The following is a 125,569-nucleotide window of genomic DNA, read 5'->3' as shown; positions in this document are numbered from 1 at the left end:
AGGAGATTCGTGGGTCTTGATTAGGGTTCTCCGGGATGCATTTAGCTGTACTCTGGAAAGATAACTAAAGGGGGGTGGGCAGAGACCCTGAACTCCCAGAGGCGGCTAGTTGTGTTATGCTCTCAAAGAAAAACCTGAGTTGAGACACCTTTGTATTTATTGAGATCTCATTCTTCTTTGATCTTACTTTTGTCTAAAAAAAAAAAAATTCCTGGGTTTAAAGTCTAAAGTCCTTGCACGGACTGGCTTGGATTATGTCTGTATAAACACTTCTTGCAATTTTTTTTTCCTCGGGTAAAGTTATTGGTTCCAGAAGGTAGCCAATTAGAGAAATATATATATATATATATATATATATATATATATATATATATATATATATATATATATATATATATATATATGAGTGTGTGTGAGAGATTATATATGTTTTTTAATTTTTGGCAGAAATACTGTAATAATCCCTGCTGATGCAGGCCAGCCAGGTGTCTGTGGAAAAGCAGAATAGTATTTTTTAAAAAAAAATAAGATTTAAAAAATTTTATTTTAGAAAGACAGGAAGGGAGGAGAAAGAGAAAGTGATACTGGAAGACCAATCTGTTCCTATATATGCCCCGGCCAGGGAAGAACCAGCAACCTCTGTGCCTTGGGATGGGGCTCTAAACATCTTAGCCAGCCAGCCAGGCCAGCAGGATGTTATTTTCTGAAGACACTCCAGACAGCTGTGCCATGTGACAGTTTTTATAGCAAATGCTCTTGGGTAAAGATGCTGACGGTGTCAGAAGGCAGCAGAGCAGAGGAGCAGCAGGTGAGCAGAGCGCACGGAGCATCCGGGTTTCAGTGCTCTATGTGCACCATGCAAGGGTGACACAGGGCAGCTGTGATCAGGAATTCAGCCTTACGTTCCTCATGCTGTGCGAGGCAATGACAGTCCGAGGAGCTTTGGAACAGAATTTATGCTCACATAGCAGCCTAAGTGTTCATCTTTTCATCAGTTGGTAAAATAAAAATTATATATATTAATGTGGGAGGAGCTGTTTGTTCTGTGTTGTCAGAAATAATGTAATATGCCCTTGACTTGCAGGCTGGCAAGGTGTCTGTAGCAAAACAGGAATATTTTTTCTTTGGATATTACAGATAGCTCTGCCATGTGACTGCTTTTTCAATAAATGCTTCCCTGTAAGTTTACTAATGATGCCAGAAGTCACACAAATGGAGAAACTGTAGGCCAGCAGTCTAAGGAAATTTCTGTGTTGCAGTTGACCACGGGATGATGCAAGAAGCAACAGCTTTTGAAATAATGTAGCCTTGGTTCCCGTGTAGTGCCGCAATGTTCCCATTGCACCACAGGAGAATACAGAAAGGCAGCTTTGATCGTAATTCAGCCGTTAGTCTCCAAGCTGTTTTGTGCTGTTACAGTCTCAGGAATCCCTGCAACTGATTTACATTCACATCAATGTCTAACTATCTGCTTTACCTGCAGTTGGTAAAATAAAATGTGTGTGTGTGTGTGTGTGTGTGTGTGTGTGCGCGCGCGCGCGTGCGCGCGCACGCGCGCGGTAATAATGCTGTAACATGCACTAGAGTTGCAGGTCAGCCAGGTTCCTTGCATCAAAAGAGAATACTGTTTTTGAGGACACTGAAGACAGCTGTGCTACGTGACAGATTTTACAGAAAATGCTGTCCAGTAAAGTTACTGATGATGCCAGAAGGAAGCAAAGTTGGAGAAGCAGCAGGTGAACAGGACTCATGGAGCGGCTGCACTTTAATGATCTTCTTGCACCGCAAGAGGGCGCTAAAGTACAACTTTGATCAGTAATTCAGCCTTTGGTCTCCCTGTCTGGTTGCAATGTTACTTTGCACCACAGGAGGGAGCCAAAGGTCAGCTGTTTTAGGAACTAAGTCTTTGGGTCTTTAAGGCATTGTATTGTTTCTATTGCATCACAGAAGGGTGCCAAAAACAGCTTTATCAGAAATTAGGCCTTTGGTCTCCACACGGCACTGCAATATTCCTATTTTACCAAAAAACAGCTGTTATGAGGAATTCAGTCTAGTCCATCTGTTGAAAATTACATATATATTACACATATATATTACATATATATATTTATGTTTGTAGGCAGAAATTCTGTAATATTCATTGGAATTGCAGACCAGCCAGGTGTTTGCAGAAAAGTGGGATGCTGTTTTCTGCAGACACTGGACATCAGCTATTTTATTGAAGTTGGGACTTTCTTTCGCTCTAGCTGAGCTCTGCGGGAGGCTTCTGTGTATGCACTTTTGGGGCTGAATGGCAGCAGATGGATACAGGGCACAGCAATTGTGGTGCCAGCTTTGCTGGGTGGCACCTGCGTTATGAGTGTCTGTGTGGACAGTCTGTCTGACCCCAGCACTGGAAGACCCTTCTATGTGAGGCTTTTACTTCTGGAGGGGGCATAGCCTCCGACATCCAATCTGAAGGCAAACAGGCACAAAATGCTCACCCCCCCAGCCTTTTTTGCAGCCCGAAGATGACACAGTACCCCACAGAGCCAATCAGGAAAGTCCAAAATGTTTGGTTAAGAGCCACTGCCCAAGGGAATAGAGTGCAGAGACAGCAGCTGTGGAAAGATCTTGGCCACAGGCGCGTCCAGTTGGAAGGCAGCATGGGTGTGTTAGGGGCGGCCCAGTGTCTAGTATCAAGGTGTGGGCAGCACCCAGTGCCGTCTAGTCCCAGCATAATCGGAAAAGCACTGACCCTGGAGCCTGACTCTGGCTCTTTCTGTGTGTGTGGCCCCCCCGCCTAGTTCTTCCAAGATTTTACATAGCTTCCCGGTTCCCTTGTTTATGCTGACAGCAGCCGAAATCAGGCTTGGGAGTTTTCAAATAAGAACACTCAGCCGTCTGATTTATCAGCCAAAGAAACTCCTGCTACAGGGGCGCCAGTTGCCAGCTGGCTCAGTGGGTGTGACTGGGGTGAGCCCAGAGCGAGAGGGTGCGACTGCCTCATCACAGCTACTCGTCAGGCCCGGGCTATGTCCTGGGCCCTAGGAAAACAGATGACCACAGTGGGTTCAGCGTGGCAAGTCCATCTGGGGAGCACGAGAGACAGAAACAGAGCAGGCAGATACAGAGATGAGCACGCCTGCTTTTAAGCAAATTTTCCAAAAGTCTGTCTGCACAGGGGACATTCTGTCACTGTTCAGACGGCAGAAATTGGGAAAGGCTGAGGTGCCAGGGTGGAGAACCTGGTGATGGGGCTGGGACATGGGGGTCACTATGGAGGGCAGATCTCAGAGCGCTGGGCACCAGGGCCCACACAGGAGTCTGGGTCGGCTGCGTGGACAGAGGTGTGGCCAGGTGCGGTTTGGACAGAAGGATTCTCCTATCAGGTCATATCTATTCTGTCAACTTACTGTTTGGTTTGCACCACAAATGGCTTTTGCATAAGTCTGCTCATGTCCCCTCCTCCAAAGATACCCTCCTGTTTAATTCTGACTTTGGGACTATGGTAGGGTCATTTCCTCCTAAATGCCTTGTGTGTGAGGGCTACGACTTTCCTTCAGAGCCCCTGTGTCCACAGTGGGCAGCTCTGGTTTCAGACTGCAAGCCTGGCTGCTCCGTAGCCCATGACGCCCAGTCCTCCAACCCAACCTGTCGCCTTGCACATGAATGATATACTTCTGAGGGTAAGCCACACTGGAAAAAACCCATTTGGCCACATTCTGCATCTTGTGTAGAGGCACCATCTGTTATTCATGTCCTTCTGCCCAAACCCCACCACATGCAGCTCACAGTGATCCCAGCGTTCCTTCCCCAGTAACCGAGAGTCAGCCCTACAGATGTGAACTTCTTGCAGACACTGGGAACATTTTTATCTCCATTAGGAACAGCACCCAAACATGAGCAATAAACAACAGAGCTCTGGTCAGTGCGTGGACACTCATTCCCCCGATACGTAAAACCAAGTTCTGTAGGCAAAGGAAAACGTGTTAGTATCACTTCTGTGCTATGCTAACATGAGAGTGAGGCAGATTTGGGACCATCTATGTGTCCTGGGCCACCATACCCTGTGATGTCAAGAACCCCACATAGGCCTGACCTGTGGTGGCGCAGTGGATAAAGTGTTGACCTGGAAATGCTGAGGTCGCTGGTTGGAAACCCTGGGCTTGCCTGGTCAAGGCACATATGGGAGTTGATGCTTCCTGCTCCTCCCCCCTTCTCTCTCTCTCTCTCCTCTCTCTCTCTCTTCTCTGTCTCCTTTCTAAAATGAATAAAAAATAAAAAACAAAAAAACAAGAACCCCACATAAAGCTGTCCACGTGTTACCAGCATTGTCACTGAAGCCACGAGAACCGCCACCACACACGCCTCTTTCGTGGGAGTGGCTGTGTGCTGCTGCTGCCCAGGGTCTGCCAGCTCCCCCAGGAGTTTCCTGTGGCTTTTGTAGCAAGGACATGTCACTGAGAACTTTGCCCCAGTCTACCTGGTGTGGACAGGCTTAGTCAGTGGGGCAGGGGTTAAAGAAAGAAAAAACATAAGCAGGTAGCACACAACTCTGGGACCACAGAATCGGGGACTGCCCAGCCCTGTCTGCTCCTGTGCAGAGTGAGCTGGGTCTCAGGGAAATGACAAAGTGAACCGCTTTGTGGCTCACTCGTGAAGCAAAATGCAGCCTCTCTCCCCAGTACAGCTGTCCCCTCCCCATCATGGAGACATGGGAATCCCTTAACAAAATGAAGTACTGATTCAAGTGGCATGAATGAGAACAGTCAGTCGGGAGCACAATGAGTGGCAGAAAACGCTCGCTAACTGTGGGTCCACATGGTGTTTCTGCAGTGCACGGCCATGGTCCTCAGTGGCCCGTGACTTCAGGTCTGCATCTTACTCTCAGTTCACCCCGAAACCACCCTCCCTGAGAACTGCTTAGTGAACAAGAGAAAACTAACTTCTGTTGACCCTTTCCAACAGCTGGCCTGAAACAATGCCACAAAGAGAAACACACCAGAAAACAAGGTCCTTTAGTAAACAAGTTTTGTTTTGTTTTTTTCTTTTTTTTTAAAAGAATTTTATTTTATACATTTTCTTTTTTTTTAAAGATTTTTTTAAAATTTATTCATTAGAGAGAGAGAGAGAGAGAAGGGGGAGGAGCAGGAAGCATCAACTCCCCATATGTGCCTTGACCAGGCAAGCCCAGGGTTTCCAACCGGCGACCTCAGCATTTCCAGGTCAACACTTTATCCACTGCGCCACCGCAGGTCAGGCCTAGTAAACAGGTTTTTATAACACCCAGGGCCACTCTCCCACAACCGAGGCTGCGAGTTTCACCGCTCTGTTTGGACAGCAGTCCCAGGAAGACACACCCAAGTCCCCTTTCCCTCAAGAAGATGCCCTTGTCTTCATGCCTCGGGGTCTCACCAGGGCCCACGCGGCCTAGGGGCACAAAGAAACTACACCTGCCATATTGTTTAATATGAAAATAGAGCAGTTTATTCAAGACACGGATTATGAGCTGTTCATTCTCTCTCAGAACACAAGACACGACTCACACGGCAGTTCTTTCGTTCGTAGAGTAGAGGGTCAGCAGGGGGCCCGCAGGGTCAGCAGAGGGGCCCGCAGGGTCAGCAGAGGGGCCCCGCAGGGTCAGCAGGGGGCCCCGCAGGGTCAGCAGAGGGGCCCGCAGGGTCAGCGGGGGCCCCGCAGGGTCAGCAGAGGGGCCCCGCAGGGTCAGCAGGGGGGCCCCGCAGGGTCAGCAGGGGGGGCCCGCAGGGTCAGCAGAGGGGCCCGCAGGGTCAGCGGGGGCCCCGCAGGGTCAGCAGGGGGCCCGCAGGGTCAGCAGAGGGGCCCCGCAGGGTCAGCAGGGGGGCCCGCAGGGTCAGCAGGGGGCCCCGCAGGGTCAGCAGAGGGGGCCCCGCAGGGTCAGCAGGGGGCCCGCAGGGTCAGCAGGGGGCCCGCAGGGTCAGCAGAGGGGGCCCCGCAGGGTCAGCAGAGGGGCCCCGCAGGGTCAGCAGGGGGCCCGCAGGGTCAGCAGAGGGGCCCGCAGGGTCAGCAGGGGGGCCCGCAGGGTCAGCAGAGGGGCCCGCAGGGTCAGCAGGGGGGCCCGCAGGGTCAGCAGAGGGGCCCGCAGGGTCAGCGGGGGGCCCGCATGAATAAGTTGGGCCAGACTGGCCTGGCTGTGCGGTGCCAACAAGACCATCTGGCAGGGATGTGTCTGACAGAGACAATCACAACCATGGAATTGTCGACCTGGAAATGCTGAGGTCGCCGGTTCGAAACCCTGGGCTCGCCTGGTCAAGGCACATATGGGAGTTGATGCTTCCAGCTCCTCCCCCCTTCTCTCTCTCTGTCTCTCCTCTCTCTCTCTGTCTGTCTCTCCCTCTCCTCTCTAAAAAAATGAATAAATAAATGAAAAAACCAAAACAAAAAAACCCCATGGAATCCAGAATTCAAAACCCCGGGGACTGGTGGAAGAAACATTTCAGCATCTGTAAGAAACAGTTTTTTACAAAAAGGTAAAACATGTTTAAAGAGAGAAAAGGAACCAGAAGAAAGCGGAGCCTTATGTTTGAGAAAGTGATAAATCAAGAAGTCACATGTCCAGGAGACCCTGGCTAACACCCTTCACATGATGATCGTCCAGAGAAGCCCCAGCCCTGCATCCCTGGCCTGTCCTGACCACGGGCCGGGCCTCAAGACGTGTTTGTCCCTATTTGGGGAGAAGGCAGGAGGGTGTGCATCTGCACCCCACAACTGATGTCACGAACCTAACAGTTTCTAGCGGCAGGAGATTACCACTGTGGCCATGGTGTCGGCCGCCTTCCAGGATGGAATTGCTGACCACATAAAAATTTGACCTTAATGAGCGAGTGCCCATGAATGGAAGTCAAATACAATACATAATGTGCAACCACAGCAGTTTTTGGCCTTCTCTAGCTAGGTCATGAGGCGTGCACATAGCCCAGGAATGGCTGGACAAGAATGGGGGACACTGGTCTCCATGGACAGTCATGAGCAGGTGCGACTGCCTGCCTGATGCGGAGATTTTTGGCTGCATGCACGGACGCCACCCTCTGAACAGCATCTCGTCTCATAGCCTGAATGTGGCTGGACGTGCCCACTGCCAGCACCCGGCCACATGTCCTCTCCCACTGACCTCACAGGAGAATGGTGGTCCCTCTCCCGATAACTCAAAACAGGTCAGTGTCGGATTATGACAGTACAAATTGATCCAATGAAAGGAAACTCTTATAGAAGCACAAACCCATGTTTAATAAAAAAAAATAATAATAACAGTAAAAAGGTTGATTATTTTAAAAATCTCATAGACTATCAGCAGAAAAAGAAGTGACGCAGACAGTAGAAGTGATTGGTGACTGTCTGCCTGAAAATCATATTTGGGGCAGAAAGACAACCTTTCTTCCTCATTCATTTCTGTCCCTGTCCAGCCAGGTGAGTTCTTGGAGCTGGCAGGTCAGCTGCACAAGGACTTCCCCAGCGGCTCCTGGGGCAAGGGAGTGACTGTCCCTGTGAACGAGGTGTCATCACCAGGTGACACAGGGCCGAGCTGTTTTAATGGCTTGCATCATGATTGGATCACGAATAGAGTGAATCCTTCCTCATTTCCCTCCTGTAGCGACAAAGGTAGACGCACCTAGAGATTTCACACCGTCCTTCTGCCTAAAGAGCAGAAACTTCTCCCCCCCCCAAAGCGTCCCACTGCCTTCTGCGGGGTCTGCCTTCCACTGCTCCGTGTCCTCTGTGGCTGATCCGTGGCCAGTGGCCACAAGGATCGCTTTCCTGGACCTTCCTACAATATATTTTTAAAAACTATGAAAACAACACAAAGCTCTCTCTCTGTCTGATGGCTATTTTAGGATTTTAAAATAATTTTTAACATAAAAATAACTCTTTTTCCAAAAATACTCCAGTCTCTTTCTCTTATAAGTAATTTTTTTCTCCCGTAAAAAGTCTCCCTTACCTTGTTTTCTTTCATAAAGCACTTATTCTGCACTGAAATTGCCCTTGAGACCTAACATCAGCGGTCCCCAAACTTTTTACACAGGGGGCCAGTTCACTGTCCCTCAGACCATTGGAGGGCCGGACTATAAAAATAAACTACGAACAAATCCCTATGCACACTGCACATATCTTATTTTAAAGTAAAAAAAAAAACAAAACAGGAATAAATACAATATTTAAAATAAAGAACAAGTAAATTTAAATCAACAAACTGACCAGTATTTCAATGGGAACTATGCTCCTCTCACTGACCACCAATGAAAGAGGTGCCCCTTCCAGAAGTGCAGCGGGGGCTGGATAAATGGCCTCAGGGGGCTGCATGCGGCCCTTGGGCCGTAGTTTGGGGACCCCTGCCTAACATTATACCGGGATGGAGGGTGAGGGGAGGGACAGAAGGCAGGGGAGGGCACGAGGAAGTTTTCCATCAAAGGTGTGGACATCCCCAGCCCCAGGCTGCAGCTCCTGTAAATCAGGACACACCAAAAGGAGGGAAAGCTGAAGGGACAGGCCACCTAGAGAAGGCAGCAACCCCCCCCCTCCATCGCTGACTGAGGGCACACAGGACAGTATTCCATCCTACAGGACAGCCGCCTCACAGAGACGGCTCCGGGCAACAGTGTCCGGTTTACAGAACTGCGCAGTTCAATGGTAGGACTCATTTCCAAACATCCTTTGCCGGAGCACCTGTGGTGTCTGACTTATCTGGAGGAAAGACGCCGAGGGGAGCTGTCTCCTCTCCCTCCGTCTAGCAGAGCATTTTGCTTTTCTTCTTGGTTTGGTAAAGATATCACTGGGGAACAAAATTTTTGTTGCATCCACAGAAACACTTGTTCTTACCTAATTCGAGTGTGCTGATCTCAAATCTGACATTAGTTTTTCTCTGTAAGCTACAGGTTTTTTTTGCAATTCAAGGATTTAGGTTTTCATCTTATTGTAAAATTTTCAACATTTAGTTTAACATAATAAAGTAGAATGTCTTCTTGGGCATCATCTTTGTGAAAATATAATAATTTATATAATGCAGTAAATACACTAATACACTAAAAGATATGATTGCATCAAAATTTGTCTACAATTTCAAAATAGAACATATTAAAACACTTAATTTAATCATAAAACTCCAGCAGTAGTCTGCCATCATATTTCTGTCCCATCGCCCCTGATAACGCTCTTCCATCATCTTCAGATCTTGATGAAAGTGTTCTCCCTGCTCATCACTAACAGCTCCAAGATTTTCGAAAACTTATCAAGGTGACTGTTCAGGAAGTGAATCTTAACACTCATGTTACATCCAATGTCGCGGAAAGCCAACAGCATCCTTTGAACCAGAAGTTCATAGTTTTCTTCTTTATTGTTGCCAAGGAAGTTCTTTGTAACTGCCACAAAAGACTGCCATGCTGCTTTCTCCTCCTTATTCATCTTCCTGGCAAATTCTTCATCACGTATGAGGGTTCGAATTTGAGGTCCATTGAATACACCTGCTTTTATCTTCTTGAAAGACAAGGCAGGAAAAGCAAAAATAATATGTTGAAAGCATTCACTTTCTCTATTCAAAGCCTGAACAAACTGCTTCATTAAGCCAAGTTTGATGTGAAGTGGGGGGAAAATGATCCTGTCTCAATTAACTACAGGTTCATTCACAATATTTTGCATCCTTACTTCCAGAGCTTCATGTTTCGGCCACTCCTTCTGTGTTCAGTGTTTCTCCCAAGCTCGGCTGTCCCACAAACACAGAAAGCAAGGATACTTCGTGAAACCTCTCTGTTGTCTCAGCAGGAAATTTACCATTTTAAGATCCACACAAATGATCCAGTTATGCTCCTCATACTTCAGAAAGTCAAGGACAATTTTTATGTCATTATAATCTTCTCGCAGATGAGTTGAATAACCAATTGGAACCGCTGCATAAACATTACCATTGTGTAGGAGAACACATTTCAGACTCTGTTTAGAGCTGTCAAGAAATGGCTGCCAGCCTGACCAGGTGGTGGCGCAGTGGATAGAGCGTCAGACTGGGATGCGGAGGACCCAGGTTCGAGACCCTGAAGTTGCCAGTTTAAGTGCAGCTTCATCTGGTTTGAGCAAAGCTCACCAGTTTGGACCCAAGGTTGCTGACTCGAGCAAGGGGTTACTCGGTCTGCTGAAGGCCCACGGTCAAGGCACATATGAGAAAGCAATCAATGAACAACTAAGGTATAGCAGCAAAAAACTGATGATTGATGCTTCTCATCTCTCTCTGTTTCTGTCTGTCTGTCCCTATCTATCCCTCTCTCTGACTCTCTCTGTGTCTCTGTAAAAAGAAAAAAAAGAAAAAAAAAAAAGAAATAGCCACCATTCAGTTGGACTGTAAGTGGTAACACCTAGCTGGCTGAGAAGACTACTGATATCATGACAGTAAACAAAGTGTTTGCCTTCGGAAAAAAAGTCCACAAAAATTTCTTCATGTTTCCTGAAATGGGATACTTTAGCTGACCAGTGAAGTACATTCTTTTCTTGAAGCCTGGAGGCTAATAACTCAGCTGCTTTCTTTGATAGGCCCAAGTCTCTTACTAAGTCATTCAATTCGGGTTGGCTAAACTGCTGAGGGGTTGATGACTGCTTAGCATTAGAAGAAGACCCTTCAGATTCTACAACCATTTCCTCATGCATCTTATCAAAATACACTTGATCACCATGTTCACTTTCTTCGTCCTTAGAAGAAATAAAATCATTAAAAACTGGTACCGGGAGTGTCTCAGAGTGTGAGATAGGTCGTATTGCTGAAGGAATATTAGGATATGCGACCCTATGCTGTTTTTCTTGCCAATGCCCTTTGTATGGATCAGACAGAAATAACAGTCACTGTTGTGGTCCTTAGGTTCACCTAAACCATGGGAATACCAAAAGGCATTTCTTTGCATTTTCCTTTTGTCCAGTCACGAAGCGTTTCCTCACAATTATGACACATAGTACTCATATTACAGCCCAATTCTTGTCTTGATCGCCAAGTGGAACTTGAAAATTGGCAATTTATGCACATGTCACATTGATGAAATATTGCGCCTTTGACGTTGAAGTGTGTAACAGCCACATATATAACAGAAGGTGTTAGGACTATTCTTAAATTTACGCCTACTCGAAGAAGCCATGATTCAATCTTAAAACAAAATAAAAGGGTGTTTTCATCAGATAATAATTTTTTTACATTTATAAACAACTATAATAATATAAAAGTGATGTCTGTAAAACATTAATTGTCTTGTGGTTATGTTCAACCCAAGTATGTTGCCCTTTAACTTCAATTTAAAAACCAATGCATGCCATTAACCGTAACAAAAAGAAATTAAAATTGCATAAAAACCAGAGCATGCACCAAAAAACTGATTTCAGATTTAGAATCAGCGATGCAGAAATATATAGAAACCTCATGCAACAGAAAATGACAAATAAATTTGTTCCCCAGTGAATCAAATAGCGAGACATGGAATGGATGACATGAAAGGCAACTGGCTTGAGAATGTTCATCATCTGCATATAGTTACCTGAAAAGAAAAATTAAGTAGAACAAAATCAAATTCTGTTAGTTTACAATCATGAAGTGATATCAAAAATACTTTACCAAAAAGTTTTAAAATGAAATATTACATTCCTCAGTTATACAGCCACCTTTCAAGTGTTCAATAGTCATTTGTGACCAGTGGTTACTGTACTGGACAGCAACCTCCAATCAGTTACATCACCCTGGAAAGTACTCTTGGGTAGCACTGATTTAAGTAATGTCTACAAAGATTTTTGAACATCAGTTTTACTGATTGTCATGTATTCATGGAAACCGTATACTGCTGTATGTTCTACAAAATGAACATTTCCGAATCATTGTATCACTCAAGAGCTCAATATCCTCAAAATGCCAAGGATACATCCTCCTCCTTCCTTCCTTTGGGAGATGCCAGTATTCCCCATTCTCTTTCCTCTAAACAGTAACAGAAAAGATATTAAAAAACCAAAATCTATGCATTTATAAACTTGTTAATGTATTTGAAGGGTGCAAGAAAGGTGGGCTGAATCAACTAACAAATAATAACAACTGTGTTGTTTTGTCTTGTTTTTATGGAAAATAACAGAGAAAGAAGCATATCTATAAAAAACGATCCTCTACAGTAGATGTTAAAACAGGCCATTTGCATAATTTCCAAATAAGCAAATAATTCAGTTGTTGGCTTTACTTCATGTAACTGCTATAAATTTTAATTGGTACTACTGAAGACACCATGACTCGAGAGAAAGCACATTAATGGCAGTAGAAAAAAATGGCAATTTACTCTAATGGAAATGTCTCCTATCAAAACCATGTCTTTATTACCTCAGAAGTCGGTATATCTGTCTGAATTACAGGAGAGATGATTCTAAATAACAGGCGGTTGGTGAGGAAGAGAAACACACCCAAGCACACATGAAAAAGTAAAAACCATCCGCCTCAGATTTTACTCTTCCTCCTACTTATAAGTTGTTCTTTTTTTTAAAGAATCACTTTCTGTAATTATTTCACAAAATCAGACATCCTTTTTAAAATCACAATTGAAAAATATTTGAAAAAGTATGTTTCTAGAACATTCTAGATCACTATACAGATATTTCATCAACTATAAATATGCAGTTTTTGAAACTGTAACTATTTACATGTGCTAAAACAGCAAAAAACCCAAACAAACAAGGAGAGAGGATTCACATATTAAATATACTTGTAAAGGCATATTAATATTTCCCACAGAAAATGGGAGAAATGGAGTAGTTTTCTCTGAGAAAGACTTGCAGGTCAGAAGCTCTGTTTATATCTTGGGGTATTTTCATTTTTAACCATTTTCATTCATTACCTTTTCAATTTGAAAGATCTCATGATACAGTAACTAATAAAAGTGCCCCACCTAGAAGAATGCACTAACGAAGCAGGAGGTGAACTGAGCCCTCCTCTTTCTGCATTCTCTCCGCCATGCGCCCGGCATCTCAGCCCCACCGCCTCACAATCCCTTAGACGTACGTACTCTGGTTAAATCCTGGTGCATGTGCTGGAGTGTATTTTTTCCAGCTATCAAAGTAGGGATTTTATTGTAAGGTCTGTAGTTTTTACAAGCATAGATTTTGGCAGCCTGGCCCTACCCCTCGGCCCCATCATACCCCCTCCAGTGAGAGCTGCCTCCAGGAAACAGACATTGAATACCAGGGCTACTTCAATGATGCCAGATCCCCTAAAACCTGTGGGCCTCCGTCTGCAAGAAACTGTCCGGCTTTTGGACTGGTCTTCTGGACTTGTGAGACACTCCCTGAGCTCTTCTAACAGATTCAGGTCCCGCCTGGGGCTGGGAAGCCTGCTAACCTTCTTTTGTTTAATCTCTCCTACTTCTCTGCCAAATAAATACTCATTGAAAAGGACATTATAAATATGCCTTTAATGTTCTAAAATGTGTCTCCCAACTACTGAGTAATTAGTTCCTTCATCTTCCCAGGCACCAAAAACTTATCTTATTTGCACAAAGTACTTCTGACTTTGTAGAGACATTGCCTTGACAACTGATCATCTTTAAGCACCTTGTGCAGTAACTACAGGGGATGGAACAGTGCATTTACTAGTCAGAGACCCCTTAGTGAGTGGTTCCTGTGAAACTGTACTTTATGAATATGTACAAACTGAAGATAAAGACCTCCCAGGGACAGAGAAAGTGGTAGACTTAAACATCTAGTGGGGAAATAAAGACAGCATCTAATCCCAGCCCTAAATGGGAAGACATGAAAGTTAAATCATCCTACTAGGCATTGGTTCCTAACTAACTCTAGTCACAGTTCTGGTGGTAGAGAGGCTGAACTTACAGAGGTCACATTCCCTTCACTGAGCAAGGCTTCCCCCAGGACTGCTCTGTTTACCGGCTGCCACAGCAAAGCCCAGCTTTTCTCAGTTTCTACAAATCCGCTGCTCGAAGACCATGGCCACTATGTCGTCAGTAATCCTCACATAGGAGCTGGTTGTTACTGTCTTCTGAATTCAACCCATGCAGAACATTTCTATCATTATTTTATCCTTTCCTTAGAAAATGAGAATAGCAGAATGCATTCTTTCTTCATTTCCTTATGCTTACCAAGAACCGAAGATTTGCATTTGTTGTTTGCATTTAACTGAATTGTTTGCATTTTTAACTGAATGAAATACGATTTTTTCGCTCTTCAATACTGTTTTGGCCTTGATTTGACTTTATTGAATATGTCTTTTAGAGAAAAAGCAACATGATGCCTGTAAGTCATTTCTGAACTAGATAAGTTTTAAAAAATATAAACAACCACTTAAACATAGTTGATTGTATCATTTTACCCAATTATCTGTCCCATGTCCCCCTACTCCCTGTAAGAGGACTTGTAGTGCCTTCCAGGGGAAAAAGTATATTTCTCTCTCCCATGGTCAAGCCTGACTTGCTATGGCCAGTGACCAGTGACATGTCAGAGGAAGTCCTGCTGCCACATCAGAGCAAAGGCTCCAAGAGTCACAACATGGTTCAGCTCTTGCTCTGCCCTCCATGTGCAGACTGCTGTTTTCAGCCTGCAGCTCAGAATGCAGACACACATGCAGCAGAACTAAGATGATTAGGAGCATTACACATAATAAACATTTGTGGTTGAAAGCCACTGAGGTGGAGGGTGGTTTGTCACTTCAACATAACTAAGCAATAGTTGACTTCATTGAACTCTATCTCCTGCAGCATGTTGACACTGAAAACTGCAGTGAGCCCAGGAGGCTGAGAAGGATGGCAAGAATTTGGGGATACCTCTATCAGTGAGGACCACACAGGGAACTGAGCACACTGACACTGAGGACGGCTGGGGAGGAGGGTACAAGAGAAGGAAGCCCAGTGTAACTACCACCACACATCTGAAAAGCAACCATATGGAAAAATGGGAGAAAGAAATGTACAGTAAGTCTTTTTGCTTTTAAGGGCAGAACTAGACAACAAAATTACCAAGGGAGATATTTTGGTTTATCATAAGGAAGAGATTCCTACCAATTAAACCAGGCTAATAGAATGAGTAGTCTTGCAAAATAATATGCTTCCAGTGACTGGAGACAGAAAACAAAGACTAGATGGCTACTACGTATTAGGGGCATTACAGAAAGAAATCCTTATTTAAACGATTTTATACCAGATGATCTCTCTGAGCTCTTCCAATTCTGATTCTATAAATTCTTGACAACTCATGACTCTTATGTTTAGTTAGTTCTCTTTGATAAAGAAGATAAGCTAATTTCCCTGGCAATAATTAGCCATAAAAATAACTTTTTAGAAACTGTCATTTTTCTTTGTCATGAAAATATATACCTTTTCCTTTCCTCTCAATTCATTATTACTTTCCCACTATTTTCCCTAAAGAAAACAGGACTTCTAAAAATCATTTTTTCTACTTTATCCTACTTATTAATAAAATTTAGAATTTATCTTTTGGAACATAGACCATTTTAGCAGAGCCAAGTATAATCAAATTAGGCAATAGGAAGTTATCATCTCCATAAAAATAATAGTGAATTTTATAGAAAACCACTAAAACTGAGACCAGTATAGATGACTTAATTTGAGAAGACACCTTTAGAACTTATTTGTCAAATGTGCAGAACTACTTGTGAAATTTAAAGGCTGAGATAACATATACAATGTTGAAATACTGACTTGAAAATTCCACATCATCTTCAAAGCTAAATATTTTAAATATGGCATTTCTTCATGTTTTGCCTTCTACAAAGCCATCAATAAATGAGTCACCTGTAGCAAGAACTACTTTTCCTATAGTGTGAATAGTTACCTTGTAGAACACTGGTGTCTGAAAATAGAGAATCACAATTCACTCTGCCTATCTGAAAGGAATACTATGAAGATCAATGAAGCAATTAGGTAAAAGATTTGTGTAGGCCCTGGCCGGTTGGCTCAGCGGTAGAGCATCGGCCTGGCGTGCGGGGGACCCAGGTTCGATTCCCGGCCAGGGCACATAGGAGAAGCGCCCATTTGCTTCTCCACCTCCCCCCTCCTTCCTCTCTGTCTCTCTCTTCCCCTCCCACAGCCAAGGCTCCGTTGGAGCAAAGATGGCCCGGGCACTGGGGATGGCTCCTTGGCCTCTGCCCCAGGCGCTAGAGTGGCTCTGGTCATGGCAGAGCGACGCCCCAGAGGCGCAGAGAATCGCCCCCTCGTGGGCAGAGCGTTGCCCCCTGGTGGGCGTGCTGGGTGGATCCCGGTCGGGCGCATGCAGGAGTCTGTCTGACTGTCTCTCCCCATTTCCAGCTTCAGAAAAAATACAAAAAAAAAAAATTTGTGTACCTGGTACTATCAGCATCCTACATGTACCTCCACCTCACATAGATAATTTTTTATTACATTTCAATGAATTAGGATATTTTAGAAAAAGTGGAAGATAAAAATACTTAATAGTATTTAACTAGGAAAGAAAAGCTGACATTAATACTAGTATTATATTACTAGGAACAATTCAGATAACACTGACATGATTACTTTAAATCCTTCACTGCATTGGGCACTGGAGTATACAATAAAAACTGCAAGTAAAAATCAGTTGGTAACAAAAGTAGACTAAATTAATTGCTGTAATAATTTTCTTTAAAAAGATGTAGCTACTTACCAACAAGTCTTATTACATTCAGTGTTGTATTTGTTAAGATGGGAGCATTTCCTTTATTTAGACTGTAATTTGATTTCTTCCTGCTCTTTAGGGTTTCTCACTGAACATAGAGAAACAAGAGTTGTAATTAGGGATGTCAAGTAGTAAATCAGTAAGTTAGCCAGCTTTGGATCCACCCTTCCTTCGTTCACTAACTAGTTACTGAAAACCTTACCATGTATCAGATGGGAATATAGAGGTTATTATCCTCCTGTCCTTACAGAGCTTACAGTCCAGAGGGTAAAGAAATCAGCAAGCAAAAATAAATAAACACCTGGCCAGTGGGCTCAGCGGTAGAGCATTGGCCTTGTATGTGGAAGTCCCAGGTTCAATTCCCAGTCAGGGCACACAGGAGAAGAGCCCATCTGCTTCTCCACCCTTCTCCTTCTCCTTTCTCTCTATCTCTCTCTTCCCCTCCTGCAGCCAAGGCTCCACTGGAGCAAAGTTGGCCCCAGGCTCTGAGGATGGCTCCGTGGCCTCCACCTCAGGAGCTAGAATGGCTCCAGCCACAGCGGAGCAATGCCCCAGATGGGCAGAGCATCACCCCCTTGAGGGCATGCTGAGTGGATGGGTGGATCCCGATCTGGCGCATGTGGAAGTCTGTCTGACTGCCTACCAGCTTCTAACTTCAGAAAAATACCAAAAAACAAAAAAAATAAAAAAATTAAAAAATAAAGAATTATAATGTATTTTGTTGATTCTAAGACATTATCAACCATTAATAGAATCTATGTCATTTTAAACAAACAGGGAAATTACACATCAAATGTACCCAAGCATCATATTTCAGGTACAAAAATGTGAAAAAATACCATCCTTAGACTCTGTAGTAAGTATAAGATACAATGGTTGAGTCTGGGGTTAGGAGGTAAGGTCTAGATTTAAAGGAAAAGTAGAAGTGATAAAGTAAGTACAGATAAAAAGGGGACAACATGTACTAAGGTTAAAGGTAAGAGAGAACAGAGCTTGCTCAGAGAAGCCCAGAGTTCACAAGGCTGGCATGGAGAATGAGTGGGCAGACAAGAGACAAGAAAAGAGGTAAGTGAAGGCCAGATCACCTGGCCCTCAAACCTAAGGAGTATGAACCTAATATTGCATGCAGAGGTGAACCATTAAACTTCAAACCAGGTAAAGGCATAATCAAATTTGTATATTTATATAAAAATAAAATCTAAATTTATATCCAAGAATGGATTAGAAGGGTGTCAAGACTGGAGACAGGAAGGCCAAGGTGAGGGTGTTGAGTCAATAATCAGGCACAGAGATGACTTCTGCATGAAGTGAAATACAAGGAAGTCTGATGAATTTTAAGAGACATTTAGAAGTTGGAATTAATAATAACTGTATACTGATTGACTGTGGTTAAAAGTTCACGTTCATACTTCTCAGGAGTAAGTTAAGGCAGTATAGGAGGCTTTATAACCCTATCCAAAATGCAAGTACTGGCCCTGCCCAGCTGGCTCAGCGGTAGAGCATTGGCCTGCGTGTGGAAGTCCCAGGTTCGATTCCTAGCCAGGGCACACAGGAGAAGCGCCCATCTGCTTCTCCACCTTTCCCTCTCTCCTTCCTCTCTCTCTCTTTTCCTCCCGCAGCCAAGGCTCCGTTGGAGCGAAGTTGGCCCAAGCGCTGAGGATGGCTCCATGGCCTTCGACTCAGGCACTAGAATGGCTCTGGCCACAGCAGAGTGACGCCCCAGATGGGCAGAGCATCGGCCCCTGGTGGGCATGCCGGGTGGATCCCAGTCGGGTGCTTGCGGGCGTCTGTCTGCCTACCTGCTTTTGACTTCAGAAAAATACAAAAAAAAAAAAATGCTAGTACTGTATATACTGGCAGACACTATGTTACTTGTTCATTTCAATTTAGTTAGAGTTTTCCTTCTGAATAAAATATATGGAAAACATCCAACAGAATAGTTCTACTTTCACAGTAGATCATAGATATAGATATTTAAATATTACATATATGAAAACACCAATGAAAACAAATTCTCCCAATTAAAATATTCACAATTACATCAGTTGCTTACTTCTGAGGAGATTTCAAATCAGTTAAATATAATGAGATACTATGAGGGTAAAGCAAAAAGAAGAGTATTGTCATTAAAGATAAAGTATATTTGTGGTTATTAAATGTCTAATAGTCATGAAATTAATTTATCTATACATCAGAATTCAGAGCACTTCACTGGGAGAAGCTTTTTGAAGAGGACAGTTTGTCATAAAGCAAACTCAAGGACAGAAACGGAACTTAACAGAAGGCTCAGTGAACATAAATGACATGGCAAGATAAGTGGAGACTTTCTATATTTACTAGGCTCAGGCAGAAATTACACATACAAAAAAAAAAAAAAAGACCAGCCTTGGCCAGTTGGCTCAGTGGCTAGGGCATCGGCCCAGCGTGCAGATGTCCCTGGTTCGATCCCAAATGGGTGAAGCGCCCATTTGCTTCACCTCCCTCTCCCCCTTCTCTCTGTCTTCCCCTCTTGCAGCCAGTGGCTAAATTGGTTCGAATCTCAGCCCTGGGCACTGAGGATAGCTTGGTTGGTCCAGCATCGGCCCAAGACTGGCGTTGCTAGGTGGATCCTGGTTGGGCGCATGCAGGAGTCTGTCCACCACCTCCCCTCCTCTCACTTAAAAAAAAAAAAAAAGACTACTTTCTTCCCTGAAGTTTTCTTATCTATATGAAGCATAAATTGTCTCCAAAGGTAGCACTGATCGTATAAATCAAGTTTTTTCTGCAAAAACCATTGATCTCTAAATTAAGAGCACTTTGATTATGTACAATATATATATATATATATATGTATATATATATATATATATATATATATATATATATATATTTTACAGAGACAGAGAGGAGAGTCAGAGAGAGGGATAGATAGGGACAGACAGACAGAAATGGAGAGAGATGAGAAGCATCAATCATCAGTTTTTTGTTGTGACACCTTAGTTGTTCATTGATTGCTTTCTCATATGTGCCTTGACCGTGGGGCTACAGCAGACTGAGTAACCCCTTGTCCAAGCCAGTGACCTTGGGTCCAAGCTGATGAGCTTTGCTCAAACCAGATGAGCCCACGCTCAAGCTGATGACCTAGGAGTCTCGAACCTGGGTCCTCCGCATCCCAGTCCGATGCTCTATTCAGTGCACCACCACCTGGTCAGGCTGATTATGTCCAATATTTTTTTTTTTTAAATCCCTACATTTTTAGTTTTTCAACAATCTTTTATTTTATTTTATTTTTTTAGACAAAGGGATCACGAGCCTCTCCCTACCCACCCCAACCAGTATGTGATTTGGTCTGTAAAATCAACCACAGAATGGTAGGGACTTTCTACATGATTTGGGATTGTGCTCCGTGTAGCTAGCCAGCTAATAAACTCCTCAAAAATTAAAAAAAAAAATCATTTTTTAAAACATACTCATTTCTGTCACATGATGTTATAACCAACAGAAAATTTTCATTTGGGTTTTTGTTTTCTCTTACCCTCTAATGGAGATCCTTTGTACAACACACAGTGCAACGACCACGCACTCTGAGAGCAAGTTTACCTTTTCACAGGAGCGTCGCCTGTCTGCTCGTCCACGTAGTCGCGCTTCAGCTCCTTGGGAACGTCACTGTCACTGTCGTAGTCCTGATAGGCACTCTTCTCCTGCTCGTCAGACTCATACTAGAGAAAACACAGAACACTCCACAGTGGGTATGAAGCCAACCTTCAGGGGGTCTTTCAACACAACAACAGTAGAAAGTTCTTTTTTTTTTTTCATTTTAGAGAGGAGAGAGAGAGAGAGATGGGGGGAGGAGCAGGAAGCATCAACTCCCATATGTGCCTTGACCAGGCAAACCCAGGGTTTCGATCCGGCGACCTCAGCATTTCCAAGTCGGTGCTTTATCCACTGCACCACCACAGGTCAGGCCAGAAGAAAGTTCTTAATATAATAAATAATTCAGCTTTCATTTTGCCATCAAGAATCATACTGCTTGTCCATTTTCTTCACCATCCTACCTCAACTAGCTCAAAAAAGAAACAAAAAACGAACATTATATCCACAAAAGCTTGCAGACACCCATAAATAAACAAACAATAAATAAATAAAATCTGCACATAAATAAGAAACCAAAAGCCCTGCTAGACCTGACCTGTGGTGGTGCAGTGGGTAAAGCGTCAGCCTGGAATGCTGAGGTTTCCGGTTTGAAACCTGGGCTTGCCCTGTCAAGGCCTATATGGGAGTTGATGCTTCCTGCTCCTCCCTCTCTAAAGTCAATAAATAAAATCTTTAAAAAAACCCAAAAAACTTGCTAGGCCTCTCATTGAATTTTCAAAATCATTCTGTTAGGGAGTTTGATCCCCGTTTACCAGTTCCGGAGACCAGTATGACGACAACATGGAGAGTTAACCTAATTCAGCGGCTAGTTTCTGAAACTCTAACACTATGACAGGCCAGACTAAGGCGTGGTGCTGACCCTCAAGGACTTACTCTGGACCTGGAAAGGAGTAGCTCGCCCCTGACAACTGCGGATGAGCATTACGAGCATGCTCTCTCACTTGTACAGTGTGGTCCTGATGACATTTCAGAAAGCTGCTCGACACAAACTTGGCTTCATGATTCCACCGTACAACAGATCCTCATTTTCAAGGATTCTGTACTTGCAGAGTCTCCTACTCACTGAAACTTATTTCTACCCCAACAATAATACTTCATGAGACCTTTGTGGTCACTCATGGATCTGAGCAGAGTGGCAAGACTTTTGTGTCACCGAACATGGACATTCCCAGCTGGGACAAACAAGTTGACCTCTTCCTTCTTGTATCAGCTTTTCTATTGTAAACAAGTGTCCTTTTCATAGTATACTGTACTTTTTGATGGTAATTTCACTGCTTAGAATGGCCCCTAAGCATAATATTAAGTGTTATCCAGTGTTCCTAAGTGCAAGAGAACTACAACGTGCTTTATTGCAAAAACATACGTGTTGGATAAACTTCATTCAGGCATGAGTTACAGTGCCGTTGACCACGAATTCAAGGTTAATGAATCAACACTACATATTAAATTAGGTGTCCTTAAGCAAAAACACACATAAAACAAAAATACACATAATGATCAGTTGATGAAAATTTGGTGACTAGAAGCTCACAAGTACCTAGTCCCATATTTCCCCTAGGAACGTGGTTCCACGTTTGCTAATTCAGGGTTCGTGGCGACTTTATAGAACACTAATACCATAAACAATAAGAATCAAATGCTATGCAAGATTTAAATCTAAAAATCACCAATACAGAGGAACAGTATTTCAAAAATATTGGAATGGCTTTTAATCCTTTCAGTTTAGTCCACTTTACCAAGGCAAATTTCACAAAGAATCAATAAGTTGTCGTTTTAAATATAATTTACTATAAAATAACTTCTGTTTCATGACAAAAATAATGGTGTACTTTCACAGCAATATTTTTTAAAATTATATCTTCACTTAAAAAAGGCAATGCCGAGGCGGGCACGGGTGGGAGCTCGCGGCTGGCGGCGGCTGTGCGCGCTCTCCTTAGCCAGCGGCCGGCCTCGGAGGAGCCGAGACGACGGCTTAGCCAGGTGAGGCGCCTCGCGGGACGGAGCGGAGGGCCTGGTGTCCACGGGCGAAAGCCCCCGTCTCCGCACACCGCCCCTCGCGCTCCATGCCCGGGACGCCGCCTGGTCCCTCGCCCCGTCGCTGACGGCGCCCGCCTCCCCGGGCAGCACCCACGCACTGCGCGCTCCCCCAGCCGAGCCGTAGGCTGCAGCTGTCCGCAGCTCGGAGACCGGCGGGGGCTCCGCGGCCGTGGGGGCGTAAGTGGATCGTCGTTCCAGCTACATCTTCACCTGGCTGTAGCTCGAACTCTGCACCATGGTGGTGCTGTTCACGAAAGGTGAAATCAGATGCTACTGTGACGCTGCTCACTGCGTGGCAACTGGTTACATGAGCAAGTCTGAGCTGAGTGCCTGCTTCTCTAGGCTTCTGGATCCTCAGAACACAAACTCCGCACCCCATGGCTGCCTGGACTCTCTTGCAAGCACAGCGGACACCTGCCACGCCAAACAGGCACGAAACCACTCTGGCACCACCGTGCCCACGCTGGAATGCTGTCGTGAAGACATGTGCAATTACAGAGGGCTGCATGACGTTCTCTCTCCTCCCAAGGGGAGGCCCCAGGACCAGGAAACCGGTATCTGCATGACGGCAGCAGAAACCTCATCACCAAAGTTCAGGAGCTGACGTCTTCCAAGGAGTTGTGGCTCCGAGCTGCGGTGATCCCAGTTCCTATTGCTGGAGGGCTGATTTTAGTGTTGCTTATTATGCTGGCCTTGAGGATGTTGCGAAGTGAAAACAAGAGGCTGCGGGACCAGCGGCAACAGATGCTGTCTCGTTTGCACGGGCACCACACCAAAAAGGGGCAGATTGCAAAGTTGGACTTGGAATGTATGGTGCCGGTGAGTGGGCATGAGAACTGCTGTCCGACCTGTGATAAAATGAGACAAGTAGAACTCAGCAACGACAAGATCCTTTCCCTGGTTCACTGGGGCATGTACAGTGGGCCCGGGAAGCTGGATTTCGTATGACTTGTCTTGTGTGGACTGAGCTTTTTGGATGCTTGAAGGCCTTTTGAGTTCCGCTGGACCGAAGCACTTTATCTGAAGAAAAACAAACCCACGTCATCATCTTTGAGGGAGAGAAAATGACCTCTGCAAACAGAATCTTGGATGTTTCTTCTGAAGGATTATTTTGCACAGACTTACATCCAGTCAGATGTATTTTTTGCTTTGAAATTAGAAAAAGCAAAGAGAAGACTATGTACACACTGTTACCAGGGTGATTTGCATTTGAGGGAGCTGGAATGAGTACCTGAATAAACTAAAATGTGCTCTTAAAAAAAAAAAAAAGGAAATGCCCAAACTAAAATACAAATTCAACACATTTTTGTCAAATCTGAACAGTTTTCAATTTCAGCTTGATCAAAAATAAAATAAAAATTATACTGGTTCCCTCGGGAGATTATGAAGATCAGAAGGACCCATCCAATTAAACACTGTAAAAACATTCTGCGGTAACTATGAAGAAAGCATTCCCTCATTGTAATTATGGGGAAATGAGGGTCACAAAGTTAAAATAACTTGTGAAGAGCCACAGAGCTAACGGAAAGTTTGCCTTCAAACACTTCCCATACCTCATACTACCTCTACTTTATATTGTTTTTTGAGCTGCTCAAAGTGTTATTAAAACATTGTACTTCTAAATCCAAAAACAACTCTGCTAGGCAATCAAGCAAGATAGTATCCACTGGCAGTAAAGGGAACTGGACACAAGGACACTCTGAGTTGCCCAAGAGTGAAGCTGAGAAAAAAAGTGCACATGATCAATTACTCATGCATCCTTATCTCTAACAAATCATTCAAATCTGCAACAAAGAAACTATACTCTTACTCGATTAGTAATCTGGTAAGAACATAAACATACAAGCAAAATTTATCCTTCAAAAGGACAATGTGAACAAAGCATAGTGTAAAAGCATTACCTGTACAAGTAATAATCACAGGAACAGAAACACATCCGTCAGAAGACGGGTGGTCAATGGATAAATAAATCTAGCAATTATCTTGCTCAGTGGGTAGAATACTTTTCAATAAGAAAACCTCACTTATGATCCACAGTATGTTTTAAAACCACCACATACCCCATTCGAGGCCAGAACATTGTCCGTTTCTTCATCTTTGTGGTTGGCCTGAATTTCAAATGGATTTCCACCACTCCAGTACTGCTCAAACAAGGTTACTGTTTTTGAGGAAGTTGAGGCTGGCTGCTTACTGGGTGAAACTGATGGGGAACGAGACTGTTCCGTGAATTTAGATTCTTAGACATTAAAAAAGGAGCCAGATATCGTTTAGAAACAACAATAAAATTCAACTGCATTAACATTCATCTACGTAAATATAGGGTTAGTGGGGAAAAAATGACTTCTGACTCTCTGAGTTATTCACTTTTATTTATTTTTATTTTGGGGGGTTATTCACTTTTAAATCTTGCAAACTGTCTGAAAGCACAAATAAGAAAATACATATTCAAAGGTTTTCCTAAAGACAAACTCAGTTGCTGATTACAACAGTGTTACCATTACAACAGTGTTATTTTCATCAATCTACTCTTGGCTTACTTTATGTAACTGCACAGAAAATGTTTGCAAATAATTTAAATTTGAATGATAATTTCAAAAATTTTAGCATAGCAAAAGCACTAATAAAATATGGTTTTAATTAATAGTCTTTTTAAAAACTAATTATTGTTAGGTTAAACACCTTGCATACTTATTTGCTTGTGCCAAGATATTCTACATGAACTCATCAAAACCAAAGCATAAAGGATATAACTTTCTTAGAGTGTTGTCTCCAAACATTCATTTATTTTTCTTCATATACCAGCAGACAACACACTTGTGGAGGTCAGACAATACATCTTACTGTCCTAGCTTGCCCTTCATCCATTATGTTCCATTAACTTCCTATATAATGTTGGGAATGTCACCTGGCCTCTACAGGTCATCTAGAACGAGGGAGTCACAAACACTTAAGTACCCAGTCCAAATCATGTATTTCCCAGATGAGGACACTGAGGCAGTCTTGAAGGATTCAGTGCAAAGTTGAAGATGATGCAGCTAATTAGAAGAAGAAATAGAATAATCTCTAGAGTTCCTCTGAATTACAATACTATTATTTAAAAAATATTTTAACGCCCTGGCTGATTGGCTCAGTGATAGAGCTTCCACCCAATATGTGGAAGTCCTGGGTTTGATTCCCAGCCAGGGCACACAAGAGAAGCAACCATTGCTTCTCCATCCTTCCCCCTCTTCCTTCTCTCCACCCCCCTCTCTCTCTTCTCCTCCCATAGCCATGGCTCAAATGGTTTGAGCAAACTGGCCTTGGAGGCTGAGGATGGCTCCATGGCCTTGCCTCAGGTGCTAAAACAACTCAGTTGCTGAGCAATGGAGCAATGCCCCAGATGGGCAGAGCATCTCCGGTTAGGGGGTGTGCAGGTAGATCCTGGTTGGGGCACATGTGGGAGTCTGCTCTCTGCCTCTCTACCTCTCATTTAATAAATATATGTATATATATTTATTATATATATGTGTGTGTGTATAAATACAAATTTATTCGATATTTCCCTTACACCTTTTAATTTTTAATATTAATCCCAAATTTAAATTTTTTCATATTCAATGATAATCCTAAAAATTACAGTAGCTTGTTAACTTCCAAATGATGTAATTGTATTTTTAAATTGTATCTATACATTAAATCAAATCAATCACACTGCTTAAAAGTCATGACATTATTTTTATAATTCTAAATAAGGGTGGCTATAAATTAATGAGACATTCTTTTACAAAACGAATCTACAGGAATACATGTGTCAGGTGACACTATATCAGATGTGAATAGTTTTCAAGGTAACTATATTTTTTATGTGGTCAGAACACTTAACATGAGATCTATCCTGTTTAAAAAAAGCAAAGTGTCAAACAGTAATGTCCACTGCAGGCGAAACCAGGTAGCACAGCTCTCTAGCCCTATTCACCTGCATAACTGAAACTTCAAGGAGCTACTGGGAGATAATGCTCATTTGAATGGGAGTGTCCAATATCTTGTAAAATAAGTTGATTTATAATTACACCAGCCATATATTTACACACACACACACACACACATACACGCACACAAAACTTGATGGTTAAATATAAATCCAAATAAAATTATTTAAAAAAAGATTCTAAAGTCAATGTTAGAATCCATAAAGTTGGGTATACTTAATCACCTAAATATGGCAAAAGTAGATGAATAAACCTAAACAAGGTTTTTACTTTTTAATCTTAAAAACTGTTTAAATAATGTTAGGGAATCATCTAAATATATGATTCTAAAATAATTTTTAAATTAATGTTAATTGTGCTCTATTTTAAAGCAGTTATTAATCAATACATTTCAGTTAGTTAATATTCCACATTAGGAAAGCAGTATTATAGAACTGGATAGCAAGTAAGCTAGTATACAATATGAGCATAAAGACTATCCCTATAAAAAACAACTTTTAAGCATGTTTTCTTCACATTTATCCAGAACAAAAAAAATTGGTTCTAGAAAGCCATTACTCCCAAAAGCAAAAACTAAAGACTGTATCTTTAAACCAAGATCTAAGTTTATACACTGTATTCACAAAATCAATTAACTAATAAAAAATAGTGAAGAGCATTCTTTATAAGTATCTTTATTTCTGAGGCATTTCCTCATTACAGGTAAATAAATGAGTTGCAGCATATATTAATAACCTACCGATCCTTTTAAGAAATGACAGAAACTCTGCAATTATATTTTTATTAAAAACCATCAAAATATAATTGTTTAATTTTCTATAAAATTTAAACAAAGCTGTAGACCATCTTCTGAAATCATGAGAATAAAAATTACTTTAATTGTGACTCTTTGCAAGTAAAAGAGTTTTCCTGAAGTATATAAACTGAACTTGTAAAAACAGATATATTTCTGACATCCAAAAAATGATCATTCTTGCAAAAGAGGCTTACTGCTAATCACTTTTAAGGAAGGAAAGGCACTATTCTTTAATTATTTTGTACATGCTCTCACATACGTGTTTTTTAATGACTAAATAAAAGACAGATTTTTTTATTCTTAAGAAACACTTACATGAAGTTGCAAGATGCTGAAATTTGACTTAACAGGACAAAGTTCCCAGGTCTCATTCTCCAGAAACATTCTAGATTCATCAAGCTGTGTTCTAGAAAAACAAAAAAAAATTCCAAAAATTAATGTATACTATACACAACAGGTATACTGTACACAAGGATTATGAAAATAAAATATAATATGAACAATTATAGATCATGATCACAATCAACTTTAAGGACCCATTCAGACCAACACAATAAATACAAGCACTTACTTTTGTTAATATTTTATCATCCAAAGAAAAACTTATATTTACTTAAAAACTTCAAATATTTACTAAACTCAGAATATTTTTTACTCCATTGCAAAAATAATACATACATAGAAAATGACATTTTTATTAAGGGAGTAAAGTAAAACTACTCACCAAATAATGTATTTAAAACATCCTCAGCTAACCATATATTAATGCCAATAAACAGAGAAATAATTGACAGAATTTATGAGATCATAAATACAAATACTGTAAATGCTTTGCTAAAAGCATAGATCATTTTTTTTTTTTTTTTTTGTATTTTTCTGAAGCTGGAAACGGGGATAGACAGTCAGACAGACTCCCGCATGCGCCCGACCGGGATCCACCTGGCACGCCCACCAGGGGGCAACGCTCTGCCCAACAGGGGGCGATGCTCTGCCCCTCCAGGGCGTCGCTCTGTCGCGACCAGAGCCACTCTAGCGCCCGGGGCAGAGGCCAAGGAGCCTTCCCCAGCGCCCGGGCCATCTTTGCTCCAATGGAGCCTCGGCTGAGGGAGGGGAAGAGAGAGACAGAGAGGAAGGAGAGGGGGAGGGGTGGAGAAGCAGATGGGTGCTTCTCCTGTGTGCCCTGGCCGGGAATCGAACCTGGGACTTCTGCACGCCAGGCCGACGCTCTACCACTGAGCCAACCAGCCAGGACCTAAAAGCATAGATCTTAATCATGCTTACTAAACCATAATATCAAGATGATTACCACTCTTCAGATATATTAATGCCTATCTCCACACAGCATTTACAAGTTAAATTAGCAAATATGATACTTATGTACCTGACATTGCACTGATCACTATGTCATACTGATCTCTTTCTTTAATACTATGGTCTTCTGTCTGTCCTGAAAAATTAGCATATTATACAGGGAATTTATAAAAATCCTTTCAGTTAACCCCGGAAACCAAAAAAAAAAAAAAAAAAAAAAAAAAAGCTAAAATAGTAGCCAAAAGTGAAAACATTAACTGTCCAGTTCATGACCTATTCTTCCCCTTCAGGCTAACAACAAAATCTTGATTTTGTTTTTTAAAAAATCTACAGGTTCTAAAATAAAGAGACAACTAAGGGTAAGTCTGTGAAAACAGAAATTGCTCCAAATATTAGAGTTAGCAGACAAGGACCTTAAAATAATTAAAATATTGTTAAATAAAAGAAAAATATGTACAAAATGGATAGAAAGAATTTCAAAGAATTACAATAATAAACAAAAAAAATCAAATAGACATTATCTAACTAAACAATGACAGCACCTCAAATTAAACATTGATTGGATAAGTGAACCCGCAGAAGAAAGGATCAGTGAACCCCAGAGTAAAACAGGAAACATCCAACTGAAGCACCAAATTTTAAAAAATGGAAGAAACAGAAAAGATCCTAAGAGATGTCTAAGACGGTCGAAGCATCTACTCTGCACGCAACTGGATAGAGGACGGGGAAGCAGAAGCAGTATTTGAAGAGGTAATGGCCAAAAACTGCCTCAAAAGTGACTGTGCCCGTACTTCCCGCCACGTACAAAAACTAACTAAAACAGGTCATAGATCCAATGTAGGGACCAAAACTACAGAAGTTTACAAACCTTACAATTCAACAATAAAAGGACCATGTCATTAAAGAAATGGGCAATGGATTGGCACAGACATTTTTGCAAAGAAGATACACAAATGACCAGTAAGTACATAAAAAGATGCTGAACATCCTCACTCACTGGGGAAATGTGAAGCCAAACCATAGTGAGATAGCATTTTATACTCACTGGGATAGCTATAATCAAAGATGCAATAACAAGTGTTAGCGGGAATGTGGAGAAATCAGAATCCTTATACAGTGCTGGTGGAAATGAAAATCCGTGAAGCCACTGGGAAAGTCTGAAAGTTCCTCGAACACAGAGTTACCATAGGACCCAGCAATTCCACTCTGTATTGGCTCCAGTGTCTGTAACAAATCACAGATGAGGTGACTGGAAACAACAGGAACTTATTCTCTCACAGTTCTGGAGGCCAAAGGTTTGAAATCATCAGGCTGAAATCAGGTGTTGCCAAGGCTACACGATTTCCAGAACTTCAGGGCAGAATCTGTTCCCTTGCATCTTCCAGCATGTGGTGGTTGCCACCATTTCCTGGCTCATACCGACAGCACTACAATCTCTGCCTCTGTCTTCACATTACTTTCTCCTATATGTGTGTGTGTCTTTCCTCTGTGTCTGTGTCAAATCCCTGACTCCCTCTTAACTGTGATGACATTTAGGATAATCTCATCACAATATCATTAATTTATTCACATCTGTAATGATCCTTATCCAAATTAACATTTAAAGCTTCCAGATATTGGGACCTGATGCTTTGGGGGTAGAGGGTCTGGAAAATCACTATCAGCCTGCCATATAATCCTCAGCACATACCCAAGAAACTGAAAACATATGTCTGTGTAAAAACTTTTACAAGTTCACAGCAAAATTATTCATATTCATAATATCCCCTCCAAAAAAACAATCCACTCATTAACTGACAAGTGAATAAATAAAATGTGGTATTACTACGCTATACAATGTACAATGGAATATTATTCAACCATAAAAGCAGGGGTCCCCGAACTTTTTACACAGGGGGCCAGTTCACTGTCCCTCAGACCGTTGGAGGGCCCAACTATAAAAAAACTATGAACAAATCCTTATGCACACTGCACATACCTTATTTTAAAGTAAAAAAATAAAACGGGAACAAATACAATATTTAAAATAAAGAACAAGTAAATTTAAATCAACAAACTGACCAGTATTTCAATGGGAACTATGCTCCTCTCACTGACCACCAATGAAAGAGGTGCCCCTTCCAGAAGTGCGGCGGGGGCCAGATAAATGGCCTCAGGGGGCCGCATGTGGCCCGCGGGCCGTAGTTTGGGGACCCCTGCAAAAAAGGATTGAAGGTCTGTCACATGCTACAACATAAATGAATCTTGAAAGCATTATGCTAACTGAAAGCCAAACACAAAAGGTCACAGAGTACATGATTCCATTTACATGAGAGGTCCAGAACAGGCTAATACAGAGAGACAAAAAGTAGGTTAGTGATTGCTGGGGGCAGGGACTGCTGGGGGGCTGCAAGAGGGGAGCGTGATCATTAACGGGCACAAGATTTTTATTTTGGAGTGATAAAAATAGTCTAAAATTAGCCTTGATGGTTGTTGCGAAGTTATATACTTTAAAGGGACTATTTTTGGTATTTTGGGTATGTGACTTACATCTCAAAAAAACTATTACTTAAAAAAATTATTGAGCCTGACCAGGTGGTGGAGCAGTGGATAGAGTGTTGGACTGGGACACGGAGGACCCAGGTTTGAAACCCCAAGGTCGTCAGCTTGAGTATGGGCTCTTCTGGTTTGAGCAAGGCTCACCAGCTTGAGCCCAAGGTCGCTGGCTTGAGCAAGAGCTCACTTGGTCTGCCATAGCCCCCCGGTCAAGGCACATATGAGAAAGCAATCAATGAACAACTAAGGTGCCGAAGCAAAGAATTTATGCTTCTCATCTCTCTCCCTTCCTGTCTGTCGCTTATCTGTCCCTCTCTCTGTCTGTCTCTATCTCTGTCACATACACACACACACACACACACACACACACACACAATTATTGAGGCAGTCAGGGTTCTAAAATGCCCCCGGAAGGCTGTCTGCGCTAACCCCCAAGACTAAATATGATGAGTATCACACCCATGATTACCTTACCAAATAAGTCAATAGGGTTTTTGCAGATGTACTTAAGATTGCTAATCAGCGGACTTCAAGTTAATCAAAATGGGAATTATTTAGGTACAGCTAATCTAACTGAATGAGCCCTTTGAAAGCAGAGTATTTTCTTTTCCTGAGGGAAAAAGAGGAAATCAAAAAGAAGCAAAGCATACATGAGAAAAATTCAATGTGCCATTGCTGGTGTTTCACATGGAAGGGGTCGGTGCTGACAGCTAGCGAGAAAATAAGGACCCCAGTCCAAAAACTGCAAAAAACGAGTTCTGCGAATATCCTGAGTGTGCTTAAATGTGGTTGTTCCTCAAAGTGTTCAGAAGAGCCCAGCCCAGCTGACACCTTGATTTTGGTGAGACTCTAAGCTGAGAACCTACACAAGCCAATCCAAAAATCTAACTTTTAGAACTGTACGATAGTAAATGAGCGTTGTTTTAAGTTGCTCAATTCATGATAACCTATTACACAATAGTATATAACTATTACAGTGATAAAAGATAACAACTATCCTACACATTAAAAAGTATAAAAATAATATAGAAAATAAAAGCATACAACAAAAACGCTAAGAGGGTAAGAGAAGGTAAATGTTGTTACAAGGCTGGTTCTTGCACTAGAATGGAAACACATACTGAGATGTTGGTGGTAACCACAAGAAGAAGTCATCTTTCAAGCTGAGAAAGAAATGTTATAAAAATCAACAATACCCTGACCAGGCGGTGGCGCAGTGGATATAGCGTCAGACTGGGATTCAGAGGAGGACCCAGGTTCAAAACTCAGAGGTCGTTGGCTTGAGCCCAAAGGTCACTGACTTGACATCCAAAGGTCACTGGTATGAAGCCCAAGGTTGCTGGTTTGAGCAGGGGTCACTCGTTCTGTTGTAGCCCCCTGGTCAAGGCTCATATGAGAAAGCAATCAATGAACAACTAAGGAGTTGCAATGAATACTTGATGCTTCACATCTCTCTCTCTTCCTGTCTGTCTGTCCCTATCTGTCCTTTTCTCTGTCTCTCTCACTTTGTCACACACACGCAGCACACACAAATTAACAATATACATAATCAATCCAAAAAAGAGCAGGAAAAGAAAATGTAAATGAAAAAAATGATCCATACTTTAGAAATCAAAGAGCAATATGATGGATTTAAACCACATTATGTCAATAAATACATTAAATGGAAATGGAGAAAACAGTTCACTCAAAACACAAAAATCATCAGACAGGATTTAAAAACAACATGAAAACAAAACAAGGCCCAATTCTATACTGTTTATAAGAGGCATACTTTAAATATAAGCTTGAACAGAAAAATATCAATAAATTAGAACTCAGGTCTTTTACTGAACCTGATAAAAGACATGAGGTAATAATAGGTTCCAAAAATGAGTTTAAACACAGTAGAGTATCCAATATAAGCCTTTCATATTTTTAAGTGAAGGAGCTTGAAATGAAAAATTTGGTAAAAATCCTATCAGGTGCAAAGCTAGTAAGTACACACAGATGTAGGAACCTAAGGTCAAAGATAACACCACTCTGCCCCAAACTCCTTATCAGCAGGAAGAAAAATTGGAAATCAGTAACACAGTACTAACTAAGGAATTTACTATTGGTCTACCACCTGTTGCTGTGTTTGTGTGCAGAGAAGGACGGCAGGACTTCTGAGCCTGCATCAGAAAAGGCCACACAGCCTCTTCTTGGTTCTCTTGGAAAGCTAGTTCTACGGGAAGTCACCTGCCATATAAGAAGTCCGACCACCCTGACATCACCATACTGGGGAGGCCACAGGCCGACACAGCCAGCTGTGTACGTCTCTCTAGCCATCTCCTCCACGGTGCAAATGAAGACATCTCGGACCTTCCAGACAAACCCTTCCACAAGCTGAGGACCACTTAAAGCTCTGAGGAGCAGAAGAATCAGTGCGTTGAACCCTGCCTAAATCCCTGACTCACAGAATACACGAAATAATGCTAACATGATGGTTGTTTTAAACTGGTTAGTTACAGGAAGCTCAGGAAGCTTGTTATGCAACAATAGCAGCTAAAACATATGCTTGGGCACTTGTAATTGAAGCTACTATATTTGTTAGGGCTTTTCCTTAAAAAAAAAAAATCTCTTTCAGAGATCTAAATAAAAACAAACAAAACTCTGTTTGTTGCTAACTTACTTGCTACTCTCTCTGAAGTCTTAACCAAAACAATTATTTGGCAGAGAAATTATGGGGGGAAATAAGCAGATCAGTTCTAGATTTCAGGCCTAACACTAAAAAAATAATAAAAAAAGTGTTGATTAAATCACTTGGTCCAGACAGAAAACAAAGTATATAGATACTGAACTTGTTGTTAGAAACACAGACTTTAAAGATACATGAGCAATAAAACTCTCTTACTCAGGCAAGGGTAGGGATTTTCTCCCTAAAAGGATAGATAACCTCTTCCCTCTTCTAACATCAATGATCTATTGGGACCCTTGAAAACACTTTATAGCTTTGATTATTAAAGTAATTACAAAATAAAATGTACTTACAAAATAAAATGTACTGTTAAATAGAAAGTTTTGGCAATTATACACTGTTACATAATCTCTGCCACTACTGTTTACATAGATTGTGTTTTGGAGAATTCTGAAACATATGCAAAAGAATGATAGCTTTGGATATATACAACTTAGAACTTGAACATAGAAGAGTGAAACTTGTATTTTTGAAAAATAAGAATTCACATTGATAGAGACTATTGTTCCCTCAAGTGCTCACACACCTTTGCCCTAGAAAAAGAGAATGGCGTGCGAACTTTAATGCAACTACCACAAGCAACATAAGTACACTTCATAACAGCTATTCCACCAGGAGTAAAATGCTTCCATTTCACCTTCTGATTGTGCCTACATCTTCAGACCACAAGCCTAAATGGACTCCGAGTCAGAATTATTGGGTTCTTCATCCGCAAGAGCTCTGACAGCAGAGGACCGTGAAACAAATTGTAAGCATATTTAAACACTTCTATTAACAAAATTAAAATATTTCACCATGTTTCATGCTCTTTCAGTATTTATATATTATGATTTGGTGAAGGAGATAGTAAACTGGAATTTAGTAGATTTAAATGAATCACTAGCTAATAATATAAGACTTCTGTCAATTCAATAGATGCACACTGGCATCACTTCTGAACTGCCTGTCAAGTTTAACTTGCTTTACTTAAAAAAACACATGTACTTCAGAACATGTTGGTGGTTGGGGAAACATTGGGAAAGAGAAGAATACTAAAAAAGGTAAAATCTTTACTTTCAGTCTATTCCAGTTTTTATAATATACACTGCAGCAAGAAATAAGGGCAGGATTTACCGGCAGCACATATGGGGACCGTTTGGTGCAGCCATTCACTTTACAGTTGATGCAACCACAGCCCAGAGGGGTCAAGTGGACAGCCCACGGCAGAGCCGGCCAGCAGCCAACATGGCATTGAGTCCTCCAGTCTGCCGGTGCCCAGTCCAGCTCGTCCTCTGGCAACAAGGCACACCTCTTCAGTGCGAAACAAGTTTCACAAACGCCTCTAAGATAACTACATGACAAAGCTGCATTTTTGGAAGTGCCATTTAGTTCCTGTTTCTCACTGGCACCACTTGTCATTTGGTTCCCATTCCTCACACGGGCACCAGTTGTGGTGGACACAATGACTACTAAGAGACCACTTGGCGTGCACCGAGGGACCTAGGGGACACTGCCTCACAGTCCCTGTACGGGTTTCATGAGACGGCCCTGAGCCCCAGTCCTCATGGGTATTTACTGATACCCACAAAACAGAAGCAGGGACAAGAATGGAAGTCAAGAAGGGACTTCTTCTTTAAGAGCAGATAAAAGGGCAAGGTCAAATGTCCCCATCTATTGATTAATCAGAATTTCTAATTCTGTCCCTCTTGTGGTGTGTTCAACACAGTACTGTATTCAGTATTTTTGTTAATAAAGTCACTGTGGCCTTTGTCTGAGGACACTGAACTCTGTCCCTTTTCTATGTTCCCATTTAGGGCCTTTACAGAAGAGTTTTTGAAACATTACACTGGGAAACAAAATTTTTGTTGCATCCACAAAAACACTTGTTCATACCTAATTCGAGTGTGCTGATCTCAAATCTGACATTAGTTTTTCTCTGTAAGCTACAGTTTTAGTGTTTTTGCAATTCAAGATATTAGGTTTTCATCTTATTGTAAAATTCTCAACATTTTGTTTAACATAATGAAGTAGAATGTCTTCTTGGACATCATCTTTGTGAAAATATAATAATTTATATAATACAGTAAATACACTAATACACTAAAAGATATGATTGCATCAGAATTTGTGTACAATTTCAAAATAGAACATATTAAAACATTTTAATCATAAAATTTGCGCAAAACTTATTTAAATTCTATTCGGGCAAAAATTTGTGTTTGTAGCTCTTGCGTTTGTGTACTTGTTGAAGGACAATCTCATTTGATGCTCCAGTAGTAGTCTCATCACTAACAGCTCCAAGATTTTCAGGAAAATTATCAAGGTGACTGTTCAGAAAGTGAATCTTAACACTCATGTTACATCCAATGTCACGGAAAGCCAACAGCATCCTTTGAACCAGAAGTTCATAGTTTTCTGCTTTTTTGTTGCCAAGGAAGTTCTTTGTAACTGCCACAAAAGACTGCCATGCTGCTTTCTCCTCCTTATTCATCTTCCTGGCAAATTCTTCATCACGTATGAGGGTTTGAATTTGAGGTCCATCAAATACACCTGCTTTTAGCTTCTCAAAAGACAAGGCAGGAAAAGCAGGAACAATATATTGAAAGCATTCACTTTCTCTATTCAAAGCCTGAACAAACTGCTTCATTAAGCCAAGTTTGATGTGAAGTGGGGGAAAAATGATCCTGTCTCAATTAACTACAGGTTCATTCACAATATGTTGCATCCCTACTTCCAGAGCTTCACATTTTGACCACTCCTTCTGTGTCCAGTGTTTCTCCCGAGCTCGACTGTCCCACAAACACAGAAAGCAAGGATACTTCGTGAAATCTCTCTGTCGTCCTAGCAGGAAATTTACCATCTTAAGATCCACACAAATGATCCAGTTATGTTCCTCATACTTCAGAAAGTCAAGGACAATTTTTATGTCATTATAATTCTCTCACAGATGAGCTGAATAACCAATTGGAACTACTGCATAAACATTACCGTTGTGTAGGAGAACACATTTCAGACTCCGTTTAGAGCTGTCAAGAAATAGCCGCCATTCTGTTGGACTGTAAGTGGTAATACCTAGCTGGCTGAGAAGACTACTGATATCATGACAGTAAACAAAGTGTTTGTCTTTGAAAAAAAAGTCCACAAAAATTTCTTCATGCTTCCTGAAATGAGATACTTTAGCTGACTGGTGAAATACATTCTTTTCTTGAAGCCTGGAGGCTAATAATTCAGCTGCTTTGTTTAATAGGTGAAATAAGTAAATCAGAAAAAAACAAGAACTACATGATTCCATACATTGGTGGAACATAAAAATGAGACTAAGAGACATGGACAAGAGTGTGGTGGTTACCAGGGGTGGGGGGAGGGAGGACAGGGGGAGAGTTAGGGGGAGGGGGAGGGGCACAGAGAACTAGATAGAGGGTGGCGAAGGACAATCTGACTTTGGGCGAGGGGTATGCAACATAATTTAATGACAAAATAACCTAGACATGTTTTCTTTGAATATATGTACCCTGATTTATTAATGTCATCCCATTACCATTAATAAAAATTTATTTTAAAAAAAAAAATAGGCCCAAATCTCTTACTAAGTCATTTAATTCAGGTTGGCTAAACTGCTGGGGGGTTAATGACTGCTTGGCATCAGAAGAAGACCCTTCAGATTCTACAACCATTTCCTCATGCATCTTATCAAGATATACTTGATCACCATGTTCACTTTCTTTGTCCTTAGAAGAAATAAAACCATTGAAACTGGAACCGGGAGTGTCTCAGAGTGTGGGCTAGGTCATATTGCTGAAGGAATATTAGGATATGCAATCATATGTCTTTTTTTCTAGCCGATGCCCTTTGTATGGATCAGACAGAAATAACAGTCACTGCTGTGATCCTTAGGTTCACGCCAAACCATGGGAATACCCAACGGCATTCCTTTGCATTTTCTTTTTGTCCAGTCATGAAGCATTTCCTCACAATTATGACACACAATATGAGGAGCCCAATTTTTGTTTTGATCGCCAAGGGGAACTTGAAAATAGGCAATATATGCATGTGTCACAAATGATGAAATATTGCGCCTTTGACGTTGAAATGTGTAACAGCCACACATATAACAGAAGGTGTCAGGACTATTCTTACATTTATGCCTACTTGAAGAAGCCATGATTCAATCTTAAAACAAAATAAGAGGGTGTTTTCATCAGATAATAATTTTTTACATTTAAAACAACTACAATTATGTAAAAGTGATGTTTGTAAAACATTAATTGCCTTGTGGCTATGTTCAATCGAAGAGTCGTTGCCCTTTAACTCCAATTTAAAAACTAATGCATGCCATTAACTGTAACAAAAAGAAATTAAAATTCTGTCTTACTTTTTATTCTGTATTTTTAAAAATTCATTTGTAATTTTGGTGCCAGGGAGAGTCAGGCTTAGAAATTCTGCTTTCTCTCCCTATTTGAAGTCTACACCTGGCCATAGTGGCATTTGCCCTGTCAGAAGAGAGATTATGGGACATCAAACCATTGTTTAATTGTTAAGTATGTTTAGCATAAAAACTAGAGCATACAACCAAAAAATGGATTTTAGATTTGGAATCAGCGATGCAGAAATATATAAAACCTCATGCAACAGAAAATGAAAAAAAGTGTTCCCCAGTGAATTGATTTCTGTATTCTCTAATTTCATCAAAGTGAATGTTGTGTCATGGTCAGAGTCTAGAAATGCCCATGCCTGCTTGCAACAGATGACTTTTTCCTGTGTACACTTAAAACGTCCCTCTCCTTCTGTACAGCAATGTGGGCAGGCCAGAAATTTTGTCTTAGCAGGGCTCAAGTTTTAACAAAAACAGAAGTTACAAATAAAGACAGTATTAGGGTTTCATGTCATTCCTTTACTACTATTTTCCTGAGGTTAAAAATTTTTAAAGATTCTCTTCATTAAATTATGATACTCAAAAGTCTCTGCTTTAGTATAGGATTGATTTAAATTTTCTTCCAAAACAAGCATTCAGTAGTTTACAATTAACACAGAAAACCTGTACTTAAACATACTTAACAATTAAGCAAAGGTTTGATGTCCCATAATCTCTCTTCTGACAGGGAAAATGCCACTATGGCCAGGTGTGGACTTCAAATAGGGAGAGAAAGAAGAATTTCTAAGCCTGACTCTCCCTGGCACCAAAATTACAAATGAATTTTAAAAAATACAGAATAAAAAGTAAGACAGAAGTCAACTGAAATGACAAAGTGTATGTAAGGAGAACAGCACAGAGGCCAGCTTCTACCATGGTCTACTACATACAGTGTGTCCGTAAAGTCATGGTGCACTTTTGACTGGTCACAGAAAAGCAACAAAAGACGATAGAAATGTGAAATCTGCACCAAATAAAAGGAAAACTCTCCCAGTTTCATACCTGTTCAGTGCAGTTCGATGTGGCTCACGCACAGATTTTTTAGGGCTCCTTAGGTAGCTATCCCGTATAGCCTCTACAGACTCGTCACTGACTGATGGCCTACCAGAACGGGGTTTCTCCACCAAACTGCCGGTTTCCTTCAACTGCTTATCCCACCGAGTAATGTTATTCCTATGTGGTGGCGCTTCATTATAAACGTGCCGATATTCACGTTGCACTTTGGTCACGGATTTGAATTTAGCAAGCCACAGAACACACTGAACTTTCCTTTGTACCGTCCACATCTCGACTGGCATGGCCATGGGCTGCTCCGCTGTATATACACGGTGTTACATCATCATCTGTGCATGCACACATGCTGCCACACCATCCTACAGAAACTGGGAGGGTTTTCCTTTTATTTGGTGCAGATTTCACATTTCTATCGTCTTTTGTTGCTTTCCTGTGACCGGTCAAAAGTTCACCATGACTTTATGGACACACTGTATTAGCTCCCTCAGTGCAATGCTGTTTTAGGCAGAAAAGCACACTGCTATGTACACATTACTTCCCACCTCCCTCCCTTCCCAAAACCATTCCTAGTCACCCATTTTAAAGTTAGTAGTGACTGTGTGCAAAGCAATGCAGTAAGGAGCTAATCTTCACTTTGTAGCTACATTCTGAATATCATGCCCTCTTCTCCAAATGCCTTCTTCTCCTAAAAGACAGATGCATTCAAGCACCCCTCACAGAGTGCAGCCTCTACCAATTTAACTGCCTTATTTGCTTACACCATACATTCAGGCACAGAATAGTGGACAAATTCTCTGTGAAAATGCTGATATAATCATAATCTTTCATCCATAAAGAAAGCATTTCAATAATTAGTTATATTTTGACACCTCAAGACAAAAACTATATTAAAATTGACAGTGAATAAGTAATGAGAATATTTTATAAGTTTTTTGGTAAAAAATCCTGAACCATTCTAAAAAAGAGGTACAAAAAACAGATACATTCAAATTCAAAAGTAATTCTTTTAAATCAATTAATGCTATAAGGTTGATAGGCATTAGAAGTATTCTCAACACCTAAATAAGTCAGTTCATATTTTATTAAAGTTGTCACCTATGGTAATTCTTGAAATAATTAACACTTTGCTTTCTAATAGATTCTTGCAAAACTTCAGACTTGCTACCACAAAATTATTCTCCAACTTGCATCAACCTAGCTGGATAAAAAGATTTATATAAATTTCAGCAACATCCCTATCATAGTAAAAAAAAAAAGAAGTCCTGATAATCTTTTTCAAAGATTACAAATTATAAAATGTGGGTGCTTGAAGAAATTCTAAAGATCATAAACCCATTATAAATATCTGAAGAGCAGAAATATTTAAACAGATTCACACAAAAACCTAGCATGGAATAAATTATGAATGTTCAATTATCTTCATTTCCATAAAGAAGTTATACATGATTATCACTGAAATCATAATTTATTTGATTATCATGGTTGAATGAGCCAAATTAAAGAATAAGACCTCAAACAGTACCTGCTGATTATATCCAAAACAAAGATGAAATCATATTTGAATATAGACAAATCAGTTCCAAGCAAGTAGGTCTTTACTTTTAGCTGAACATCCTATAAAAGAGAAAAAAAAAGAAAATCAAGTAAACCCAAAATAGAGAAAATAAGTTCTTAGAACCACTTATTCTATAGTTCACATTAAAATGAGACAGAAATTCAAACTTAAGTTGATAAAGAATATCTATTTAGGCCAATAGCCAATATCCTTAGGGTGATATCAGAGACAATTCTATGAACATTAGATATTATATAGTAATGGCTATGATCTACATTATTAGTACATACACCCACACATGCAAGGTAAGAATTATATCCACATATGGGATATGAATATAGTCATTACTATTTATGCATAACTTAGTAGGCTAGAAATCCCAATCAATTAAAAAATAATTAGAATTAATAACATAACTATTGAAGTGATTATATATATGATATACAAATTGCTGGTTTTCATGTATGAGTGCTGTAGTATATTACAATGGAGAGATTCCATTTAAAATAGATATTTAAAACACTCTTAGAATAACTTTAATAAGAAATATCAGAGTCAGATGCCTTTGTGTGGGCTGTGACCAGAGTCTCGGTGTGGTCCATGCACCCTGAACAGCGGCGCGCGGGGAGTGTGCAAAAGCAAACTTCCCTACGCCCGAACTTCTCCGGGCAGGCAGGGCACCTCACCCAGCCATTCAAGCTAATAACCCCAGGGGGCATGCAAGCAGCTTGCAGTCTGACTCGGGAGCAGATCTCTGGATCCAATCGCTGAAGTTAGCGTAACCCACAGTCTGCTCACCTCCCAACTGACCTATGTGGCTCTAACTGACAAGATCTCTCTCAGTTCAGGGATCTAAGACAAGAAGCATGATATTTTTTAGTGCCTCTTGCTATGCATGTAGGGGTGGGGGCAACTTCTGATTGGCAGAGCTTTCATACTTAGGGCTATACATTAAAAAGAGGAATTTGGCAGCTTTTAAGACCTCCTGTTTTGTAAACAGTGACTAGGCCATCTTCTACACAGCCAAAACAGGTTACAGAGTGCTGAGGCATACTGGACACGCCTGAAGGTGCATAGAAATGCACCTTGAGAGCAATAGGCTCCCAGCCCCACCTGATTATGCTAGCGGCTCCAGCTGACAGAGCCTTACCCAGAGCCCTGCACTGAGTGGGGATAGAGGGGGGATTTGCCAGCTCTTGAGCCTCTTACTCTCCAGGCAGAGGGAGCAGCAACCCCATAGCTGGATCATCAGGCTGCTAATTCAGGAAGGAGAGACTAGGAGAGAGGCTCCAGGAAAATGGACTCTCTCATTGTCGGAGCCTACAAATGCTAATGAGCCTCGGCTGCCAACGAGACTGAAGCCCAATATATGACATCACCATAGAGACTTATCAACTGCAAATCTCTACCTAAGCATGCCACAGGGGCAGAACCTGGGGTACAGAGTCACTGACCAGGAAGAAGGAGAGGAAAGAAAAAAGAAGAAGATAGCCTCTCAAAATCAAGAAAAATCCACAGACTTTATAACCTTTTCCATTTTTTTTTTGTTTCTTTCATCTTCTTGTCTTGATTATAGCTTTGTGCAGTGGCAGTATCGTAGCCAATGAGGTTTATCTGAGGCACGATTATTGTCTTGATTATTTTCTTTTTCTTCTACCCTAGTCGTTTCATTCTCTGCCCGAATTATTCTTTTCTCTTCTTGAACTACACTACCCATAAGTGTTACATTTCCCATTTTCTTTCTTTTCTTCTTCCTTTCTCTCTATGAGGGTTGCACTCCAAAACCCTTAATTCTCTCTTCTCTCTCTTTTTGTTCTTTTTTCTTTTTTCTTCTTTTTGTTTCTTCCTCTTTCTTTTTTTCTACCTCTATATTAGTTTCTTCTTTTCTCCTTTACTTTTCCTCTCATTCAATCCTCAATCACGAACAAATTATTTTATTTGTGACTCAAATTTTTTTATTGTGGCACTTTAGGTGCTTTTTAATTCGCTTTTTAACTCATTAGCATTCCTCCCAATCCTGGCTCTCCATTCCATCTAGTTTTTGCTCCACTTAATACAATAGTAATTAAAATTTTTTCCCCTTTTTCCTGTTTCCCTCTTATCCCTCTCATTATATCTCTGAGTCGACCATTACTTACAAGCAAATCATTTTATTCTTGACCCAAATCCTTTTTTGCATTTTGTGGGTCCCTATTTCCTTTTTTGCCCCTTTATCACTTCTCCCCAAACCAGGCCTTCCATTATAGGTAGTTTTTGTTCCATTTAGCACAATATAATTCAGAGTTCATCACAATTTTTTCTCAAGGAGGAGGGGAGAGGAGAGGAAAAAAAGGGGGGGGAAATAATAAATTTTCTTTTTTCCCATTTTTCTATTTTTTCTTTTCTTTTTTTTACTTTTTATTATTTATTAATTCTCACTAGTAATACCAATAAGACCACCCTCAGGTGCCATTAAAAAAAGGAAATCAAGTATCATGGATACAAAAGACAGAGATGTAGCACAGATAGATGAGAAAAAAATCTATGGAGAAAAAATGTAATATATTGAACACCTTGGAGCTAAATGACAGAGAATTTAAAATAGAAATCCTAAAAATAATCAGAGATATACAAGAAAACACAGAAAGGTAATTTAGGGAGCTCAGAAAACAACTCAACGAACACAAAGAATATATTACCAAGGAAATTGAAACTATAAAGACAAATCAAACAGAGATGAAAAACTCAACTCATGAACTGAAAAATGAGGTAACAAGCTTAGCTAATAGAACAGACCAGTTAGAAGGTAGAATTAGTGACATAAAAGACAAGCAACTTGAGGCACAACAGAGAGAAGAGGAAAGAGACTCAAAAATTTAAAAAATGAGAAACCCCTACAGGAATTGTCTGACTCCATCAAAAAGACTAACATAAAAATAATAGGTATATCAGAGGGAGAAGAGAGAGAAAATGGAATGGGGAACATATTCAAACAAATAATAGATGAAAACTTCCCAAGCCTGTGGAAAGAACTAAAGCCTCAAATTCAAGAGGCAAACAGAACTCCGAGTTTTCTTAACACCAACAAACCTACTCCAAGGCCATCATAATGAAATTGGCACAAATCAACAACAACAACAACAACAAATTCTCAAGGCAGCCAGGGAAAAGAAGAAAACAAGCCTATTAGATTATCATCAGATTTCTCAGCAGAAACTCTACAAGCTAGAAGAGAGTGGACCCCAATATTTAAAATCCTGAAAGAGAGGAACTTCCAGCCAAGAATACTATACCATCAAAGCTATCCTTCAAATATGAAGGAGAAATAAAAACATTCACAGATACAGAAAAGATGAGGGAATTTATCATCAGAAAACCCCCACTCCAGGAATTTTTCAACCAGATACAAAGAACAAAACAAAACAGAACCACAAGTAAAAGCTCCACCAAGAACACAATAAAACCAAATTAAGACTGTGACATTAAAAATACAAAAAAAGGGGAGAGGACAGAGATTAACAGTAGCAAAGGACGATGGAGTGCAGAAGCACTCATAAGATAGTGTACTACAATGAACATGGTAGGTATTCTTTTCATTACTTAATGGTAACCACCATTGAAAAAACCACCACAGAAGCTAATGACTTAAAAAAGGTAGCAACAGAGGAAAGAAGTATGGAATACAACCAAACAAAAACAAATGATAGAAAAACAAAAGAGAAGAATCAAACAAGATACAAAACTAAAAGAAAGCAATTTATAAAATGGCAATAGGGAACTCAGAAGTGTCAAAATTATACTAAATATAAATGGATTAAACTCACCAATAAAAAGACACAAAGTAGCAGAATGGATTAAAAAAAAATCTAAATGTATGCTGCCTACAAAAAACTCATCTAAGCAACAAGGATAAAAACAAATTCAAAGTGAAAGGCTGGAAAACAATACTCCAAGCAAATAACATCCAAAAAAAAAGCAGGTGTAGCAATACTTATATCTGATAATGCTGACTACAAGACAACAAAAGTACTCAGAGACAAAAATGGTCATTTCATAATGATTAAGGGGACACTGAATCAAGAAGACATAACAATCCTTAATATATATGCACCAAACCAAGGAGCACTAAAATATATAAGACAGCTACTTATTGACCTTAAAACAAAAACTGACAAAAATACAATCATACTTGGAGACCTCAATATACCGCTGACGGCTCTAGATTGTTCATCCAAACAGAAAATCAATAAAGATATAGTGGCCTTAAACAAAACACTAGAGCACCTGGATATGATAGACATCTACAGGACATTTCATCCCAAAGTGACTGAGTATACATTTTTCTCTAGTGTACATGGAACATTCTTAAGAATTGACCATATGTTGGGCCACAAAAATAACATCAGCAAATTCAAAAAAATTGAAATTGTACCAAGCATATTTTCTGATCATAAAGCCTTGAAACTAGAATACAACTGCCAAAAAGAGAAAAAAAAAACCTACAAAAATGTGGAAACTAAACAACATACTTTTAAAAAATGAATGGATCAAAGAAGAAATAAGTGCAGAGACCAAAAGATATATACAGACAAATGAAAATGACAATACGACATGTCAAAATCTCTGGGATGCAGGAAAAGCAGTAATAAGAAGGAAGTTCATATCACTTCAGGCCTATATGAACAAACAAGAGAGAGCCCAAGTAAACCACTTAACTTCACACCTTAAGAAACTAGAAAAAGAAGAACAAAGACAACCCAAAACCAGCCAAAGAAAGGAAATAATAAAAATCAGAGCAGAAATAAATGAACTAGATAACAGAAAAACTATAGAAAAAATTAATAAAACAAGGAGCTGGTTCTTTGAAAAGATCAACAAAATTGAGAAACCCTTGGCAAGACTCACCAAGGGAAAAAAAGAAAGGACTCATATAAACAAAATCCAAAATGAAAGAGGAGAAATCACCACAGACACCGTAGATATACAAAGAATTATTGTAGAATACTACAAAAAACTATATGCCACTAAATTCAACAATCTAGAAGAAATAGATAAATTCCTAGAACAATACAACCTTCCTAGACTGGGTCATGAAGAAGCAGAAAGCCTAAACAGACCAATCAGCAGGGAGGAAATAGAAAAAACCATTAAAAACCTCCCCCCAAATAAAAGTCCAGGCCCAGACAGTTATACTAGTGAATTCTATCAAACATTCAAAGAAGACTTGGTTCCTATTCTACTGAAAGTCTTCCAAAAAATTGAAGAAGAAGCAATACTTCCAAACACATTTTATGAGGCCAACATAACCCTCATACTGAAACCTGGCAAGGACAGCACACAAAAAAGAAAACTACAGACCAATATCTCTAATGAATACAGATGCTAAAATACTAAACAAAATACAGGCAAATCGAATACAACAACATATTAAAAAAATAATACATCATGATCAAGTGGGATTCATCCCAGAATCTCAAGGATGGTTCAACATACGTAAAATGGTTACTGTAAGACACCATATCAACAAAACAAAGAACAAAAACCACATGATTTTATCAATAGATGCAGAAAAGGCATTCGATAAAATACAACACAACTTTATGTTTAAGACACTCAACAAAATGGGTATAGAAAGAAAATATCTCAACATGATAAAGGCCATATATGATAAACCGTCAGCTAACATCATATTAAATGACATAAAACTGAAGGTTTTCCCCCTTAAATCAGGAACAAGACAGGGTTGTCCACTCTCTCCACTCTTATTTAATGTGGTGCTGGAAGTTCTAACCAGCGTAATCAGACAAGAAAAGGAAATAAAAGAAATTCATATTGGAAAAGAAGAAGTAAAGGTTTCACTTTTTGCAGATGATATGATCCTATACATCGAAAACTCCAAAGACTCCACAAAAAGACCACTAGAAACAATAAACCAATACAGTAAGGTCGCAGGATACAAAATTAATATACGAAAGTCCATTGCCTTCCTATATGCCAACAATGAAACATCAGAAAACAAACTCAGAAAAATAATCCCCTTCATGGTTGCAACACAAAAAATAAAATACCTAGGAATAAACATAACAAAGATTGTAAAGAACCTATATAATGAAAACTACAAAGCATTGTTAAGGGAAATCGAAAAAGATACAATGAAATGGAAAAAGATTCCTTGTTCCTGGAGAGGAAGAATAAATATAGTCAAAATGACTATATTACCCAAGGCAATATACAAATTTAATGGATTTTCCATCCAATTTCCAATGTCATTTTTTAAAAAAATGGAACAAAAAATTATCATATTTATATGGAACTATAAAAACCCCGAATAACTAAAGCAATCCTAAGGAAAACCTGGGGGCATTACAATACCTGAGTTCAAATTATATTATAGTCACAACAATCAAAACAGCATGGTTCTGGCAGAACAATAAACACTCAGACCAGTGGAACAGAATAGAAAACCCAGAAATAAAACCACATATATATGGTCAAATAATTTTCAATAAAGGGGCCAACAACACACAATGGAGAAAAGAAAGCCTCTTCAACAAATGGTGCTGGGAAAACTGGAAAGCCACATGCAAAAGAATGAAACTCAACTACAGTTTGTCCCCTTGTACTAAAATTAATTCAAAATGGATCAAAGACCTAAATATAAGACTTGAAATAATAAATTACATAGAAGAAGACATAGGTACTAAACTCATGGACCTTCGTTATAAAGAGCACTTTATGAATTTGACTCCAGAGGCAAGAGAAGTGAAGGCAAAGATAAATGAATGAGACTATATCAGACTAAGAAGCTTTTGCACAGCAAGAGAAACTGAAAACAAAACAAACAAACAGCCAACTAAATGGGAGATGATATTTTCAAACAATAGTTCCGATAAGGGCCTAATATCCAAAATATACAAAGAACTCATAAAACTCAACAACAAACAAACAATCCAATAAAAAGATGGGAAGAGGACATGAACAGATACTTCTCCCAGGAAGAAATACAAATGGCCAACAGATATATGAAAAGATGCTCATCTTCATTAGCTATTAGAGAAATGCAAATAAATACTACAATGAGATACTACCTCACACCTGTTAGATTAGCTATTATCAACAAGACAGGTAATAACAAGTGCTGGAGAGGCTGTGGAGAAAAGGAACACTCATCCACTGTTTGTGGGAATGTAAAGTAATACAACCATTATGGAAGAAAGTATGATGGTTCTTCAAAAAATTAAAAATAGAGCTACCATATGACCCAGCCATCCCTTTACTGGGTATATATCTCAAAAACTCAAAAAAAAATTGGTATGTAAAGACACATGCAGTCCCATGTTCATTGCAGCATTGTTCACAGTGGCCAAGACATGGAAACAACCAAAAAGCCCTTCAATAAAAGACTGGATAAAGAAGATGTGGCACATATACATTAAGGAATACTACTCAGCCATAAGAAATGATGACATAGGATCATTTACGACAACATGGGTGGAACTTGATAACATTATACAGAGTGAAATAAGTAAATGAGAAAAAAACTAAGAACTATATGATTCCATAGATAGGTGGGACATAAAAACAAGACTAAGAGACATGGACAAAGTGTGGTGGTTATTGGGGCGGGGGTTGGCAGTAAAGGGGGGAGTGGAGGGGCACAAAGAAAACCAGATAAAAGGTGACGGAAGACAATTTGACTTTGGGTGAAGGGTATGCAACATAATCAAATGTTATAATAACCTGGGGATGTTTTCTCTGAACATATGTACCCTGATTTATCAATGTTACCCCATTAAAATTAATAATAATTAAAAAAAAGAACAGCTTTACTGCAGTGTAAATTGATAGATTTTCCTATATCTGGAATGAAATCAGGTTGCCTGACTGAAAGAAAACTAGCTATATAAAATGCCAGCTCAATATTTTGAGATACAATGAATTTCCTGAAACTCTATGGATTCTACAATTTCAACTAAACACCATTAGAATCTATTAGGAGATAAACAACTCATATTTGACCCAGGACATATATTAAATGAGTATGAGATTTCTCTTTCCATTATACATGAAATCATAAATATGGCAAACTAAAATTTAGTCTAATATGGTCATATCATAAAATACAGAAGTTGAAGTTCTTACAACTCTCACATACATATATATATATATTTTAAATATTAAATTAAAAATTCAATAGCATATCCAATGCCAAGTTATCAAAAGTTAGAAGAGCACTAAATTATAATTTTTATGAGATTTTTGAGAAAATTTATGTTTCAGTATATACAAGATAAATCAAAAGGGTGTTTATAGTTGTTCATATGAAAAATAATACAATAATTAATAAATAACAATACAAGAATAAAATCAGTGTTTCTCATACAAGTGTAAACTTCCTTTTGACCCACCCAGTATTTACCTAAATATTTTTTTCAAAAGAAATCCTATAAAAGATTGTCAAACTAAAAACCAGCCTCATTAGAAAATTAAAAAATACATTTTAAAAGACTAAAATGTGCTCAAAGAAGCAATAGTCTTCTGGAAGCTTCAAAGAAGTCCAAAAAGAAAAGTTATCTTCAAAGAAATTACACTTTTATCTAGGGAGTGACAAATTTGGACATATTGACAAATTTAATAACTGATAACAGCTGAGCTACTAAACTGCAGAAGAAAAGCTAACAAAGGGATACATTTAGCCAGTAAACAAAAATCATGACCTTAAAAAATACTCTCCATTTTATTTAGATTCCAACCCAAGTATGTCACCAATTTAGTTATCCTTTTAACTTATTTTTAAATTAATAAACACAAATAAATAAAAATAAACAGTGTCTCAATAAGAAATCAATTTCTTTAGGAAAAAATACATTTGCTAGAATACTAAAAAACACGTAACTTAGGAAAATAGAAATTTTCACAATGAAGATTTTCAAATTAAAAGACTTTTTTCTACTGTCATGTATAATCAAATAGAATTATCAATTAAATTATAGAAATTAAATTAAATGATAGACTTATTCCAAACAAAAATTAAATATTATTAAATATGCAAGAAATACAAATAAATACAGAAAACTTAAACACTGAATTTCTTTCTTTTATAATAAATTTTTATTAATGTTAATGGGGTGACATCAATAAATCAGGGTACATATATTCAAAGAAAACATGTCCAGGTTATCTTGTCATTCTATTATGTTGCATACCCATCACCCAAAGTCAGATTGTCCTCCGTCACCTTCTAGCTAGTTTTCTTTGTGCCCCTCCCCCCCCCTTCCCCTCTCCTCCCTCCCTCCTCCCACCCCCCGTAACCACCACACTCTTGTCCATGTCTCTTAGTCTCGTTTTTATGTCCCACCAATGTATGGAATCATATAGTTCTTGTTTTTTTCTGATTTACTTATTTCACTCCGTATAATGTTATCAAGATCCCATGTCTTCTATTGAAGGGCTTTTTGGTTGTTTCCATGTCTTGGCCACTGTGAACAATCCCCATGCACATCCCATGTGTCTTTACGAATCAATGTTTTTGAGTTTTTGGGGTATATACCCAGTAGAGGGATTGCAGGGTCATAAGATAGTTCTATTTTCAGTGTTTTGAAGAACCACCATACTTTCTTCCATAATGGTTGTACTACTTTACATTCCCACCAACAGTGGATGAGGGTTCCTTTTTCTCCACAGCCTCTCCAACATTTGCTATTACCTGTCTTGTTGATAATAGCTAATCTAACAGGTGTGAGGTGGTATCTCATTGTAGTATTTATTTGCATTTCTCTAATAACTAATGAAGATGAGCATCTTTTCATATATCTGTTGGCCATTTGTATTTCTTCCTGGGAGAAGTGTCTGTTCATGTCCTCTTACCATCTTTTTCATCTTTTTATTGGATTGTTTGTTTGTTTGTTGTTGAGTTTTATGAATTCTTTGTAAATTTTGGATATTAGGCCCTTATCTGAGCTGTTGTTTGAAAATATCATTTCCCATTTAGTTGGCTGTCTGTTTTATTTTGTTGTCAGTTTCTCTTGCTGAGCAAAAACTTTTTAGTCTGATGTAGTCCCATTTATTTATCTTTGCCTTCACTTCTCTTGCCTTTGGAGTCAAATTTATAAAATGCTCTTTAAAACCCAGGTCCATGAGTTTAGTACCTATGTCTTCTTCTGTATACTTTATTCTTTCAGGTCTTATATTTAGGTCTTTGATCCATTTTGAATTAATTTTAGTACAAGGGGACAAGCTGTAGTCAAGTTTCATTCTTTTGCATGTGGCTTTCCAGTTTTCCCAGCACCATTTGTTGAAGAGGCTTTCTTTTCTCCATTGTGTGTTGTTGGCCCCTTTATCAAAAATTATTTGACCATATATATGTGGTTTTATTTCTGGACTTTCTATTCTGTTCCACTGGTCTGAGTATCTATTTTTCTGCCAATACCATGCTGTTTTGATTGTTTTGGCCCTATAATATAGTTTGAAGTCAGGTATTTAAACACTGAATTTCTAAAACAGCTTAGGAAATTTCTATTGCTTTTGTAAAACAAAAAGTAAATTTTTTTTTATATTTTTCTTTTTTTTTTTACCTCTATTTTATTTTATTTTGTATTTTTCTGAAGCTAGAAACGGGGAGAGACAGTCAGACAGACTTCCGCATGCACCCGACCAGGATCCACCTGGCATGCCCACCAGGGGGCGACACTCTGCCCACCAGGGGGTGGTGCTCTGCCCCTCTGGGGCGTCGTTCTGCAGCGACCAGAGCCACTTTAGCGCCTGGGGCAGAGGCCAAGGAGCCATCCCCAGCGCCCGGGGCAACTTTGCTCTAATGGAGCCTCGACTGTGGGAGGGGAAGAGAGAGACAGAGGAGAGGAAAGAGAGGGGGAGGGGTGGAGAAGCAAATGGGCACTTCTCTTGTGTGCCCTGGCCGGGAATCGAACCTGGGACTTCTGCACGCCAGGCCGATGCTCTACCACTGAGCCAACCGGCCAGAGCCTTTTTTGTATTTTTCTAGAGTTGGAAACGGGGAGGCAGTCAGACAGACTCCCGCATGTGCTCGACTAAGATTCACCCGGCACGCCCACCAGGGGGCGATGCTCTGCCCATCTGGGGCGTCGCTCTGTTGCAACCAGAGCCATTCTAGCGCCTGAGGCAGAGGCCACAGAGCCATCCTCAGCGCCCGGGCCAACTTTGCTCCCATGGAGCCTTGGCTGTGGGAGGGGAAGAAAGAGACAGAGAGGAAGGAGAGGAGGAGGGGTGGAAAAGCAGATGGGCACCTCTCCTGTGTGTCCTGGCCGGGAATCGAACCCAGGACTCCTGCATGCCAGGCGGACACTCTACCACTGAGCCAACTGGCCAGGGCCACAAAAAGTAATTTTTTGAAAACCAAACCTGCCATATTCGTGTAAGTTCATGTTCTAATTTCTTTTTAATGTAGCCATGATCAAAATTAGTTTTTTCATTACTTATCACATTACTCCCTTCTGAAAAGATGGTATATATATATATATATATATATATATATATATATATATTTTTTTTTTTTTTTTTTTTTTTTTTTTTTCCATTTTTCTGAAGCTGGAAACAGGGAGAGACAGTCAGACAGACTCCCGCATGAGCCCGACCGGGATCCACCCGGCACGCCCACCAGGGGCGATGCTCTGCCCACCAGGGGGCGATGCTCTGCCCATCCTGGGTGTCGCCATGTTGCGACCAGAGCCACTCTAGCGCCTGGGGCAGAGGCCACAGAGCCATCCCCAGCGCCCGGGCCATCTTTGCTCCAATGGAGCCTTGGCTGCGGGATGGGAAGAGAGAGACAGAGAGGAAGGAGGGGGGAGTGGAGAAGCAAATGGGCGCTTCTCCTGTGTGCCCTGGCCGGGAATCGAACCCGGGTCCTCCGCACGCTAGGCCGATGCTCTACCGCTGAGCCAACCGGCCAGGGCGATGGTATATATTTTTTGACTTGCTTCATAACATCTTTGTTTAAGAAAAAAACCTCACTGAACTCTCATATCTTAGAAGCCTAAGTAAATACAGAAAATATGTTCAATATTTATACAACCAAGACAATGTCCAAAAGCAAGTATTAGTATTAAACCCATTTGTTAAGACTGATAATCTTAGAACCTGAAACGTTAAGTACTTTACACTTAAGACCACTTAGTTCGTGTGTGTCTGGAACTAGTCTTGCCAAGCTGAGTAGTGTGATCCCTGAGACCAGGTTCTCAATGAACTATCTGCTCCCTTCTATCGGGTCACTGCAGGACCAATTAACCCCATTATCGATTAATCTGCATATTAACAAGTTTACAGATTGCACAACTGCTCTTGCAGTGAAGTAATGATACAAACACTGCATATTTTTCAGAATATTTTTATCCACACCAAATAAAGAAAATAACAATGTTCAGTTCATCAAGTAAGATCAATGATGTGCTTCAAAGTAAATTTTCCTCCAAAGCAACTGAAAACAACATAAACATTTACATTTAAAAGATTCTGCGTTTGTGAGCATTAATTGTGAGGAACAACAAAGCCATGAGGCTATTATCTCATTGTAGGCTAGCAGGACGTCCTGGTAACCAACAAAAAGCCTTGCATAAGCCAGGCCCCCAGTGGACCTCTGAGCACTGGCACAGCTGGAGCCTCCTTCCCTGTGTGGGCTGGTTACTGGGGACCAGCAGCTCAGGGCAGTGCGCAGATTTAGAGGTTTATTTCAGAACAGTAATGGGTTAGGATACCAGTAGTGTCACTAGAACTACTGCAGATGAATTCTAGAGACCATGAAAGCTTTATTAAGTTCTATGAAGAACAATTTTCAAATTTCCGATCCCTATAATTTTACTCCTTAATGTTAAGAATGAGGAATATTTTCAGGTACACAAATGACTTTTTAGAGTCCTAGATATTGTCAGCTGACTGCCAGACTAATCAGAGTCCTGAATATTCTTAAAATATATACAGATTAGGGTCAAGCAATTTTAGCTACGAGGACTAAGTACTATATATATATAAGAGTCAAATAGTTTTAAGTTTGACTCTATATACCTGTCAAAATACATACATGGAAACATATATACATATATAATATAGTTGGCAGTTGAACAACACGGGGGTTAGGCGTGCTGACCTTCCCTGAAGTCAAAAGTCTACACATCATTTTAGAACCCCCAAGTTTTAACTACTGTTGACCAGAAGCCTACCAATAACATAAAAGTCAATGAACACAGTTTGTATGTTAGATGCATTATATACTGCATTTTTACAATAAAATGTTAAGAAAATCATAAGAGAAAAAACATTTATAGTACTATATTTATTAAAAAATACATGTATAAGTGGTTCAAACTTGTGTTGTTCAAGGATCAATGGTACATGTAAACTATTAAGCTGAAGCAAAACACAGGATTCACCAAGATGAATACATATACTGTCCCTAAACTCTTATCTACATCTCACATCTAAGTTATGTGTTAATTTGGCTCCAAACTTTTCCTTTGGACTCTCCCTAAATAATGTACTAGTAAAGGGAAAAGAGGTGCTGAAATGTCTGAACAATTCCACATCTAGAAAAAAACAAAGATTGCAAAACAAGATATATTTTGTGGAAAATTGGAATCCAGTAGGCCTAGGATTTTCCTATATTGGTACTAGTAGTTAATTAAGAAGTCGTTAAGCCCAGTTAATCCCCAAAGGTAATGGAGCTTTTCCAGTATCGAAATCACTTTCTTTGGTAAACACTGAGCTTGATGTTCACTGCAGTCCCTGAAATTCTAAAAGAATGGCTGTTCCTTTTCTGTATGAGGTTGAAGAGTGAATCCTAAAGCATGTGTGGACATATAAAGGGGCCACATACTAACCCTGACAGGCTCAGAAGAGGCCCACATGATGGACTCCACAAATTCAAAGACCAAAAGTAACCACATTGGATGGTCTGAACATAAAAACACCTAATTAAAAACAGATCGTGATAGGTAGTTACATCCTAGGTCTGTAGCTTCCTTGACAAAGGTCAAACTTTACCTTAAGTGAGCCTGTCTGTTGTCTTTCTGCATCTAGGACAACCTACCTTTGGAGTGTCAGAATAACCCCCTTTCCACACCCACCTGCACCAGAGCATGATACCACAGAAGCCCTCGTTGCTATCTTATTCCCCAAATACCATGTCTCTGTGCCGTAAATGTTCATTAACTATCTTCTAGCCACCAATGTGAAAGAATTGTGTATCTTTCCATTTTACTCTTTCTCTAATCTCAGATTTCTTGCTTTGCTTTCTCCCATCCCCTTAATCCACCACCAATGGGTTTCATGTAACCGCTGGCTATCCTCCTGTAGTTCTAATGTATAAAATTGCCCTTCTCTGGAACATTTTCTCAATTGTTTGAGATTTTGCTTCCTGGCAATTGTCATCAGTTTTGTTCAAATAAACTCACAAAAATTATCTGTAAGTTTAGATGTTTCTTTTTTTTGTATTTTTCTGAACCTGGAAATGGGGAGGCAGTCAGACAGACTCCCACATGCACCCGACTGGGATCCACCCAGCACGCCCACCAGGGGGCGATGCTCTGCCCCTCCGGGGCGTCACTCTGTCACGACCAGAGCCATTCTAGCGCCTGGGGCAGAGGCCAAGGAGCCATCCCCAGCGCCCGAGCCATCTTTTGCTCCAATGGAGGCTCGGCTGCGGGAGGGGAAGAGAGAGACAGAGAGGAAGGAGAGGGGGAGGGGTGGAGAAGCAGATGGGTGCCTCTCCTGTGTGCCCTGGCTGGGAATCGAACCCGGGACTTCCCAACGCCAGGCCCACGCTCTACCACTGAGCCAACCGGCCAGGGCCAGTTTAGATGTTTCTTATCTTGATACATGGTACCAATGACTTTTTAATTTTATTTAGTGTTTATTATGGGGGGGGGAACAGACCCATGATTTCAAAAATATTTAAGACAGCTAAAAAATATTAAAGTGTGACTCAAAAATATTGAACAATAGTGTGAATAGTAGTCATGGCAAAAATAATAAAAGTGGTTTGGAAATGACTGACAGATGGGGGACACTAATATAGTTAATTCCAATTCTGGAATTACATTATTTGACTTTTCAGAGTCCTGTATTTTTAATTTTTACTAATGAAGTAATATTTGACCTAGGGTTTTGTAAGGATAAAAGAGATGGGGCAAGTAAGCTCAATTTATAAATTATAAATGCCTTACAGTTATGAGGCATTATAATCATGATTCTTCCCAGTTCTCTGCTTCAACAGAACAACCCTGTATATATGTCTATCACTGCATGTAAAACTTCTTTTTGAGGACCTGGCCGGTTGCTCAGTGGTAGAGCATTGGCCTGCTGTGTGGATGTCCCAGGTTTGATTCCCAGTCAGGGCACAAAGAAGAAGCAACCATCTGCTTCTCCACATCTCTCTCTTCTCCTTCTCTCTCTTTTTTTCTTTCTCTTTCCCCTCCTGCAGCCATGCTCAATTGAGGGAGTTGGCCCCAGGTGCTAAGGATGGCTCCTTGGCCTCTGCCTCAGACACTAACAAGAGCTCAGTTGCTGAGCAATGGAGCAATGCTCCAGAAGGGCAGGGCATTGCCCCCTAGTGGGCCTGCTGGGTGGATCCTGGTCTGAGTGCATGAGGGAGTCTGTCTCTGCCTCTCCTCCTCTCACTTAATAAACAACAACAACAACAAAAAACAGTGATTCTTATAGACATCCAGTTTTGTTTTGTTTTTTTATAAATAAATTTTTATTTTAATGGGGTGACATCAATAAATCAGGGTACATACATTCAAAGAAAACATTTCCAGGTTATCTTGTCATTTAGTTCTGTTGCATACCCATCACCCAAAGAGAGATCGTCCTCCGCCACCCTCCATCCAGTTCTCTCTGTACCCTTCCCCCCACCTTCCCTCCCCCTACCCCCCGTAACCACCACACTCCTGTCCATGCCTCTTAGTCTCACTTTTATGTCCCACAAATGTATGGAATCCTGCAGTTCCTGTTTTTTTCTGATTCGCTTATTTCACCCCGCACAATGCTACCAAGACTCCACCATTCCGCTGTAAGTGATCCGATGTCATCATTTCTTATGGCTGAATAGTATACCATGGTGTATATGTGCCCCATCTTCTTCATCCAGTCCTCTATTTTTTTTTTACAGTGATTAAAAGCCTTTAAGCAAACTCTTGGCCAATACAGCAAGAATCCCTAAAAGAGTAGTGTCCTTAACATGTTCACCAAGTCCAAGTTGGCCCCATCACCATGCCAAATCCCTGAAAAATGCAACCCAACCACAGTTCAGTCTGTTAGGAGCTGTCACAGGGAGCAGGAGTCCAGGAAAGTTCCCTACAGGAAAAGTCCGCATGGCACTGGAATTGTTGTCACCATTCTATACTTTGCAGCTCATGTCCAAGTCCCAATGACCGCTGCTTCTAGCTGGTAATGATTTAGGTAGACTGGAAAAAGCCATTTGCAGCATGCGTGGATATGGAGCTTCTGTTCTCCTCTGCCTGGAGAGTTGAGACCAGGTTGCTTTTCCCTGGAGCTCTGCGACTGTGGCATGGTAAAGAGAACCTTGGGATACACTAAGGTGGGTGGCAAAGGTAAATTCATAATACAAGTTGGCAAAAGGAAGAAAGAGAGCTCTAAATTAGGAGTAGGTCCCAGCCTGAAATATGAGTGGGGCATTGAGGTAGGAGGGATAAAGGAAACACTATATATTAAGCAAAGCAGCAGAAAATAGGACTATCAACACCCACAACAGAGATCTTTGAGGGAAGAATAAAAAACCTGACTATTCAGGCAAAACATAGTTAAGTGGCCCTTGTGCGAATGAGATCAGTTTACCTGCTTCTTGGAAGAAATACCCTAGGCTCGTCCACAGTGTTGTAGATGGGGCCGACGGCCCTGGGCACCTTCAGCCTTCAGTGGCAAACCCCAGCTTTCTGGGCAAGGTTAGGTCATAGGTGGCTGGAGCAGGGCTGGAAGAGACTGAACCCTCCCTTAGAGGAGCGAGGGGGAAACCTACCTTCCAGTGTCCCTGTTTCCTCACAGCAGAGGCATGTAAGCCTGGCAGGCTTTAGCTCAATAGACATCCAGTTTTTGCCTTTCAAATCTATTCTTTATGAAGTGGGAAAATTCATCCACCTAGACAGTTTGAAAAGATTGATTCTAGAATGCAGATCCAAATTAAAAAAAAAAAAAGGTTTTTTTTTATTCAGTGTACTTGGTTTTTTCCCTCATCAGCCAAATTGGGGAAAATTAGTATTTTCTGTATCTATATGACCCTGAAAAGACAAGAAAGCTTTAAAACTATTACTCGCCTGACCTGTGGTGGCGCAGTGGATAAAGCATCAACCTGGAAATGCTGAGGTTGCTGGTTCGAAACCCTGGGCTTGCCTGGTCAAGGCACATATGGGAGTTGATGCTTCCAGCTCCTCCCCCTTCTCTCTCTCCTCTCTCTCCCTCTCTGTCTCTCTCTCTCCCTCTCTCTCTCCTCTCTAAAAATGAATAAAATTAAATAAAAATAAAAATAAAAATAAGTTTAAAAAATTAAAAAAAAAACTATTACTCTACTCCTGTACTTTTTATTTCTTATAAACTAAAAAGAAATGGACAATGCAGGCTTCTAAAATTTCAAAGGCTGTCACTGTAATATTGAAAACATGTTAGGTATATCAGTGCTGTTGTCTAAATAAACTATATTTTCTAATTCAGCATACCTTGACACTATAGAAAATAACTGAGCCATGTGTGATGCATTTTTAACTGCCTAAGAAAAATCTACAGCCTTAAAGAGCGCTTCTTTTTAAAGGTAAATTGTGCTATTTCATTTTTATTTTTCAAAAAGTCCATATCTAAGACTTAGTTCGGCTTTGCACACTTGCCTGAAGGCTGTCAGTGGCCGGCCAGATCATGGCAGTGAAAAGTACGGATGGCCTGCCAGCGAGTCTTGAGGGAAGCTTGCTGGAGGATGATCACTTTACAAAGGCGTGCTGGCCCCATTTCTGCAGATTGAAACATCAGGTTTAAGAACTAAGTTGATCTGACCTGGGGCAGTAGCATTAGCAGTAAAGTAGAATAAGAGCATATTTCTGATGGTACAAACTGGAAGAGCCTGGAGAAGCTTAAATAAAAGCTGAGATTCTGATTTAAGAAGATAAATTTCTAATCATTTTATAAACGTCAAAGCAGTGGGAAAATGTGACCTCTCCGAGGTGACATAACTACATTTCCTGAGCAAGCAGTAGCAGGAAACAGAACAGGCACTGAGATGGGACAGTGACCGAGAGAGGGACCCAGGGAAAAGACACTGCCGCATATTTAGCAGCCACGTCAATAGACCGGCTCCTGGGAGGCAGCCCCGTAGCCACAACTATACAGAAGTGAACACCAGCGTGGGCACAGGCAGTTGCAACAGCTTTCTCTAGCAGCCAGCTCTTCCCTAAAATATGTAATCTTTCCTTGGATCTATCTAATTGCAACATAAGATAGTGATTTCTTTCCAAGTCCTTATTCTCCGCTGTTCTACATTAGCCTCGGCTTTTCACCACCTCTCCTTCCCAATTGTTCCTAGCATTGTAAAATACTCATATGCTACTAGTAAGTAAAGAATGTGGATGTTTGGAATGAATGTAGCAGACTGCTTGCTTCATAAAGAAAGGCCAGATTTACAATTTATTAAAACTGGACAGGAACCTAGAGTGTGACTTGGGAGATGACAAAAAGTCCTGCACCTTCCCATCAACCATCTCCCTCTCTCTCTCTCTCTCTCTCTCTCTCTCTCTCTCTCTCTCACACACACACACACACACACACACACATACACAGCTACCCTCAGGGGCTCATTGCATTGCTTTAATTACCATATACATAAATTTCTTTAGATTCATCAGCTCTTACATTGTCAATGCAAATATAACTAAGATCAATAAACAGGCTCCTGAAGAAAATGGTAGAGCAGAGCTCCCCCCGTGAGTTACAAGTGAAATGTGAAATACTGATGGTGGAGAACTTCCTATAATTATACTACATTTAAACCATTTTTAGCAATCATGTACAAATCTACAACAGTTGAAGTTATATTTTCACATTACCTGTAAGTTATCCTGTCTAAACATCCTGAATTCAGAATCACTCCAGCAGATAAGAGTTTATTCCTACTCCGTGCCACTAGAGGGCGAACTGTCACGGTTATGCCAGGTAGCACTTTATGAAGTTGTGCCATACAGGCATTATTTTCTAATGTTTGCCATGATGTGAAAAGATCACAACTGTGATTAATTTTGGCACTTACTTACCAATTATTTATTTATAATTTATTGGCACTGATATATGTCAGAAAATAAAGAATTTGTATTTATTTATTTTTGCGAGAGATAGAGATGAGAATCATCCACTGGTAGTTGCAGCACTGTTAGTTTATTGATTGCTTCTCATACGTGCCTTGCCCTGGAGGCTCAAGCTGAGCCAGTGAGTGACCTCACATGCTCAAGCCGGCAGCTGTGGCGAGCCTGTGCTCAAGCCCGCAACCTCAGGGTTTTGAACCTGGGACTTCAGCGTCCCAGGTCGATGCTCTATTCACTGCACCACCACTGGCCAGGCTAAAGTATATTTTTAAATATAACACAAAAGAAAAAAACTCAACAAAAATCACTCCTTTAAATTAAGTAAATTTAACCTTAGGAAAAACTCACTACATTGTCTCTATTTCTCTCATTTTGAGTAGGACCCAAAAACCTTGATCACAAGCCAGCACTGGGTTTCAAACTGGAAAGAGCTATTTAATAGTCAATTGGAGATTACTATTGATTTTAAAAATGTGAGGGATAGTCCATGTGAAATCCATAGAACTTCCATATTACTTCCCAAATTGTATTTTGTGCAATCCAATATTAAAATTTATATACATTTCTTAAGCATGAACTGAGAATCAGAAGACATGGCCTTTATTTCTGGGAAACAATGAAAATACTAAGCACTATGCTAGATGCTAAGGATTCGTAAATAAGTAAGACTGGCCTGTATTCAAGGAGCCCAGAGGGAAAATAAACACGCAATAAAATTAATTGAGCTTAATGAGCTAAGTGCTGCAACAGACAGATGTTGCACATATTACACCACAACAGAGAAAGTTGCGGTGTAGTAATTACCTGGGGGAGCTCCTGTCATTTCTCCGAGGCAGGGAGAGGTCACAAAATGACCTAAATGGCTCCACGTTTCCCAACAGTCACTCACTTTCTTTTTCTAGAGAAACACTGCTGGGAGCTTTAATGCAAAAAGGGTTTCCAAACTTGGATTCCAAAATAACTACCATTTCTTTTTTTTTTTTTTTCACCTTTAATTAGGCTTGAGGAATATTCTTCCTTCCCTATTATCATCGAACTTCTTCAGTGAGCCTTAAGTGTTAAAAATAATTTATGCAAGGAATTTTGCTCTACTTCATGCAGATTTGGTTACGTACTTTTTATTTTTTGATAGTGGAAGGCTTTGACTACAGCTTTCTTGCACGAAATGAAATGAAAGGTTAACGTGTCACTTAGTAAATGAAGCTGAATGTTCCGCGGCTGCTGCCATGGCAGGGAGAGGCCAGGGTGAAGAGCTGCGGCCCAGACACCACGGCCGAGAGATCTGCTCCGGGCCATGGGTCCACTTCCTCTCCGCTTCGCTGTGAAAATGCGGCCTCAGATACTATCTGTTGGCATCGGCTTTTCATTATTAACATAATTCAGTGTTACTTGGCAACACACCGGTGGTTTGCTTTTGAAATACCATGAATCATAGATTCAATAAAAGCAAGGCTGAAATTTTTAGTAGGAAATCCTATATAGGAAAATATATTTCTAAAGATTTTCATGTGCTCTGTTTTTATTCTTTGGTATAACATTTTTACATGTTACTTAGCGACTTCGTGATGATTTATAACTGTTTAACAGACCTATGAAATACTTCAATTTTCATATAAAATTTTTAATTTCAAAATAATGGCAGAGTTTTGAACGATAGGAAAACAGCTTTTGTTTTTGAGGCAATTTCACAATATGCTCTCATTATAAAAGCACATTGTTTTTCGATAAAGTCACCCAAAAGGTGTTTTCCTTCATATCATTATTAATAACTAAGAATAATTCATGAAATATACTGAAAATTACTGATAATTGCTAACGTGCTATTCTGAAAGACATAATTCTATAATTCTGTATTCTTGCAGAACGTATAACAGGTGTTCCCATTCCCCATGTCCCTGTATACACATTCACTCTGTATTCAAATCACAGAAGCAAAGGGCAGGATAAGGTCTGTGACCTCACTGCTAATTTCCCTAGCAAATAAACCAGCAGCTGCTGGCCCATGAACCGAGTTGCCACTACAAACAGGGCACGGTACACATGGGACAGGATGCTTTCATGGAGTCCTTCAGCAGCACCATTGGGGTCTTTCAGTACAAAATATACCTCCTTCTCTTAGGTAAGGCACTGCATGATTTGTGTTTTAGCTGGTTGTTGTTTTTTTAAATTGTGGGCTTACGGTAAATATTTGCTTTAGGCAGTAGATTCACTTAGATACTTGTAGAACAGCTTAGAACCTTTTAAACTATAATACATTTTGTTCCAACAAAGATGCAAGAACATTTAGAAGAAATTAAGGTTCAATAAATAGATGGTTATTGTTTTCTAAGAACAACAATTACTGTCAATAGCACTCAATTAAGAAAGTTAAGACATTCTAAAAACCTAATGAATTTGTTCTTTCTAGAGAGTCTACATATAGGTTCAATAGTCTTTAGTATATTTACTTTTGGCAAATACTCTTATAGGCTATGAATTCCTGACTGCTTTTAGTGATACTCAAAACAATTTGTGAAATTGTTCTGTGCTGTTCTTATTCAAGATATTATGGCAAACCATTAGCTCTCCTTTATTTTAAATGACCTTTCTTATGAAATATGGGAAGAGGCGAGGTTCCAAACTAACAAAAACCATATTTTATACACAAAAGGGAGAAATGTGTTTTATAAAGTATTATTTCTCCAAAAATGCTTTCGCTTTTCTCTTTGCCCAATGGCTATTCCTATTAAAATGATCTTCCTCTACCTGAATATTGTTTCCTCAATTTCTTTATCCTTTGAGTTTAAAGGATTCTTCCTCCAACAACCCACTGTTTCTAGACCATTATTTGCCCCAGGTGTTCTCTTTTTCATTCTTCCTATTTATCAGTTTTAAAAGTCAAGGTTAGATTTGTTTACAATCAACAGATAGATATTTTTTAAAGATTTCATTTCTTAAATTCTAACAACTTCGCTAAATGAGCAATTTAAGTTTTAGCCTCTTGAGTAGTTTAGAGCCTTGCTTCCATGGGTATATTTCATTATATTTTTCATTGTAAATGAGGTTGTTATTCAAATTTCTACCTAATATTGTACATGTCCCACCTATTTGAAATGTACAATTTGTAAAATGTTTTAAAAGAATTTGAGTTTTCCATCGTTGTGATTGGTCTAGTGCGTATGTTATCAAATTCAAACCTATATAGATTTTTAGTTTTTTAATTTTTTAGAAAAATCAAATAATTACCATAACTGGATTTTTGTCTTTGTGCATTTTTGTGTGTGTGATTTAGGAGTATCCTGTCAGTGTCCTAATTATTTTTAATTTTATAACATCAGAACTGCTGTCATTTCATAAGTAATGTTTTTATAATTGGCTTGAAGAAGAACTTAGAGCCAATTCACTTGAAGATTTCAACTAAAATAAATAAAAATATACTTTAGAGAAATAGCATGTTTATAAGTAGTTAAAGCAGTTATTATTTCCTAAGACTTTCTTACACAAATTTACTTTTTTCCATTAGTAATATGTTTTAAAGACCATAAGTAATGTGGGATTCCTTTTTTTAAAAAAATATTGTTTTTTCTTTAAAAAAAACAAAAAAACAACAAAAACTTGAAGCCCAAAATGGAGTTTGTAAAGTCTATCCAAAGTAAAACTTAAAATTTCTATTTTCTTTAAATACACAGGAGTTTATTTTCATTAATTTCAGTCAATAATAGTTGTGTTACGCTTGCTAATATCATATACGATAATGGGGAAGTAAATGCCAACTATTTTGAGCTACAGGTAGAGGTCATTTTGGGAAAGTTTGATGTTTATATTCAACACAGTGAACTGACCTAGGGAGTCTTTTGTTTCTGGAATATAAGAAAAGTTTCACACTATAATTCCGGGTGTTTCCTAACACTGGACATTCCTATCAATTGCTATTGCCACACTGTTCAAGGGAGTCTGATGTCAGCGGTATTAGCAATGATTTCCCAGATTAGTGTTCCTTATTTGCAAAAAGTATAAAATGTTTCCTTTCTTATACTCAAAAAGTATTAGTCAATTTAATAATAAAATAAACTTTCATTTAAGTCAAAATATTTGGAATATCAAAAGGAAGTTAAAATTTCATCACTTTTTTATCATTAAATTTTTTTGAAGTTTATTGGTTCACACAGGGTTGACTTTCTAAGATCAATAGTTTTAGTCCTTTAGGTTTTGTCATACAACTGGAAAAGAGCACTTGAAAAATACTCAAAATGAAGCTATTTTTTTTTAAGTTAATAACTGCTGTTTGACAAAATGAATTCACCACATCTGTACTGGAAACACAGCAATGGCCAGAGTATGTGTTTTTAAAATGTAGAGGGAGCGTTTAATTGTCTGTTTCTTTCCCAAAGTTCACTACAAGTAAAGACTGTGCCATATCAATAAATTCATATCTTTCCTGCCAAATGAAAACCTTTTAAGTGCTAAAATAAAGAAAACTGTATTCCTACCTATAATTTATCTGATAAAAGATGACATAAGCAATCTAAGCAAACAGCTATTGTCACAACTGTGCTACCGCTCACTGTCATACATATATTTGAAAAAAAACTCAAATGACATGACTTCATATCATTTGATGAGATAAGCATTGAAAATATGCAGAGATATTAATGTCAAAATATTATTTAAGGTATTATGTGATGCAGTTTCTAAAATGGTTTGAGGAACTAGTTCACCCTCTTTAAACATTATTGTAAGTACTACATAAAGGTATTATTTTCTGCTAAAGTAGTTTCATTTTCCTGGGTTATAATATTCATATTTAATATTCTATTAAATAAAATTTGCTTCCCATAACTCTAGTCATAGACTCCCTAGTCAGTCTTTTCATACTTAAGACTCAACATTCTGATTCAGGATCCAAAAGCCACCAACATTTCCGTTCTGGTCAAGCTGGCACTCCACGGTAATAAAGCATTTCCCAACCATTCTCAGAATATTACGATCTCAGCTTATCTTTTTCAACTACAACCACAAAAAAGAAAAAATAAACAATAGATATGAAGTGTTCTTTTCCTTTTCAAAAAAAGCAAACAAGGACTTTTGCAATGACTTCCTCAAACAACAAGAACAGACTACATCTAGATCTGCATCTCAGTTTAACAGTGGTTTCTAAGTTGAGCTGTGAAATACATGAAATGGACCAACACGTCAGTGACCAAACTGCTCAGTAACTGAGGCAACGACTGAGTTTTATGTCAGCAGCTTTTTGCAGCACATTCTCAAGGTAATGATGTGGATTCCCATCCTCTTTCTTGATTCCTTGGTAACAAATACAGAATTGCCACTTCATTAAAAGATGTCTGGGGATTGGCAATGTATTGAGTGAACTACAACCTGAAACTCAATGCTTCCAAATTCTTTGTGCCCTCTCTCAAATAAATGTGGACCCTTCACCTTCAAATGTGAGGTGCCTGCTATCCTGAAAAAAGCACCCCAGAATATCAAGAACATGAACATAAAGAGAGGCCTTAGGCCTCACATAATATGTGCCCTATGGGCATAGAAGAAAACTGAAGTCTAGAGAATAAAAAAGATTTACTGAGGTCACCTAACTGACAAATCCCCATTGGGGAGTATTTTTCCAAAGTTAGAAGGAGGGAGGCAGTCAGACAGACTCTCACATGTGCCCTACAGGGATCCGCCCGGCATGCCCACCACTGGGCATGCTCTGCCCAAATAGGCATTGCTCCATTGTGGTCAGAGCCATTCTAGCACCTGAGGTGGAGGCCATGGATCCATCCTTGGTGCCCAGGCCAACTTTGCTCCAATGGAGCCTTGGTTGCAGAAGAGAAAGAGACAGATACAGAGGAAAGGAGAGGCGGAAGGGTGGAGAAGCAGATGGGTGTTTCTCCTCTGTGCCCTGGCCGGAAATCAAACCCAGGACTTCCACATGGTGGCTCAACACTCTACTGCTGAGCCAACCAGCCAAGACTAATCCTCATTTTTATTCCAAGTAGTATCCTTTAGTAAGGCCTCACATTCAGTGGATTTTTAACTTTATCGAAGTATTAATTGCAGTAATCTCTGTCCAAGTTTAGAGAACAGATTCCTGAAATCCCTTATTTCCAAGCAATTAAAAAGTGATGGATTTTAGACTACATGGTGGAAGTGGGATAAGGGAGTCCAAGATAAAAGTGAATGATGAAACCCTCATAAGTATTTTTATGTGCACTCCAGTAAAAAAGAAGACAGCAACACACAATAAAGATGGTGGAAGTTACATTTTACATAAGAATAATAAGGGGTGCTAAAAAGCTAGTTTGTTGTTGTTGTTTTACAGAGACAGAGAAAGAGTCAGAGAGAGGGACAGACAGGGACAAACAGACAGGAATGGAAAGAGATAAGAAGCATCCCTCATTAGTTTTTTGTTGCGACACCTTAGTTCAGGGGTAGTCAACCTTTTTATACCTACCACTCACTTTCGTATCTCTGTTAGTAGTAAAATTTTCTAACTGCCCACCAGTTCCACAGTAATGGTGATTTATAAAGTAGGGAAGTAACTTTATAAAATTTATAAAGCAGAGTTACAGCAAGTTAAAGCATATAATAATACTTACCAAATACTTTATGTTGGATTTTTGCTGTTTGGCAGAATAAATCTTTATAAAACAACTTACTATAGTTAAATCTATCTTTTTATACTTTGGTTGCTCTGCTACCGCCCACCATGAAAGCTGGAACGCCCACTAGTGGGCGGTAGGGATCAGGTTGACTACCACTGCCTTAGTTGTTCATTGATTGTTTTCTCATATATGCCTTGACCGTGGGGCTACAGCAGACTGAGTAACCCCTTGCTCGAGCCAGCGACCTTGGGTCCAAGCTGGTGAGTTTTGCTCAAACCAGAGAAGCCCGTGCTCAAGCTGGCGACCTCAGGGTCTCGAACCCGGGTCCTCCATATCCCAGTCTGATGCTCTGTCCACTGCACCACTGCCTTGTCAGGCAAAAAAAGCTAGTTTTTATTTATTGCTTACCAGGAGCTTCCTAGCACCCATTTCAGTGAAAGGCATGTACATGTGTGTTGTCTTGTGCAGATAACACATATACTGACACAATCTTTTTCCCTGTACTGCTCCTCCATCCAACTCCCTGGTATCTTTCTAAGTCCATGACGTCCAGAGCCCTGTTCCCCTCTGTCAGCCTCTGCCTCACATATCTCAGGCCTCCCTGAGTTCAAGTCCTAGACTTACTCTCACCTTCCTGTCTCTCTCTCACGGTTTCCTTCCAGAAACCATTACTCCTTTTCTAAAATCCACTGTACCTCCTCTTCACAATTCCCAGCAACCACTTCCTCCTTTCCCTAATGACTTACATTGGGAACAACTACAAATTTAACATTCTCGCACTTTCCAGAAAAGAAAACAGAAGCAAATCCTCTTACTTTTGTAACTTTTATTATGGACCAAATCACTAAAATGAATGTGCAGGTACAATCCATTATCAGAAAATAATAAAAAAAATAACAAGTCAACCACAAACACACACAGAGCCCAGGAGACTGTGAGACACATGTTTATTTACCCACAGCGTCACCTAACTTGAATCCATACAGTCAGGTTTGGTTGCGCACCGAGGGTGGGGGGAGCTCCTTCTCCCTTTAACCTCTTCTGACTTCCTCTCTGCGCTTCCTCCTCCTGAGTCCTTTGCTCTAACTCCCTGCTGCTTCCAGCTAACCACAGACCAGAACCATGGGAAGCTCTGTGCCCAGCTCTCCCTGGGAAGGAAAGAGAGAAGAAATTTACAGTCCGTAGAATGTGATACCTTGTAGAAACAGGCCTACATCTTTCACTTTCTCCAAAGAAATCAGTGCATAACAATCCCTTATACCTTTCCTGCCCCAATATTGATGGCTTTTCATAACAAGACTTAGATAAAGCTTAAAGCTCTCCTTCCTAGTAGGGATCAAAAGAGGAAGCAATCAAAGAAGATAAATGTTTTGTAGATGTGGAAGTTGAAATTGTGAAACCTGATTTGATGTATAATTTGAATTAATATGTATCCCCAACACACTATGCAGTTTCTTCACAGCATGCCCTGTAAGCCTTGGCCTTCTTCCTTACAAGTCATTAGCCCCCTTAGGCAGCCAGAAACAATGGCCACACCTTGACTAAGGGTCACAAAGTATGATAAGCTAAAGATTGTATCTTGACCTAAGTTATATTTCAGTTCCTGAGCCCTAAAGTGGAATGACCCCCTGGCAACTTTTCTTGAAACCAGACAGAGGGATGCCAGAGCAGGCCTGAGCTGGCCTCAAGACCTGAAGAAATGAGTCATGACCAGTCAGCTCCCAACACAACCCTGAGCCTCTAAGCCACAGTGTCCTGTGATCTGCTCTATATAATCTGCATCCTGCGTGTCATCGGGGAGTCCAGACTTTTGAGCATTAGCTTCCAGTCCTCATACATAGTAAACTAGCCACTCATTTCCCACTGCAGTTATCAGTGTTCAGTGTTTGGTTCTTCTGGCGCCAGCTGGATGAACTCTTTCTTTTTGATAACAATTTTAAGATGTGTATTTGTGCCCAAATTCCCATCTCTTCTCACTGCACATTTCTTTCCGTCTTCACCCATCTGTGTTCTGCTTCATCAAGATTTCTCTTTCTAGCACATCATTCCAACAGCTACCAACAAGCTGTTTCCATCCATCCTAAGTAAAAAAGAAGAAAAAAACTCAACATTTTCCCGCTCTCCTTAATGGCAAAACTTCACAGAAGTGCTGTCTATACTCACTGTCTCCAATTTCCTTTCCATTCTTTCTTTTTTCTCCTACTGTTCGAAATACTTCACATTTAAGTTCCTTCCGTTCCCTCTCACTCACTGTTTCAAATGCTCATATGATGTAGGTACCTTATTGCTACTTTTTAAATGATTTTGATTTTTTTTTTTTTGTATTTTTCTGAAGCTGGAAACGGGGAGAGACAGTCAGACAGACTCCCGCTTGCGCCCGACCGGGATCCACCCGGCACGCCCACCAGGGGCGACGCTCTGCCGCGACCAGAGCCACTCTAGCGCCTGGGGCAGAGGCCAAGGAGCCATCCCCAGCGCCCGGGCCATCTTTGCTCCAATGGAGCCTCGCTGCGGGAGGGGAAGAGAGAGACAGAGAGGAAGGAGGGGGGGGGTGGAGAAGCAAATGGGCGCTTCTCTTATGTGCCCTGGCCGGGAATCGAACCTGGGTCCCCCACACACCAGGCCGACGCTCTACCACTGAGCCAACCGGCCAGGGCCTTTAAATGATTTTGAAGCAAAGAGATTTTAATTAGAATTTCAGCAACATGGTAACCTAAACTAAGGATGAATCTCTTCTTTATCACAAATACACTCAAATGCTAGATAAAATAAAATAATCTATCATGGCTCAAGGTAAAGATGGGGAAATCTCTAACTGCCAGAAACTAGAAAGAAACATTTAGACACAGCACTGAGTACAGGGGCCAAAACCACCCAGGCAGACAGTGTTGTAAGGTACCAAATAGCTGAAAATTAATATTAATATTCTGGGAGGAAAGGTCAGGCTTTCCTATCAGGCTTTCCTGTCCCATCCCTCCTTTAGGGAGGGGGGGGAGAAGAATGTAGAAGTTTCTGGCTTGCAAGAACAATAGGTCATTCCATTTTAAATCTAAAATAAAGGTTAGCCTAGAAACGTGATGGCGAACCTTTTTATAAAAACCGCCCACTTTTGCAGTGCTGATCAACCTGGTCCCTCCCGCCTCCTAGTGGGCGTTCCAGCTTTCATGGTGGGCCAATTGTGGCACTGTTTCAAAATTCATCTGGACTGGATGTCTCTACATGAACTCGATGAAATGAGCTACAGTGCCTTTCAGAATCTGGGGTGTGGTACTTTATAACAATAGGAGGCCAGGAGCCAGGGCCCTCGTTCCCTCTTAAACCCACTGTAATCAGGCTTTCATGCCTAGCATATTCTTTCAATATTCTCTCTTGGATGTCTATGGGCATCTATAATGAACATGTCTAGCCCTGCCTGGGTAGTCCAGTTGGTTAGGTGTTATTTCGAAACACCCAGGTTACAGGTTCGATCCCTGGTATGGGCACATACAACAATCAAGCAATGAATGCATAAATAAGTAGAACAAATCTATATTTCTCTTTCTCTCTTTTTCTTTCTCCCTTCCTTTCTCTCTCTAAAATCAATAAATAAATAAAGATAAAATGAAGTGAACATGTCCAAAACTGACTCCTGACCTTCCCCCAGAAAATCTGTTCTCTCCACAGTCTTCCCCATGATTAATGAATTAGTTGTCCATGAATAAATGACAGCTCCCTTCTTCCAATTGATCAGTCAGCAACCTTGGAATCATTCCTGACTGTCCCGTCTTGGTTTCTTCATCCCACCCACAGTGTGTCATCAAATCCTGTTTACCCCACAGGCCCTCCCACGATATCTTTTCCTGTCATCCTGGTCTCCAGCACAATCACCTCTTGTCCACTTTACAGTAGTCACCTACGTGGTCTCCTACTTCTTCTTTTGCCCATATTTTTGTCTATTCTCACAGCAGCTAGAGTACACCTAACAAACCATACTCCTCCTCCTCTTCCTCTCTGCTCCATCTACTCCTGTCTCTTGCTGTTTCTCAAACACACCAGCCAGATTCCTGCCTCTGGGCAGGAATAACTGACCATGGCTGATAATGATGTCATGTCACTCTCCTTGGGATATTTGTATTTGGCAAGGTTTTGGCTGAAAGAAAAAACTTCCAATAATGGACTATTAAGCCATTTCAGAAGACTCTGGAAGAAGATTTTTTAGAGGAAGTAGCCCCCTCAGTGTTCTCAAATCACATAGCTTGATTACATACGATATGACTCAGACATTAATCAAATCACAATTTCAGTTTTTAAAGCTTTCATGGACTTTAGAACTAATAATTTTCCCCAGTTCTCCTTTTCTTATTTTTCTTTAACAGTTATAGATAATAACTTCTGCTTTTCACTAAAGAAGTCATACAATCCACACAGTCTTTGGGTGGAGTTTTTAAAATGCAGGTTTCGGAGACAAATATTTACCTCGACAGGTAGCCAGTACTAGAATGGTCAGTGCCTAGAAGCCTGTCTTCTTTGAAAGGAATTATCACTTGATCCGGTTCTCCCTGCAGGGTCTCTTTAGGTTGTGAAATGTGGCTCAAGGCCTTCACTGCCTTCCTTTCCTTTGTAACAGGCACTTGCTCGGGGCTGAAGGTGGTGGTGCCATCACACACCGTCCATGGCATCAGGGGTCAGGCTCTCTACCTCCCTGTGCACTATGGATTCCACACTCCGGCATCGGACATCCAGATCATATGGCTGTTTGAGAGACACCACACAATGCCCAAATACGTGCTGGGCTCTGTGAACAAGTCTGTAGTTCCTGACTTGGAATACCAACAAAAGTTCACCATGAGGCCACCCAATGCATCTCTGCTCATCAACCCACTGCAGTTCACTGATGAAGGCAATTACATCATGAAGGTCAACATTCAGGGCAATGGAACCCTGTCAGCGAGTCAGAAGATACAAGTCACTGTTGATGGTAAGTCCACTATGAGTGACATGGACAGCTGGTAGCAGGGCACTTAGCAATGACTCAGGAGATTAGCCTACCTGGGCTTTAGATCTCGGCTCTCCAACTTTGGCCAAATTAATTTATCCAAAAAGCCTCAGTGTCTCATAGCATGAATGACAATTACCTACCTCATGAGGCTTTCTGAGGATTAAATAAGACATGCACATTAAATAAGGATATGCATAGTTGCCCGGCTAGAGGTAATCAAGCAATAAGTAGGGCTTATCACTTGTTTGCCTGGAAACTATCATGTAAAAAGTTGATACTGCCTGACCTGTGGTGGCGCAGTGGATAACACATCGACCTGGAAATGCTGAGGTCGCCAGTTCAAAACCCTGGGCTTGCCTGGTCAAGGCACATATGGGAGTTGATGCTTCCAGCTCCTCCCCCTTCTCTCTCTCTGTCTCTCTCTCTCCCTCTCTCTCCTCTCTAAAAATGAATAAAGAAAAATAGAAAAAAAAAGATTAAAAAAAAAGTTGATACTATAATGAGATGGAGAAAGTTTTATTTTCTCAGTAGCAGAATGCACCCTGGCAAGAACCCTCAGCTTGTCATGTGAAGACTTTCATTTTGGCACACTGTGCGGGGGCAGATGAGACCTGCTCAGGGGCCATAATTAAGGAACAGTAGAAATTGTGGGAAATGTTTACTAAGGGAGAGTGGGATCAGCTAACTTTCAGACGTTTATTTTCCTTATCGAGGTACTTAAGTAGCATGCCTTAAATATACTATGTCCAAAGCCCAACTTCTCAGTTTTCCTTCCTAACCCATTTTTTTTTTTGTATTTTTTTTTTTCTGAAGCTGGAAACGAGGAGAGACAGTCAGACAGACTCCCGCATGCGCCCAACCGGGATCCACCCGGCACGCCCACCAGGGGCGACGCTCTGCCCATCCGGGGCGTCGCTATGTCGCGACCAGAGCCACTCTAGCGCCTGAGGCAGAGGCCACAGAGCCATCCTCAGCGCCCAGACAATCTTTGCTCCAATGGAGCCTCGGCTGCAGGAGGAGAAGAGAGAGACAGGGAGGAAGGAGAGGGGGAGGGGTGGAGAAGCAGATGGGCGCTTCTCCTGTGTGCCCTGGCCGGGAATCGAACCTGGGACTCCTGCACACCAGGCCGACGCTCTACCACTGAGCCAACCGGCCAGGGCCCCTTCCTAACCCATTTTTAACAATATTTCTTCTAAATTTTCATAACTACCAACTCCATTCCATCAATTATTTAGGCCAAAACCTTGCCATCACCATTGATCCTCCCCTTTTGCTAAGGTCCCACATCTAGTCCATGAGTTAATCCTGTCAGCTTCACCTTCAAAATGTACAGTTCCCCCACTTCTCCCCCCTAACTGCCTGCTCTACCCCCACCCCCACCGGCTGTGGCCTGGACTCTCCTGAAAGCCTGCCACCTAGCAGCTCCCCTGCTCCTGCTCCTGCTCCTGGAGCTTAAAGTCTTCCCGTAGCCTTCTCTCTCCCTCAGAATAAAAAGCAAAGTCCTAGCTCCCCTGCTCCTGCTCCTGGAGCTTAAAGTCTTCCCGTAGCCTTCTCTCTCCCTCAGAATAAAAAGCAAAGTCCTAGCTCCCCTGCTCCTGCTCCTGGAGCTTAAAGTCTTCCCGTAGCCTTCTCTCTCCCTCAGAATAAAAATCAAAGTCCTAACCAAGGCCTATGAGGTCCACCATGATCTCCCCAACAGACCCAACATCTGTGTAACCTCATTCCCCACCTCACTTCCCCTCACTCTGCTGTGGTCAGACTGGCCTCCTTGTTCTTCCTGCAACAGGCCAAAGACACTCATACCTCAGGACCTTTGTACTTGCTGTCCTTCTACCGAGATTGCTTTTCTCCTAGACAACAGCATGGTTCTCTTCCCTATTTGGTTTATGTCTCAGCCAAAATGTCCCTTTGTCTGTGAAGCCTTTTCTGACCACCTTATATAAAGTATAACCTCACTCCCAAACACACACAGAAAGAGAGAGAGAGAGAGAGAGGGAGAGAGAAATCTTTATCTTGAGTTCTTTTCAGGCCATGGGCAGCTGGCTCAGTGGTAGAGTGTCAGCCCAGTATGTGGACATCCCAAATTCATTTCCTAGGCAGGGCATACAGAAGAAGCGCTCATCTGCTTCTCTACCCCTCCCCCCTCTTGCTTCTCTGCAGCCATGGCTCGATTAGAGCAAGTTGGCCCTGGGTGCTGAGGATGGCTCCATGGCCTCTGCCTCAGGCACTAAGAAGAGCTCAGTTGCTGAGGAATGGAGCAACAACCCAGACGGGCAGATTATTCCCCTTGGTGGGCTCGCTGGGTGGATATGCTCAGGGGGCACTCGGGAGTCTGTTTCTGCCTCCCCTTCTCTAACTGAATTTAAAAAAATTTTAAATTTAAACATAATTTTAAAAACAATAATTGATTTCTTCTCATAGCATGTACTTTCACTCAACACAGTATATATTTTTATTTGTTCACTGTGTCTCTTCCTAACATAGAATGTAAGGTCCATGGGGCAGGGACTTGTGTTATTTTCTGCTTTGTCCTCAGTGCCTAACCCAGTTGCTGGCCATTGGTAGGTGCTCAGTGTATGTCTGTGGGGTAGACGAGTGGCAACTGGAGAGCAGATTTTCAGGGGAGCAAATCCACAGGACGTGGAAACAGATGCCTGGAGAGCAAATCTGGGAAAAGAAAAGAAGAAAATTCAAAAGGGAGTTATCCTGTTTAGTATTTCTCTCTTCCCAAAACATTTAATAGAGCATCTATTACTTGTTGATGTTTGGTAAAATTGAATTTGTTTAGAGAAAGGCAACCAAAGCCTTAGTAAGGGTTTAGGGCCCATGCAGAAGGTCTCAGGAAACTTCCACATCTGACTTACACTATGTTAGGCAAATGTGTGATTACAATACTGACATGTATTCTAATGACTGATTCTCCCCACACGAGACCTTTGATATATTACCTATTAGAGTTATCTCATACCATGTATAATTCCACACACAGAAATATTTGAAGCATGTTTTTTTGATGTAATAAATGTTCACAACTCATTTTTCTTTTTAAATCATATTAATGTAAACAGAGCTATTCCAAATCCTTTGTCCCTGCCAGGAAAGGGAAAGGATTAAATTCAGTACACAAGCCAATTGCTTGTATGCACCTTGAGAAAGACCGGAGGCCACAGAATTACTCAGCTGGTCCACTGGCTGCCCTTTCAACTCCCCTTCTTATTTTCCGTACTTTCCCATCTCTCTGGGCTGAAGCCTTGGGCCAGTGTGTTTCGTAATAAATGTTTCCCAGTGTAGGAAGTTGTATGAGTCAAGACAGATTTACCTAAGATACATCAACCCCAGTGAAAAGCTTGATGGGAAATTGAAATCTTGTATGGGAGCCAATCATCTGTCACCATGTATCACCTCGCTCTCCCCGTGTCCTGTCGTCATACGCAGAAGAGGTTATTAACGTTTCTCTCTAAAACGCTGGAAAGAAACAGCGCCAGACTGAAACCCTCCTCATTTGCCGCTGACTGCTATGTGACTCCGGGCAAGTCATCATCCTTTACTAACAAAGTCAGGAACCTCAAAAATTAATGAAGGCTGCTGAAAACACTTGCGGACACTCACGTAATTTCCACCCTTATCCAACAATTTTAGAGTTAAAACTCAGGGACGAAATACAGACTGTCTTGGAAATGTACTCACTGGACAGATGTTATGTGACTACAGTGTATCAGACTCATGACATAAACTGTTTTCTTATGTCTTCAATTTCCAAGAGGAATTTTTATTGGATTTGTCCTTTATATCTCTAAATTGATGTAACCCCAGTAACACATATTATCCTATTTTCAGATTAAGTTAGTTTGACATGTAGGCAGGCATTGGTTTGTTAATGATAAACGTAGAGTTGCAACACACATGCACAGCAACTGAAATACAGAATTAGTTAGTTCATTCACATAAAAGGAAAAGTAATTGGTACATATATGATTCTCTAAAACTTTCCCTCAGTTCCCCACAACTATAACATATATGAGCTTTATATTTTGCAAATGGGAGAGGAAAATTTGGGTTGACCACATCCACCCCACCAACTGCTCTTGGGACTTAGGACAAACCAAGAAAGGTCTGACTGTGTTGATTTTGGCTGTGACAGCACACGTTTGTAGTGTTGGCAAGCACACAAACAGGAAAGAAGAAAGTGATGTTCTCAACCACTAACTGCTCATCTATAAAGGTTTTCATTAGAAAATCCTTGAAGAATAAGTTCTAGAAGGCGCTTATTTCTGCTGTAAATGATATTTTTATGTTTAATTATTTTCAATTTTCCATAACTTCTCTATTCTCTTCTTTAATTAGTGCCCAAACTATCTACATTTACAAAGTGTAAAACCATAGAATCAATTCCCCAGGATTAAGTATTTGAGAGACCTCATAGATTTGTATGATAACGTTGTGGTGATAAAAATCATTTGTCTCTCTTGATATTGCAGACCCTGTCACAAAACCAGTGGTGCAGATTCAGCCTTCCTCTGGGGCTGTGGAGTATGTAGGGAACGTGACCCTGACGTGCCTCGTGGACAGGGGCACCCGGCTGGCTTACCAGTGGCTAAAGAATGGGAGACCTGTCCATACCAGCTCCACCAACTCCTTTTCTCCCCAAAACAATGTTCTACATATTGCTCCGGTGACCAAAGAAGACATTGGGAATTACAGTTGCCTGGTGAAGAACGCTGTCAGTGAGATGGAAAGTGACATCATTATGCCCACCATATACTGTAAGTTTAAAAAAAATCATGAGTTTTCTTCTAGGAGGTTCTCACGAGGGTAGTCACAGAGACCATCAACACCAGATGTCATCTCAGTTTTATTATTATTATTGTGCAGTGTAATCACACCTCTTAGGTACTGGCTTATCATGAAATATATTTATTTGCACAATCCTATTTCTTGAAGTTCAATTTAAGACACTTGGCCAGGGGTCTTTCATGATACAGTTTGTGACTTAGGGCATTGCGTGACCTTCTTTCTAGTGGAAAATAGGAACCTCAATTTCAAGAACCAAGAACTATGCAGAAGGCACTTGGAAATTCATCCCCAAGGAGGAAAAGTTGGTCATCTTAACCAGGAGACAGATGTGCCCTGTAGCTGGCTGTCCTCTCCGCCATGTCCTCAGCTGCACTCGGAGAGTCAGGGTGTAGGAAGGATCCTAGTCAGAGAAGACTTCAGCATTCCTCACTAAGGTATTCAGTTTCCCAGGGAGCAGTAATGCCTTCAGATTTCAATTTTCTTTGCTTCTGTTCTTCTTCTGCTGCTGTTTAACCTCATGTAAAGCTCATCAAACTCTTCAGTTCATGTCATAACATCACTACCAACCCAAACAAGAGCTCTCTATTTACCGTATGTTTTGGAGACATATTGAGAAATTTTACAAATATGGGTTCTGTTGACACGTTTTAAAGATGAATAAACTGCATGATTTAAGATTTTTACTCTTTTGATGAGATAATTGTGAATGTAGTATTAATTTATTTCCTTGATTATTTTTGCACTCAAATGCAAAAGCCTTCACTTGGTCAACACTACTTAATTATATTCATTCATTCACTCATTTATTCACTCACTAACATTTTGATTTGATTCAAAAATCAACTATCATTGTCTTGTCTATCCTAAGTAATTATTACCTATAGAAACATGCATAGAACATATGTAATATATACACAGAAACACAACCCAAACTTGTTCATTTGTTAATTTTTCTTGCTGTCATTACTTTAGCCCTATTTTATTGTCTTTTTGTTTGTTTGTTTTCTTGGTTTTGTGTCATAAGAATTAAATAAAATATATAATCTGAAGATTTGTCATTTATCCTTTCTGTTGATGTGACATCAACACTTTTATCATTCCATGCCATCTGGAAAAAGGTGCCTTAGTTGACATCGTTCCCTCTTCTTTCTTTACCTGCTTAGAAGCCCAGGTTACATACTCTTCCTTCGTGTCTTCTCCAGAAAGGCTCACCTGCCTGACTTTGTCTCCTCTTTGATGCCACGAGGGGTCACTCTCCTGCAGTACCCCACGCTCGCCTCTCCCCTGGTGCTCACTGCGTTGCATTTTCCTTGAGTCTCTTCCCCTCATCAGTGCCCTAACTCTAAAGAGGAGCTCTGCATTATTCGTTTCTGTATCCCTAGGACAATACTTGACACAGATGAAGAACGCAATTGAGATTTCTTGAACTGGACTAAACCAGAAAGGATTGCCTTCCTTCATATCCCTTCCAGTGTTACTTAACGAAGCTGCAGGGAGGCTATTTTCCCGTCATAAGACAACTGCTTCTCAAAGTGCTCTGGTCCTTCGTTGTCATTTATTTTTCTGACCTTTACCACAGTTCCTCAATAACCTGGGAAATGTCACATTGCAGTATTGCTTCATAGAAGTCCACATCATAACTTAGGATTTCAGCACGGATCACCTACTCTGTTTTTCTAAGGCACTGTTTCTATGACAACTTCCTTTATGAAAGCAAGAATTATTTTTTATTCTGGCAGAAAAAAACATATAACATTATCTATCAAAATTGACCACATATTTATGAGGCTATGATGTCAAAATCCGGTACTGGTCCTGGTGGAATATAATGTCAAGCCAGTAATTCAGATAAATATTCACTTGCAGGTCATGAAATGTATACGCCTTCCAGCTCCAGTTGTAAATAATAACCCAGTAACCACTGCATTTTGTGTGTAGCATATGGCACCGCTGCAGGGAAGTACTCTAAGTGATAAAAATTAAAGAAAGAAAAAAAAGGTCATTCACAGTAAATACTTACCATCTGCTCCCAAGCAGGGTGGCAAGCAGCACCATGATGAAAACTAAGGCACTGTTCCCGCCCAGCCATAAATTGTTAAAGAGAACAGATAACATGGGATCTTACAAGTCATTTAGTAAAGGTCATTCCTGAGGCAAAAGGTTTGTTTCTATTAGGAGTTCTCTGCCGAGGGCAAGAAACTGAGCCATAATCCAAAGTCAAAACAGAATTATCCTCTGCTTTCCCTGTCAGAGTCAGAGGCCACACTACATCACTCCAGATGTCTTCAGCTGGACCGTTCATTCCCACGAGTAAGGCACCAGGCTACACCTCAAAGTAAAGCATGGTCGGCCTGAAGTCTAGTGAAAAAGGAAGTAAGATCGTGGCGGATTAAGAAGAGAATAGAGTTTAAGCCAGGGGTCCCCAAACTTTTTACACAGGGGGCCAGTTCACTGTCCCTCAGACCACTGGAGGGCCGGACTATAAAAAAACTATGAACAAATCCCTATGCACACTGCACATATTTTATTTTAAAGTAAAAAAACAAAACGGGAACAAATACAATATTTAAAATAAAGAACAAGTAAATTTAAATCAACAAACTGACCAGTATTTCAATGGGAACTATGCTCCTCTCACTGACCACCAATGAAAGAGGTGCCCCTTCCGGAAGTGCAGTGGGGGCCGGATAAATGGCCTCAGGGGGCCGCATGCGGCCCACGGGGCCGTAGTTTGGGGACCCCTGGTTTAAGCAGTGTGTAGATGTGAGGGATGGAGGGGGGAAGAGAGAGAGAATGGAAGGACTTGATCATGCAGTGAAATATGGGTATCCATTCTGTGAGTGGTGAAATTACGTTTCACCTCTGTGGTTCTCTGAAATTTAAGATTTTCTGCAATGAACATGTGTTTCTTATATAATCAAACTAAATAGGTTACAGTTTAAGAAGTCATATCAGAAGAAAGCAACTAAAATGCTTCAGATGTGAGGTTCTTAGAACTGTAAGAAATGCTAGTGCAAGGGCTGGGGGAGTTTGGGGTGTTTGATTCTGACTATGAAGAGCCAGATATAGCATACACAGGGAGTCCTCAGGTGATGACGGTATCCACATACGACATTTTGAGTTTACAATGCTCACTCCCTTAAAAACTTTAAAAACTGGAGACGTGAGTGTGTCGGCTTACACCATTAGCATCGTACTTATAGACTAGGTGGGTGAACTAGTTTGGTTGTGCACAGTAGAATATGCAGTATTCTTATTCTGTGCTTAGTTGTGTTTTTCTGTTCTAGATTATGATTTTACAACTGTGTTAGGATAGCTAAGTGACTTAGGATAGGGTGTGTTTCGACTTACACAAAAACTAGGGTTACGTCACTGTCATAGGAATGGCACTTTTTCATAATCCAAGGGCCCCCTGTAAGTAAGACAGAGAGAGGACAAAAGATTAGACCAATCATAAAACCCAAAATATGGGGAAGTAGAAAAATCATAATAAATGTCTAGAGAAAGTAAGGTAAGATAACCAGATTCCTTTGTGTAGAAGCATGTTTTATTTTAAACTAAAGTGATGTTTCTAGATGATCAAACTTATCATCAGCTTTCTCTCTAAAAGACTTTAGGCTTTCTCTACAAATCAAACCCACTTTCCAAAATAAAAAAATTACTATTTTTGAGACTATTCCATTATGTTGCGAGGTCCTAAGGCAATTTTAAAATGAGGAGTTTCCAAAAAAAGCTTCAAGTAATGTCAGCACACTTTGAACAAATTATCACTCATCTTTATGTGTGTGGAATTATCAGGCAATTGGTTTGTACAGTCGCAATCTATAAACCTGAAAACAGTGGGAAGGCAGAGGCTTTAACTGAATGGCTATATTTTTATGACCACAAGTCTCTTCTTTATCTGTCCTGCTCCGCGCTCAGACTTTAGTTTTTGTGCACAGACTTGGGCCCATTGTCATGCCAGACCTCAGATGATCCTCCCCACTGGTTTTCTACTACATGAACCATGTGGTGGCCTTTTCTGCCCTAATCTTCTATCCGTGATGACAAACTGGAGGGACGCTGCTGCTGCACTGGCCCTGAGATAACAGAATAAGGAGGTTCCGTTTTATACAGCACACAGCTCTAAAACAGTGGTTTCCCAAGACCACATCACAGCCTGAAATAAGAGGACAGTATGACAGGGTTCTAGAGCAGTCACAGGAAAGGGACATTCATTTCTCTCCACTTTAATGCCCCATCTCCAGTTCCTGGTTACTTCAAGCGTCTGTGTTTGCTTTCTGAAAACAGTATCATCCCATGTACACACATTGATCTATGGGTTTCATCCAGATGTCTGTGTGCTTTTAGGAAGTAAATATGTGCAAACTGAATGTTCCCTAGATAAATATAACTCATTTTTTTGCTTCCAGTTTCTGTTATATATTAAGAAATTTGTTTCCCCAATGGTAGATTGGTGAGAAAATGCTGACCTAATTGGGAATACTCTGGGAATGGCTTACCAGTACAGCGTTGAATCATTGTGATTCAAAGGTAAAAACAACTTAAACAACCAGTCGTCTAGTCAACCTACTTACATTAAAAGAAACTTGTGATATAGAAAGTCATATCCCTTACATTTTTTGGAGAGATAATATGAATGAGAAAATGCATGTATTTTAGAGTCCTAGCTATGGTATGTATTATCTATGTGAACAAGGCAAAATTAATAATAACAACATCTACTTCATGTGTCTGCTTTAAAAATTAAATGTCCTTGTATATATAAATGAAGTGCCTCCAAATGGCAAGTATCCAATAAATATTGCTTATGATCGGCTAAAAAATGGGCACAATCATGCCTAAACCTTGGAGTTTTTAGAATTTAAGCCAGGCTAAAGATTGAATGAGAAAAACCTATCTAGCTGAGAAATATATGTTTTTTTAATTCTTCTCTCTTTATTTTCTGAAGAAAGCAATGGGAAATGTATCTTCATCTGCAGGTAATCTGTTGCTACAAAAATAGCAAAATGCTAAAGGAATATTGTAGTGTGAGGAAAAACACATGGGATATCCATGATTAAGTAGTTTATTGATGATCAATGAATATTTGTTAATAATAATGAAGACGTATTTTTTTTTCCAAATGGAATTCTAGGCTTACCTTTTGAAGAGGAATTTTTAAAATTTGTTAACTGTTAAACTGTCGTGAAAATATGCACATAGGGACCATTCCTTTATCTATTTGCACAAATTTATGTTTCATGTGAAACTATGTATTTTATAAATATTTATATGACATAATCTAGTACTGACAAAAAATATATAGTACTCAAAGTACAATTGTCAAAGAGAAAACAGTGGCCATAATTTATTTTTAAAATGCTTTAAAATGTAATTACTGTTTCAGAAAGATTTTATTTGTCTAACAAGATTGCGTATTTATCAATGCATTGCACAAAAGCTTAGCACATGATTATGACAACAGTGTCTGTAAAATTGTATAGACTCAGTTTCAAGGCTTTTACTATTTCATTAAGTTCAATCACATCTCAAATAATTATTAGTGGCCCTGGCCAGTTAGCTCAGTTGGTTAAGAGTGAAACCTTAACCCTGAAACGACAAGATTGCTGGTTCAATCCCTTGTCAGGGCACACATGGGAAGTGATCAATGAATGCACGACTGAGTGGAACAACAAATAAATGCTTCCTTTCCCCCTCCCCTCTCTCTCACTTCCTCTTTCTGTCTCTAAAAATCAATCAAAAAAATATTAAGTCCTTGTTGGATAGCTCGGTTGGTTGGAGCGTCATTGCAGAGCACGGAGGTTGCTGGTTCAATTCCCCGGTCAAGGCACATACAGGAGCAGCTCGATGTTCCTGTCTCTCTCTCCCCGCCTCCCTCAAATAAATAAATAAATAAAAATTATTATTATTGTTTCAATGGATATCAGAATAGAACATTTTTAGGTCCTTATCATTTACTGGGAGTCTAAATAAGCATCTATTCATCCAAGTTTATCCTGAAAACTTTCATAGAGAATAAAATGTTGCTAAGCTCTCTCAAATTTATAAACTATGTCATGATTACTTATGTCACTTATTTATCTTTTTTCAACTAATGCAGATGGACCTTATGGACTTCGAGTTAATTCTGATAGAGGACTAAAAGTAGGGGAAGTATTTACTGTTGACATTGGGGAAGCCATCTTGTTTGATTGTTCTGCTGATTCGTATCCTCCCAACACCTATTCCTGGATCCAGAGGACTGACAATACAACATATGTCATTAAGCACGGACCTCGCTTGAAAGTTGTGTCGGAGAAAGTAGCCCGGAAGACAACTGACTATGTGTGCTGTGCTTACAACAACGTAACTGGAAGGCAAGATGAAACTCGTTTCACCGTCATCATCACTTCTGTAGGTAAGTGTGACATTAAAGGCAGATTTCCCAGTGAAACACAGATGCATGCTGGCCTTATTCCACCTCTATTGGATAACTATGTGGAAGACAGCACCATTGTGGGATTGATAATATACTCTAAGAAACTCTTTTTCCTGAGCTAACTAAACCATAGCTTCAATGAATCAAAGAAAGAAAACCTGAAACAGAATGGAGAAGGAATCCAATTGCTAATGCTGAGGAACCCAGAAAAAGAGAATTCAATAAATTATGTACTTAGAAATATGCATCCTTGCTTTCCTGATTTTACAAACAGGAATATAACAGAAGCAGGCTACTCATTTAAAATATTTATATCTAGTGTTGCATTAGGAAAGATGAACAAATTTCCATGAGTTGGAAATCTGGATTTCCTAGTATTTGACTCCCCATCTCACTGTCCTTCATGTGCTTCCTCTACTCCTTCATAATTTAAACACTGGAGATCTGTGGATGTTCTCAAAATCATCTGATGTTTAGAACAGGGATCCCCAAACATGCGGCCCCCTGAGGCCATTTATCCGGCCCCCGCCGCACTTTGGAAGGGGCACCTCTTTCACTGGTGGTCAGTGAGAGGAGCATAGTTCCCATTGAAATACTGGTCAGTTTGTTGATTTAAATTTACTTGTTCTTTATTTTAAATATTGTATTTATTCCTGTTTTGTTTTTATACTTTAAAATAAGATACGTGCAGTGTGCATAGGGATTTGTTCATAGCTTTTTTTTTTATAGTCTGGCTCTCCAACGGTCTGAGGGATAGTAAACTCACCCCCTGTTTAAAAAGTTTGGGGACCCCTGTTTTAGAAAGTTTATGGAGCCACAAAAGGTTAAGAATCACTGCTTAAAATATTTATGCCCACCAAATTCCTATTCTTCTGAGTTTCCTCATCTCTTTCTATAAACAGTATATTATTCTCTTGTATGATCTCATTCACTCCCATGGTTTCATAACACTGGTGCATCTCAAATCTTCATCTTTAAATTTCTTAAACTGTATACGCAGTTGCCTTCAGAAGTTTTCACTTTGAAGTACCAGAGGCAGTATACAAGTCCAACATCAAAACTAAAGCATCTTCGCCTGACCAGGCAGTGGCACAGTGGATAGAGCATTGGACTGGGATGCGGAGGACTCAGGTTCAAGACCCTGAGGTCGTCAGCTTGAGTGCAGGCTTATCTGGTTTGAGCAAGGCTCACCAGCTTGAACCCCAGGTCGCTGGCTCGAGCAAGGAGTCACTCGGTCTGCTGTAGCCCCCCAGTCAAGGCACATATGAGAAAACAATCAATGAACTACTAAGGTGCTGTAACAAAGAATTGATACTTCTCATCTCTCTCCTTTCCTGTCTGTCTGTCCCTATCTGTCCCTCTGTCTGACTGTCTATCACCAAAACAACAACAAACTAAAGCATCTTCCTTCCCTACCAAATTTCTATTCTTTCTGTATTCTCTGTTTAAGTGAATGGCCCTACTATCTACCAACCTGAACCATTAATAAAAATGCCACCTCAGACTCTCCTCTTGCTTACTGCTCTGTCCAACATCCAATTATTCAAACTCCTATCTCTCAAATCCATTCTCTTCTCTCCTTCCTTATTTCTTTTTCTTTTCCCTCTCCTGCTCTCCTTTTTCTCCTCCTCTTCCACCTTCTTCTCTTTTACTTCTTCCTTTACTACCACTACTTCTATTCCTCCTAGACTCACCTTTGCATACAAAGAAGCCAGATTCCACTTGGGGAACACCTGGGAGCCAGTTTGGACAGGAAGCAGTGTTCAGAGTACCTATGACTGAAGGAACAAGATTGCAAAAGGAACCACAATCAATACCTTCTCCATTGATATCTTGTCTTTCTCTGTCATTATAGAATCAATACCTTCTCCATTGGTATCTTGTCTTTCTCTGTCATTATAACTCTGGTGCCTAGACTACTGCCTATAACATAGAGAGGGGCAATGCATTTTGTTGAACAAATGAAGCAAGAATATGGTCCTTGTAATTCATAAGCTATGTTTTTCAGTATATGTTCCTTGGGCCACATGCGTCAAAATCCCCTGGGATGGCCTAATAATGTATTTTCATTAAGACACCTCAGACCTACTGATTCAGGATCTTACGGCTAGGATCTGAGAATCTGAATATTTAGCAAGCATACATGTAACAACTACTTGTTTAAGGTGGTTTTTATATATGTCTATTGCCTTTTGAACTTATTAAAAATCTCTTAAAGTGCTACTAAGAATTATAAGACTATCACAAACCCACAGATTGATAAAGAAATATATAGTGGATGAGATCCTCCCCAGGCTAGGGGTTGAGGGCATTCACAATTGCAAACCCATCTGAATGTATTGGAATTTATATACTGACATGGTGGGATTTGGGGGTTTTACCTGAAGAAAATACCACACTGTCTAGAAGAGTGTTATCCAGTAGAACTTTCTGCAATGAAAGAAAGGTTTAGTATCTACACTAACAGGTGTGGTAGCCATTAGCCTTATTTGGCTTTTAAACACTTAAAATATGGTTATGCAACTGAGGAACTAAAGTTTTATTTTATTTCATATATATTAATTCTAATTTCAGTGTAAACAGCCACATGTGTCTAGTGGCTACCATATTGGACCATGCAGCTCTAGAATTTTCACCTGGTTTATGTTTTATTTGGTCAATAGGTAATATACTTCCCTTATAGATCCCAAAGCATATACGTAATAGGGTGATATAAATAAGACTCGTTCCTTCATTATTTAGCACCTATTATGGGCCAAATACTGGGGTAGGCATTGAGAATACCTAGTTTGGATAGCAGGCATGTAAGCAGCTTTGCTTCCTATTTTACTAGATTTTCAATAGGCCTCACCAGCTTTTACCTCAGTGAGGAACCAAAACCTGATTTTGAAGCAAGCCATAATTAAGCATTTAAGATAGTCTATTGGTAATCTGAATGTCACCTTAGACTTGTTCCTCATGCTCATTGCAGGTGAAAACGAGGTTATAATATGCCAATGCACACAGCCTTTTCCACTGCCTAAACTTTTTCCATTAATATTTAGTGAAGGTATTTTTATAAGATCAGAAGCCCCCAATATTTGATCAAGGTCTTATTGTTAAGACTCAGAGACAGCTATGGTCTTAATATCAAATATCTGCCTTTTGAAAACTCTAAAAAACCTGTCCGACCTGCACAGAGGCCAGGCATTTGTTATTATAGTAAATAAGAAGAGCAGGTGCTTATTTTTCAAAGGGATTCGGTGACAGCTTTGTGACTTTTAGGGCTGTACTTCAACCCCCAAATGTCCACAGAACTTTAAAGCAGCAGCAATAGGCAAAGAAAAGGAACACTATTGATGTGTTTCGTTATGTATTTGAATTTTTAAAAGTTCCCCAAATGGGTCCTGGCTGGCTAGCTCAGCGGTAGAGCTTCAGCCCGACGAGTGGAAGTTTTGGGTTTGATTCCCAGCCAGGACACACAGGAGAAACATCCATTGGCTTCTCCACCCTTCCCCCTCTTCTTTTTCTCTATCTCTCTCTTCTCCTCCCACAGCCAAGGCTCCATTGGAATAAAGTTGGCTCAGGTGCTGAGGATGGCTCCACCGCCTCTACCTCAGGAGCTGGATTGGCTCTGGTTGCAATGAAGCAACACCCTGAATGGGCAGTGTATTGCCACCTAGTGGACATTCTGGGTGGAATCCCAGTCAGGTGCATGTGGGGGTCTATCTCTCTGCCTCCCCGCTTCTCACTTCAGAAAAATAAAAAATAAAGAAATAAAAAATTCCTCAATGAATGAATCTCTGCAATGCAGATTAAGTGTATATCCAGCAACAGTAAGAAAAATGAACATCTCTTGTCACTATAATAGAACACTTCCTGACCATCCACTCTGATGAGAAATCTGTATTAAGTTCCATGGAGAATTTGAAAAAATTTTGAGGGATAACATACCCTTTTTTGTTATCATATTTTCAGAACCAAGCTGTGTTTGATGTAACCAGAATCAAGTTATAAGAAATAGATGAACCTCTTTATTTTTAAGGAGACAGAGAATGTGGCCACTAAACGGTTTCAGCAATAAGATATAGAGGGCAAAGGAGAAAGGAGTCAAAGATAACGCTGAGATCTCCAGTACAGAAAGAAAACAATGAGGTCTGGAAATAACCACGTGTTTAATTGGGGACTTCTGGTTGGGGAGAGGAAGGCTGGAGAAGGTCACAGTTAGCTCTATGATTTCCTGCCTGTGTACAACGGTGCCTTCCACCACTGTGGGCTATGGTTCACATCTAATTTGAAATATTACTTGACCCTTCTGCATCTCAGTGGAGATACCCTAAAGAAAACGGGGCAATGGTTAAGGTCGTATAGCTAATAAGCAATAAAATCCTATTTGAATTCAAAGCTTTTGGTTTTAACCACTATATAAATTGCTTTTCCCTGAGAATGTCAATAAGACTATGGTCTTTCTAAAAGAATGCCATATATACAGGACAGAGAGTGTTTTCTCATCACCTTCACTAATTTTATGCTGTATACAGAGAGATACTCTGGTTTGTCCATGACATGTATATATACTCATATTTATGAGAAATTATGAAATATCAGTTACTAAAAAAAATCTAGATTATAAATTTCCAGGAAAGAATAAAAATTAACATAATAAGTTAGAATCTGTATTTTTTTTAAAAAAACAATAATTTTATTATGCTAATAGAGGACTTCCTTGAATGTAGGTGTTCCAGGTTTTAAATTTTAATGGGGTCTAAATCGCTATTGTGCCAGGCAATATACAAATAAAATGAAAATATGTATGATTAGAATTCAAGTGTTTCATTTAATAAAGAGATTCAAATTATTAGAGTTCCCAAGGTCCACACAGCTGTAGTTAAATATTTAGACATGAGAGAAATATTTTTCATTAGTATGTGATACTGAGAAATCTATCATTTTAAAAATTTTATTTCTATTGCACATCTTATCATAAAGAAGGGAATAGGAAAATGGCCTAAATCAGGAAAATGAACTTACTATTTTCTTCTATCTTCTATTTTCTCAGGTTAAAGTGTCCAGGAGATGTATTTCACTTGGGCCACAGGAGAAGATGACTGAGAGAGAACTGTATATATCCCTGACATCCAGATCCTGAGAGCTTGGTGACATCCCATGAGCATCTAGCACAGAATAACTGAATTTGCCACGAGGGACTGTGGTGGACTGTGAAAATAGCACATCCCTCAATGTGGCGCCTTCCTCTCCATAGGGCAGGGGTCCCCAAACTTTTTACACAGGGGGCCAGTTCACTGTCCCTCAGACCGTTGGAGGGCCGGACTATAAAAAAAACTATGAACAAATCCCTATGCACACTGCACACATCTTATTTTAAAGTATAAAAACAAAACGGGAACAAATACAATATTTAAAATAAAGAACAAGTAAATTTAAATCAACAAACTGACCAGTATTTCAATGGGAACTATGCTCCTCTCACTGACCACCAATGAAAGAGGTGCCCCTTCCGGAAGTGCGGCGGGGGCCGGATAAATGGCCTCAGGGGGCCACATGTGGCCCAGGGGCCGTAGTTTGGGGACCCCTGCCTTAGGGACATGAATCAGCTGCCATGATCAGCGAACATATTGGATGGGAGGGATCTCAGAACTCCATTCTGATCTAGAAATAGGCCTGCTGGCTGGTAGCATATGGCTGTCCTGTTCTGGTTGCAGTTTCCAAACAGCCAGGTTGCGATACCATGGAGACCACACCTCTTACCCATATTTGCACTTAATATGTTATTTGTTTCCTAAGGAGGGGGCAAGTAGCATTTGCACTAAGGCTTTGGTAGATGCGTCAATCATGGTTGAATAATGGGGAGAACGGTATGCTGTGTCCAGAAGAGTAGAAAGCTCTCTGAAAGGAGAAAGACCGGGGCTCCTGAATGTGCTGGATGTGTCCAGAGCTACATTCGGGATTTTCTAAGTTCTCTGTGGCAACAGGGTAAGAATTTCCCTGCTGTCTTATTCTCAAGTTGTGCTTTTGGAAGTGTATCTCTCCTAAACACACTTGCCTACAGCTGAGACTACAGCACCTATGCCCCTTGATTTGGTCCTTGACACGTTTGGCACTTTTTAGTCTATGAAAGGGAGCCAACTTCAAATGCTGGACACGGTGAACCTTGTATATTCTGAGGCAGAGTGAAGCAGGGTTAGGAGCAGGGAGCCAGGATGCTCCAGAGGAGAAGGGCGCCACCAGGAAAGCTCACTTGTTCTGAGAAAAGGCGCACCCCTGCTCCTCACCTCCAGGGGAAGGACGCCAGGACTTTGCAAAGCTAGGATTTGGGCTGACAGGCGCTGGTCACTACAGGGTGGTTCTCTGACTGGGGCAAGCAGAGGGAAGGGGAGAGAGCAAAGGGGCGCTAAGGAAGGAGTCTGACAAAATCAGAAGTAATGGGAAAGGGAAGAAGAGGCGTCCTCTGTCGGACAGAATGTGCAAATTTGGTTATTTTAGAACATACATATCAAAGGTGACGAAAAGTTAAAAATGGTGGCAAGGGGAGGGCATCCCCTCAGCCTGCCATCCATTCACTGTATGTTAAACTCACTAGGGCTCAGAATCCTGCGTGTGCGTGGCAAAGAGATGACTATGCCCGAGTGCAGCTTCACCATTAGAACGAGAAGTACCATACTCTGAATCATCACTACTGTATTAGTGTATTTTCAAGTTTACAAGGAGAAAAGGCTGAAACTACACTAAGATGTTTTCCTGCAGTTTTCCTCAAGGTACAGCACAGTGCAGAAACTTGACTAGAATAAATTAGCACTGAATATTTTTTGAAGGGCCAGAGGTTAGTCAATTTTGATAAAGGTAGACCAGCCACCCAGAAGACAGAGCACATCAGGTCTGGTGTTAGAAAAGGTTAAAGGAAAAAACGAATATTCAAGGAGTCTACCTTCCAATTATAGAACCATTCTTAACCACAGATTAACAGGAAAACACTGAACTTCCAGTCAAAACAAACCTTATGATCCAGTCTCAGTTCTAGGATTTAGGGACTGTGGCAAATGTTTTAGTTTCTGAGACTATTCTTTTATCTGTACCTAAAAGTTGTGCTTTAATTTTTCTTACTATGTTTGTTATTACTGACATGATACATGTATACCTACTAAATGGAGAAAATGTACATTTGGTTTTATACATACATAATGCTCAACAAAAGCAAAGCATCCCATGAGAATCAATTAGCTATCCTGGGAATTAAAGAGTATGGAGTGTTTTATTATTCTTTCTAAATAATAGACTATAATACAGTAATTATAGTGTCAGTAAATTTTATAATATTTGTATATATACATATATACATGCACACAATTTTTGGGGACTCATTGACTAGCATGCCAATGGATACAGTGTTCTAGTTACATAATAAACTTCATGTGAAACTCTCTGGCTGCCCCAAATTGTATAATATTAGAGCAACAGAGAACTTAAAAATCAATCCCTCTCACCTCCTCATTTACTAATGTGAAAATCCAGACCTTCCGAGTCAAGCGGCTTTCCCACAGCTGTCCAGCTCTTCAGAGAGAACAAACCCGTGAAGTTGGAGCTCAATGTCTGAAGAAAGGCTTAGCCTTCGCAGAGACCACGCACGTGCTGAAGCAGTCCCACACTGAGAGGTCAGCTTTCTAACAGCGGAAGAATATAAACTGCTCTACAAATTAACAAGGAGAAGAAGAGGAACAACATCCTAAGAAGTTTTGTGATGTTCTAGACTAGATCTAGAACTAATAAATTGTCATCCTATTTCCTTTTAAACTGTCTTGAATTTATTTCATCCGCTCAGAGTTAAAAAGAGTTTGATTTAAAATCTGTTTAGAGGCAAAAATGTTACACAAGTATCGAAATCCCATAAGAAAGAACATTTTAAAAACACAGTTCTCTGATTGCAATCAGAAATGAACAAACTTCTCATCTGAGATTGTAGCCTTTCAGGTAGAGTTAAAAGGAATTGTGAACAGCATTGTATAAGGAATTTAACAGAGATAGAATTATTTCAATGACTTTAACTGCAGTTTGACATATATAATCTATACTACAGTATAAAAAGATTCTGGGAAGATGAAAAATGAAAGTGTTCAAATCGAAAGCGAAGACAGTGGACACAGGTCCACAGTGAAAGCAGGGAAAGGTGAAGGCTTCCTCCGTCGTGGCTGCTGGAGACCTCAGCAGTTTTATGGTGAAAGATGACAGAGGGCGAGCGGGCTGGAATCTTATTGCTGAGCCAAGTGGCCACCACGTCTTCACCACGCCCACATTCCCCAGGCTGTTGCCACCACTGTGGAGAAATGTCACATTCCAGGACTTTCACTCTCACATTAAGCTAGACAGAGACAGGCAACTTCCAGACCGATCCCTGTCGCCTACTGTAAAAAGACACCTGTTACACCCATGCGTTGGAGGCCACAACTACTCCCCACTTATATCGTAACTCTATGACTAAATGTATTACACTACGGAACTAGTGTTTACACTGCCCTGGCTAATAATCTGTGTTAAAGTAACATTAAAATGAGGCGGACAAAGTGTCAAGAGCCTCGGGTCCTCTCCAGATTCCGCAACGTACTACTTGAATCACTTAGGGCAGCCTCGGCTTCTTCATCTGTAAGAGGGGACAATAATAATAGAGTCTCCCTAACATGGTTATTGTGAGCATTGAGTGGGTCTGTACGTATCACGTATTCTTAGAACAGAGCCTGACATACTTCAAGCACTCAGCAGATGTTAGTTCTTAGCACCATATTTTACATAGGAAAGGAATGACTTGCAAAACAAAGCAGATTTTAGTCACCAAATAGGACTTTAAATATAAGGTCTACCGGAAAGTTCTGTCCGTTTCTATCACAACAAGTTTCGACACGTAAGCACATGTTTATTTGGCGCATGTGTGCCTCTCTATTTTTATCACTTAATGTATACATACTGATGTAGCAAATTAACTAAAACAAAGTTGATTCACGTTAGTCTTATGTGTGAAGCGATAGTGTACCCATGGCTACTGATAAAGTTCATTTTCACCACTGTAATTTTTACGAATTTCAACAAGGAAAAATGCTACAGAAGCATGTCTGTTGCATCCACCATATTCCCCGGACTTAGCACCCTCCGACTATCACTTGTTTTTGTCCTTACAAAATTTTTTGAAGGGCAAAAAATTAAAAAATGAAGAAGATATCAAACAAGCACTGGTTCAATTTTTCGCATCAAAAGATAAAACATTTTTCAAAAATGGGATATACAAATTGCCCTCACACTGGCAAGAAATCATTAATAATAATGGCAATTATATTATTTAATAAAGTTTATTGATAGTAAGAAAAATTTGTATTTTGTTTTATTCCAAAAACAGAACTTTCCAGTAGACCTTATATTTTAACAATCATGCACACATTGTATTTTAGCAATGAAATTATTGGTCAAAATTAGTAAATTGTATTTAAAATAAACACCTCCCCTTTCATACCTTTAATCATATACCACCCCTAGAAAATTCACATACCTGAATTATCCTAAAAGAGTGAGATGGAAGGAGAGAGAGAACAGCCTAGCATCTGGGGATGTTGTACACAGTGAGATCAAACAAATCTAAATTAAATGCTGGCAAACGCTACTGAAAAGTGGCAGACACGAGCTCTTCGCCATATCTAGTACAACATGTCGGTGTTATCCTGGGCAGCTCACATGTTCCTATCACGAATGTCCCCAGAGTTTACTGAGTGTTCTAAAATAAGTGCATCCCTTTCATTCCATCTCTCATTCATATTCTCTCCCATATATTTGCAGTAGTGTCCCATTTAAGATAAAGCATGAGCAAGTCCAACTCTATAGCAATTTATTACTTACCTTCAGTAAACATATTAAAGCTGTGTCTGGCCCTGGCCGATTGGCTCAGCGGTAGAGTGTCGGCCCGGCGTGCAGGGGACCCGGGTTCAATTCCTGGCCAGGGCACATAGGAGAAGTGCCCATTTGCTTCTCCACCCCCCCCCCCCCTTCTTCTCTGTCTCTCTCTTCCCCTCCCGCAGCCAAGGCTCCATTGGAGCAAAGATGGCCCGGGCGCTGGGGATGGCTCCTTGGCCTCTGCCCCAGGCGCTAGAGTGGCTCTGGTCGCAGCAGAACGACGCCCCAGAGGGGCAGAACATCGCCCCCTGGTGGGCAGAGCGTTGCCCCTGTTGGGCGTACCAGGTGGATTCTGGTCGGGCACATGCGGGAGTCTGTCTGACTGTCTCTCCCCGTTTCCAGCTTCAGAAAAATACAAAAAAAAAAAAAAAAAGCTGTGTCTGTCCTTTCATGCAGGCCTGGAGAAGCTTGCACAGAAAGGGAAGTCGTTGTCCCCTTTCGCAAGTATAACTGGAATATCACTCTTTTTTATTATATCCACGTGTCTTCTTCTCCTATGGAAAAAATATCAACCCAGCAAAGGTAGGTCAAACTTAGAAAAAAGTTGTAAATGGTTTTATATATGTGCTAAAAATGATCTTACTCTGTTTATTTCTCTCTTGGTTTTAGTTATAAAAGAAAAGCTAGAAGGCAGGTAATGTATATGTTTCTATGAATATAATTTTTATCTTGAATGCTTTTTCCTCAGTTGGTAAGACTGACAGAAATGCCAATTTGTCTTTTCAGGCCAGAAACAGAATACAGAAAAACACGAACATTTTCAGGTAAGGGCCAGGCTGACAGGAGCTATTATTAATGTAACGTACATTAATGAGTATTGTTGATATTAATTAGTATATTACTGCTCACAAAAATTAGGAGATATTTCAAAATGAATATAAAGCGATAAAAAAGAAGCATTTGATTCTTTTTATTGAACAAGAACATCAGAAAAGCAAACAAGTCAAAGAAAGTTGTTTGACTATGCAAATGAGATGCAAAACCAACTTTTATTTCATTGGTGAAAATGCAGTATATACAAGGCTGAAAGTACTGGAGTATGTGCACGTTCCCTGGTCCCCTAAATTCTGTGAGCAGTATATAATGTACTATCAATATAATAACATTCACATAAGCTAATCTTGATATAATACTAAGTCCCTTGCCTTTGACTACTGCCTTCACTTTACAGAGTGCTATCTATCCCTTCACTGGTTTTATGTAAGGCACACAAGTCTGTAAGAGGCACTCCAGAGGGCAAGGCTCTCGACTCCACTTTACCTGCAAGAGAGCTAAGGCTTGGAGAGATTAAGTCACTTGCCCACCGTTGCTGAGTTCTGCTAAACCCTATTTCATTGACCCTATTTATACTTTGAAAATGCCCAGAGTTCCCTCACTTTCTCAGTCCCAAAGTCAGATACAATGCCCGCAGCTCCGTCCAGAGAGAAGAAAGGGAGGCTCGACAGGCTTGCTGCTCCTTTGTCCCCGCCAGGCTCCTCCTCCCACTGCCACTGACTCCCCGCTGGGTTGTTCTAAGTTAACAATGGGACTTGCAGTCACAGAGCTGGGTTTCAGTCCCACATAGGCCACGTTGTCCCAATGTCACCTTGGGAAAATTATTTTTCCTGACCTCAACTTCCTCATATGATGCCTGGACGCTTAGTAAACACGGGTTCTTCCTCTTTTCTAGCCCTTCCTCACCAATGAGAATGTGGCAGCTGGGAAAGGCCCAGAGAGACCATCTGGTTCCTCTGACCACCCCATTCCTGACATTTTTCACATGATAGTTTAGTGATCTTGACGCTGTATTGTATTATATTTTATACGTATGGGCAGCTATAGTTACTTATTTATTCTATTAGTCCCGGTGCTCTCAGACCTAGCTGGGTGCAGCCGGCAGCAGGAGTGGATGAAGGCGGCCAGGCTGAGGCCTTGGTGGCCGTAGAGCTCTGCCAACTGAGAGGTACAAAGGACAACCCAGCCCATACGTGTTTATCTGAACACATAATACACTGTTCCCACTTCAGGCCTAAGGACGTGGCCCAGTTCAGTGTCCGTGCTCAGCTTTGGAAGGAGTGATTTCCAACACTGCTAGTGGCAGTACCACTACGGGGGATTAGGAAACGCTACATTGGTTTTATACACATTGCACTGGAAGCAAACAATAAAGTTTACAAAGGCTTAAAAACAACCATAGCAAGGTGAGGCATTTGGCTTGTAAGTGGTGTTTGTTTTTCATTTCAGGCCACGAGGATGCTCTGGAAGACTTCGGAATATATGAATTCATTGCTTTTCCAGAAGCTCCTGCAGTTCCCAGGGTGAGTTTCCCTGGTGGCCGATTAGCACAGCAGTAGAACTGGGCTTCACCCAGTTGTAAGCAGCACTCATTTCAGCACTGGGCAGTGTGGGCACATGGCTGCACTATGTCAGCAGTGTGCGCCCACTCTGAGTCACATTGCTGGATCCGGGGAGCTAAAGCATCTCTCTTAGACTTTATAAATAAGGCTAACACAAGTAAGGAAGTCACACTAATTCATCAACGGTCTTTACCTGGTGAGCTCAGTGAAAAGGGAACTAACTACTAACTAGGTGGAAGGTCAGGAGAACTGAATCAACAGGGAATCCGGAGAGAGACCCCGGTTTCAGTCATCCTGCATCACCTCAGTGAGTGCAGCCTGCAGCCTCACTGAACTCTGTTCCTCCTCTTCCCCTACACTGCCCCCTCGTGTCTCTCGGGGGCACTGCAAGGACAGTGGGTCATACCCTTGCAGGTACCTTCTGCTCTTCAGAAGAAAACTATCCTATAAACCCAAAGTATGCAGACACACGTCTTTATTTTTCTCCTAACAGTGCATGAGATGTGAGGGGGGAGCTTTTACAGGTGAAGCCAACTTTTTTCAGTCTGCAATGACAAGGTCTTTTAAAGTAATCAGTTTCATTTTTATAGACAGCAGAACGCTTCTCTGAGCTCCTCAGCTCATTAATGTCTTTGTAGATATAGGATCCATCTTGTCCCAGCTACCTTATTCCTCCATGATAGTTCACTTAAGGAAGGGGCCATGAATAGACTTCTTGCTTCTGGGCGCTGCAAAACTGTTTGTTGTTAGGGATGGTTACCTCATTTGTTCTGAGAATTCTATCAATGTAAGGTTCATCTGGTCGGTTTCCTGCCCACAGACCTTATTGTGCAAATGCCTTGTGAGTATGGAGGGGGGCTGATGGCATTACATCCTCCTAAGGTTGACTCAGTAGTGCCAGCGCCTTCATCACCATCGACAAGAGGCAGGACTGCACTGCAGCGACTTTGCAATGCCATATTCTGAGGCAGCTGACCCTTCAGGATGCCATGGGCCCTTTCCACCTTACCCGACGATTGAGGGTGATAGGGTATGTGGAGCTTCCAGGTGATGTGGAGAGAGATGGTGACCTGCTGGACTATTTGGGCAGTGAAGGCCGGGCCGTTTTTCTGACTGGATGGTAGTTGGCAGTCCAAACCGTGGGATGATGTTTTCAATGAGAATGGAGGCAACAGTGTCTGCCGTCTCTCGAGAGGTGGGAAAGGCTTCTATCCATCCTGAAAAGGTGTCAACAAAAGTTAAGAGATAACAGAGTTTTTTATGAGGGGGCATATGAGTGAAGTCAATCTGCCAATCCTGGCCTGGCACGTGCCCCCTCAGCTGATGAGTAGGGAAGCGGGGGCGGAGTCTCCCTTGCGTAGAGGCTTTGGAACAGAGAGTGCATGCTGCGTGTACCTTTTCAATAGTCTGCTGGAGGCCTGGGAGGAAAAAGAGTGGTTGTAAGAACCGATAGAGAGCTTTGGCCCTATGTGTAAGGAACAGTGGATATCAGAAAGGAGAGTTTCAGCCTGTTCTTTTGGTAAGGCAATTCTATCTCTGAGAAATATCCATCCCTGGCTGCACACGTCTCCACCCTTTTTGAGGAGGGTCTGTTCTTCCTCAGGAGTGTAGGAAGGTTTCAAGGAGGTGGAGAGAAACGTGAGAGGAGAGGGGGAGGCTCCAAGGGGGAGGTTTCGAGCCACCGCGTTGGCCCGAGCATTTCCCAAGGCCACTGGGTCCTGAGAGGTTTGATGACCCTTACAATGTACCACAGCCACCTCAGTGGGAAGCTGTAATGCCTGCAAAAGTTTAGAAGTGAGGGTAGCATTGATTATGGGGGAGCCCCTGGTAGTGAGGAAGCCCCTTTCCTTCCAGAGGGCAGAGAGGCTGTGGGTGATGAGAAAAGCATATTTAGAGTCAGTATATATGGTTATGCATTTTCCCTGGGACAGAGTGAGTGCCCGAGCTGTTGGGCTTCTAGAGTGGAGGAGGTGGTGACAACTGCATAGGCCGCCCGGCATCGTCCGTTGGGTCCCTGTACAGAGCTCCCATCTACAAAGAGTAGTAGATCTGGATCTTTTAGAGGGGAATCTGATAATCCATCTCGGGGTCTGCTGAGGAAATCTATTAGCTCTGTACAGGAGTGGGTGGGTTCCGGAAGTGTCGCTGGAGCTGGCAGTGGAGTGGCTGGGTTGAGTCTGGGAGAGGGCAAAAGAGTGACTGAAGAGTTTTCGATGAACAGGAGGAGAAATTCTTGTAAGCGGGAAGGACCTAACAGAGAGAGACTTATGTGAAAGGAGGTCGGTGAGTCGGTGGGAGAAAAAGACAGTGATGGGTTGGGAAAGGGTGAGCTTAGTAGCCTCCTTGGTGAGTTCAGCTGCTGCACCCAGTGCCCAGAGGCAGGGCTGCCAGCCTTTGATGGTGGTGTTCAATTATATAGGGAGATATGCCACGGGGCGGTATGTGGGCCCCACAGGTTGAGTTAACACGCCAACAGCATTACCGTGCTTTTCATCAGTGAAAAGATGGAAGGGGCGTCTGGAGTCGGGTAAAGTAAGAGGGGGAGAGGAGATGAGGGTGTCTCGAAGGGTACAGAAAGCCCTTCTGACAGTGGTGGGAGATGTGAGAGGTCCCGTGGGAGTCTCTTTTGCAGTTTCATAGAGGGGTTTGGCTAAGAGAGCAAAATTGGGAATCCAGTGTCTAAAGAAGCCTATTAGACCAAGGAAAGAAAGAATCTGATCAGCGATGGTAGGTGGTTGGAGACTGCGGAGGGTCTGAGTTCGATCTAGGTGAGACCTCGGGTGGTGGGAGTCAAGGTGATGCCCAGATAGAATACAGACTGAGAGTGAAGTTGAGCCTTAGCAGGGGAGACACGATATCCCTTCATGGCAAGAAAGTTAAGAAGGGTGGCTGTGTGTCTTCTTGAGGCAGACAGGGAGGGACTGCAGAGAAGTAGGTCATCTACATATTGTAAGAGAGTACTAGTCTAGAGATCGCATGCAGCTAAATCCCGAGCCAGCGCCTGTCCAAACAGGTGTGGGCTGTCTCTGAACCCCTGGGCAGGATGGTCCACGTAAGCTGCTGGGCTGCATTAGAGTCAGGGTGTAGAGGAATGGTAAAGAAGGCATCCTTGAGGTCTAGGACCGTGAAGTGAGTGGTGTCTGAGGGAATGTGTGACAGTAATGTGTAAGGATTAGGGATTACTGGATGGAGGGGAACTACTGCCTCGTTGATTAGCGTAAGTCTTGTACGAGGTGATAAGCTCTTGAGGGTTTTCGAACAGGAAGGATGGGGGTATTGCAGGGAGAGTCCGTGGGGATGAGTAAACCTTGGTTTAAGAGGCAGGTACTTATTGGTTTAAGGCCCTGGTGGTGACTTGCTGAAATAGGGAATTGGGGCCTAGATGGAAATTGGGAGGGATTCTTTAAGCGGATGTGTACAGGTGGGTGCTGGGTTGCTACCACAGGGGTAGAAGTGTCCCAGACCTGAGGGTTGACAACATCCAGTGGAATAGGAGGTGTGATCGGGTTAGGGTGATCTGTGGTAGTGGGAGAGTCTTTAGTCAGGAGTGGTAGGAGTAGGTGGGAAGATGCTGTCAGCTGGATAGTGGCCCCGAGACTGTGTAGAATGTCCCGACCCAGAAGGGGTACAGGGCACGATGGCATGACTAAGAATGAGTGTGAAAAGGGGATTCCGTCCAAACTGCATGTCAGAGGTGGTGTGCGAAGAGGAGAAGTAGGGGTCCCATCCACTCCCATAACCAAGACCTGTGAGGGAACTAGAAGTCCAGAGTATGAAGGCAAAACAGAGAAGGTAGCCCCCGTGTCCACAAGAAATGAGATGGACTTACCCACTACCTGTAGCATCACCCGTGGCTTAGAGAGAGTAATGGGGGTCTCCGAGTCCAGGCCGCATCAGTCGTCTGCAAGGCCTAGGAATTCAAATGATGCCCCCCCCTGGCTGGCTTGGCCTCTCTTCTGAGCGGCCTGTCCTCCACGTCGAGACGTCGAGGATGAGCCTGCTGCCAAAAGGGGACAATCGCTCCGCCAGTGACCGGGCTGCTTGCACTTAGGGCAGGGCTTAATAGGCAGCCTTGGGCAGGGGCACTGCCGGGACCAATGACCCTCCTTGCCACACTTAAAGCAAGCTCTTGGTGGGGATCCTCTTGGTGGCCCGGACCTAGGTCAAGCACCTCCTGTGTCTTGTCCTTGTTGCTCTGCCGGCCTTAGAGCTGCCACAAGAGCCTGGGTTTGGAGTGATACCTTCTGCTGCATGCGGGCCTAGCAATCAGTCTCGGCCTGTTCCTCTTGACTGTTAAAAACCTTTAATGCCATGTTCATCAGGTCTCGGATAGGGGTCTGGGGGCCCTCTTCCGCTTTTTTAAGTTTCCTCCGAATGTCTGGGGCCGATTGGGAAATAAAGTGGGTGGCTAATACAGTGGCCCCGGCATTGGAGGTAGGGTCTAAACGAGTGTGGAGGACCATAGTGTCAGTGAGGCGATTTAAGAAGAGAACCAGATTTTCCTCAGGTCCTTGAGTAATTTCCCTTAATTTGTCATAGTTAACTACCTTTTGTATGCCAGCTACAAGACATTCAATCATTCGGTCTCGTCATCTCCTACCTGTTTGTTCCGTCTGGTAATTCCAGTTGAGGTCCATGTCAGGGACCACCTCTGGGCCCACTGGCATTTGAGGGTTTGAGGCGTGGACCTTATCTGCATGAGCTCGCGCCATCGTCTGGATTCAGTCCCGTTCGTCGGGGGTAAGGGTAGAAGACATAATAATATAGAGATCATGCCAAGTGAGGTCATACGCCTAAGTGAGATATTGGAATTCCTTGGTATAGTTGGTAGGATTAGAAAAGTAAGAGCCCAAGCGCTTTTCGATTGCAGACAGATCAGAGAGGGAGAAAGGCACATGAACCCGAACAACTCCTTCTGCTCCGGCCACCTCGCGGAGAGGGCATAGGAGGTTAGCTTCCTCTTGTGGCCTGGAGTGAGATTGGGTGTGAGCACTAACAGGGCAGAGAGAGAGAGAGCATCATTTGCAGGTGGGGAAGCAGGATCTAGCGAAGAGGGGGGACGAGTCTGATAGAACCAAGGGAGTCTTGCAGGAGGGGAAGAGTTCCTCGGGGGAGTCGGAAAAGGAGGAGAGATCTGGAGCAGAGGGTTTAGCTGAGGTTTCTCTGGCCAAGAGGATGTGCATTGTAGAGCAGACAGCACAGAGTTTAGGATGAGAACGCAGATGCCAAAACCCCTGAATATAAGGGATCTCTGACTACTCTCCAGCCTCCTGGCAATAGTTCCATAAATCAGGAAGGATGTTAAAATCGAAAGTCCCTTCCTGAGGCCACCTGGTCTGGTTATCCAGTGGGTATTGTGGCCAGGCTACGCTGCAAAAGAAGATTAGTTTCTTCTTTTTTAGGGAAAAATCAATGTTTGAGAGATTCCGGATAAGGGTGTTTTAGAGTCAGGTTTGGATCCCTTTGCCCCCATGGTCACCCTCAGTTCTCGGAGTGGTCAGAGATGAGTATCAGCGTCCCAAAACTCAAGCTCTAGCCACAGACGGATAAGGTAAAGTGGGTGTGCTCGGGACGTCTCCACGGGCCCACACTCACTCGGAATGGGAAGAAGTCCCTGACGCAGCTGCAGTTTTGGACAGGGATTCTCAGAGGAAAGAACTGAGGTGGGGGGAGGCTGGAGGTGGGGAACTTACTGCACCGTGAGCCGAAGTGGGTGGAAGGTTGGAGATCCTGGTTCTTTCTTGGAGGGAAAGAGGAGAGGCGCGGTCCTTGCAGACTTCAAACTCCTCCCGGGTTTTTGGCACCAAAATGTAAGGTACTTTTCCCTGCCGAGAAGGAAGGAAGGAGTGTAGCCACCAAGTGTAGTAAAGGCTTTATTTAGCAAAGAGCGTTTCTTGGACGAGATTCACTGGCCTAGAAGATGGAGGTCAGGAAAATCGCACATGGAGAGACTGCGTGGGCAAATTTAAAGGGGTCCTCTAGGGAAGTCGGGGTAATATGACGTAGCAAAATCTCACTGTCTGACAGTCAGTCGCTTTTTTCCCAAGGACTCCTGGGAAGTTTCTTTTGGCGCGCTTGGTTGTGGGCGGTCCTAGCCAAAGTTCCCAGGTTCCTCACATGACATTCCCCCCATTATCTAATGACCTTACACTGATATATTCTCTTTTGCCATTTTTTTGCTATTAGATTTCCTTTACCATACTGCTATCATTTTTCTTAAATGAAGAAGAAAGTGATAGCTTTGTTAGGCTATTCTGCTCTGACCTCATTAGCTATGCTACTACACTAAATACCACAGGTGGTAAGTGCAGGGAACTGTATGTAGCAAGGAAGACATGAGCACTGTAGGGAAGAGAAACAGTTCTAATTCTCTACTCACCACTACTTCCAGTTGTTTTCAACTGTGCAGCATAGTAGATACACTATTTTCTAGTCTGCTAATTTCTTTTTAATGTGCTCCATTTCCCAGATGCCCAGTAGGTCTGTTCCAGCCTCTGCTGGTACATCAGGGCAGGATCTGCCCAGTACAATTTATGAAGTTATTCAGCACATCCCTGCCCAACAGCAAGACCCTCCGGAGTAAGTATGAACTTGCCTTTGGTGATGCTACCTTGAAGGGGCTTGGCATTCAGCGCCCCCTTTCCACAGAATTTATTGTAAGCAGCAGAAAATAATATTAAAATGGGGAATTGTATGTCCTGTACATAGTTCCCAGCTGAAAATATGGAATCTTAGGAACCAAAACAGGGAAACACACAAGTATCTCCTGGGGCTTTGCACTTGGGCCAGTGGATGAAATGGAGAGATCTAGAATCCAGCATTTCCCCAAGTGAGTCCACATCTGGGTTTCAAAGTAATCTCCATGCCAGTCTCAAACCAGCTGGGGTACCTTGATGATTTTCCAGTGGCTATGGTGGTTTTATAGCCAAAGATCTATCACTATAAATAAAACCAGGAAAACAACAACAAAATAACCTAAAATATGTGTTCAACACTATCACCACGCAAATGCCCAACCTCTTTGTTGGTCAAATAAGTTTGTAATATATGTTTGCTCGCTTATAGTTTGCATTGCAAGTGGGGGACAGGCTGTAAGCAGGCAGGGTCCTTATAGCCTAAGGCTTAGTTTTAAGACTAAGCTTTTCCCCACACCCTTGACTGATTGCATGATGTGGGATGGTGCACTCTCATGAGGAATCCCATTATGCCTCAGATAAGTGACTTTGTATCAGAGACTTCCTTGTTTGTATATTGGATTAAAGCAGTGGTCTCCAACCCCCGGGCCATGGACCGGTACCGATCCGTGGGCCATTTGGTACCAGTCCACAGAGAAAGAATAAATAACTTACATTATTTCCGTTTTATTTATATTTAAGTCTGAACAATGTTTTATTTTTAAAAAATGACCAGATTCCCTCTATCACATCCGTCTAAGACTCACTCTTGACACTAGTCTTGGTCACGTGATACATTTATCTGTCCTACCCTAGGCCAGTCCATGAAAATATTTTCTGACATTAAACTGGCCCATGGCCCAAAAAAGATTGGGGACCACTGGATTAAAGGTTTTGATTTCTATACTATAAAGTGGGGCAGACCGAGAGCTTGCTCTCTCGGTTCCTGCTATCACCATTGCAGGCGCCTCCCTGATCCCTTACCCTTCATGGGAAAAGCTGGTTTTCTGCTTTTCTCTTGTCTTCTCTGTGGCTTGCCTGTCTTGGTGAGACACCAATAAACAGAATGGCTCACCATTCTCGGACTCCGCCATTTCTTCTCCCATCCAAGCACTAACCAGGCCCGACCCTGCTTAGCTTCCGAGATCAGATGAGATCAGGCGCGTTCAGGGTGGTATGGCCGTAGACGGACTCCGCCATTTCTTTACTGTCTGCCCAAATCCAATGGGAACCTGCATGTGAATGGCCACGATGGTGGCTCCTGGCCTTACACTCTTACAGACTCAAAGCAGTCTACTCGCAAGTGGATAGAACCACACGGAGGACTGGCCTCCCACAGAAGAGTAAAAGCCTTAGCTGAGGTCAAGGCCAGCTACCTGCTGTACTTATCCAGTAACCCTCAGGAAGAAAATAAAGGAGTCACCAACCTTCCCAGCCTTGGAGAAAGGAAACCTAAAGCCTTTTGGAATAGTGAAATGAATTTCCCTTTTGTGTGGGCTTCATCGGCCTGAAGGCTTAACTGCCACAAATCTTCCATCATTTCTTTATTTGTCATTTATTGACTTTGAAAAGAACATCAATAACCACACACAGGAACTTCCCCTCTGGCAAAAGAAACAGTTCTAGCAAAGTAATTCATGCACACCTCTGGGTAAATACCGAATTAAGAGCTAATGGGGGCTAAATGCTTAGGAAATCCCCTCAGTGGGAGGAGAGCCAGTCCTGGGGAGCGGTGCAGTCATTCAAGGGCTGAATACGTGTCAAGAGCTCCTTCAAGGCTACCAGCAGTGCATTCCTTCTTGTGTGTGTGTGTGGGGGGGGGGGGGGTAGGAGCAGGCCCTGACGGAGGAGCTAGGAACCTCTGGTTTAAAATAAAATTATTTTAAAGCATATTTTCATTCTAGTAAAACCAAAAAGTAGAATATTATTACATGATAATTATTTTAAAAAACCCTTTAAAATGAAACCTAACACTCTTTACTTTCTGAAATAGAAAAGAGATATTTTTCTTTGTCTAATATAGAGAAAAGAATTTTTAGAGTGTGTCCACTCCCTACTTTTTAAGACTGTATCCAATTAACAAGTTTATCCTATTTAAATTCATTTGTTTTCCATATGTTCTTCATTCTGCATGTCTATTTTTCTAATTAGAATGCAAACAAACTAAATGAAAATTTAAGATTTATCTTTTGAGGCTCCTCATAATGAAATAAATGCTCATTTTAAACTGTGGGATATGGCGGCTGCAATTTCAGATCACAAAGTTATTAGGCTGGTTTCGCATGTGAAAAAAAACCCTAATCTCCAAGTTAAAAAAAATCACCTTCTGAAACTAGAATGCTCTCAGACATGAGTAATATCTTTACAACATTTTGGAAATATAAAGCTTTATCTCAGAAATAAACTTCAAAGGGTGAAAATAAGGCAGAAATGCTCTTTTTCAAGCACATCAAACACTATTCAAAACTGCTATTGAGACTGTGCTTCTTCCAGGGACAGTCAACCCCAGAACACTGGCCTGCACTCCCAGCCCTGGTGAGCTCGCCTTCTCCGGCTCTCTCTTCTCACCATCTTCTTCCCGCCGAGTCCTGCTTCCCTCTGTGTGTCTCTGTCTTCCAGGGACTCTGCTCCTCGACCTCCGTCCTTCGATGTCATCCCTCTCCAACTGCCCATCTCTTTCCTTCTTGCCTCTGAAAGACTCTCTCCCTTTCCCCTAATACCTCTTTACAGTTTTCCTCTTCCGTCCCTGTTCCAACCCATCCCGAAGGGCAGCCACCATTTTTTACAGTGCCTTCTTCCTTGAATACAGATTTATGTTACCTATTCTAAATTTTAAAAGCAAAAGAGTAGAATATTTTCTTTTTATTTCATCAGAAACTGTTTTGCACTTATTTTAGTCAATCCACAAACATTTTCAGGACATTAACTGTGTGCTAGGGACAGAGATTAAATGAGACCCAATCTTTTTAAGGATTTCAGACTTTAGAGGGTTCCTATTTGCCTATTTTAACTAAAGATTAGTGGTCCTTAGTAGAATAAAATAAATATTCCTCAGTGGAATAAACATGGACTAAACCTACAGAGACCATTTTTCCCTCCTGATTGCCTGTGGGTTATGCTCTAGGTCCAATTAAATTCAAATATCAATTTTTTTTTTTTTTTTTTTTAGTTTGGTTTTATTTTTTTATTTTTTTATTTTTTTAAATAAATTTTTATTAATGGTAATGGGATGACATTAATAAATCAGGGTACATATATTCAAAGAAAACATGTCTAGGTTATTTTGTCATTAAATTATGTTGCATACCCCTCGCCCAAAGTCAGATTGTCCTTCGCCACCCTCTATCTAGTTCTCTGTGCCCCTCCCCCTCCCCCTAACTCTCCCCCTGTCCTCCCTCCCCCCACCCCTGGTAACCACCACACTCTTGTCCATGTCTCTTAGTCTCATTTTTATGTTCCACCAATGTATGGAATCATGTAGTTCTTGTTTTTTTCTGATTTACTTATTTCACTCCTTATAATGTTATCAAGATCCCACCATTTTGCTGTAAATGATCTGATGTCATCGTTTCTTATGGCTGAGTAGTATTCCATAGTGTATATGTGCCACATCTTCTTTATCCAGTCTTCTATTGAAGGGCTTTTTGGTTGTTTCCATGTCTTGGCCACTGTGAACAGTGCTGCAATGAACATGGGGCTACATGTGTCTTCACGTATCAATGTTTCTGAGGTTTTGGGGTATATACCCAGTAGAGGGATTGCTGGGTCATAAGGTAGTTCTATTTGCAGTTTTTTGAGGAACCACCATACTTTCCTCCATAATGGTTGTACTACTTTACAGTCCCACCAACAGTGAATGAGGGTTCCTTTTTCTCCACAGCCTCTCCAACATTTGCTATTACCCGTCTTGTTGATCATAGCTAATCTAACAGGGGTGAGGTGGTATCTCATTGTAGTTTTGATTTGCATTTCCCTAATAACTAATGAAGCTGAGCATCTTTTCATATATCTGTTGGCCATTTGTATCTCTTCCTGGGAGAAGTGTCTATTCATGTCTTCTTCCCATTTTTTTATTGGATTGTTTGTTTGTTTGTTGTTGAGTTTTATGAGTTCTTTGTAAATTTTGGAAATTAGGCCCTTATCTGAGCTGTTGTTTGAAAATATCATTTCCCATTTAGTTGGCTGTCTGTTTATTTTTATATCAGTTTCTCTTGCTGAGCAAAAACTTTTTATTCTGATGTAGTCCCATTCATTTATCTTTGCCTTCACTTCTCTTGCCATTGGAGTCAAGTTCATAAAATGTTCTTTAAAACCCAGGTCCATGAGTTTAGTACCTATGTCTTCTTCTATGTACTTTATTGTTTCAGGTCTTATATTTAGGTCTTTGATCCATTTTGAATTAATTTTAGTACACGGGGACAGGCTGTAGTCGAGTTTCATTCTTTTGCATGTGGCTTTTCAGTTTTCCCAACACCATTTGTTGAAGAGGCTTTCTTTTCTCCATTGTGTGTTGTTGGCCCCTTTATCAAAGATTATTTGACCATATATATGTGGTTTTATTTCTGGGCTTTCTATTCTGTTCCATTGGTCTGAGTGTCTATTTTTCTGCCAATACCATGCTGTTTTGATTATTGTGGCCCTATAATATAGTTTAAAGTCAGGTATTGTAATGCCCCCAGCTTCATTCTTTTTCTTTAGGATTGTTTTGGCTATTCGGGGTTTTTTATAGTTCCATATAAATCTGATGATTTTTTGTTCCATTTCTTTAAAAAATGTCATAGGAATTTTGATGGGAATTGCATTAAATTTGTATATTGCTTTGGGTAATATGGCCATTTTGATTATATTTATTCTTCCTATCCAAGAACAAGGAATATTTTTCCATCTCATTGTATCTTTTTCGATTTCCCTTAACAATGCTTTGTAATTTTCATTATATAGGTCCTTTACATTCTTTGTTATGTTTATTCCTAGGTATTTTATTTTTTTTGTTGCAATCGTGAAGGGGATTATTTTTTTGAGTTCGTTTTCTAATATTTCATTGTTGGCATAGAGAAAGGCTATGGACTTCTGTATGTTAATTTTGTATCCTGCGACCTTACTGTATTGGTTTATTGTTTCTAATAATCTTTTTGTGGAGTCCTTCGGGTTTTCGATGTATAGGATCATATCATCAGCAAAAAGTGATACCTTTACTTCTTCTTTTCCAATATGGGTGCCTTTTATTTCTTTGTCTTGTCTGATTGCTCTGGCCAGAACTTCTAGCACCACGTTAAATAAGAGTGGAGAGAGTGGACAACCCTGTCTTGTTCCTGATTTAAGGGGAAAAGCCTTCAGTTTAGTGCCATTTAATATGATGTTAGCTGATGGTTTATCATATATGGCCTTTATCATGTTGAGATATTTTCCTTCTATACCCATTTTGTTGAGAGTCTTAAACATAAAATTGTGTTGTATTTTATCAAAAGCCTTTTCTGCATCTATTGATAAGATCATGTGGTTTTTGTTCTTTGTTTTGTTGATATGGTGTATTACGTTAACCGTTTTGCGTATGTTGAACCATCCTTGAGATTCTGGGATGAATCCCACTTGATCATGATGTATTATTTTTTTAATATGTTGTTGTATTCGGTTTGCCAGTATTTTGTTTAGAATTTTAGCATCTGTATTCATTAGAGATATTGGTCTGTAGTTTTCTTTCTTTGTGCCATCCTTGCCAGGTTTTGGTATGAGGGTTATGTTGGCCTCATAAAATGTGTTCGGAAGTATTGCTTCTTCTTCAATTTTTTGGAAGACTTTGAGTAGAATAGGAACCAAGTCTTCTTTGAATGTTTGATAGAATTCACTAGTATAACCCGTCTGGGCCTGGACTTTTATTTTTGGGGAGGTTTTTAATAGTTTTTTCTATTTCCTCCCTGCTGATTGGTCTGTTTAGGCTTTCTGCTTCTTCATGACTCAGTCTAGGAAGGTTGTATTGTTCTAGGAATTTATCCATTTCTTCTAGATTGTTGTATTTGGTGGCATATAATTTTTCATAGTATTCTACAATAATTCTTTGTATATCTATGATGTCTGTGGTGATCTCTCCTCTTTCATTTTGGATTTTATTTATTTGAGTCCTGTGCCTTTTTTCCTTGGTGAGTCTTGCCAAGGGTTTGTCAATTTTGTTGACCTTTTCAAAGAACCAGCTCCTTGTTTTATTGATTTTTTCTATAGTTTTTCTGTTCTCTATTTCATTTATTTCTGCTCTGATTTTTATTATCTCCTTTCTTCGGCTGGTTTTGGGTTGTCTTTGTTCTTCTTTTTCTAGTTCCTTAAGGTGTGAAGTTAAGTGGTTTACTTCGGCTCTCTCTTGTTTGTTCATATAGGCCTGAAGTGATATGAACTTTCCTCTTATTACTGCTTTTGCTGCATCCCAGAGATTCTGATATGTCGTATTTTCATTTTCATTTGTCTGTATGTATCTTTTGATCTCTGCGCTTATTTCTTCTTTGACCCATTCATTTTTTAGAAGTATGTTGTTTAGTTTCCACATTTTTGTGGGTTTTCCCCCCTCTTTTTTGCAGTTGAATTCTAGTTTCAAGGCTTTATGATCAGAAAATATGCTTGGAACAATTTCAATTTTTCTAAATTTGCTGATATTGTCTTTGTGGCCCAACATATGGTCAATTCTTGAGAATGTTCCATGTACACTAGAGAAAAATGTATACTCTGTTGCTTTGGGATGAAGTGTCCTGTAGATGTCTATCATATCCAGGTGTTCTAGTATTTCGTTCAAGGCCACTATATCTTTATTGATTCTCTGTTTGGATGACCGATCTAGAGCCGTCAGCGGAGTATTGAGGTCTCCAAGTATGATTGTATTTTTGTTAGTTTTTGTTTTAAGGTCAATAAGTAGCTGTCTTATATATTTTGGTGCTCCTTGGTTTGGTGCATATATATTAAGGATTGTTATGTCTTCTTGATTCAGTGTCCCCTTAATCATTATGAAGTGACCATTTTTGTCTCTGAGTACTTTTTCTGTCTTGTAGTCAGCATTATCAGATATGAGTATTGCTACACCTGCTTTTTTTTGGGTGTTGTTTGCTTGGAGTATTGTTTTCCAGCCTTTCACTTTGAATTTGTTTTTATCCTTGTTGCTTAGATGTGTTTCTTGTAAGCAGCATATAGTTGGATTTTCTTTTTTAATCCATTCTGCTACTCTGTGTCTTTTTATTGGTAAGTTTAATCCATTTACATTTAGTGTAATTATTGACACTTGTGGGTTCCCTACTGCCATTTTATAAATTGCTTTCTGTTAGTTTTGTATCTAGTTTGATTCTTCTCTTTTGTTTTTCTATCATTTGTTTCTGTTTGTTTGTGTTCCATACTTCTTTCCTCTGTTGCTACCTTTTTTAAGTCATGTGTTTTTGTGGTGGTTTTTTCTAGGGTGGTTACCATTAAGTAATGAAAAGGGTACCTACCATATTCATTGTAGTACCCTATCTTATAAGTATTTCTGCACTTCATCGTCCTTTGCTACTGTTAATCTCCATTCTCTCCCCCCCCTTTTTTTTTTCCTTTGTTGTCACAGTTTAAGTTTGGTTTTATTGTGTTCTTGGTGGAGCTGTTACTTGTGGTGTTGTTTTCTTTTGTTCTTTGAATCTGGTTGGAAAACCCCCTTTAGTATTTCCTGGAGTGGGGGCTTTCTCGTGATAAATTCTCTCATCTTTTCTGTATTTGTGAATGTTTTTATATCTCCTTCATACTTGAAGGATAGCTTTGATGGGTATAGTATTCTTAGCTGAAAGTTCCTCTCTTTCAGGGCTTTAAATATTGGGGTCCACTCTCTTCTAGCTTGTAGAGTTTCTGCTGAGAAATCTGATGATAATCTAATGGGCCTTCCTTTATATGTTGTACTCTTCTTTTCCCTGGCTGCCTTGAGAATTTTTTCTTTGTCATTGGTTTGTGTCATCTTTATTATGATGTGCCTTGGAGTGGGTTTGTTGGGGTTAAGAAAACTCGGTGTTCTGTTTGCTTCTTGAATTTGAGGCTTTAGTTCTTTCCACAGGCTTGGGAAGTTCTCGTCTATTATTTGTTTGAGTATATTCTCCATTCCATTTTCTTTCTCTTCTCCCTCTGATATACCTATTATTCTTATGTTATTCTTTCTGATGGAGTCAGATAATTCCTGTAGGGCTTTCTCGTTTTTTATTATTTTTGAGTCTCTTTCTTCTTCTCTCTGTAGTGCCTCAAGTTGTTTGTCTTCTATTTCACTAATCCTATCTTCAATCTGGGTTGTTCTGCTAGCTAAGCTTGTTACCTCGTTTTTCAGTTCGTGAATTGAGTTTTTCATTTCTGTTTGATTTGTTTTTATAGTTTCAATTTCCTTGGTAATATATTCTTTGTGTTCATTGAGTTGTTTTCTGATCTCCCTATATTGCCTTTCCGTGTTTTCTTGTATATCTCTGAGTATTTTTAAGATTTCTATTTTAAATTCTCTGTCATTTAGCTCCAAGGCTTCCAATATGTTAAGTCTTTTCTCCGTAGATTTTTCCACATCTATTTGTGTTACCTCTCTTTCTTTTGTATCCATAATATTCGATTTCCTCTTTCTTATTGGCATCTGGGGGTGGTCTTGTTGATAGCACACAGGCGCACTTTCTCGCGGCTTGAATGAACGTCCCTGCGGTAGCTTCCTCCACACCCTCGTCTCTCAGATTCGAGTGATAACAGTCCTTTTGCTTTCAGTTTGCTCCGAAGATAAATTTTCCTGTTTCTAGTTGATAAATTTGTTGTGATTTTGGGGAGATCTGTCGGACGCGCTGCTCACGGCGCCATTTCCCAAATATCAATTTCATAAATAATGCAGTATCACATGTGGTTAGTGACTCTTCCCATCCCCCACTCCCAAGTGAACGTGCCAGCTCTGGGTGAAGAATTCTAACTTCCTGCTTTCTTTTACCTCTATTGGACAGTTGCTTCTGAGACAGGAAAGACAGGCAAAAGGTTTTTTCCTTGGTTATGCTAGCAGTGTTATTTTGATAACTACATGTGTCTAATACCTAATTGGACTGGTGTTTAACAAATTGGTAAGTTGACCTGTGTTCATATTCTAGTACTCAGCCCAATTATTTGTTCACTGAACTTACAAATGCTGTCTGTTGACCTCATTAATTGCCCTTAGCATGGTTTGTTTTGAACCCAAGACTGGCTGTTACTATCTTGAGAATAGGACATTCAGGTAAGAAAACCTTTAGTTTCAAAAGGAAACTATCTCCTGGATTTAGTTATTGCTTAATCTTTATACTTATTAGCTTATAAATGTAGTTTTCTTGACTAGTTTAAAACACCCAGTTTATTTGCGGCCATGGAAAGGAATAAAAGGATGTAAAGTTCTTCTGCCTTTAGAACTGGAAGTCTATAGAACACGTCACATGTATTAACTTCTCTTTGCCAGGTGAGCTTTCATGGAAAAGCAGAGCGCTGGAGTGAAACGATGAAGGAATGTTTTGAGGACGTGTATACTCATCCGGAATCAGTGAAGAAGTCAGGCCCAGTACCTCTTGCTCTTTCCAAATCCTGTTCAATGCAGGCTCGAGTCACTTAGAAACACTGGCCTGCAGGTACCCCAGGAGGCCCAGAATGCACTGGGCTACAGAAGGACAGGGCTGCGAAAACATCCTCAGTGGATAGTTTTAGGCTGGGACTTTCCAATTTGTCTTTTAGTATCAAATTTTTCTAAAAAGCTCAAGTAGTTCTAACCTATACGTTCCCTTTCATCAACATCAACCCTATGGCAACTAATCTACAAAGGTGGAAACTTTATATTTATAAAAATTTCGGCAGGCTTTGTTTTCTTAAATTCTCATTACTGTTAAGATTGCTATATTTATTTTTGCATTTCATTCCCAAATTTCCTCATTGCTATTTGTACCACAGAACAATAATGGGTGTCACAAAAGCAAGACCACGCCTTCTCCTAAGTTGTCAATCACCAATGGTGTTTCTGAAAAGACTTATAAAATGCTGAAGGAAATGACTCATTAAAGTCTTATTTTTATTTTTGTTCAAGAAAAGATGAGTTCAAATAAATTATTGTTTTTGCTTTTATATGGCCTTGATTCTTTTGTCTTGTAGAGTAAAAATTTTACATAAAATTCAGGATACAGAATTAGATTTCACTTCCTTATTTCTCAATGTATAATCAAGTGTAGATTATAGAAAACTACTACACTAAAAACCTTGCTCTCTGGCAGCTATTTTTTTTTTTCAGACTTGAAATTGTTAATTATGGGAAAGATCTCCCTCCTTGTATGTCACTGTATTTAAAAAAAAATAGAGACCTGGCTGGGTAGCTCAGCTGCCTAGAGCATCGCCCCAACAGGCCAAGGTTTTGGGTTTGATCCTCAGTCAGGGCACATATAAGAGTCAACCAATAAATGCTTAAATAGGTAGAACAACATGTTTTGCTCTCTGTCTCTTCCTCTCTCTCTCTAAAATCAATCAATAAACATTTAAAAAGTTTTTATAAACTTAAATCAGTTAGAAACCAGTTGGTAGAATTAGATAAACATTTCACAACCCCCCAAATAAAATAACTGATTCAGGTAACAATCATTATTAGGCAGAGTGCTAGATAGAAGGTCCCAGACAAAACTAGTAGATCACCAGGGGTCTGGTTGCAGAAACTGTGAGGAGACTGGATCTGAGGCCTAGGGAGAAGCAGGTGTACGAAGTGGCAATAGTTCAGTTTGCAGTGAGGAGCAAGGAACAGGGACAGAGCAGTCATCTTGAGTCTTGTCAGTCTTGAAGACGAAACATGAATATTTATGTTTCATTACATTGGTTGCTACCACTCCGACCTGGTGATGCTACACTTTAGGATTTTATTCCAACCAAATAAAAGTAGAAACAACCCAAATATCAAACAATAGGGGTTTTTTAAATTACATTAATGACATTAGATCCATGCAATGGTTCATAATGCAATTATTAAAAACTAAGATATACGACTATATTTAAACTAACTTTAAGCTATGTCTCACGGTTTATTATTTTATATAAAAGAAAGAAGTAAAAAAAAAAATTTCTCTTTTAGAGTGTTTTAAGGGAACCACTAACACTACCTCCCATAGTTTCACAGAAACACATGGTACAAAGAAAATTAAGACTAAGTTGCACAACCCCTTTCTGGTCTTCTTTCTCTGTCAAGCTTATATATTTTTCTGCTGAAAAGTTTCTCAGTCTTTCCTTCTCCAATTAATAAAAAATATTTTATCTAATTAAAAAAGGAATTCATGCTCATTGTAAAAAATTTGTAGATACTTAAAATTTCAAAAAGCTAACCATAAGATAATTAAAATCACCAATAGAGTAGATTTTAAATGTTCTCATGGCTAAAACAAATTGTAATTATGTAAGGCAATAGATGTGCTCACTAATCTCATTATTATGGTAAATACTCTACAATATATAAAATACCAAATCATTACATCTTAAGCTTACATGTTATAAGTCAAAAGTATATCTCAATAAAGCTGAAAAAATAATATAATATCACCTGTAATATCACCTATCAGGAAAAATCTGTTAGCATTTTCCTAGATTAATTATGCTTATGTTTATTCATATTCACTCCAGTTCCAGTGGAAACTCATATAAATACATACCATAAAAAGATAAAGTACATCCAAAAATATTAATTTGCTGAAGAAAATAGCACAAAAGAACAATGAGAGTTTACAAAGGCAAGTGCAAGCAGAAATGATGTTAATAACCAGGATGGGGAATTCCCCGGCATCTGTGAGCACAGTTTACACCACTGACACACGCAACATGTACAGGCAGATGCGTGTCTGAGCTGAATGCAATTTATAATGATCAGAGCCAAAGAAAGGCTGCAATTCTGCTGCAAGGCTGAGAGAGAGCAGGTGAGCTTCCCAGTCATCCACATCCAGGTCCATCCTCCCCCTTTCTCAATCGAACCCCCTCCCTCCCTGACTGAGGCCCTCACATCTTTAACTCGGAAGGCAGATATTGACTACAATGAGGAGTGGGTGCTTCTCCATGTTCCTCTTCCTAGACTCAACCTGGAACACTTTTTTAAATCATCTTTGATTTGAGAGAGAGAAAGAGAAGAATAAGAGAAACATCAATTTGTTGTTCCACTTATTTATGCATTCATTGGTTGATTCCTGTATGTGCCCTAAATGGGGATCAAACCTGCAACCATCTCGAGCCAGCTGAGCTTCCTGGCCAGGCCAACACTGGAACACTTTTAAACCATAGACAATCTCAAGCAGGTTTTTCTTGAGTAGATAATAATACATCCACATGATTCATAAATTGAAATTGTATAAAAAGTGTACACCAAGATAGATGTTTTTATTAGTTTTTGGTTTGGCTACTTTTGTGTATCCCTCTAGAGCAGTGGTGGTCAACCTGGTCCCTACCACCCACTAGTGGGCGTGCCAGCTTTCATGGTGGGCGGTAGCAGAGCAACCAAAGTATAAATAAAAAGATAGATTTAACTATAGTAAGTTGTTTTATAAAGATTTATTCTGTCAAACTTAGCAAAAATCTGACATAAAGTACTTGGTAAGTAGTTATTATATGCTTTAACTTGCTGTAACTCTGTTTTATAAATTTTATAAAGTAAAGTTACTTCCCTACTTTATAAATCACCATTACTGTGGAACCGGTGGCGGTTAGATAATTTTACTACTAACAGAGATACAAAAATGGGCAGTAGGTATAAAAAGGTTGACTATCCCTGCTCTAGAGTTTCTTACCACAAGCCAAAGGAAATACAAACACGTATGTCCTTATTTTTTCAAACTCACTTTCAATCATCTGCAATTCCTCTCGTTTCGGTATCGCTCTCACACACACAGATACACAGACTCTCAGTGCATGGTTCTGCACAAGGCTGTGGGAGACTATAAGCGGCAAAGCTCTTGCACTTTGAGGCTTAGCAAAAGGCTAAGCTCTCCCCCCTTTCATATTGGCTACAAAGCTGAGTATTTGCATTTGCACTCATCCCATCCCCCCATTTCACTTTCCTGCTTAAGTTGCTAGAAGCAATATAAATGTCCTTCCTCTCACCCTTTGTTTGTTCTGATGTTGGTTGATTTCAGTTATGCAGGGTGGAAGGTTTCTGCACTTGGGTGAATTCTTGGGTTCCCTTGAAGATGAGTGACTTTGTATAGGAGACTTCCTTATTTGCATATGGCTATATAATAAAGCAAACCGAGGGCTGTTTAGCTCTTGCAGGCTAAAGGTGTTGCAGAGACCTCCTGGTCCCATCCTATTTCTCTTTATTTTCTTCATTCGGCATCGTTCTCACTCAGGACCTGGAATTACTAGCCCTGCTGGTTCCCGGCAGGTGGTGCGGGAACAGGGACCCGAAGAAGGGAAAACTAAACTAAAGGTAGGTGACAGAACTCCCCAAGTGTGCACAGTGACTAAAGATTTTTAGTAGAGTTTTTGGGGAAAGTAGTTTCGGGAGTAATAAATTATGGGACAATTAGGGTCAAGGGTAAGGGACCTTTTTCTTTTTGTACAAATGTTTTTAATTGAGGAGGAGCTGTTGTTTGATGAGTGAGCTCTGGATGGAGCAGCTTTGCGGGTATGTGTGTAGGGGGCTAGGTGGCCGGAAGACTTAGTGGCAGCACAAGGCTGAGGCCCGAGGGGCAGCACAGCTTGAGTGGCAGAGAGCCACACAGGCCATGGTGAGAGCTGAGGGGACGCTGGAGAGGGGAGGAGCCAGGGGAAGGAGCTGCTCTCCCACCAGGGTATACGGAGGGACTGAAGCCAAACAGTAGGTTCTCAGATAGCTATAGGGCAGTTCTGGTCCTACCTGGCATCAAGAGCCGGTGGTCCCTGGTCAGGCACTACCATATACTAGCAGAGAAAGGAAGTACCTGGTACTACTCTGTGCCGGCCCACCTCCTGCCCCTCTGCAGGGTTTGCAGACATGGTGCCACGGTTCCCTTCAGGTGGGGGCTCTGAGCAGGTAGGATCGTAAATTTCGGTGTATTTCCACACACCCACACCGGTCCAGGTACAGGGCATCGCTGTGATCTGCTGATACGGGTCTGCTTACGGGCCCTGCAGAATCCAAACATCACACTGGCAGTTTCCTGAGGCCAGTACTCAGGACCCGGCTCCCCTCTCTGACTTCTCCCCATTTTCCTGAACTACCTGAAGTTCCCATCCACAAGAGCTGATTTAATGTGCCTTCAAGCTACAGGGAAGTTCAGGACATGTCACAGTCAGAGCTGGGTCCAAACTTTTGTGGTTGAACAGAGTGTAACGGAGACTCCTGAGCACAGGGCCACCCTCTGCCATCCACTCAGAAGGTGTCAACATGGGATCCTGGGCAGAAGTGTGTGTCCATTGTCAAGGGGGGTTGATGGGTGTACTAAAGCATTTACGTCAGAAGTGTGCAAGTGCCTGTGAGCTTGCATTGCACCAAGATGTCTCTGACTTCCACCCTCTGTGTTGGTCCTCGCTGAGGACTTGGTGTAGAGCAGTGGTGGTCAACCTGGTCCCTACCACCCACTAGTGGGTGTTCCAGCTTTCATGGTGGGTGATAGCAGAGCAACCAAAGGGCGCCAGGATTACATACCAATCGACTAACTGTTGACCAGTTAAGATCAGGACAGCTGTCAGACTCTGTTACAGGGCATTTGTATTGGGACTGCACCCAAACTCTTTTGCGACCACCTGGCCCGCATCTGTGAGCGGCCAGGTATCTGACCCAGGGTCCACACTTGCTACCCGATCCGGAGGGCAGTTTGTGACCATTATTGTCACCCAAAAACTAGCAGTTCATCATTTTATTACCCCGCAGACAAAGAATTCCATGGTTCAATGCTTCTTTCTATGACAGAAACTGCCTGACAATGGAGACACCAATTAACTCATATTTTCATCTTGATTCCCAATTTTAGGGTAATAGGGTGACACTCTAGAAACCCCCCCTTGGACTGCCAAAACTAGCCAATGTCTCACTACTTTGCCCTGATCACAAAGAAGTGATGCCATTGACCAACACCCGCTACATAAAATTTTATAAAATGCGCAACCATGGAGACTCACTAACTTAGTCTCGTCTTGACAAACTCTCACTCAAACACGACACTTGTAACATCGCAAACACACAACAGACTTCAAGGGTATAAGTTTTGTTTACATTACATAAGTGAGACTAAATCGTTAGGTAATCAAAACTAAAGTCAGTATGTAGTTAGATTTATGAGAGCAAGCATGTGCTTACAGCTTCAAACAAAATATTGTGAAATATCGTGAGCCCATGTCTCAAAAAAAATACACATGCGGCTCTTCGCCAGAGTATCTGAAGATGGGTTTCATAGAATCTGTTGCAAATAAACAACAATTAATGTGTTTATTGTGCCATAAAAGATTATCCAATGAGGCAATGAAGCCAAGTCGATTGCGAGAACATCTTCTACAAAGCATCCAAATGACAAGGACAAGCCCATTGAATATTTCCAAGAAATATATAAAAAATTTCAAAATCATTCAACTATTATTGCATCATTTAAGAAACAACATACAATGAACAAAGATGGATTAATTGCCGCTTATTGTATTTCACAAATAATTGCAAAAAGTGGTAAAAGCTAGAATATTGGAGAAACTGTATTATTATCTCAAGAATTTATCTCAACAGTAATGCATCAGAATATACCTCAAATTTTAAAAATGTTGCCTCTAAGCCAGTGGTCTCCAACCTTTTTGGGGCCATGGACCAGTTTAATGTCAGAAAATATTTTCATGGACCGGCCTTTAGGATGGGACAGATAAATGTATCTCGTGACCGAGACAAGCATCAAGAGTGAGTCTTAGACGGATGTAACAGAGAGAATCTGGTCATTTTTTAAAAATAAAACATTGTTCAGACTTAAATATAAACAAAACAGAAATAATGTAAGTTATTTATTCTTTCTCTGCAGACCAGTACCAAATGGCCCAGGGACTGGTACCGGTCCACGGCCCGGGGGTTGGAGACCACTGCCCTAAGCGATAGCACAGTAAAGCTACGAATTGATGAAATGGCAGTTAATGTTGAAAACAAACTTATAAGTATTCTCCAAAACTTCATTTTCCATGCAATTGGACGAATCTACCATTGCAGATAATGATGCTTTATTGATGGCATACATACGCTATTTTGATGAAAACAATATATTGAGAAAAAATGCTATTCGCAATAAATCTCATCATAGACACAAAAGGAGTATCTATATTTAATACTGTGAGAACATACTTTACAAAAAATAATATTCCTTTGAATAATATTGCTGCATGCACTACTGATGGAGCACCATCAGTGGTAGGTTGTTATCATGGATTTGTTGCTTATTTGAAGCAGGAAGTGCCAAATATTTTATGACTGCATTGTGTGGTGCACAGACAACATCTTGTAGGAAAACATCTAAGTACAAGTCTCCATTCATCATTAACTATAATAATTCGAGCTGTAAACAAGATTAAATCCAATGCAAAGAATGACAGAATGTTTCAGCAGCTTTGCCAGGACAATAATGAAGAGTTTATTAAGTTACTTTTGCACACAGAAGTTTGGTGGCTGTCAAAGGGTACATCTTTGGCTACATTTGTAGCATTATATGAAAGTGTCATACAATTTTTTGAAAGTAATAATGAGACCAATCTGTGTCAACAGTTAAAAACGGAAAAGAATGATGCCTTTTAGCCTGACCTGTGGTGGCGCAGTGGATAAAGCGTCGACCTGGAAATGCTGAGGTTGCCGGTTCGAAACCCTGGGCTTGCCTGGACAAGGCACATACGGGATTTGATGCTTTCTGCTCCTCCCCCCCCTTCTCTCTCTGTCTCTCTCTTCTCTCTCTCTCTCTCTCTCTGTCTCTCCCTCTCCTCTCTAAAATGAATAAATAAAAAATTAAAAAAAAAAGAATGATGCCTTTTACTTGGCATATATTTTCAAGAGATTTAGCGAGGTCAATTTCCAGCTTCAAGGAGCTAATAAAACTCTTATAGGTTGCCAAAGTATTGTGCTATTATTTATTGACAAACTTGAACTACTTCGTCAAAATCTATTGAAGAGAGAATTTCATCAGTTTCCTCAATTATCTTCTATTGAAGATGATGTAACTCCAGAGGATATTGACAGATTCAGTAGCCACCTCAACAAACTTAAATTGAACATGGAAAAACAATTTGAAGATATTTTGAAATTGAAGGTATATGACTGGATGAAAAATCCTTTAGCTGCAAATACTGAAGAGGCTGATACAACTTGCCAAGAAGAACTGTTAGAAATTAGATATGATAAAGAAAGTAAACATAAAATTCGACAGTGGTGGATATGAAAACCTATGGCAAAATAAAAAAAATGCTGGTCTTATATCCAAATATGTGGAAAATGGTATTCAGTTTAATGATCTTTCCCTACCTCATATCTCGTGAAATTAGGATTTAGTGCTGTTAATCATATTATGACAAAAGAAAGAAACTGCCTGAATATTTCCGAAAGGGGAGACCTTCGTTTGTTCCTCACAAAAATTGAACCGGATATTCAATATTTAGTTTCCCAGCATCAGCCTCAGGGATCCCACTAATAATTCAATTAACTAATGTAATTTCTATGTATGCAAAGTAAAAATAAAAAGATAGATTTAACTATAGTAAATTGTTTTATAAATATTTTTTCTGTCAAACTTAGCAAAAATCTGACATAAAGTACTTAGTAAGTAATTATTATTATATGCTTTAACTTGCTGTAACTCTGCTTTATAAATTTTACAAAGTCAAGTCACTTCCCTACTTTATAAATCACCATTACTGTGGAACTGGTGGGTGGCTAGAAAATTTTACTACTAACAGAGATACAGAAGTGGGCGGTAGGTATAAACAGGTTGACTACCCCTGGTGTAGAGGTAGCACCCCACTCACCTGGATTGACATTTGTCCTCCTGTCTATGCATGCAGGTGAGGGAACTATTGTGAGGAAACGTCTCTCCAGGAGCCCTGGGCTGTCCTCTTGCTCTGCCCTGGTGACATCTGTGACTTCAGTCACACAGTCTCTATGACCCTTGTCTGTGACCCGAGGGGACCATCCTGTCCTATTGACTCCGCAGGGTTGTCATGGAGACTTGACTTGGGGAGGTAAACACACAATACAGTATACAAATGATGTGCTGTAGGCACCTGGCCAGTGGCAGGTGCATTGCAAAGCCTCTGTTTTTATTCCCTGGGTCCTCTCTTCTGCTACTGTGTTGGGTTCTTTGAGCTCTTCCAATGACAAGATTCCCCTTCCATGGGCAAATCCCCTCATGGGAACAGAGCAGAACCAACCTCAGATTGTTACCATCTTCACAGGCTGGTTTTCTGTATCATTCTTCCCACAGTCTTCACTCCTATTCTTCCCAAAGAGACTTCTTAACTGTAACTTTCTTTTTAACCGTTGAAGTGTCAGTTCTGGCCAGTTTAAGATGATGCCTCCCACAAGTGTCTGGCGTACGACCTCCAACCAGCTCAGCCCTTGAAGCTCAGCTCAAATGTCATGTTCTCTCTTTTCTTCTCTGCATCCATCCTCACCCAGCCAGCTAGTGCCAGCCTCCTCCACATTCCCAGCTCCCTTCCTCCATGTCCTCTGTGTCCCTTTACCTACCCACTGTCCCACTTGCAGATCCTCAGAAACAGAGGTTATATCCCACTGTGTTCTTCCTGCTCCCTATCAGAGTACCAGGCAAGGAGTACGTGTTCAATTGTGTTCTATAGAGGATGATACGTGTCAAGGGAATTGCAAGCTATATAGTGTGTGCATTTTCATGCCTAGGTTCCAAATGCAAAGATGGGTCAGTGTGCAAGAGAGAGGCCCAGAAGTTGACAGGTCAACAAGAGAAATGTGTGTGTGTTGGTGGTCTATGGTTTATCCTGAAGGAAGGGTGGGTGTTTGTCAGTCCTCAGCCCACACAGAGAGAGACAGTGCCTTCTGCTTGCATCAGCAAAATGAAAAGACTACCCACTGAATAGAACATATTCACCAGTGATACATCTGATAAGAGGTTAATATCCAAAACTTAGGCCTGGTGTATGGACATCCCAGGTTCGATTTCTGGTCAGGAAACACAGTAGAAGTGATCATCTGCTTCTCTCTCCCTCCCTCTCTCCCATATCTCCTTCTCTCCACCCTCAGCCAGTGGCTCAATTAGTTTGAGTGTTGGCCCTGGGCACTGAGGATAGCTCCTTGGAGTGTCAGCCTCAGACACTAAAAATAGCTCTGTACTCGAGCATCAACCCTAGATGGGATTACCAGGGTTGAGGGGGGTCCCAGTCTGGGTGCATGTGGGAGTCTACTTCACTATCTTTCATCCTCTCACTTAAAAAAAAATGAACAAGGACTTAAGTAGATATTTTTCCAAACAGGACATACATATGGCCAATAGACATGAAAAGATGATTAGTGCCACTGATCATCAGAGAAATGCAAATTAAAGCCACAATGAGATATTACCTCACATCTCTCAGAATAGTTATTATCAATAAATCAACAAACAACAAGTACTGGCAAGAGTGTGGAGAAAAGGGAACCCTTGTGCACTGTTGGTGGGAATGCAGATTGGCGCAGCCATTGTGAAAAGCAGTATGAAGTTTCCTCAAAAAATTAAAACTGCCTTATGACCCAGCAACTTCACTGCTGGGCATATAATCAAAGACATGCAAAACACTAATTTGAAAAAATATATGCACCTCTATGATCATTGCAGTGTTATTTATCATAAGCCAAGATTTAGAAGCAGCCCAGTTATCCATCAGCAGATGAGTGGCTAAAAAAGCAGTGGTACTTTCACACAGTGAAATGCTACTCAGTCATTAATAAGAAGGAAATCTTACCCTTAGCGACAGCATGAATGGACCTGGACAGTATAATGTGAACTGAACTAAGCTAGTGAGAGAAAGGCAAGCACCATATGATTTCACTCAAACGTGGAATCTAACGAACAAAATAACTAACAAAATAGAAACAGATGCATAGAGATAGAGAACAGACTGACAGGTGTCTGAGAGGAAGGGTTTGGGGTACTGGGCGGTAAAGGTGAAGGGATTAAGTAAAAAAAACCCAAAACTCATAGACACAGAAATAACACGGTGATTACTGGAGGGAAAGGGGGTTGAGGGAGGCAGAAGAGGATTAAGGGGGATAAACGGTGATGGAAGGAGACTTTGCTTGGGGTGGGAACGCACAGTACAGCAGACTGATGATGTGTTATAGAGGTGTACACCTAAAACCTATACAGTTTTATTAACCAGTATCGTCCCAATAAATGCAATAAAAATAAATTAGAAAAGATTAAAAAGTTTTTAATAAAAAAGGATAAATAAAGCAAAGCAATTAAACAAAATAAGTACTAAAAATACCTCGCCATATGGAAGTCAGCCTCCACATTCCAATAGAAATAATTCTAATATGACACATTAAAACAAATTTAGACAGTAGCATGTTCAGTTCAAGAATTAGAAATATAGCCTGACCAGGTGATGGCGCAGTGAATAGAGTGTCGGACTGGGATGCGGAGGACCCAGGTTCGAGACCCCGAGGTCACCAGCTTGAGCACGAGCTCATCTGGTTTGAACAAAGCTCACCAGCTTGGACCCAAAGTCGCTGCCTTGAGCAAGGGGTCACTAGCTCTGCTGAAGGCCTGCGGTCAAGGCACATATGAGAAAGCAATCAATGAACAACTAAGGTGTCACAATGAAAAACTAATGATTGATGCTTCTCATCTCTCTCTGTTCCTGTCTGTCTGTCCCTGTCTGTTCTTCTCTCTGACTCTCTCTGTCTCTGTAAAAAAAAAAAAAAAAGAATTAAAAATATAATTCAAATAGTATAAAACTTCACTTTTATTATAAATAAATAATATTGTCCAAATGGTTTTATATGCCAAATTGCAAAATAAAATGACTGTTTACCGAAGGGCAATTATTGCCAAAGTATGATTCTTATTTCTCATGAATGCAGACTTTTAAATAATTTTATTTCTCATATCCACTTGCCAATTGGCACTCACGTTTTTTTGATAAATATATTTACTGATTATTCCTGACTTCAAAGTAAGCCTTGACCACAAATTCATCAATATAATAGGTAATGATTTGAAATGATTATTCCAAAACCAGATTTATTAGCAATGACTTCCAATTCCTTAACCAAACTTCAGCCCTGAAGGGCAAGAACTCTCATTCCTTTCTGTATCACACTTAATATTTATATTGTTCAGTATAAAATAGTCATTTACTATTTATTGAATAACAGAAAAAGGAAGGAAAGAAAGAATACATGGGTTTGAGTAACAAGACCATCTCCACCAGCTGTTGCACACCCAAGCATTGTCAGCTAATGCATGAAACAAAAACAAGATGAAGTCACCGGAAATAATTGTAGCACAGAGTTAATCATACACTACATGCGTGTCATACATTTATGGCACAATAACATTGCCAAAGAAAATAAAGTCCTTGCTTGGAATTTAACAACCTTCATAATCACCTCCAACTGAACCATTTCTAATCCTCTCTGGATTTCTTGTTCCCTATTTTCAATTTTCTACTAGATAAACTCTGTAGGGAAATACGTAGGCATTCAAACTCAACAGGGTAAAAGCCGAATTCATTCAGATAATATTTCTCAATCTGTGAAAAACACGGAGGTGATACTAGGCCAAAATTAAAATAATAGAAATTTTTAGTGTTCTCTATCAAATCTCTCACAGCTAATCACATCATTTCTACACATCTCTGTCTTCCTTCATGTTTTATTTTTCCCTACCTCATGCAGTTTTCTTCTTATTCTTTTTGCCTCTTTAGTTTTCCTGAAACCATTTTATTCTAATCAAGACTGCTGATAAATTTCTGAATCACACTTAGATAATGGTATTACACTGGGGGGGAAATGGCGACCAAACTAAATACATTTTGTTCAGACTGCCACCCAAAATTAAAGCCTGGCTTAGTTTTTGGCCTTTAATCCTAATAATGGCCTACTGGCATCCTACAAACCTATCCGCCTGGACCCCTGGACCACTTCTCTTCTTGAAACAAGTACTCATGATGCTCCTTCTAAGAAGTCACCTTCTTCCTGAGCAGTGAGATTCTACAATTTTACAAAGCACAGAATCAGTGATGCCATCTGTATAAAGCTTTATTGATATTTCCAAACAGATGTGATCCCTTCTTTCTCTAATTCCCCAAACACTCTTTTAAGATGCTAATTATAATCCATCTAGAGTGTAGCTAATTTTATATTTCCTTACACTTATCTGATATACCCATGAATTACTTATAGTAGAAAATCTTCTCTATTCTATTTTCTATTTATTAAAGAACATAGCTCCGGACCTTACACAGAGTAGTCACAAAAGTTACTGAATGAAATTTAGAAGCCAGCAAATTAGATAAAACAGCCACTCAAATTCGTATCTAAAAACCTTTAGTGTTAGAGACATGCTTGGGGAATCCCTCACCCTTCTGTGTGGTAATTACACTGTGACTCAGTAAACATTAGGATGTCTGACTAGAACCATCATTGTGGTTGGCATGTTTTGAAACAAAATAATTTTGAAGGAATGTTATCAGTAAAAATACAATTTTCTTTCTGTTTCCATCACAGAGAGGAGTCCCAGGTGACCAAAGTCATAGAAACATTTATTTATTCTTGCCAAGTTATTTTTTGTCTAAAAGACTGGTGACCAATCTGTCACTCACGTTTGCTGCTGAATCAGGAAAAGGAAACGAAAGGAAACCACTGTGACAGTTGGGCAAGTGACCCACACATACGCCTACACTTAGTGCCAACTCTAAGATGGGGAAGACATGATTCAAGTCACCAAATTGGGTATTTTCCTGGTAAATATAAACTTAGTATTTAGCAGATTACATATAAAATATCAATAAACAATTTACTAATAATATATACTCTATAATAAAAACCACTGGCTATTGCACAAAAACTTATTTTTAAGTAATACTGCGCATATGAAGGGAAAATCGTATGGTATATCACAGGTACCTTATTATGAAATATATCAAAAATTCTACTGAACTGTATTAAGTAAAACAAATATTTATTATGTTCAATAGCACTAATAAACCAAACACTTGGTAGAAATTGTATTAAAAATGTAGCACATATTAACAATTTCTGTAACTAATTATAATGATTTACTGTTTGATATTTACAGACATTTTGCAAAGAAACTAAAAGAAGTACATCAAAGATTTATATCATTTTAAGTAAAGATATTAATAAGGCAGATGCTTTATATATTCTTTCTAGTGAAACAAAATAAGAAAGAAAACCACAGATATAAAGTAAGGACCTGTTCTTGCTACAACATGGACACTGGGTCAGGGTCTCTGTTTCATTCATCCTGGGGTCCCGGACGGAGCACAGCGCCTGGAAACTCAGGAAAACTTACTAAAGAACAATTGAGTGTTCTTCTACCTTCCACATTTGAATGTACAACCCTGGTGGATTGGCTGTCATTTTTAGTTCCATAATACAATTTTCTTCATCTTCTAAATAATAAATTACAAATTAAAAACCAAAATTATTTAAAATATACACTCTTTTGATATAAGTAATGATTATACCTTGTTAAAATTAGCTAATATACTTTGTCCAAAGAATCAGAAGCAGCATTTACAACCCGCCATAGACAGGATTCGAGACTGATACCTGAGGGCAGCCTAGCACTGGGGCTTCAGAACCACAGTTTGTGGAGTGGAGGGACTCACTGATCCCAGTCCAGCCCGAGAAGCACACCAGCACTGATGGAGGGACTCACTGATCCCAGTCCAGCCCGAGAAGTACACCAGCACTGATGGAGGGACTCACTGATCCCAGTCCAGCCCGAGAAGCACACCAGCACTGATGGAGGGACACACTGAATC

General features: G+C 40.5%; 1 protein-coding gene, 1 non-coding gene and 2 pseudogenes across 5 annotated transcripts; all 4 read left to right on the top strand.

Annotated features, from left to right (window-relative positions):
- Nucleotides 1–21,218: 21,218 nt before the first annotated feature.
- Nucleotides 21,219–23,274, top strand: LOC136383871 (BMP and activin membrane-bound inhibitor homolog pseudogene; annotated as a pseudogene).
- A 2,163-nt stretch (nt 23,275–25,437) lies between these two features.
- TRNAI-AAU (transfer RNA isoleucine (anticodon AAU)) lies at nt 25,438–25,513 on the top strand. The gene has a single exon. It is a non-coding gene; the product is annotated as a tRNA-Ile (tRNA).
- Nucleotides 25,514–42,188: 16,675 nt separating this feature from the next.
- On the top strand, nt 42,189–42,246 carry LOC136384314 (U4 spliceosomal RNA; annotated as a pseudogene).
- Nucleotides 42,247–61,922: 19,676 nt separating this feature from the next.
- LOC136383918 (HEPACAM family member 2-like) lies at nt 61,923–111,669 on the top strand. Of its 4 annotated transcripts, XM_066353853.1 has the most exons (10): nt 61,923–62,034; nt 71,109–71,459; nt 75,959–76,243; nt 82,378–82,674; nt 93,019–93,144; nt 93,232–93,256; nt 93,349–93,386; nt 94,846–94,919; nt 101,428–101,537; nt 111,072–111,669. In XM_066353853.1, exons 1-10 carry the CDS (start codon nt 61,956–61,958, stop codon nt 111,073–111,075), a joined length of 1,389 nt encoding a protein of 462 aa, XP_066209950.1. In that variant the 5' UTR covers nt 61,923–61,955; the 3' UTR covers nt 111,076–111,669. The 4 variants fall into 4 exon arrangements, with proteins under 4 accessions (XP_066209950.1, XP_066209952.1, XP_066209951.1 ...); XM_066353855.1 differs by lacking the exon at nt 93,019–93,144; XM_066353854.1 differs by lacking the exon at nt 111,072–111,669 and having other exon boundaries at nt 101,428–101,541.
- The last annotated feature ends 13,900 nt before the right edge of the window (nt 111,670–125,569 follow it).

Source organism: Saccopteryx leptura, chromosome 12 (assembly GCF_036850995.1).
Source record: "Saccopteryx leptura isolate mSacLep1 chromosome 12, mSacLep1_pri_phased_curated, whole genome shotgun sequence".
Classification (NCBI taxonomy): domain Eukaryota; kingdom Metazoa; phylum Chordata; class Mammalia; order Chiroptera; family Emballonuridae; genus Saccopteryx; species Saccopteryx leptura.
The sequence above is the reverse complement of the archived record's forward strand: the minus strand, read 5'-3'. Positions and strand labels throughout refer to the sequence as shown.

Excerpts from the sequence above, each read along its gene's own strand:
- LOC136383918 (XM_066353853.1), top strand. The coding sequence starts at position 61,956 with ATGGGACAGGATGCTTTCATGGAGTCCTTCAGCAGCACCATTGGGGTC. Across the intron at positions 71,460-75,958 it reads GATACAAGTCACTGTTGATG|ACCCTGTCACAAAACCAGTG; the intron begins GTAAGTCCACTA and ends TTGATATTGCAG. Across the intron at positions 76,244-82,377 it reads CATTATGCCCACCATATACT|ATGGACCTTATGGACTTCGA; the intron begins GTAAGTTTAAAA and ends CAACTAATGCAG.